Genomic DNA, 120,000 nt, shown 5'->3' on the forward strand with positions numbered 1-120,000 from the left:
TACTTCAAGTCAAATTTCAGATTTGAAGTATGACTTCAAATTTTAAGTTTGCTTTTCACCCTAGGTGTTGCACCGGAAAAATTAAAAAAAAGGCTCAAAGTACCGATATTTATAAGAGATTTAAAACTATACTCATTAGATAACTACAGACCAACCTCCGTACTCCCGAACTTCTCCTAAGCTTCTTGGGCGGATAATCGATCATAGATTATACGAATATTTTATTGAAAATTAAGTTCAAAATAAGAAATAATTCTGCTACCAAGTACCGATAATCAACTGAACACGCTATTTTTAGGTCTGAATAATAATTAAAGTGGTTCTTTTAATAAAAAAATTTGTGTTAGGTATCTTTATAGACCTGTTAATAATGTTTCACACTGTAAATCTTAACATTTTAATTAAAAAAATGAAAAGATATGGGATAAAAAACATCACTCTTGATTGGTTTAAAAAGTACTTTTGTAATAGGAACAATGTCAGATTTCAGATCAATTTCAGATGAATTAAGCAGCCGTGGCACAGTGGTTAGAGTTCTGGCTCAGAACTCAGAGGTTCGTGTTCGACGCCCGCTCTAGCCCAATAAGCGACACTGGCAAAGAAGGAGGGGTGAACTTCTACTTAAATGCACTTCCGCGGTGCTCCGTGATAAGACCGCAAGGACTTCTGGGAGCAACTAAAAAATAAAACATAAAATAAAAATATATAAATATTCAAAACTATTAAAATTAGAATGTGGTGCTCCTCAAGGTTCTATTTTTGGACCCCTACTGTTTCTACTATACATTAATAACTTCGCTAAAGCTTCAAAAAAACTTGATGCAATATTAATTATTGACGACATAAACTTGTTTTATTCTTTAAACACCAAAATTTCAAAAAATATATGGGTACTCTACAAAGTAAAATTGATTTTGTCTCAAAATAATCTAAAACCTTTTTATTTTTCCACACCCATAGTTTTCTTACGTATGCTAGTACTGAGTGGGCAAGTACCTTAAATCCAAACAGAATTCTCTTCGTATAAAATAAAAACATGCATTAAGACTAGATTATAATAAAGAAAATTTGAATATACTGAACCCGTACTAAAAGCCTTGAATGAGCCAAATGTCTATCAAATTAATGTCTATCAACATATTCTATTTATGCTTTAATACAAACTTTAGCTCACCACACTTTTCAGACAACTTTATTCAAACTAACACAAACAGATATAATAAAATTTTACGATTCTTTATTTCATATTATATGTTATTCCTGTACGAATCCCAGAATCTGTACCTATATAGCATAATATTGTCCAAAAGTATAGAACTCAGAACAATAAATAACCCTGACTCATTGAAAAAACAAAACTAAAAAAGCTCGTACTCAATCCAAACAGTTTTTTTGAATATATAGTTTTTTTTTATTTAGTTATGAGTTTGTTTTTGTATACAAAGTTTTTGTTCTAGATAAGTACTATTTATCAATAGAAAATGTTATTATTTGAGTTTTTAATCCCCCTCTTCCACGTTCTTTACGAATGAGTTTGTAATCCTTAAACCTTTTCAAAATACAAGTTTAAAACACTTGTTTTGTGTAAAAAGACACATCAATCACCCCCAATCTAGAAATATCAATTATACTTGATTACGCCGCCTAGAATTTATGAAATATGCATATAAAAGCTTAAAATTTTATTAAAAACAGCAACATTTTCTTCAAAAAGATCTTCAATTCCTAATTTGTATAAGGGTGTTGTACACATAAAGCTTTAGACTATCATAAAGCTTTAAAATGTAGAAAAATATTTATCTTGAAGTAAAGTAAATATGTTGTAAATATGAATTTTGCTATACGATTTATGTTATAGGGTTTAAAAAAAATTTGTGAAAGTGTTATTATACAAGAAGTTTAACAAAGTTGTATTTTTGTTCCTGTTTGTACGAGATTAAATCACAATCTTTAAATAGGGGTTAAAGTTTTAAATAAAAAAGTTTCAGGTGAAACCAAGGGCGGGTCCAGACCATTTCGTAAGGGGGAGCGAGTATAAATTTTTTTCGATTTGTGTGGCTCAGACGATCTAGTAAGAAGGGAAGGGGCGATTTTCAGATAATATGATAAGTAAGCAAGCAATCACACAATTTTGAATTTGCAACACATAATTTTATGAAAATTTTAATTTTTTTTTAGACAACTTAACTATATTGATTTGGAACAACTTGGTGCGTTTAACATATAAACTTACAAAAATAAAACATTTCAAAACATTCTAAGACGGGAGGAGGAAGGGGGATAAGGGGGGGATGGGGAAGGGACAATCACCCCCATTGCCCCTCCCCCACCATTCCTTGGATCCGCCCTTGGGTGAAACCATAAACGCTTTTGAAGCATTTCTATGAATTGTATCATTTTCTAAAAAAGCTTTGTTAATATAGTTTGTCTGAGTTGTTATTGAAGTTTTTTTTTATGATCTTTAATTTATTAGAAACTATACACGCATTTAAATGGACTTTGATCTTTTGTTTTTACATTTTAAAAATTATGAATTAAGCTATTAATCAATATACACGGCTTCATATTTTTTCGAATGAAAATCTACTATTTCTATATATATCATTGGTTTTGTAACTTATTTGAGTATTATTTTACGTCTTAAGATGAATGATTATTACTTTACGTTTGATTCAGATCGAAATAAAATAAATTAATTAATAATAAAAAGTAGTATGCTGCTGTTTTTTATGCTGTTTTTAAAACATTTATATACTCAACGCATTTAGATACTTAGCGTTTTAAAATTTAATACGTTTAGATAATTCATTTCAAGATTTTTATTCTTTAAAACTTTAAAAGTCAATGTAGACCTATCTAACTCCAATCCCAATGTTGAGCATCCTTTTCGCCGGTGAACTCGTTGCCTTCAGTTGGGAAACAAAAACCCTCTTAATATCATTAATGAAACAATAGCCATCTTAATATCATCTCAATATCATCTGCTGACGGCGGCCTCCAATAGTTTTTGCCTTCTGAATGGCGGCAGCCTCTAAGTTGTTCTGCTTATAAAACCAGCTCTTGCGGAGGCTTTCAAAATAAAGGCGGATGCTACTGGAGACAGCTATAAAATCATCTTACTTCCAAAATACCTATTGGCAGTGGCAACAAATAGCAAATGCCTCTTGATTAGTGGTGGCTTCTTAAACATTCTGCATCCAAAAAAGCTTTTTTCGAGGCGGCCGCCAATCTCTACGGAAAATAAGTGAAGGCGAGATGATTTCCATCGTTTATAAACTCTGAGTTATTTTTTAAAATGTTTTATTAACTTAAATTATCTAAATTTCTTACAACGCCCAATGGGACAGAATAGCGTTTTTTGTACTAAAATTATTTTAGCGGTCTTTGTTATTAGAATTGTTATAATGTAAGTATACAAACCAAAAAAAAAAGAATATGAAGCTCTTATTTATTACTGACACCTTAAAAATCAATATTAAAATTACTTTTAACAATATTCTTCTATCTAGAACGAAGCATTTTGAAAAATAGAGAGGTTAACAATACCAGGAGAAAATTTTTTTTCATTACTGATGAAAAGTTTATCTCCAGGATGATATAACTGGATTAGATTTACATAAAAGTCTTTTCATGACATCTTCAATGAAAAACTTTCTATTACTTATTTTGAAGCAAATAATAGTTCATTTGACGAGTGAATTTTTTAAAGTTTGGTATCATGTCAGTACTTAGTTCATAAAGGACACTTAAGAATTAAGTATCGACGTGATAGCAAACTTCAAAAAAGCAAGTCAGTTATTGGTGGTCGACCAGTGCTAGAAGAAGATGTAGAAGTTAAAAAAAAATTTATTTCATTGATATTATTGGTCAAAAAATAACCATTATATTTTTATATTTTTACAATTAGTAGTTAAAAAGTTATAATGAAATACTTGCTTTTAAAAAATTTTTAAAAAACTTGTTTCCGCGATACCGAATTATTTGTTACAACTTTAGTTAGAGAAAAAAATAACGATGAGGGGCTATTTACATACATTGAACAGGAGATTTACATGAGTAAATGTTTGGATGATTTTTGAGGTTGGTTTATTTAACACCTAATAGCAGAGGTAAGCGGGAAAAAAAATAACTGTCTGTTACCATTACATAAAAAGTAAGCCTTTCACTTACATTTCACTGTTTGGAAAAGTCTGAACAAAAAAAACATTAAAAAAAATATCAACATTGTTAATTCAAACAATATAATTTAAAATGATACCAGTAAATTTAATTTAAAACAATAGTAACGTAAAAAAGTTATATTAAAGTGGATATTTAAAAGTTAATGTTTTAAAAACTTGTCAAATTTACACGTCAATAGATCCATAAAGAAACGTTTTAAATAATATATGCAGAGCTGGGCGGTGGTACGACCCGGTCCGCTACTACACAACTCCACTTTATGCCAACTTTCCACTTGGATGTGGAGTTGCGAAAGGTCGCTACCAAAAAAAAAGCTCAAAGCGCTACTCCGCTACCATTTAAACTTAGAATATGAAATTGTTTAAATGTCAGACTTTTTCATTTACTGAAAATAAAGTGAAAGAAAAATGAACATTTTCAAAATATAAAAATTTTCTTGTGATATCGAAAAAATCTCAGATGTGTGCAATTTGATTTAAAAACTTTGAAGATGCGGCATTAGTGCTTTACATAAAATGTCTGCAACTAGCTTGATGTATTATTTACACTATACATACATATGCTTTATCTAAAACTTTTATCATCTAACTGAAAAAATCTTGATCTAAAGTTGAACAGCAACTTTTAAAAATACAATTGCAGAACAACTGCAATTTTGTATTGTGACAAATTTTAAACAATCCAATGCATTCAATGTTCAAAGCTTCTTTCTTAATATTGGGCCTAACTTAGCTGTAAAAAGTCTTTCAAGTTCTTCTTCGTATGATTTATATTTAAAAACCTATGATAAATTAATGGATGAATCTAAACTAGATACTTGTGAGGTCTGTAATTTTAAGTATAAAGCTCGATTTTAGGACCGCTATTATTTTCACTTTATGTAAATGATTTATCTTTTACATCAAACTTATTAAATTTTATTTTATTTGCGAATGACTTCAACCTGTTTTATTCATTAAAGGATGTTAAAACGCTTTTTACAGTGGTTAATGAAGAGTTAAACAAATTAAACGAATGGTTATACATGTAATAAACTATCGCTTAACGTGACAAAAACTAAGTACATACTATTTCGTCAACAAAATAAAACAGATAATCTTCCCCAAAAATTACCTGATCTGAAAATAAATAAAATAAATATTACTAGACAAACATCTGTAAACTTCTTAGTTGTTATTTTAGATGAAAATTTATCTTGGAAGACTCATATAAGCTCTCTGGAAAGAAAACTATCAAGAAATATTGCAATAATGTATAAAGTAAAACCATTCTTAAACATTAGGTCTTTAAAAAATTTATATTTTTCTTTTACACATAGTTGTTTAACTTACGGAAATATTGAATGGGCAAATACAAATTACACAAGGTTGAAAAAAATTTATTGAAAACAAAAACATGCTTGCAGAATTGTATTTGGAGCAACAAGAAATGTGTCTTGCGAGTCACTTCTAAGTAAGTTTAAATCATTAAACGTGTACAAAATTAATATATATTTAGTCTTACAGTTCATGTATAAAATAAAACACGAACTATCTTCAACAATATTTAATCAATATTTTAGTAAAATAAGCCATAAATACGCCACCAGACTTTCCGAAAACAATTTTGTAACTCCAAAATTTAATCTAAAGTTATGTTCTTATTCTATTCAGTATCGGGACCTTTTTTATGGAAATGTTTGAAACAGATTGTTCATAATAAAAAACAAACACTTCTGCAATTCAAAACTAATTTAAAATATCATTTAGTAAATATGGATTTTAATATTCTAAATATTGCTAGTCTTTTTTAGAAGTTATCAAAATAAATTTATATTGATGCATTTAACTTAAACAACTTTAACATGTTAACTACGAAAAAACTAAAAATAAGAAGAAAATTAACTATTATTATTATGAATATCAATGTCTTTATCACACTTCTTTAAAAATGTTTCCTTTTGAATATTTAGTCTTGAAGTTTTAAAAGTTTTATTATTTTTTTGTTTCATTAAATCTAAACATGCAGTATATTTTTGTAAATTATCTTATATTTATTTTATTTTTGACACTTTTATATGTTCTATGTTGTTGTGGATGGAATTTTATTCATTTTATTATAAAAACAACAATACGAGGAAATATGTATATATATGTATGTATGTGTGTATGTGTCATGTGCGTATGGGCGGTATATACACACATATATTTATACATTTTATATCTTTCTTAACTAAGTTTACTTTTAATTTTTAGTACATTTTTGTTACTTAACTTCTTATACTTGACGTTTTGTAAAGATTTTTTAATATTTTACGGACTTGTAAAATACGATTGTAATGCGGCTCAGTGGTAAGGCTAGTTGATGGCTTCTTCTTGCTCAAGCCATTTCCTTTTGTTATATTTGTACGTTGTATATATTCTTAACAAAAAGAGAAGGTGGATCCTGAGGTGGTAAACTCAACACTTTTCTTGTTGGAGGAATTTCTAGATAGTTGTAATGATGATATCATTCTACAAAAGTACCGTCGTTGTGTAGCTCAGACGATGATCTTGCTCGCTAGTAAGAAGTTTGAATTCGAATCTCAGGCCATAGTTTTTAAAATCAGTTGCAAAGACTCATGGGATATGAAAAGGAAGACTGTGATAGCAAACAACATTAAGACACCCTGAGGTTGGCAACACTAGATATTCTTTTGTGCATCCGTATTACAAGCTGCCAGTTGTCAGCTACATTCTCCATGAATATAGCTCAGTGGACGATACAATAGTTTGAGTAAAAAGATGCACAATTTGATACTTTTTGCACATAATCAACCCCAATAAACTAGATTTTGTGGCAGAATACAACAAGAATTACCATGTGTATGCTGACGACATCGATGTAAGTTACAATTTACTCATAAAAATTAGCAACACAAGTAAATTTCAAATTAGTGTAAAACACTAAAAAAGTAAAAAGCAATACAAAAACTTTATATCATCCCAAAAACTCAACGTGGAAGAGGATGAAATAAGTTTTTTCTTTTGCTTTTTTAAAAAAATGAAAATAAAACTATTTTACTTGCGGACTAGAAGCGGACTTGCACAACTAATTTTAAAGCGGTTTCTGATTACTAAAGATGCGGAAAGAGGCGGCAGCGCTTTCAAATAGTTGGTAGCGATGCTCTGTTATTGTGTAATGTCTATTTAACTACATATTTTCTCTAATGAACACGTCTTCATCATTGTTACAAATTTTCAGCATGTAATGTTGACAATGATTTTTTGGTAATTTGGAGCACTCTGTCCCACTGGGTAGTGGGGGAGCCCCTTGATTTACAACATAACAACGTCTCGTCAACTTTAACGATAAAGCGCAAATATTGTCGTTATCGAATAATTCCGACATGTAAATTGAATAAGAAACATCATTTTTAAAAAACTTTTAAAAATTTAATCCAAGTTTAAATATCTCTTGAATTTAATAGTTTAAAGTTATATGAAAAGATGGCATACTATATACCAATTAACAGCCGTAAACTACTATATTATGTGGCAGGGGAAGGATATGCATTATGCTTAGAAAAATGGTTTACTACTCTTGAGAAAGACCCACTATTTAACACAGGAAAAACATGGGATGACTATCTTCGAATGCCTTTATCTGAGTTTAGGCATTTAGCAGTAAAACGTGCTCGTGCTCTTGCTGAATACCAGTTTATTGAAAATGAAAACATATTAGAAAATCCTGTTTGTGGTGCTGCTTATAGTGACGCTTGTTGCTACTTGGATTATGCATTTGGAATGGTTTATTTTCTTAATCGATCGGTATGTTTACCAGTTGTTAAAAATATAAACAAATTAAAAAAAAAAAAAAAATTCATCAAACTCGAAATAAATCGAGTGTGATAATAGATTATACTGTTCATAATTTTTCAAAACATTGTTAAAAAAAATATTTCATTGATCGTAAAAAAATAAAATAACTTTAATGCTTTTTAAAACCCATAAAATATTTTTAAAACAACTCAAGGAAATAAAAATAAATAAATAATTATTTCAAGTGTAGGCTTGTGTTCAGGAAATTTACCCACATTATCATGCATAATGACAATGCTTGTATCATTATTCTTAAGGAAAATCAGTTAAAAAATATTTTTTTTTACATTAAGTTTATGGGGATTACCATATTATTAAGAATGTCTATTATTCATTTAATAATGTTGAATAGTTTTTTTGTAGAATCTTTTGTTGAAACAATAGATGATTTCTCAGGCCTTCAAGACAAATGTTTTTCATTGCTTACATTTAAATCTGAGTTAATCAATGGATGGTTTGCACTGAATGGCTTAATCTGTCTTATTACTTTTTTGTTTAGTTTTGGTTGATGCTGAAATGCAATAGTTTTAGGTTTTAGGCATATTTTAACATTATTTGTTTTTTGTTCTTATATTTTCTCAGAATTTTTGGTTAGGGTTATTAAATGGATATACACCTGATTGTAAAACCTACTCTATTTGTTGTGATATTTATATCAAAAGAATATTCTTCATGCTTTCGAATTAGGGTGATAAGTTACATATACAAATTACATATATAAAGGGTGACCAACTGTGTTCCTTTAGGAGGGCATGTCCTACTTTTTTGCCTGTTATCCTCTGTCCTCCTCATTGAGCCAAATGTTATTAAATTTTCTCCTTTTACAATTTATTTTTACTGTAAAGTTTTTAGCTTGATAAACATCCTTCTTTATTATATAATTTTTAGTGAATTTGAACAGTTTTTATCTATTGATAATTTTAATCATTTTTGTATGTTTAAAAATTTTGCCCACAATTGTTCCCTTATATTTGAATCTAATTGGTTTGAACATAAGATGTTCCCCTCATATTTGAATGTGAATAGTTTGAAGTTTTGAAATATAACATTTTTGCGTAAAAATTCTTATTCTCCCTTTATCTTATAACTTTTCACTTATTAGTTTTTTTTTAATATAAAATTGAATGAGTTTTTAATTAATTATTAAGTGAGTAATATAAAAAATTATTTTTGATTTTGATTTTTTTTTTCGAGATTTAAGTGACTAACAAAAGAAAGTCTTCATTTACAACAATCTTATAAGCAATTAAAATTAACAAAGAATCCAGAAGAAGCATTCTGTGTAGTCTTTAATGTGACCATTAATATTGGTAATAAAGGTTTGGGTTCAGTTGAAAATTGTCAGAGTCTCAACAATTTTATGATTTCTCATAGTACAGAAAAAGAGAGAAATATATCTTCAGCCAAACTGATGCTGTCGTATCACACCATTTCATGTCATTTTAGTTTTCAATTATTAGACTGAACAACTAAACTAAATTCAGTCATTTTTAAAGGTTCAGAAATTGCAAGAAGTGAATCTATGGCTTGTACTAAATATAAAGCAATAGTTATGGGAATATTAAGTCCTATGACAGTAGATATTATCAAAAAAGAATTGGAAAATGTCAATTTCTTAGGCATGCAAACTATATAGTGGTACATTTTTTTTTTGTTATTCACCTCCTCAAGGCTGAGAAGGGCACTACAGATAAGGAGGCTACTTAATAGTGGTTATATCCCTCTCTCAACTCTATAACTCCGAAACACTAACCTTGACGAACAAGGCCGCTGCGCAGAGAAAAAAATTGAGCGCGGTACTACCAGGGGCTAGTTTTTCACTCTAGAAATCATAACATTTATAGTTTACTACAAAAAGAGTTTTGGTTTATCAAAGGAAGTGGCTGTTTTGCTCGCGTGCTTACCAACAGCATTTAGCATGCTGTAGATTCCATGGATATTAGCATAGTGCAGGTGTTCTTTAAGATATATCAGTATTTCTCGATTTACACAGTTTGTGTGGAATCTCTGAAAGATTTTAGTACTTTAGTAGAAATTAACTACCAAAAGAATTTATCATTCAGTAAAACTCGTTTGTTATCATAACATCCAGCGATCCATAAAGTTTTGCAAATGTTTCCAGCTTTAAAAAAATATTTTTTGTTTCTAGACAAGCCTCCAATTATTTTTAAATTTTTTTTTTAAATCTCTAAAGTGAAGACTATTTATTGTTGGTTCATTCACTATCATATGCATTTCATCAGAACATACTTAAGTTAGAAGCCGATTCTAATTGCATTATGAGTACAATAGAGATTTTGAAGTATTAGAAAGAAGTGTTAGATCTACTAAAACTTCGTATTATAGCTAAGTTCTTACCAGGATACAATGCAACCATTGAAAGAATATTTAGTTTAATTGAAGCTTAATGGATAGATAAATGTAACAGATTAGCAGTGGAGACCATGAAATATATAACTATAGTGAAATTTAATTTTAACTTCAGTGATTGTATTAAATTTTTTAAGTATTTTAAAAATGAGAAATTTTGAAAAAAGTCTTGATGATAATAATTTTTTTATTTTTTAAATTCATATGTTTCAATTTCATATATATTTTTTAAATTCATATATTTTAAATTCATGACTTATAAATACGAGTTTAGAAAATAAAAAATGTTAATTTTAATTAGTTTTTTTATTTTAATGTCCTCCTTTTTACTAGGGTAAAAGAGGAAAAGTCCTTCTCTCAGTTATTTGGCAGTTGGTCACCCTATATATATAGGTTATATATATAAATATATAGACTCAAGGAAAAAAACATAACTCAAGGAAAATAAAAACAGATGAAATGTTGTTTCCAGTTTCTTCAATTATGTCACGAAGTGTGATCAACTCACATTGTTCAGCATATATATGTTTAATTCCTTTAAAAACACCCATTCATTATTAAGATATATACTCCTGTTTCAAGTTTAGGTTAGGAGCATGCTGAAAAAATCAACAACAAAAGGTTATAGAGATGGAAAACAGAAACAGGAAGAATAAAATAAGCTCAATAAAATAAAGCAACTTTGACAGATATTGATTTTGCAATGATTTAAATTTATGGTTTTCAAGAGTAGTAAGTATTAAAAAATTATCTGATACAAAGTCACTCAGACAAATATGTAAACTTGTACACACCAGGTATTGGTGTACAAACAGGCTTGTACAAATATGTAAGCAGGTACACACCAAGAAGAGATAGCTACGTTTTTAAGTTTTTTCTTCACCTTTTTATAAAACATTTTTTGTTTACTGTTGTAGCAATTCATAATAGGCACTAATTTTTGCTCAAAATTTTTATTTTTGATTAGTTTTTGGTATTCTTAGAATCTGTTTTGTGTTTTTACAATATGGGTTCTATAAAATCTGCTTATGTTTGCTATATTTTTCTGAACTGAAAAGTGTTTGAAGTTTGACAAATGCAAGGTAAAATTACTGTTTTAATTAAATACTGTTGTTAATCAGGTAAAAATATTGTCTAAATAATCTAAAAAATAATTTTCCAAATATCGTTTTACCATCGATGATAAAAATGGCTCTAAATCACAATCAAAGAGATAAATTCTATTTGGTTTGTTGTTTATATATCATTTATTTTAGCTTTTTCTAATAGAATTTTCTATAATTGTTGGAGCATTATACCAGTTTAACACATCTAAGTTATTAATAAATCTGTATAGTTGTATTGCATCATCTCTTGTTCTTCTATTTTCTTTCATATCTTGTTTTTCTATTATTTAATGTGGAAAAAAAGGTTTGTCAGAGTTTTCACATGACAAACCTTTTAAATTATTACACGAGGATGAATTGCTCTGTTGGCATTGTTCAATCATAATAACATGTTTCTGTATATTTTTATTCCTTAATGGGGGCCTTATATTCAAGGTGAGATGTAACTAATGATATAAGTATTAATCTTTTATTTTTATCTAAATTTATATCTGCTAATAACAGAGATAAATTCTATGTTTTCTAAATCTGTTAATTACTTTGCCTTTTTGTTAAAAAATTCTAAACTAAAGACCACTAAATTAGTGGTAAACACATTATTCTAAGTAAATTAATTGAATAATCTAGTTAGAATGTTTTTAGCCATTGCAATATTTGGTCCTGTTTTAAACTTTTTTGAAAATATATATATATATATATATATTTGAGTGCCATTGCTTTTGCCTAATTTATATAGGGATTTGATGCTTCGAGCTAGAGTAGATAATTTAAAAGAAAATAAAAGTAAGATCTAAAGATCTTACTTTTTTCACTAAAACTTTTATTTTATTTTAAATTATCTATAATCAATTTTTGTTTGAAAAAAAAAAAATTTTTCAAACAAAAATTGATTATTTAATAAACTTCTTTAAAGAAGCTATTTTTTGTAGATTTATAAATGAATTAAATAATAGTATAAATCTCATTAAATGTTTATATAAATTTATAAATGAATTAAATAATAGTATAAATCTCATTGACTGTTCCTAAGTGCTTCAAAAATTCTTATTTGTAAAGTTTTTTTCCTCAAACATTAGTTCTTTGGAATTCACTTCCTTCATTTTGTTTTCCTGATTCATAATTTGCAATCTTTTAAGTCATCTGTCAATCGTTATCTTGCTATATAAACTTCATCTTTTTTCTTCCAGTAACTTCCTACTCTAATAGTGGTTGCTTGCATACTTGTTGGAAGTAAAGATGTCAAAAAAAAAAAGCATCATAAAAAATAATAAAATAATAAAAACAAAGCTAATAGTTGAAAGCAAACATTAATTCTTCTGTATAAACCAAGTTTATATGTCAAAAAAGTAATTATTTAAAAAAACTTAAAAAGAAAATATTAAATATTTTTCTTTAAAATCTGTAAAAAAAAACTTTAAAAATGAAAAAACTTTAAAATCTAATAGCTAAATAAAATGCAACATAAACTTTTTATCTATATAAGCACATTTAATTATATGAGTTTTTTAAAAGACCCAAGCTTATTGAAAGCATATTGTAAGTTTTAAAATAAAATATTTATGCTTTATTATACATTAAAGTGCATAAAGAAAGAAGCCATTATTTATGCACGTGTATACCATTATATGTTTGCACAATTAATGTTCAGATAAAAGAAATCTTACTCGAATGCAAAAAATAATTAAATACTTTAATTTTTTTACGTCATTAATATATTTGCATAGTGCTGTGAATGTAATATCGATCTTATATTGAGGGGAAGCTGACAGGATTGTGGGTTCAAATCCTCCTCAGGAAGGTTTTTTTTTAATTTTAATGTTTTATTTCTAAGTAGTCTAATGTTTTTTAACTACTATTGTTGTTTATTTAAAGTTACGTTTATTATTTATCTTAATTTTTCAAAGTTCCATATAAAAAGTGCATCAATGCGTACATAAATTGACTTATACAGCTGTAGTCACAGTGGAGTGCACATACATCACTAACTTAAATAGGGATAGGTGCAGAGAAGTATGCATACATTGAATGACTTAAATAGGCATAGGCCCAATCAAGTGTTATCCCACATCGACTAAAAATTTAGGTTTCCGCAGACAATTTTAAAAATAAAATAAAAGTATATTAATATTTATTTAAATAGGATTTATAAATTTATTTAATTTATATTAAAAAAAATCATTAGTTTAGTTATACAAGATTTTCAGGTGAGTTGTCAAAAAAATGAAAAATAACTTATATTTAAATATGCACATACAGCTAAGAAAAAGTTAGTTGTATGTGCTTATAAATAATGCCTACTCATAAAGAAAGATCTTATTTTAAAAATCTATTCATTTTAAATAATACATAAAAAATTTAAATCAAAATAAGATATATATATATATATATATATATATATATATATATATATATATATATATATATATATATATATATATATATACATTTATATGTATGTATGTATATATGGATATACTTTTTTCAATATCTTCACTTCCAACAATGCTGCAAGCAACCACTATTAAAGTTGGAAGTTACTGAAACAGAATAGATAAAGTGTAATGAGCAAGATGAGGATTAACAAACGATTTAAAAGGTTGCAAATTATATGAATCAGGAAAACAAGATGAAGGAAGCAAATTCCAAAGAACTGATGTTCAAGGAAAAAAACTAGACAAATAAGAATTTTTGGAGCACTTTGGAACAATCACCGTAAAAGGACTTTATTGACTAATGAGTAACATGAGAATGAATTTGAGTAGATATGGTCACTTACTAATCTTTGTATGGAATACTGTTGCCATATATGGCAACAGTATTCCATACAAGGATTAGTAAGTGACCAGGGTTGATGTTTGACCGGGGCTGGGGCCGGGTTTGATAAAACATAGCCGGGGCCAGGTTTGTGACTGGGGTTGCATAAACATTTATACAACCTAAAGTATATTTTTTTAATTCAAAATTCATGTTATATTTTGTATATATATGCATAGGAAGGCTAAAGCCTGATGATGATGATGATGATGATGATGATGATGATGATGATGATGATGATGATGATGATGATGATGATGATGATGATGATGATGATGATGATAATGATGATGATCATCATCATCATCATCATCATCATCAGGCTTTAGCCTTCCTTATTTATGCTATTTCTCTAAACAATCTGGAGCATTTTTTTTTCTAAAGCTCATTTTTTTTTAAAGCTCATTCATACCCTATGTAAGGCATTCTCTTTGAGTTTTTTAACTTCTACCACTACCATTTTCTACTGAAGCTGCTACCTCTCTACATGCTGATACCTAAATTACTTTAATATTTTCTGACAAATGTTGTTCGATACAATGTTTTTTCAAATTTGTCCAAGATTATGCCTTCTTTTTTTGTCCTGCTTGAGTCACACCACACATCCATCTGATCATCTTCTCTTTCAGCAAATACTAATCCATATAAATACTAAAGTTTATATAACAATGAAAGGATATTGTATGCCAGCATCTAATTAAATAGCAAACATATATGTTTATATCCATAACATGTATGCATAAAGTGCATACATATTATGAATGTTACATATGAAATCTTGGAAGCTTCAATTCTGGAATAAAAGTTTGGAATAAAAGCTGGAATAAAAGTTTGGAAGCTTTTATTACTTCTCCTCAATTTTAAATCAAGCCTCATTCTACTCCACATTTTTCACCATCTTGAGCAGTTGTTTTATTAAACATTAATAATTTGTTTTATTTTTTTACAAGAATATCTTTCTTATAAACAAATGTCCTTTTATTATTGCAAAAAGCTAATGTTAAAAAGCCCTGTCTGATGTTAAGCTCTGTTATTCTCAGTTTACTAAATCTTGTATCTTATCTAAGATGTTAGGTTCTTGAGACTTTTGGTTAGTCTTCAACAGTGTCATTAACTAAAGTAAGTCTAACATTTAATCTAAAATTCATGGGTCTGATCTTTTTACATCTTCCCAGAATAAAGCAGAGTTATTTGCAAAAAAATCTTGCTCTTATTTGACTCTTGAATATAATGGCCATACTCTTCCTGACAGTTAAACAGATTAACCCATTGTTAAACATGGAGATTACTCTGGCTTCCAATTCTAAAGTTTATTCTCAATTAAAAACTTCTACAGTTTGTGCTCCAGAATAGATTTCCATCATGGTCTTAAAAAAGTATCCTCCAGAACTCTCTTCATTTTTTGCTAAACTTTTAAAAACTTTTTGTAAGGTTGCATTTATTTCTTTTTTTTACAAGTACAATCATGGTCAAGGATCAAACAAGCTATTATCTCTATAACAATAAACCAAAACTCATTTTTGCTTGTTTCTTATTCAATAAGTTGCATCCTTTTACTGTATCTGTCCCTCATACTATAAAAACTTTAATTAATCCAGTTTTTTTCCTTGAACATCAAAAAAACCTCATAACTCTTACCCATCTTCATGTTTTCTTTTTTTAAACAACTTACAACTTTTTAATTCTTCAGTGTCCTAGTATTTTAAATTATTCTCTATTTCAAAGTAACTCATAACTTAATAGTGGTTGCTTGCAATCTTGTTGGAAGTAAATTAGAGTTTAAAAATATGTAAATGCTTGCAAGTAAGTGTAGTATAGCTTACATAGTAAATGTAAGCATAAAATTATAATATATAAAGTAGTATACATTTTTTTCTAGCCTCGGCTATCAACCCCTGCTAAATCCTATAAAATTTCCAGGGCTGGGTTTGCAACAAGTCTCAATTTTAAATAAAATTTCTGGGGCCCCAGTCCCTTACTAACAAGAATGGATTAGAGAATTATAGAGGTAAAGAATAGAATCCTGATTAAGAAAATGGCAAGCATAATAAAGAGATGCAATCTTAACAGTTGCTAATTTTGCAATCGATTTGATATATGGTTTCCAAGAAAGTTCAGAAGTGATGACTCATCAAGTACATTACCGTTTATAAATATAGGAAGATCTAGATTTTTGCGATAACAATTATCTGAAAAAAATTGAGTTTTATCTGAGTTAAAGTTCACCAGTCACTGAGACCCCTATGCTGTAGCAGAAATGAGATCCTTTTTCAAGCTCAAATGCCACCTCCAAGCTATCTGAGAGTGTTGGCTCATCAAAACAAGAATAAACAGTAGTATCATCAGCATACAGTGCTACCTTAGATGTGAGAATTTCTGGGCGATTGTTAATGTAAATTAAAAAAGGGCCAACAATAGAACCTTGAGGCACCACTGAAGTTACAGGATATAATGAAGAGTGTTGACCATCATGGACAACTTTTATACTATGATTAGTAAGGAAAGATTCAATAAACTTAAAGATGCTACCAGATACACCAAAGAAGAAAGCTTATGAAGAAGGCCATTATGCCAAACTTTTTTTTTTTCAAAGGCTATAGAAATGTTGAGAGCAATAGCCTTAACCTTTCCACATCTATCTAATGCACAATAAAGCCTATATATATATACATATATATATATATTTATACACACACTGATACACACACACACACACACACACACACACACACACACACACACACACACACACACACACACACACACACACACACACACACACAGATATATATATATATATATATATATATATATATATATATATATATTTATATATTTATATATATACTTCTAACTTTATAGTGCTTGCTTGCAGCCTTGTGTGGGAGTGAATCAGAATAATTTTTTGATATTTTTACATAATTTTGTTTCATTTGAGACGCAACAAGACATACTTTTGAAAAACTTTTTTGAAAAACCCGTGGAATTAGAAAAAAATAAGGTTGGCAGTATTTTTCAGACCTTAATCTGTAAGAGGTCGGCATCAGTTCGGCAAAAAAATTTGATACAAAGGTTTTACCATAAAACATAGAAACAATATATATATATATCTATATATATATATATATCTATATATATATATATATATATATATATATAATTGCTAGTTTAGATGAGCACTCTGATGTCACACTGAAATAGCCTGCTGCCAGGGGCTTCAGTACATACATTGACTGACAAACAGTCTTACTCGCAGCGGAGTGGTGCCACATCAACTTAGGGTTGATGTAGCAGCACTCTGCCCTTAGGTTGAGAAGGCCACTACAGACAAGAAGGCTACTTAATTGTAGTTATAACCTTCTCTCAACTCTATAACTCCGATACATGAACCTTGACAAACAAGGCTGCTGTGCGGAGAAACAAGTTGATCATTCTGAAGCAAGCGCTCTAGCACTACACAACTACCATATATCTATTTTGTTATGTTTTCTATTTCATTACATCATCCATTTTATTATATCCTCTATTTTATTATATCCTCTATTTTATTATATCTTTTATTTCATTATATCTATTTCATTATACTCTCTATTTTATTTTACCCTTTTTACTCTTTATTTTATAACTATATAAAATTTTTTTTTGAAATTATTTTTTAATATAGATAAATTAAGTAAATGGATAAACTTACCAACTTATTGTGAACTTTTTTCAAATAGCTATTTTCAATGACAATCTACAAAGGCTCAAAGGATTCTAACAACTTAGAGTTAGCAAGTAAAGCCGATTCTATGGAGGTTTGTTTGTCATATTAAAATTTTTTAGTATATGTTTTTAATATATATTTTTGAATGTTATTTTTATGTTGTACACCATTTATACTAATCAATTATCAAATTTTTTGCTTCATTTAATCCAAATATTGTTTAGAACTAGTTTATAGTTAATGTCATTTAAGTCATTTTATTTTCACTGATTACTTGCCCTAAACATAACGTTAATGTTTGTATGTTAGCTATATGACAAAAAATATTTTTTTGATAATTTAATGTTTTGTAATCACAAATAATAATCTTGATGTTCTGATTACTAAGAAATATATTTGTATATCTTACATGGTTATGTCAAAAAAAATTTTTGGTGACATTATTTTTAAAATATTTAAATAAGCCTATAGATATAGTTTAGGCAGATTAATGAATAAAATAATTTAATGAATAAAATAATGAATAAAATAAGTTTTTAAGAATCGTTTTTTAATGAAGTAAATAGTGTTTTAAAAACTATTAAAAGTTTGACTGATGGTTATATAAAATATATTTGTTATTTTCAAAAGTATGCATTCTGATAAAGTTAAATAATATATTTTCTTATAAAATCATAAAATATTTATTTTAAGAACAAGATTTTATCAAGCTAAACCTTTTAATCAAAATATTTTTTTTATTAAATTTATTTTTAAAAAAGTTCAATTTTAGCTCATTTAAAATAGACGAGCCTTAATGTTTTTTTGTGCAGGCTATTTATATTTGCTATTTTTATTTTTTTATTTTTGTTTTATTTAAGCAATTTAAATTAAATATAAATGTAATTTAAACCAATATAAAATTTGTTTATTGTACTTCATTCTCTTTTTATCTACAAAAGTTCATTTGTTTCTCTTGTTCTTTGTGATTAAAATAATATTGAATATGAAAATTTTAAAAAATTGGCAGTGAAATAACTCCAAGAGAGAGAGAGTGGCTAATTATAAAGAACTTTTGTAATTAAAACTTATATAAATGAGTTTAATACTTAAAATATTGTTTTTATGTTAAATTTTTTAAAGTTTGTTAAAGGTTTTTTCATAAGGCAAGTAAAACCGCAATGATAAATTTTTTAATAAATATTTGGAAACCTAAAAAGTACTAAGTAACAAATATTTTTGATAGTTCAATGGTTAGGGAAAATTATGCAAAAGACTTGTCAGAAGTTATTTACTGTTTGCATATATATTTAAGTAATTTTTTAATTTAGCAAATATATTGAAGTTATTTTTTCATTTGGCTGATATATTAATATTACTATTATTATTGTGTTTTTGTATTATTATATGTTTATATTGACTCCATTATCATTACAAACAAAATGATTATTCTTTCAATTGTTTAAGGAAATTTTTTTGTGAAAATTTTATATAGTATACTAATAGGCAAAGAAAATAATTAAAAACCAGATACAAATCAATGCTTTGTACTTTGGTACTTGGAAACCTGAAATAATCTTTCCTTTTAAAACAAAATTTGTGTCATTGACTTTATATAATAATATTACTATAGTAAATAAAAATAATATTAACAACCATTATTCTAATCTTTAATCTCTAATTCTAATCTTTTAAGTATTTTCATTTTTTAAGCTACTTAGTTGACTAGTAAGGGAAAATAATTTATTATTCAAAACATTTTTTTCCGGCAGAACTTTCATAAACAAGCATTAAAACAATCTTCTTTTTTTTGTCAATAACTTTAACTTTATTATATTTTGTGGAGCTCCATTTTGAGGGAACACCCGTTAATATTTAATAACAAAAAGACTTAAATACATAACATAAATACATCATAAAAAAAATCTCAAAAAAAAACTTTACCTATACAAAAATCTTTGTTAATTTTTTGTTGTTGTTGCTGTTGTTATTTTGTTTGTTTGACTTATTTCTTTTTAAGTTATTTTTTGTTTATTTTATAATACACAGTTAAATCATATTAATATACGATTAAACTATAATCATAAATTAAAGTAACTTAATAAAAAAATCTTTTGAAAGATTAAAGGAAAAATAGTTTCTAATGTTTAAATTTATCATAAAAAATACATGCCTACTAAAATAAAATTAAATATTTAACTTACACATTTATGCATTTATTGCATTTATTTTAAATGATCATTATAATTAAATTTTTATTTTTTTAAAGTCTTCGCGTAAATTAAAAACTTTAGATCAACAATTAAAAGTTATTCATAATGTAACAATATTTGGAATAATAATTTAAATCGGAAAAGTAAAATTTTTTTAGAGAGAAATAAATAAACTGAAAATATTTCCCACTAAAAATTTTAGATTAACATTTTAAATGCCTTTTAAAGCAAAAATTGACTTTATATATAAAGTCATTAAATAGAGTTTCTATTTTTGCAATAAATTATTTTTTTTATTTGTTACTTTTTAAAAACAAATAATCTTAATCAGTTGAAATGCCGCAATTACAAATTTATAAAATTACAATAAAATTTTACCATATTTTAATACATTTACACAAATGTTGAGAAAAGAAAGAAATAAGTTTATGTCAAATATTTTAACAAATGTATTATTTAATTTATTCATTTGATATTAAAAAAAAATACATAATATATTTACATAATAGAGTTGGTATTTCAATTGAAGTTGTTTTGCAGTAATTAGTTATGTGGTAAATATGTTAAATGTAACTATGGTAACTATAATAAAAACTAATAAAATTCTAATGAAGCCTTAAAAATTGTTTGTATACAGAAATTGTAAGTAATTTTTATACCTTTTTATATTTTGAATTTAATAATAAATATCAGTGGTGTAACCTCAAATTTTTGTCTGGTTGTCATTGAGCGACTCAAATTTTGCTAATGTCTCACTTGATTCGTCCGCTTTAAAGTAAAAAGCCATTACCAAAAAGAAAATTATTTATATAATGAAAAATATTTATTTTTCATTTTATGAATATTATTCTCGCTTGATCAATTTATAATAGTCAAGATTTTTTTAATTTTAAAATATCATGACTACTTTTTTTAGAAAAAAATTTCCAAATGCATTCAAGGCTCAATTTAATGGCAGATATCACCGCCCCTGGACTGTTTTTGAGATCTGATTTATGGGGGCAACCAACCATTGTTCATTTTTTATTGAAAAAATCAACCATGGTTTGTTACCCTCCTCTAGCATATCTCAAGAATGGTCCGAGGGGCGGCGATGTCTGACTGTTAAATTGAGCCCTGTGCTTTATTAATAATGTTTATTTTGGCAAATCTAAAATAAAAATTTATTTTTATCTTTATAGATATATCTATGACAAACAAAAGGTTAAGCATTATTAATGATATACATTCATGTGATTCAAAATGCGATATAATATTAAAAAAACATTTTGAATTAATACATTTGCATTTTGAGTTAAAAAGGCAATGAAAATCATTTCTTTTGCAAAAGAGTTGTCCCATACTGCTGGACAACCATGACTTTACACCTCTTATATATATATCCCTAGATGTATACTAATTTAGAACCACAACATTATGTAACTTTCTCAACTTCAGAAGGAACACTGAATTTAAATAAAATATAGTACAAAAATCATTTTGGTAATCAAGTGTTATCTCACTATGGTCCAAAATTTTAGAATATACTTCCAAATATTATTTGCTATGAAAAAAGAAAAACTCTTTTTAAGAAAAAACTAAAATGTTATTTAATGATTATGGGCAATTTCACCAAAAAACTATTTCACCAAAAAACCTTTGAAAATTGAAACTTCTATTTATATTATAATTTGCAAGCTGATCAAGTGTTTTCACATGTGTTCAGCCAAGCAAATGTTTTGCTCACTACTATCCTATTTATTATTTTGGCAAAACACAGTAGTTGTGGGTAAACCTATGTATTTATTTATTTTATATATAAACAATTCTCAAATAGAGTTGAAATAATTAGTTTAGGTTCAAAGTGAATTTTAATGATTTTTCTGTCATATTTTTTGTTATCTTCTTTATTTATTTTAATCATAGATACTAGGATCGTTTGCACTAACAGAACTTGCCCATGGTAGTAACACAAAAGGAATGCAAACAACTGCAACATATGATCCAAGTACACAAGTAAAAAAATTTTTTTAGCCATTTTTGTTACCCTGCAAAATAAAAACAATTTTTTTACAATATGCGAAATGCAAAATTTATCTATTCCTTTATCTCTTTCTCTCTCTCTCTCTCTCTCTCTCTCTCTCTCTCTCTCTCTCTCTCTCTCTCTCTTTAAACAAATGATTAACATTGCAAGGACAATGGAAGTCGAAAGAATTAGTGGGTAGTTTTGTTGATTAATTGAGGCAGTAATGTTCTTTTTAAGTTGTAACAGTAATTGATTAAATGCTTTTGTTGTAAAAATTTGTGAAAAAGTCAAACAATATTTTAAAAATAAAAACTTTTTTGTTTCTTTTTTATATGCATGGAGACTGGAAAAACCATATTTTTATATACCATATAATTCATTAAATTTTTTATATACCATATAATTCATTAAATTTTTTATATACCATTTCTTTGTGGGTATATATCCAATTATTTGTGGGTATAATATGCATCAGGGATGTGGAGTCTCAAAAAGGACTTCGAATTTGAAAGTCACACAAAGATTACTTTATCCTAGTTTTTGGTAAAAAATTAAAACTTTTAGGTTAGAGGAACAATCATTTTTTGAACCCGGAGTCCTTAAGTATAATGGCGGCAAGGAATCTGGGACTCCAGGACTCCAGGCTTAAAAACAATAAGTTTCAAGTCATTAAATCTTGTTAATTTTTTTCTTATAGCAGATCATAAGTCAATAAATATGTTTAGAGCTTCTGGACACTACAGACTTGGAAAAAGTAGAGATATAAAGCCAGAGTCCTTTTGGGACTCCGCATCTCTGATATCTATTGAGGATATTAAGACTATTCATGTTTTTTGGAGAGACACCAACATTTGGATTTGTTAGTTATTCTAGATAATATTGTTTGAACCTTTCCACCAATCATTGTAAGTTTAATAATACAATTTACTTCAATAGGAGCTCCACAAATATCTAATAAAATTTTACCTAAGCTTTCTCTCTCACTTTTAATGTACTAATCTCCTTCGAGTACAAATCAAGAAAAACTACTAAAAGTATGTTGTTATGCTATGCAAAGTAAAGTATTCATAGCAACTATTACTGTCATAAAAAGTGTGAATCTCATTTTAATTCACTATAGTGTATTAAAATGAGATTCACACTTGTATATAGTGTACATAGCACAAATAAAAAACTGTTAAGATAATGTAAAAATAGGTTGTTGCTATGCAAAATTAGGTACCATAGCAACCAATTGAAACATTTAAAATTAAGGACTTAAGGAGACGAGCAATCAATGGAAGCTCAATTAAAGCATCATATAGCTCCAATAAATACAGGACAGAACATAGCTAATTGTGTCAATCATTAGTTATAGTGCAGCAAAAAAGTATTTTCTTAAAGATTTTTTTTTAAATCTTTGATCTTCAAAGTATTACTGAGATAACATGCTATGGCAAATTTGTGCAACAAAATTTTTCTTAGCTCTGGATAATCTAAAATAACATGTACCATTTATCAAAAAATAATTTGGCTAGTGTTTTTTTAAGTGCTTGCCAAAAAAATTAAGGCATTTTTTAAAACTGGGCGTTTCCATTTCTGTGCGTGATTTTGTGTTTTTCTTTGTTTTAACAATTAGGAGCTGGTAATATGCATACTGTTGGGATTTTCTTAAAGGGCGACTCTGACAAAAATTTTTTATTCATATTTTAGACTACCTGAGTATTTAAATAAATATATTTTTATCATTTTATTTTTTTTGAGTGTTAATGTCGCAATAGTTTAAAAAGTATACAATAATTTTCTAAATGCTATGCTCAATTAATAAATACTTGAATAAATGCTCTATGTAGAAATACTTGATTACTATTTCTATGCTGCTATTTCTCATCAAAAATATATAAAATATGAGTTGTAGAGATATAATATTTCACTTGAAATATTTGCAAACAATTAATTTTTTATAAAATCAACTACATGAAATATAAAAATTTGCAAATTCCATGGGTGACCATGAACTGCATTTAAGCGATTGCTGTGACTCTATGATACATAATGCAATCCTTTAACTTGCTGCAAAAATCTTTACTAATATTTAAAATATTATTTAAAAAAAAGTATACTGCTATTACTTATATTTTCCGAAGAATTTTAAGTTAATTTATCTAATAACTAAAGTTTGCATTTTTCTGCTCTGTGCATGATTTTTTGGAAATGCCTAACTGCAATAAATCTTTTTTGTTCATTAAATACCTTGATGAAAAATCGTGTAATTTGATGTAATTTTTAATATAATTCATAAAAATTAATTTTTATGAATTACAACCGTCAAAAATGGTAATTAGAAAGTTCTATAATATGTGTATAAGTAGAAGTTAAGTACAAGTAAAAGATAAGTATAAGTAGTAGATAAGTAGAAACTAAGAAGAACTATTAAAATTGAAATTTAAAAAAAAAACGCAATGTTTTGAATAATCTTTTTTTAAATTTTAATACTGAACAGCAGCTGCTGCCGTTACTAATTCATGAGTGTTTGATGCTCTTTAAGTCGCGGCAGCCATTAAACCGAGTTAATAGTGAGAAATCTCTTTTTGTATAAAAAAATGTCAATGAAAGTGAATGGAAATATCTAACTTATGTAAACTTCAAATTATGTAATGTTGAAACATATCAAGTTTTACAGTTGTTTTTTTTCACTTTCTTTCTGAGAACTTTCACTTGAGAATTGCATTGCGGCAACATCTCCTTAATTTTGATCTATAGCTTTCATTTCCATTTTATAAAGTCTTTTGTTTGTTAAATAGTTTTAAAATCATTGTTAGCCAACACACCTGTGTGGCTGAGTAGTTAGCTTGCTAAGTTTCTTAAGCAAAGCACGGTAGTTCAAATCCTACTGTGGAACTTTTTTTTTTTTTTTGATTTTTTTACAAAATATAACACTTTTGAAGTTTCATAGGTATTATATACATAATATATGTAAAGATATTATACACCGTAACATAAGGGAGAGAATTTTAAAAAAAAACTTGAAATTTATAAAAACATCAAAACAGCTGGAGAAATTTGTTGCGCATATGTCAAGATAGTTATAATATTAATTGCTCAGGTACTTAGTCCTAATAAGCTGTGAATGGTCTGAAAAAAAAATTATGGTCTGAAACTTGAAAAAAAAAAAAAAACTCGTCCTGCTACTCCAAAAGGTGCTGCTGTGGAGGAAAAAAAGAAAAATGCCCATATCCAGCAAAAACTTTGAAAGTTCATATAAGTAGATAAATAGCTGAATAAGTATTAAACCCATATTTTACAGACCCTAGACCCATATTTTACGGGTCATAACAGCTAGTTTATAATAACCTTATAACAAAATATCCTTAACATTTATTAATCTCTTTTTTGGCTGTTGATTTATTTTGGTTCTTCTATGATACAAAAGCACATTTTGAAGGTGATCTTCATTTCTTGTGGCATGAATAAAGTATTGGATTAACTATATGTTCTGCTCCCTCTTTGACCACTCTAAGTTTGTTAAGTATTTTTATGAAACCTTGGAAGTTTGTTTTTTAGACAGATCTTTATTATTAACCCAACTTTCAATGTCTTTCTTACAAACATCAAAATATTTACAATCAATTCTTATTAACTAGTTGGGCTAGTTCTGTACTTTCAAAGCTTTTAAAGCTTTTTGTTTTTAATAATCAAACTCTCATTTTTTTTTAAGTTTTTTTAATCTTATTTCTCTCCCATCAAGCTGGAAGCAACCACTATTAAGTTGGGAGTTACTAGAAGACAAATAGAGTTAAAGAGAAAGGAAACAATTGATAGAAGACTTAAAAAGTTGTAGGTTGTATGAGTCAGGAAAACATAAAGATGGGAGAGGGTTCCAAAGATTTAAAGTGCAAAAGAAAAAACTAAACAAATAAAAGTTTTTAGAGCATGCAGGGACATGTACAGAGATAGACAGATATTGAGAGACAGGTAAAGAGATGTGACTTGAGGTAATTCCATGTTAAATCAGCATGTCACCCTATGTTTTGGATTTTGTTAATTTTTTATGTTTCTATAACATATAAAAAATAAATTTATAAAAATTAAGTAAAATAAGTTTATGAAAATGAGAAAAATCTGAAATTTAGAACCTCCAATTCCTTGTGGTTCTTGAGATATTCAAGATTCAAATTTCTTATTTATGCTGACTTGGCATTTTTTGCAAAATGCTTTTTTGTCATTAAATACCAATACTTTATAAATGAAATATCATCCTGAAATTTGGTACATAGACAATCTTCCACATGATTCAAATAACAATTGACAAATTTTTTAGACCACTTTAATTACATTTAAATTGAATAACAAAGACATACATTATGAGGTATTTTGACAGTCAAAATGGTGATGTCAACTTGATTTTTTTTTTGAGGCATTATTACAACTTATAATATAGGTAACAAACATCAATGAAAGATATATTATTGCATTTTTCGACTTTTCTAAATACAGCCTTTTAAATTTTTTTATGTTGTAAAAAAGTTATTTTGTTGTCTTTGAGGGCAATGATAAATTTATACTTTATTTCTAATTTTTGGTACTTTGGGGAGGGCCAAAAGAATGGTGAAAGTATCTTGTTCCTGAAAAAAATTTATAGTGATCATTGCATCGTTGGAACCACCTGAAGGAGAACAAAGAAAAACTGAATACAAGCTAGGGTCGGAGACAAGACACAAATCAAGGAGTGAAAGTAAGTGATTAGGGTTGTCTGGAAAACGAGGTAAGATTTAACTGCTGGAAAGTTACTTCAAAAACCACAAATATTTATGAAAGATAAATTGAAATAGTTAAGTGGTGGGAATGGTTTCTTATGTTTAATAATTTAGGTTACTTTAGGCATGGTTTAACTCAAAGAGAGCTTGATATATCTATAATATAGCTATGCAGTTGTCTCAGTCCTGCTAATTAACCCAAGTTCGTAACTTAAGGCACTTTATGTGGTCTTGACAATGTGCACCCATAGTATTAACAGGGGTACTGTCTATGTACAACATGGCATTGTTAATGCTCTAATAATTTACAGCTGTTGATGCAATCAGCATATCTGAGAGCTACAACAGAGTTTGGGAAACCTTACTGCCAGCCGGCCTCAGAACCATTAAACTAAAGCTGTAGCCTTTCAATGCGATAACAGCAAGAGTTGCATAGCCACTATCAAGGAGGTAGAAACAAAAGAAGATCCAGCATTTATCATCCTAGGCAGTAAACAATGTAACAATGATTTACATCTATGCTAGCCTAATGGATGAAGATAGGGTTTGAGACTGGTCAACAGAGTTTCTCTGCTTACCCCTAAAGTCTTTGACGAGGTGGCCTTCTACAAAAAAAGTAGCTGGATGCAGTTGACATCTTCCCAAGATAAATATTTTTTATCAAGACACCATCTCTAGCATTTACTCAACTAAGAGCCTCAAGGCAGGATATTTTTAAGTCAAAGTTTATTTCTCCTAAATTTTGCATGGCATAAGGCAGGTGTACTAGGTTACATGATATTAGTGGCAGGGCGATTGTGATGATCCTGAACTTGATCTGACTTGGAGTAGTTAAAAGTTATGTAAGCAGTACTTTAAAACATTAATGTAGATATTTTGGACATGCATTAGGAAAAACATCTAAAAGTATACAAGAAAATAAGGTGAGCATAAGTTTTATAGTTAGAATCACTAGTTGGTAACTGAGTTCACACTGCATCAGAGATTTAAGCAAACATAAATATAGTAACTTTTGGGTGAGAAAACATGCCAGAGGTTCAGACAGAACACAAACATACAAATAACAAATAATATCAATTCAAATACTTTCAAAAGCTTCTGAAGCTTTTTGTTTTAAAATAATGAAACTTGTATTATCATTTTAAGAATCAAAACTTGTTTTTATTTTGTTAAAATGTTTTGATTACAGCATAGTCATCCTCAGTTGAAATAAATGAATAAAGTTGACATAAAAATAGTAAAAATAAATTATTAAAAAAAAAAGAGTACAACATAGATTAAAATAATCTTATTAATACACAAAAAAAAGTAATTAAAAACATAACAAATGTCATAAAAGGTACAAAATAAAAAGATAAAAGCTGGTAAAAATGTTATAACAAACTTAATTGAAAGTGTCACTGTTACATGGTTCACTTATTAAGTTTTTATTTGCGCTATAAATTGATTGCCTATAATAATTTTTTAATCAGGCTAAACTTGATATGTAATTGTAGAAGAATATCTTCAGATGGTACTACAAGGGATAATTAACATTTTTGTAGACCTTTTTTCATCAGAATGGTTTATTCAGTTTCAACCTATATATCTATTCTATTTCTTATATATCTATCCTATTTCATTATGTCTCAACTGTCCCATTTACATAAAAAACAGCAGAATATTGTTTTCACCATATTTGTTTTATTTGTACCATTTTTCAGAATTCTTTTTTTTTTTCTACTCAATTTTTTTTCCCTTTTCTTCATTAATTTTCTTCATCTCTGTCATCTGCAATGTCATTGCAATGAATGAATTAAAGATTATTTATTTATCTTTCTCCACATTTATGGATCTTTTTTCTATTAGCAAATATATCATATTCAAAAGCAAAGCAAGTTGCTGAAGTCTTAATATTTTTCCAGCTAGTTAAAAAAAAAAATTAAAATTGTGGTTGCTTGAAATAGGGATAAATTTTTATAATTTCGTATCTCTTCCAATGATTTTAATTAGCCTTAGAGACAATTAATTAAGTGATAATAAATAACTAAAAAATTTTAATTAATCTTTTCTTATAATTTTTTTTTTAAAGTAAGTCTCTTAGCAAAAGATCTATATATAGTATTTAATATAATTATAAAAGTAAATTTTTTCTACAAATTTGTTTTTTTATTTATTTTATTTCAGGAATTTATTTTGAATACACCATCTTTTCAAGATATAAAATGCTGGTCTGGTTGTCTGGGTAATCTTGCAATGTATGCTATTGTTTATGCACAACTTTACACATCCGATGGGGTGAAACATGGTTTACACCCATTTATTGTACAAGTACGCAATTATAACAAAGAACCTCTACCTGGTATTACAGTTGGAGACATGGGTTTAAAACTTGGCTTGAATGGGCTAAGTAATGGGTATAATTTTTGTTGTTAAACTCTTAATATTTTTTGTGTTCAAATGATCATCATCATCATCACCATGATCATCATCATAATCATTATCTTTTGAATCACCAATCACCTTTTCAAAATTTGGAATAAAGATGAAAGATTGTTAAATGGAAAGAAATGTTGTTGAAATACATGCCAGATTTTTGACATTCATTTTAGTGTATTTGTGTGTGTGTATATATATACACACACACACACACACACACACACACACACACACACACACACACACACACACACACACACACACACACACACATTTGTGAGTGTGTGTTTGTATAAAAAACAAGTATTTTGAAATATTTTTCCTCAATTAGCTACTTATCACTGAATAATGTTCGAGTACCTAGAACAGCATTGATAGATAAACAAGGTGGAGTTACACCCGATGGAGTATATATAACTCCATTCAAAGATATTAGTAAACGCTTTGGGGCTGTTTTGGGCACTCTATCTGGTGGTCGAGTTGGTATTACAGGATTAGCTATTTGTAATTTAATAAATGCTTTGACAATAGCTGTACGTTATTCTGCATGTCGTAAACAGTTTGGCCCTTCCGAAGAAAGTGAAGAATTACCAGTTATTGAATATCAAATGCAGGTGGTTATTGGTTTGTTGATTGTAATTTGCATATTTTCTAAGAGTTTATGTTTTTTTTATGCTTTAATTTTACACTTGAATACATAATAAGGCTTTCTTTTTAAAGTGTTTTTTTTTTTTCAATAATATTTTTTAAGTATTTATTTTTATCTGATATATTTTATCAAAAAACAAATTAAAAATGTTTCTTTTTACAATTTGTAAGTTGTTTTTTTTTAAATATTATTTTTAGCAATGGCGTTTATTTCCATATCTTGCAGGAACTTTTGTTTGGAAATCATTTTGTTCATGGTTAAATACAGAATTTTACAGAGTTACAATCACAAGCATGTCTAATTTTGCAACAAATCCTGATATTGCAGTATATAGTTCTTTTATTATAGTATTTATTAATTTTTGGTATCACACTGTATTAATAAATATCTTAGTGTTTTTTTATGTTTTAATTATTGTTGTATATTTATTAGATTTTAAAAGAATTGACAGTTTTATATTTATTTATTTTTTAAAATACATTATGTGAGCATGAACATTATTTTATATTGAATTTAAAGGCAGATGTTGGAAAAGAGATTCACATTTTGTCATGTGCTTCAAAACCTGTAGCATCATGGCTAGCCCAACAAGGTATACAAGAGGCTCGTGAAGCTTGTGGAGGACACGGGTATCTAGCTGGTTAGTAAATTCTCTTTACAAAAGATCATGCAAATCCTTAATTTTTTTTATTTTTGATTTCTAGCGTTTATTTGTCTAATTTATAAAGTTAGAAAAATAAATACTTTTTTAATATATTTATATATCATTTTTTTGCTATATATCTTGGTGGCCTAATTAGTTAGTTCATGACAGTTTAAATCTTTCACTTTCTCATTAAATTTTTCTTTTTTTTAAATCTTTTTAATTTTTGAAATTATAAAAATAAAACACTTCGATAGTTTTAAAGTTATTATATACATATTATATACTTATCTATATCTATAAATAACTCTTTCACCTGGCAAATAAACGGTCAGTCTTAATTACTGGGAGGAAGAATAAATTTTTAAAAAAGCTTAAAATTTCTAAAGATATAAAAATATCAGGAGAAATTTATTGCGTATTTTTCATCTATGATGGAGATAATTATGCTATTAAAATCCACTAGATAGCCAGAAAAAAACCTTTAAATTAAAGAAAAATATAATAAGCACCTCCAAAAAGTTTTTCGTTGAAGTTTTTGTAGAAGTTAGCAATTTTAAAGTAAGAAGTTTTCAAAGTATTAAACATTAATAACTCAAAGACAAGATTTTTATGCTTTGATTTTCTAATACTTACTAAGAACTATTAAAATAAATTGACTATATAAAGAATCAGTATACAAATGGTAGGTGAGGAGCAGACCTACCATGATTGATTATACAGCTATGGACCTCTAATAAATATGTGTGTATTTACACCACTACTAAAGATTCAAATCTGGTCAGTGTTTGTAACACAGTATCAATAAACATATTGCAGCTTTGTAGCTAACTATAACAAAACCACTACAACTGTATCAAGTCGGTAGCTACATGCTATTGCTTCATCAACATAGTTGTTTAAGATCACAAACATGAAAATGAAAAAAGTTTGACAAATATGAATATGCCAATTGCTTAAAGAACATTGGTTTTTTTATTTTTGTTTTTCTATATTGTATACAATTACAAAAATATGTGATAAACGTAAAAATAATGTATAAGTTATTATATAGACATATCTGCAACCACTAAACATTTTGAAATATTCTGTGAACTGTTTTTTTAATGTCTTCTTATAATTTAGAACAGCCCTATATATATATATATATATATATATATATATATATATATATATAAAAATATACATATATATATATGTATATATATATACATATATGTATATATATATATATATATATATATATATATATATATATATATATATGTGTGTATATATATATATGTGTGTTTATATATATATATACATATATATATATATATATATACATATTCTATATAAAGAAATATATATATATATATATATAATATATATATATATTTATTTATACACACACACACAGGTGGGCTGAAACCTAAAAATAAAAAAGTGTTAACTCTAATTTCTTGGTTTTTGATGCAACAAGAAGATTTATAAAATACATAATATTTGTTTACTTAACTTTTCATCAAGGTTAAGTGTATTCTTAGGATGTTCATTAAATCTGAAACTATTGAGACTTGCTCAAAACTGTCAAAGCTCAGAAAAAATGATTCAGTTATTTTTAAGGATATTGAAAAATTTTAAATTCAATGCATCACACAATCACATGCAATCACACAGCATTATGTTTGATAGAATGCCAGGCAGAAGTTATTAACTCCTTAGAGGATCTTCAAACAATGACACTAAGGCCCAAAGTTGGCTTTGATGGATCAACTGGACAAGCCTTTATACTCAAACATCAACAGAAAAAGAAAATAGAATTATTACAGATGAAACCAGTTTGTTCCTCACTTGCTTTGTGCCTTTGCAGTTATATGGATATAGTAATGGTGAAAAGAAGATTATTTGGTCCATCCCTCATCCATCAGCCACTTTATTTTGCAGACCAATAAGGTTCTCCTATAAAAAAGAAACATTAGATGTATTAAAAGAAGAAAAACAGGTCCTTCTCAACTCAATTGAAAAATTATTTACTACAAATTATGAAAAATTCAGTTTGTGGTTGCAATCCAACAAAAATGAATGACTTAAATACTGCAAAAAATCTCCCAGTTACTAAAACTGGACTCAAATGGGCTTTCAACTCTCCATGCATGGAAAACCTTCTCAAAATAAGCTACAAATAAACAATAAAGAAGTGGACTACACAAGAACCGTCAAAAAAAAATAATTCATGATAGAATACCATCAATTTAAAAGAAATTTTGCGATGAAGTTTGGCTTTTAATTGATTTTTCTAGGTCTTGTGTTTCAGGATTTTTAACCAACGGCAATACTGCTCGACGGTTCTTTCAAAATGCAAAGAAGACTGCTGAAATTCTCCAACTAGATGTCAGCATCATTAAGATGTTGTATGTTGTTTTGTGTACATTATCATCAGGATATGTTATTGATTTATCTCGGTTTAGAGACTTCTGCATCCAAACAGCTGAACCATGTGTAAATCAGTATACATAATACCACATGCCACAGAGCCTGCACCAAATTCTTATTCATGGGTAGCAAGTTGTGGATCGGATGGCTTTGCCAAATGGCATGCTCAATGAGCAGGTACAAGAAGCACGTAACAAGGACTTCAAGAAGTTCTGGGATTCTTTTTCAAGAAATTGATCCTGTTCTTAAACAAATTTAGACTTGTTAAGGAAACTGATGTGTTCATCTGATCCTATCATTAGTAATTTGAGAACACCACATTATCCTAAGAAGGAAGACTTTCCAGATGGTGCGCTGGAGCTACTGAAAGAAGTACCACTTGAAGATTTTGTACAAATATATTATATTGTTATGTTTTTACTGATGTTACTTGAATTGTGTTTCTGTTTCCATTTTTCTGCTTTCCTGTTCTGTATATGTTTCTTGCTACAAACATTATTATTTGTAGAATATATGTAATAAATTTGAATCTTTTAGAATGATGTTTAGTTAAATTTTATTTTTTTATTTTAAAATATTGAAATTTCCCTTATGTTACTAAGGTTAATGTGTAGTTGTTGTACAATATGGCTTTCCAGAGCAACCATATATGAAAATGTTACCAATCGACTAATAATTATTAAATTAGTTTATACAACAATAATGGTCCACTAAGCAGCATTTTATAAAAATATTTTACTTTTGTCCAGTTAATGTGAATTCTGGCCTACTGTGCATTAGAGGGGAATACTTTTTTTCATTTTTTAGCCTCCCCCTAATATATACATATATATATATATATATATATATATATATATATATATATATATATATATATATATATATATATATATATATATATATATATATATATATATATATATATGTGTGTGTATATGTATATGTATGTATACAGTGGTGATATTCGAAATTTTCAACAACTGGTTTGCTTAAAAAAAAGCTTTTAGATTACATATATTTACTTTTACACATATAATTATTTATTTACATGAAATAGAAACAATAATATTAAAATTCTAATTTAATAAGTTCCATATTTAATTTTGGTTTTCGCAAGGTGTAATGGGGGTTGCTTGTTTTACACGTGTATCACTTGCCAGATGATGTCCTTGTTGCAACCATAATTTAACAAATGGAATAGCGTCAAACTCTTCTATCGTTTTTCCCATTAAATTTATTGTCATCAAATGACTTGTTGTCTCTATTTGTAAAGAATTTCTTTTATTATAGATTATGTTATTCATTGTACTGAATCCTCTTTCAGCTTCGGCGGAATTAACAGCAATTACGTTCAAAATTCGTTTAGCCCTCAAAATACTAATTGGAACAATTGTAGCTTGTATATCTCTACCATCAACAAAGTCTCGAAAGTCGTTTACTGAAATGTTGTATTTTATTAGTTTATTTAGCTGCTTTAAGTCTATTTTCACCTTCAATCCATGGTGCTTCACAAATATCACCCTGCCAAGTTTTAGGATGTAACAAATTAAAACAGTTTAATAGATCATTGTACTTTTCATTTATATCGTCGAATAGTAAACGCGTTTTTAAATGTTTTACTAAACTATCATAAAATTTATCTCTAGAAAGTACAATTGATGATTTTTTCCCGTTAATTTCAAATGGAATATTGTACTTTTTAGTTTTAATTATATCATCTGCTTCCTTTTCATATGTTCCATTGATGTTTATTTGAAGTATGATAATAAACATAAAGTTTATCGAGAAAATATCTAAAATTATTTACTTCTTTTATTACATCATCTAGCGATAACTGAATGCGATGAGCTAAACAATGGCAAATGCTAATATTTGGAAGTTTTTCTAATATTTTTGCTGAACCTTTTTTCCTAACATTACACTAGTACCGTCTGAACAAAATCTGATAAGATTTTTGTATATTTTTCATTAAAACCATGTTTTTCGAGTACTGATATTATAGTTTCAAAATTATTATTGATGTTGCTCCTTCTAATTTGACAAGATCAATAAAAACTAATACACTATCTTTGACATCTTGAATTTCGGATTTCAAATAAATTATTAAAACGGCTTTGTGGGAAATAGTTGAAGCTTCATCAATAATAATTGAAATTTTTCAACCAGTATTTATCATTTTGTCAAAAATAATTTTTCAATAATTTTAATAATTCTACTTTTGTACACCAATGACATCACACATTTTCATTGCTAACAATATTAAGCCACTCATATTTAGTTTTAAAATAATTTAGTTGCTTATCATTCCAAAAATGTAATAAACCGTCACCAACTTGAACTGGTGACAGTTCAAGGTGGTAATCATAATTATTCTTACCTTGTTCTGCTTGTTTAAAATTTGAAATGTTTTCAGATTGGAATTTAGTGTCGTTATCACCTTTTTTTTTACATTTCCTTAAAAATCCATCCAAAGAACTCTGCCGTTTTATTCATAGGGTGAGAAATAATTTATTCTTATGCTACGAAAACTTATCAAAACTCAAATAAAACAATTTTAAGGAGTATTTCAACAGAATACTCTGGAACTTTTTTTCGCTTAGTCAGCGTATGTTTTGAACCAATAGAATTAGTTTGTTTGTAGTTTGGCGGGTTTTAGTGTTCGCGAATATTCTTTAAAATGTGGCCGGTTTGTCGCAACTAAATATTATTTTGCGTGGTCAATTATCTAATTCATATTAATAATTTAATTCAAATAATTTATATAATTCATATAAAAATTTACGAAAAGGGACAGTGAGTTATATTTAAATATTGAAGTTAGTCTTTTGTACCACACACAAAATATAATTCACAATTTAATGTAAAATACATATCATATTATCAATTTATTTAACTGTATATCAACCGGTATGGAAAACTTTGAAAATTTTAACAACCGGTACGGTTGTACCAGACCGAACAGGCTGAATATCACCACTGTGTGTGTATATATATATATATATATATATATATATATATATATATATATATATATATATATATATATATATATATATATATATATATATATATATATATATATATATATATCAAATTTTTTCTATGGTACTTTAAGTTTTATGTCTATACGGCAATCATCAGTCATTGAATACAAAATCAAAAACAAAAAACCCGCTAAAAATTGCAAAAAAATACTGTTTAGTGTGATCTTTTTGTTGCTAAAAGACATACTTGATGGCAACTAAAGAAAAAACAAAATATTAGCTAATCACCGGTGTCAAAAAAAAAAGATAAGAGGAATTTATTCTTGTGTCTGCATTTTGAAATCAATCAATCAAAATGCAGGCACAATAATAAATCTTATTTTGACACCGGTGATTAGCTAATTTTTTTTTTTCTTTGGTTGCCATCAAGTATGTCTTTTAGCAACATAAAGATCCCGCTACACAGTATTTTCTAATTTTTAGCGGGTTTTTTGATTTTAATTTTGTATTCAATGGCTGATGATTGCCGTATAGGCATGAAACTTTAAGTGCCATAGAAAAAGTTATTTTTTCTTCATTAATATATATATGTATATCGCTCTATTTGAAATATTTTTTTAATATTAAGCACTCTTCTACGATTATGAGTTTTGTTTTATTATTATAATACAAAGCAGACTTAAATATCAATATATATATATATATATATATATATATATATATATATATATATATATATATATATATATATATATATATACATATATACATTATAATTATTGACATTTAGAAATCAATTTGTAAACTAGAACAAACTTTTTGACAACAAGAAACAGTCTGAACTGAGGACTTTTTTTTAAATACTAAAATATAATTAAAAAAATAATGTTTATATATAAAAAATAGTTATTTGGTTTTTAAAAATTTGTTTAATGAATGTTTCTCCTTAGTTAAGTATAATATTCTTATTATCTTTTTAACACAAAGTTTTATGTGGCATTATAAAGCTATTTATAATATTTAAATTGTATTCGTTTAAAATGTATTCATAAAACGTATTCTTTGTAAACTGATTTTAAATAATTAAGTAACTGAAAAACCAATTTTATAACTAGTAGTTGTGCTAAAGTTGTTTTTTTGTTTGTTGATACTGAATCTGGCCTTGTTTGTTGATACTTCAGGCCTTGTTTTAAAGCGTTATGCTGCTGACAATTTACATATACGATAAGCTATTTTATGTACGCCTAAAGTAATTTCTGCTAAGCGACTTTTTATAAAAGAAGTAATTAATTTTATAAAAAACCACTTTGACGATTATGTTAAAAAGTTTTTTATAAAATTTGAATGGTAATTATGTTGGATATAAGCACTATTTACAAATGAAAAAAATTCTGATAAATTTAAATTTTACTTTTTCTTGAAAAAAAATAAGCTCATTTTTATCACAATTTTTTTTTTATGATTCTGTTCTATACAATTTTAGCTTTTTTTATTAAAAATTCAAATTTTTGTAAACGTGTTTTGAAGCTGCATCCAAAATTTTGTACAAAACATACGTTTTTAACATACAAAACTTTTTTCTCTTAAGGAAGGTGAAAGCGCAATGGTATTAATTTTTAAAATAATTTTGCTTTCACAAAAAAATCGCTGGTAAAGTAATTAAGTTGTTTTATTATCACAATAAATTATACTTTATATTTTTTACCCTCTAACTTTTTAAAATAAAAAATCATATTTAGTAGCTAAGCTTAAAAATTTAAAATTTAGGATATATTAATAAAAAAGAGTTGGTATTTTAATATTTTAAATAATAGATTAATATTTTAGTTCATTTATACTAATGTTGAGAAAAGAAAAAAATTAGTTCATATTTAAACATTTAGTTTAAACATTTAAAAAAATGTAATATTGAATTTAATTACTTAATATTAAAAAAAAATTATTTATAACATTTCTGCATTGTTTTTGTCATTTGAGTTATTTTTTTAATTGATCTTGCTTTGTAGAAATTTACTATATTACACTAGTTTCTATGAAGACATCAATTAAAAAAAAAATAATAAGCTAATGCGTTGTGCATTTTTTCATTTAAAACAAGGCCTAATGAGTAACAACACAAAAAGAAAATATATTGTTTATAGTGTTACATTTTGTTTTAGTTAATCGTCTTGGTGTACTACGTGATCAAAATGATCCCAATTGTACTTATGAAGGAGATAACAACTGTATTTTAATGCAAACAAGCAACTATCTCCTCAGTGTCTTTAAAGATATAAAAATGGGTATGTTTTAATAAATAAACTAATAGCATGAAGTTAATATATTTTAATCTATTTAATTTATTAAATATATTACACAGGCCAACAACAACAAAAAATTTTTTTGTTGCCAAGCAAAAAATAGATTTCAAAGATGCAACTTATTTTTCACCATCAGGTCAAGTTGTAAGATATTTGGGTTCAAATCTTTAGCATTTGGGAAAAAATCCCTAATATTGTCATAAAAAGTTATTCAAAATTTTGTCTGGGTCTCAAATGAAGTGCATTTTCATTATAATTTTAAAAATGATTTTTGTTTTTGATAAAAATGAATACTTTTTATATTACTTTTTATATTAATGCTAAAAAAATTTGTCTTTTAAGAAAAATTGCCTTTTAAAAAAATTGTCTTTTAAAAAAATTTGTCTTTTAATGCTAAAAAAAAGGTCTTTTAAGAGTCTTGAACATCTTTTCACAATATTTTTTTTTATATAAATTTTAAGTAAAAATATTTTTGCTTTCTAAAATCTCTATTTAAAATTTTTACTAAAAATTTTTACTTTTTGACAATATGAATTTGACTCAATCAATCATTTTTTTGTTGACCTGTGTTATTTAATAAATTAAATAGATTATTTCATTTACACTTTATATGATATATTTTAGTCTTTTTTGTCGAATAAATGTGCAGTCATGTTGTTTATAATGCAGTACTTTATAACTAATATCTTTTTTATTTTGGTTACTTATTTTGTTTGAACTTGATTTCTTATAAACATTTATACAAAATGTCCTCGTAATATTATGTGCATAATATGCCATAAATATATCCTATATATTACAATTTATGAGACAATAAAGTTAGTAAAACTAGTTTTTATATATATGTGTGTGTACGCGTGTGTGTGTGTATGTGTGTGTATGTGTGTATATATATTGCATGTATGTATATATTTGTGTGTATTATGTGTTCTATTTTTCATGAAAACTAAAGTTTTACAGTTACCATTCACACCATTATTCCTCAACATAAAATAAACCTTAAAATTAGCAGTTGTTTTTGTGATTTTTTTCTTTTTTTGTAATAAAGATACTTATTTAGCTTTATGCAAGATTTTTTTTTTTTCTTTTGTTTATTTTAAGTATTAGATTCTTTTGTATATTTTAAGTATAAAATTTTAAATGATTATATATGAGTAAATACTCTTGTTGTAATTATTAACAGGTTAACTGTGATTGTAAAAATCAGTTATTAACTTTTTAGGTTTACATGTTGAATCACCTGGTGAGAGTATTAACTTTTTAAACAATCATCTTAAGAATCTTCAAAACAGATGTTATGTTATGTCTCTTAATGATCTCACTCCTAAAGGTATATAAGTTCACTTTGCATTATGTGTGAACTTTTATTTTAACATTAGTTTAAAAAAAATGAGTATAATAATAAAAATATTGTTTCAATGTAGTACAACACTTGCGTAATAACTCCAACAAATTCTCTGTCAGTTGAAGAAAAGCATTATTGTGACCTTTTATAATTTTTTGTGCAACTGTAGCTAACTTTAATTGTATTTCAATTAAAAATTTTATGCAATTTATTAGAGGTCGGGAAGTCTTTATCCACCAATTTTAAAAACACTTTTCTTATGTTATTGGAAACATTTTTCCATAAATGAAATTACATTTATAGTTCTATTTCACTTATTTGCATTCTTTTTTTTAGGGTCAAATTTTAGTTCAAAATTTTGAATAATTTATTAGGGCATCTGTGTAAAAATACTTAGAGGAGTTGAGTACATTTTTGTCAGAGGAGTTTCGGTTTAGCCTGTTACTAATTGAACTTGGGATTTATTTTTGAATTTAAGGTGGATGATTTGGGGTGGATGATTTGATTTAATATTAATATAAAATAATTCATCATTTGGTTTTTTGAAAGGCTTGTATGAATACAGAGAGGTTAAATGTGACATAAAAAAATGTTTATAATATCTTTTCTAATATTATCGAGCTGTGGACCAGTTTTTTTATGCATTACTTTAATAAGTTTCCTTATTAAAGTAAAGTAAGGTTTTTCTGCAATGTTTTGTTAATTGTCTTTTCTGGAATAACTGTGTGAATTCAATGCGAACTCCATTGTTTTATCTAAAATATCTGAAGTTATTGAGGGGTAAAAATCATTAATGTCAAACTAAATAAATGTACAGTATTTTTTATTTTCAATTATGGAGAACCAATTTATAACATCAGGAGTATTTTTCCACTTTGGTAAATTTTATTTATTTTTAAGACTATTATTATTTTTGTCTAATTTAATTTTGCTCACATGTCTATGTTCACTTTTTGAGGTAACCAATAACCTACAAGAAAATTGCTTCGAAGATTTTGTTTATGAAACAGATTTTATAAACAAAATTTTCAAAACAATTTTCTTGTAGGTTATTAGTGCCACAACCTGTTCTCTTTTAACCTCCAAAGTAAAGATGGAGTTTAAAAGAGACAGTTTTCTGTGTCAAACTCTAGATAAAAATCATTTAGATCCGAGAACTGTGAAGGGGTTTTAAGCCACTGCACTTCCCCCTTCTCATGGTCTATCTTATCAAAGATCAGCCAAGATTGCTTAGTAACAAGAGATGCTAGGGATGTAGGCTGATCTTGGGAGTAGTCTAGTGAGTGAAGAACCTTTTTATCTACTTCAATACGCTCCAGTTTGAAGACATTGGGTCTGTCCAAATGAGTACTATCGAGTTTCTGAGCTAACTTGTCTCTATCAGGGTAATTCTTATCAGCTAAAGCAAACACAACTAGAACTGGACTTAAGTACCAGTCATACCTTGACTTTGATTGGACTACTTTAGTAGCTCTAAGAAGATTTATTTCCATAAACCTCTTCATTTGCCAGAGGGCTTTTATATCCTATAGAAAACTTAAAGTAAACAAGCAATATTCTATCGTTATAGTTTACATGTTTTTATTTTTATTCTAAACCTTATTATTTTTACCTGATATGGAGAAGGAGCTGGCAACTCAGCTCTGAGGAACCATTGAGCATAAAATATACTGACAAACATAGCCATATCAGATATTTCCTCTTTGTTGTCTTTAGTTAGACCAGGAATGTGATCGAGTAGAAGGTACATTTTCAGATAGTACAAGGCTTTAGCCATGAACCTGGCATAGTATACGGGCCCAGGCATATGAAACCTGAACCTCTCCTCCTTAGTAACAATCATCAAAGAGAGCTCAACTAACTTCTGGTAATCTTTTCTTGATTTCCCATCCTGTATTTTATTAATTATTGTTTTTAAACATTAAAATACATACAAAAGTAGGTTACAGAACAATAATGTACTAGAATGAATGATTAATTTTACCTTCTTGTATGTCTTACTGTTGATCAAATCTCTGTAGAACTGTTCAGATTCCTGTTACTGTTGGTTTATCCAGGTTTCAGGTGGAGTTTCAATCCTCTTCAGGGGTAATATATCTTTCTCTAGATCATTCCAGACTGACTTGATTTTTTTAAACAGCTGGTTATCTGGTCCTGTAGATTTACTACTTGGGTACATCTTACAGAAGTGAGTAATATGACGCTCCAGAACATGGTGTCAGCAGGCAAGGAGAAGAAATGGCTGTCCTAACTTTTCTGAGATTTTGGTATTTTCACCTTGGAGCCTTTCAGTGTTTGATGCAGTGAAAACTATGGTCTCACTAACCAAGTAAAATGTATCTCAAAACAGATACATTTTACTTGGTTAGTGAGACCATAATTCTCTAGAAGATCATAAACAACAATGAACTACTATTCTCCAGTCCCTGAATCAATAGGAGGAATACCTAGTAACTCAGCTTTCCCATTAACTTTCACTAGTGTTCAGCGGGTCTATCTTGAGTAAATGAAATATTTTCTGTATACTCTTTTACTATCTTCTATCAAAATGAAAAGAAATCAATTTATGATCAAAGTTGACCAGGTCCTTGATGTACTGTCGAATCTTTTCAGCTTCTGAATTGATTGCATGTTTTATGTCTCTGAGAGAGGATGATTTAGAGACAACATATTCACCAAAATTTCCTCCTGAGAGAGTTATTACACTGCGTATGATAGCAGTGTGCTGATTCACTGAAAGATCTTCACCTGCAACAGTTTTAGCATTACGCATGAGAATATCTTTAGGTAAAAGTACACTATTTTCTTTAGCCTGAATATTTTTGAAAACAAACTCATCCTGATCACTTTCATCAGCATCACCTGCATTACTTAATGAATCAACAGAAGTATCTAATTCATCATGGTCTTCCACCAACTGCTCATCAGATTTCTCACTCACATCTCCACAAGCGTTTTTAGAAGGTCTCTCAGCTGCCTTTTTGAAGCTGGTGTTGGTAGGACCTATGTAACTTTTCCTTTTCTCCTTTTTCATTTTCAAGAATTTGGTATCTTCTTTCTTGGCTTCAGCTGTTCTTTTTCTGTCCTGTTATATGTCTTCGATTAATACTCCATTGTTATATCCTATCCGAAATACCTTCTTAGATTCTGTTACAAAGTTCTCCCTCTTCATGATTTCATTGTTTTTCTCTATTTCTATGAGATTGCATCTTCTTGTAGTTATTTAGCAATGTTTCAACTTCCTATCTAAAATGATTAATGATGAAAGACTTATAGTCAAGTCATTACAAATTATATTAATATTAATGAAACAAACCTGAGAGAATTCTGTACATCATGATTTTTATACAGTTTGAAAAAATTTCATTAAGAGTGCGTTTTTATTTTTTTCTATTACTCATTCTAAGTTTACTGATGTTTTTTTTTATTTTTTTTTTTTCCCATTGTTTTAGGGTGGCCCACACACATTAAAATTTCATAAAAATTGTCAAAAATTATCAATATATATATATATATATATATATATATATATATATATATATATATATATATATATATATATATATATATATATATATATATGTATATATATATATATATATACATATATATATATATATATATATATATATATATATATATATATATATATATATATATATATATATATATATATATATATATATATATATATATATATATATATGTATGTATGTATGTATATATATATATATATATATATATATATATGTATGTATGTATGTATGTATATGTATAATATATATATATATATATATATATATATATATATATATATATATATATATATATATATATATATGAAGAGTCCAGGGAAAAAAAACGGCATAATCACATTTAAAAAGTTTTGAGAAAGTATTTATGAATCATTTATAAAAGTTTTTGTATAAAGTTAGGAAAAAATTTTTAATAAAAGTTACAAATATTTTATTAAAAATGTAATCTTCAGATAAATTAACCGAGAAATTATTTTTTCTAATTTACAACTTATTTATATTTTCTAATTGAAAACTTTTATAAATGAATAATATATATTTTCTCAAAACTTTTTAAATGTGACTTTGCCCTTTTTCCCCTGGGCTCTTCATATATATATATATATATATATATATATATATATATATATATATATATATATATATATATATATATATATATATATATATATATATATATATATATATATATATATATATATATACATACATACATATATATATATATATATATATATTTATATATATATATATACATATATATATACATATATATATATATATATATATATATATATATATATATATATATATATATATATATATATATATATATATATATATATATATATATATATAATATTTTAAGTTATTGAAGAAACATTTGATTGGTTAGTAAGTTTTCTTCTGGAGCAAAGTCAATTTAGATATCAAACTCAGCTTACTATTAGCAAGGTGAGTTAAACTGAAGCTTATTATAGATTCTAAATAATTCTTTTTATTTGATATTGTTTTAATGGTGTAAAGTTGAAAAAATCATAGCAGTAGAATCCATTTATTTAGTAATAATTTATTCTATGCAGATTTGGATTTACCCAATAAGAAATTTTTTTATTTACTGACTGTTATAATTTTAAAGGAAAAAAAAATTAATTTGCTGAAAACACCATATTGTTTTGTTTTTTTATAGGATGAATTCACTGCTAAAAACAATTCACAAGTATATTATTGTCGAACTCTTGCAATGGCATTCATTGAGGTTTATATACAACTTTAAGTTTGTATGTATACGAACATGTGTATAAATATATATATTTTTGGGGGAGACGGGTAAGTGAATAAAAATTTACCTCCCCAAGGCCGTGAAGGCCATTAGAGTCAAGGAGGCTACTTTATTTGTGGTTACAACCCTCTCTTAACTCCATAACTTCAAAACAAGAACTTTAAAAAGCAAGGTCACTACACATAGAAACAAGTTATATATATATAATATATATAGAATATATATATATATATATATATATATATATATATATATATATATATATATATATATATATATATATATATATATATATATATATAATATATATATATATTTATATATATATATATATATAGATAGATAGATAGATAGATAGATAGATAGATAGATAGGTATATAAAGATTATCAATCTTTTTGAGGTCGGCAAAAATTATTTGATACAAAGGTCTACCATAAAACATAGAAACGAGGTCGGCAATTTTTTGCCAACCTCAAATACTTTCAGGTTGGCATTGCCGGTATAATACCAGGCCTTGTTTTAAATTCGTTATTTAAAACAAGGCCTGGTATTATATATATACCAGGCCTTGTTTTAAATAACAAATGCTTAATGCATTAGCCTAATGTGAGTTTGACGTCATAAAATTCTCTTTATCTTTTTATTTTTTTAAGAACATCAAAACTACTGCAATATAATAAATTTCCGCAAAATGCGACCATAAAAAAAAATAACTCAATTAAAAAAATGTTATATTGGAATGTTTATTTTCTTTAAATTTTTTAAATTATTATTAAATAATTAAATGAAATATTACTTTTTTATTAATTTTTAACAAACCTTTTTTTTTTCTCAACATTAATATATGCATTAAAAAATTAATTTATTATTTAAAATATGATTTTTTTTATTATTATATCTTAGTTTTTAATTTCTGCTTTGCTACTAAAAAACAATTTTTATTTTTAAAAAGTTAGGGAGTAAAAAATTAACATTTTATTTATTTACTTTACCAATGGTTTGTATTTGTTAACAGCAAGTTTTGTACGTTCAAAACGTATGTGTTCTGCAAATTTTTGATGTAGCTTTAGAATTTGTCTACAATTTTTAGTAAAAGAAAAAAAAAAAATAGTATAGGACAGACTGGCAAAAAATATTGCGATAAAAATGAGCTCTTTATTTTACAAGAAAAAGTAAAATTAAAATATTAAACAATATTTATTAATATTTTAAAATAAAGTTGACAGTTAAGTTCTACTCAAGCATAAACTTTAAATTTATTATCTATATAAACTTATATATATATATATATATATATATATATATATATATATATATATATATATATATATATATATATATATATATATATATTTATATTTATATATATTTATATACATTTATATACAATATTATACAATATATATTTTCTATCAGTTAATTTCACGAAGAGTGTCTGTTAAAATATCATCTTCGCTATCTGTGTCATCTGTATCGCTTGTTTCAATTATTTGATCAAAGTCTACTAAACTTTTCTGAACTTCTTGATCAGATGAATTAGTTAGACATTTTCTATGCATTTGCATATATTTTACTGTTAATTATGTAAAGCTGCTGTTAAAAATAAATACATTTTTATATAAAGTATGACATTTCAAGACCTTATTTTTATTATATATTTTGTATTGGTTTGCTTCAAGCGAGTTTGTGTTCAATATTTGCGCTTTTCAAGCAAATCAATCGATCATTACCATAAAACAAAATAAAAATAAAAATAACATAAACAGCGATAATATAAAATATAACTTTTTTGTTTTTTGTTATTCACTTGTTTTTACTGTTCAATAGAGGTTTAAGGAATTTCTTTTTATTGCTATAAAAACTTGTATAAATAAATATACTTGGGCTTGCTAAATAAAAAAATGATACATAAAAAAATTTATCGTAACATTTAATTATAAATATTTCTTTTATGGTTTAAGTTTCATTTAGTAACTTTGTATACAAAGTAAAAATTGAATAAACTTGTTTTTTGTTACTAATAACAATAAAAAATTTTATTAATGATTTTTTACAAAATTTGTCATTATTTATCAAAATATATAGTATACTATATATTTTGATAAAAAAAAGCTTAATAAAGCTTAAGTTTTTTCATTAGTTAATAGCGCATATATCCAACATAATTGTCATTCAAACTTTTTTACATAATCGTCAAAGTGGTTTTTTGTAAAATTAATTACTTCTTTTATCTTACCGCTTAATAGAGCAATTTAAAAGTTAAAAAAATATCAAAGTTGCTTCATGTAAATCGCTCTAGGGGTCAGGCTAAAAGATAGTAGATGTAGCAGCACTCCCTTGCGGGTCAGGCTATTTGTCAGTCGATGTAGCAGCACTCCCTTGCGAGTCAGGCTATAAGATAGTCGATGTAGCAACACTCCGCGCATGATTTACAGTAAAAAAAATAAAAATAAAAACATTTTATTAAAAAAAATAAAAATAAAAACATTGTTTATATTTTTAAAAACATTCAGAATGTTTTTAAAAACATTCTGGTCAATTAAATTTGCGTTTTTGTGGTTTTTTTAAAAAACGATTTATTTGTAATTAAATTAATGGTTTTTACTTTCGTCCAACAAAATTTATATATAGCTAGTTAGTTATAATAAGTTGCGATGTGAGCTTATCTTTTCTCGCAGTAGCCTTTCCATGGATAAACCACTATAGCCATTATGCTGGAAGTTGTCTAGCTGATTCTTGAATGCATTGACTGTTTCTGAGTTCACAGTATTATAAGATTTTTGAAAAAGTTGCTGAACTTTTCCAAGTGTTTTTTTGTCCTTTTTTTTAATGGTGACCAAATGCATACTGCTTATTTCAAATGCCGTCTGACGTGTTAGAGTTTTTTCCATGGTGTTGGCTCTCACAATATAAAAGTATTTTTCAATAGACTAAGAATTTTATTTGCAGTCAACACTTTATTTACTTAAGAGCAAATCCAAGCAAGTTGATGACCTGTTATGCAGTATTCTCTCAGTTTTTCAATAAGATTTACATGCTGTTCAATTATAAATCAAAAATAAATCAAAATGAAAAAATACAATATCAAGTGGTGTTTACTTTTTCTATAGTTTTTATAGAAGTCCATAGTTTCCAGAAGGTTTGTCGTACATGATTTATTTGGAGCAAAACCATTTTGTTCGCTACAAAAAAGGTTGGCTTTTGTGAAGTTTGTATTTAGTTGACAAGTTCATTCCTTACTATTTTTTCCATAATTTAGCATGAAACTGACGCCAAGCTGATTGTTCTATATAGATTCCTGGATCTGTTGGGCTTCCTTTATTAAATGTACGTCTAGCCATGCTGTTGGTATTACTCCTGAATGCAAAGAGATGTTGAATATGACGAATAGTGGCTTTGCAAATTTAGAGCCTAGTGCTTTTAGCACAAATGGGTGAACGCTATCTGCTCCTTGTGATTTGTTTCCATCAATTTGAGTTAGTAACCTTGCTACTTTTTTTGCCCTGATATTTATGTTATCAATTGTCTTATTCTTCCTTTGGCCGAGTGATTGGCTTTGAAAAAAATTTTTTTTAGTGAAGACGGACTCACATTGATTGTTTAATATTTATTTATTATTATTTATTTACTAATTGGGCTGTATACCAAGTTTCACTTACAAAAATTATGCGCAGGCAGTTGACTAAAACATATGCTGTAAGTTCGTTAGGTTTATTTGCATTTAGTGTTGCATTAGTGTATATACATCTTACATGCTTATCGTTTATTTAATGATTTAGGGGATTGTTTGTTGCTGCTATCAAGTTGTGAATTAATGAGGAGTTTGTGGCCTTGTGTGGCAAACCTAGTTAGTGGCGGTATTTGCTTTTTGTTGCTGCAATCAGGTTGATTTTGGATTACAAAGTTGCAACGTAGTTTATCAGGCCGTTATGTTGGGTATTGTTTCACAATGTTACTGACTTGATAATTGACGACTTAGTGGCATTGTGTAGAAAATCTAGTTGGTGACAGTGTTTGCTATTTGTTGCTGCGATCAAGTTGCTATTTAATGACAAAATTGCAGCACAATTTGGCAGGCCGTGATAATGATATTGAACGTTGTTTGTTACTGCTATCAAGTTGTTGATTGGCCAGAAGTTTGCTGCAAGTTGTTGTTGTTGTTTTTTTTTAAGATATGAATGAGCCGGCAACATTTTTTTTTCTTTGGCTATTCCAATTTAAATTAGCTTGGATTGACTTTTTAATTTGATTTAAATTTTTTTGGAATCAACTTTTTAAATTGACTTAAATTTTAGTAGGTTAATGTAGAGTTTGCTGTGTCTACAGCTTTATCAATGATCTAGCTAAAAAATAATTAATAGTAATACTATTATTAAATAAAAGTAATATTATAATAGTTATTTAAACAACAATAAAAGTTAATACAAATTAGCATAAGATATTATGTTAATATAACCTGCATTGCAACACTAGCTTATTGCTAAAGAAGTTACTTAAATAATATATTTATCAAATATTAAATAGGCTAGGTGATATTTGTCCGTTTAGTCACTGTTAGTTTATGCAACTTTATATCCAATTATTGGAGTGCATAAGAGAATATATGTACACTCCACTTTCCCCGTAACTATTTAATTCAGTCGAACTTCAATCTGACCTTGACTATATCAGTCAATTTATGTACGCAATTATTATTATTCTGTGAAACTTTAAAAAATATAAATAATAAATAAATATAATTATAATTAAACAACTAATTAAAAAATAATAGTTAAAACATATAAAACTACTTTAAAGGAAAACATGGAAATTTAATGTTTTGATCTCTTAATAGCTGCGTCTCGAATTATGCTAGTTTTACCATCTGGGGCTCTATGCCAATATATTGCAGAGACAAAACTTAAAGAATCTCATTATATATTGAGTACAAATAATAGTTTTAAAGTCTAAAAATGTAAACTTTTTAAAAATGTAAACTTTTTAAAAATGTAAACTTTTGGAAAACTAAAAAAAACTGCATTTTCCCCGTAGTAAATTTTTGTTAATGATTTAATAATTTTTTTTTTGAAGAGGATGTTTTTCCTTAAAAAAAAAAAATTATTAAACCATTAACAAAAATTTACTACGGGGGAAATGCAGTTTTTTTTAGTTTTTCAAAAATTTACATTTTTGGTCTTCCGCCCTTTCAACATTTAACGATTCATTTTGAACTACATAAAAATATTTTAGGGAGGGGAGGTAGGTTATGAATTTGTTGCATAATTTTAAGAAAACAAATTTGCTGCATTATTTTAAGAATACAAATTTGCTGCATAATTTAATTTAAAATTTTTCTTTTTTCTTTTAATTATTATATTTAGAATTTAAATAAAACTTTATTTAAATTCTAATATTATTTATTTTGCCACGGTTAGCAGGGATCCTAATAATGTCGACCTAGCTGACCCAAAAACGCCACCTTATATGGGGTGATAGCATACACATCAAGGTACACTATGATGCAAATTTTGAAATCTTTTAATTTTGCCTAAAAAAATAATTTAATTTAATTGTTCAAATTAGGAGAAATTTTGACTTTATAGGTACAATAAAAACACCTGTAAAATGAGAACCACACAATTATTCTGATAAAAGTTGGTGCAAATGTAGCATATGGCTGCACCAAACTCTGGATAAATTTTCAGCCGGATTGGTTAACTGGTTAATGATTTATGTCAGTTTTAATTTATATTTTGTAAGTTTTTTGCTACCTAAACATCAAAATGTTACTAATTACTGTGATATTCAGTTACTATTTTTAAAGTAATAGTAACATGAGTGTAGAACACACAATACCAACATAATTTGCTATAATTATTTTAATTCTACAACTACCATTTTCATTTTATAGACTATGTACCCTTTTGAAAGATTTGCTTTTTAAAGCGTGGTTTGACTTGAATTATGCATAGCGTAAAAATATCAGCATTTTTTAAAGTATAAACTACTGTCAAAATGCAAGAAAATGTTACAAAATGGTTGAAAAGCTTTTATAAAGTCTTAACTGAAATATTACCTAAATAAAATAAAATAATTAATAATAAAAAAATTTAGATAAAATAACTAAAATAATTGACAAATAAAAAGTTTGGAGGACCAGTCAGAAGTTTAGAGGACCAGTCCGAGTTTTGGAGGACCAGTCAGAGGTTTGGAGGGTCAGTCAGAGGAAATCTTATGATAGAAGGAATAGTCTTTTGAAGAGCAGTAAATACATTTTGTAGGAATGCGTCATCAAATAAAATCTCATCTAAATTGTTAATAAGTATGACATGTGTCATTAATTTAAATAATTATTTCATTTAAAGGAAAGAATTATTTTCTTTTAATTTAGGTTATTATTTCCTTGATTTTTAATCAAGAATTTAATCGATTGTTATCTAATATAAATTCAGTTTAAATTTTGTAAAAAGGATAGTTTGATTTAGTAAAGTTGAATTTAGTGAATTGCCACAATGCCCAATCAAGCAAAGGTTCACAATTAAAATCAAAAATTTGTGTTCTTTCTCTGTCTTGCCAAGTAGAACAAAAATGCCAACTGTACAAGACAAAGATCAATATCAGTGGTTCTCGGGTACCACAAGGACTCTACAAATTGTGAAGAACAATTTTGCACAAGAAACAAGAGGGAAAAGAAGTTATACTCCCTCCTTTGTTTAATTTCAATTCAATACAAGTGTGACCTAAAACAAGGCACGATGTGTTATTGCCTAATCTGCCAAATTGGTCGTTTAAAACATTCTCTTGAATAGCAAACCACCATTGAAAATGAACCTTATGTACATTGCAGGGCATGCCTCTGAAAACTTTTTTCTCCTCCTAATCTTTTTCTAATGGATGCCATCAGCTCTGTGTCAAACAATTTTTATTTTGAAAAACAAAAATTTGTAGTGATTTTTAATAGTTTATTTAAAATAGAATAATTGTTAATAGTTATTCCACATTTGCATTTTTTACGTTTTTAATTTCTTACAACTAATTTAAGTCTTATTTGTATTTCATTATTTTATATATTCTTTAGAGATATGCAATAAGCAAGTTCGGAATTGAAAAAGCATTTTCTTCAAATTGTCCAACAGAGTTTAAGGACCTTTTAAAAAATGTATATATGTTATATGGTCTCTGGATCATAGAGAAAAATCTAACCAATCTGTTTCAAGGTAGGTAATTTTTAACCAATATTTTGAAATAAATTTTTTTAATCCTGTAATATAAACTTATCAAAAAATAAAGTTTTTCGAACATTTGTTTTATAAACTCATGAAATTATATCATAATAATGGTTAGGAAGTTTCAAATTTTTGTTACTTTAAAGGGAAATAAAGTACACAAAGCTAGCTATATAGAATTATCTTTGATTTTTCATCATTAAGTCTTTATTTAATAGATTGTTTATCACTCTCATGAGTTAAAATGGTTGTTTTTATGAATTTTGCTTTATATGTATATTAATTTTAAATAGAAGTTCTAATGAAGTTTATTTTAGGTGGTTACATAACTGATCCTAAGCAAGCGGAAATCATTAGGGAAGGTGTTTTGCATTATTGCTCTTTGGTATGACAAATTTTATTTTAATTTGTTGTGTTTTTGTTTTCCTTATTACATCCAACCTATCATATTATGTAAAATATTCAAGCAGTCATATATAATAATTGATTTTAACACTTATATATTTCCTTCAAATAGACAATTTAAAATCAACTTTTTATTTTAAAACACGAATTCCTACAATAAGTATTATAAAATGAATAAGTGTAAAAAAATTTTAAACAGATACTGTTGTTAAAACATTTAAAAAATCAGCAAAGATTGTTTTTTATTACAGTCAGGTTTAAAGTCTCTGTTTGCCATAGAGAGAAGTTTATTTACAATAAATAAGGTTATTTGACATTATTAGTCAGCATTTTATTTTGTTAACAGTACTCAGAATCTTCTCATGAAGCTCTTTAATAATGCATTTGTGTAAAACTTAGATAATACATTTTTATAATTAAAATAGCTCATAAATAACAAAAATAATTTTTCAGACAAAAATAAAGCATTTCTTTCAACCATCATCACAAAGTTTATTATAGTTATCAAAGTTTATATATTTTAATAGTAATGATAATAGGTTTTTTTTTTTTTTTTTGTTATTAAAATCAGTTTGTTATTTATGAGCTTTTTCAATTATCAAAATTTATTAGCTAAATTTTACACATGCATTATTAAAGAGCTTTATGAAATTATTCTGAGTACTGTTAAGTTTAAATAAATAAAACAAACCAAACGTTATTTTATAACGAAATTTAATCTATTTAACTAATACTAACTAGTGATATTACATTTTAACCATTATCAAAAAGTATTTATCATCAAAGTTTATATATATTAGTGTAGCCTATACAAAAAAACAGCTTGTTTCTATAAGTACAAATTTGTTTTGCTGTTTTTAATTTAATAAAAATATATTAAACATTGTTTGTCATACAATATATACTATATTCATTATAAATAGGTTAGGGTTTTTTGTCTTTAAATAAAGCTTTTTATCAAATGAATTTTTCAACAAGTTTTTAGAAATCAAAGTATTTTATTTTAGATAAAACCTTGTGCATTAACATTAGTTGATGCACTTGCTCCTCCTGATTGGGTTTTAAATTCACCTATTGGTCATAGCAATTTACAAGTTTGTTTACAATTTTTTTGTTTTCATTTTAAACTTGATTGTATTCATAATTGATGTATTAGTTTACTTGTTTAATTGTTGCTGCAACACATGTTCAATTGCTGCTGCAACACATGTTCAATTGTTGCTGTAACACATGTTCAATTGTTGCTGCAATACATGCTTAATTGTTGCTGCAACACATGTTTAATTGTTGCTGTAACACATGTTCAATTGTTGCTGCAATACATGTTCAATTGTTGCTGCAATACATGTTCAATTGTTGCTGCAATACATGTTCAATTGTTGCTGCAATACATGTTCAATTGTTGCTGCAATACATGTTCAATTGTTGCTGCAATACATGTTCAATTGTTGCTGCAATACATGTTCAATTGCTGTTGTAATTTCATTATATTTATAAGTGTGCTGAATGTCTATTTTATGCATTTTTTAATTAGCCTTTAAAGAATTTGTATGAAGTGATGGTCACTCCTGAGTCTCAAAAGCGTCCAACCTGGTGGAATGAGGTTGCAGGTGGAGTTCAGCTTGGGTCAAAAAGTCATCTTATTGCCAGCAAGTTGTAATTCTAAGCATCAAAATATGTCAACTACCTTAATTAACTTTGAAGATAAAAATAGCCTGTAGAGTTGAACATTAAGTTATTTATTAAATGTTTCAAATGTTTTTTAGAGTAGAGTATAGTTTTAAAATTTATTGTCAAATTACTTAATTTTGTTTATATCATAAGTTTTCATGGTTTTATTGAAAAAAAAATTTAATTAATTTGATAAGTCTATCAATAGCTAATAATATGCATAATAATAATAATTAAAAATAAATAAATTTAAACATTTTACATCCTTTTTTTTACCTTTTTTTAGTTTTTTAGTTTTAAATTTTAGCAATTTTACGTTCGTAAAGAAGAATTGTTGTTATTATTTAGCTAATCGTTTTTTTTTTGTTTGTTTGTTAGTTTTTGTTTTTTGTTTTATGCATTTTTATATTTGATGTGCATCTTGTAATTCTTGTACAAACAGATTTTTTTCTGCTCATAAAGTTTATACAAATCATTAGTTTGTCTGTTAATTTTTGTGAAGTGTTTTCTTTTTTGATTACTAGTTTTGTATTGAAATTACTCTTTCTTCACAATGGCTGACTATTTGCGATTCTCATTACCTTTTTGGGTAAAAAGGATTTCAAAATGTGTCGTTAAGAAAAACAATAATTGCAAAAGGTAGTTGATACATTTACATTATATATATAGATATATATATATATATATATATATATATATATATATATATATATATATATATATATATATTAATATATATATATATATATATATTTTACTCTATGATTAATAGCGCAGTATCTTTTTTATTGGTCAGCGTAACTATACAAAGTTTATCTAGTGACATTACTACAAAGTTTGAAAATAGTTTGCAGCCTTTTAACATCCCATTTGATTTGTATTTGTTAGATTACCTCTCACACTTCTTATTGTTTTACTAATTTTGTTTATAGTTTAATACTTCATTATTTAAAACATATTGATTTAAATAAATCAATATGTTTTAAATAATGAATTTTATGAATTCCTAAAATCATATAGAAAAATAAAATATGATTGCTATTATATTATTACCTAAAGTTTGTCACATATCTTTGAAATATATAAATCTATTGAAACATGATTTTATTTAACTATGTTAATGCAATATTAGTTTTTTCCAGGTAAATATGATAGAAATAAAAAATATTTAAAATAACTTACTTTGATAATGGCTTTACTTTCATTATAGGGTTGGCTTAAGAGAGCTGATGATAGAACAAAGGGTGTGTGTAGTGTGTGCGGAAAGACATTTTCCTTAAGTAATATGGGTATAATGGCAATCGAAAGTCATGAAAAAAGCGCAAAACATTTAAAAAAATATCTTTAAAAAGCCACCCAGCAGTATTTGATTATTTTACTAACAAGTAACAGAAAAGTACAGTATCACAAGCAACTGTTTTATCAACATCAACTTTATTAGCTTCTGAATCATTCCATTACAGTACCACCTTTCTCTTTATTTATAACTCAAAATGATGTAACACATTTTGAAATACTTTGGGCACTATACGTTACACAGTAGCATTTCTCTTACAGATCTATTCTAGATCTGTCAAGAAACATAGACTGAAACTATTTCAGTCTATGTTTCTTGACAGTTTTATAGCTAAAAAAATGACTATTGGAAAAATTAAAGTAGCCAATAACATCTCACATGGTCTTGCCCCATATTTCCATGATCTTGTTTTAAAGTTGGTGTTTAGCTCTACACACATAGTAGTATGTTTTGAGGAGCCTTTAAACAAAGTTGTTCAAAAAGGTCAAACGGATATTTGCATTCGTTATTGGGATGTTATTTGCAACCATATGAATACAAGATACTTTTCATCAGTATTTCTTGGTCATTCACAGGGCCAGCACAAGTAGGTGTCATGTGGGGGGAGGTGCCATTACAACTTTTGCAGACTTAATAGAAAGAAAAAAAAAGGTCTTTGTTTTTCAAAATTTACCAACTGCCTAGTCATCATTTGCTGACTGACTTGTCTACTAGGGTCAAATTTGCTGACTAAATAAACGAAAAAATCATTGATGGATGGGGGGGGGGTTATAAATTTCTATGGATGGACCAAATGTGAATTAAAAGTTTTTTGATATTCTCATTGATGAATTTGGTAAAAAGTTTGAATTATCTATTCTTGAAATAGAATCATGTGGCCTACATGCTGTACATAGTGCATTTCAAGCAGGTCATAATAAGGTAAAATGGAATGTTAATGAGTTAATAGGTTTTTATAAACTTTTTCATGATAGTCCTGGTCGTAGGGCATTTGATCAAAAAATTGTGGAAGTGATAAGTTTCCTCTGAAATTTTGTTCAACAAGATTGGTTGAAATTGTATCTGTATGTCAAAGACCTCTAGATATTTATGATAATGTGAAGTTGTATGTCACACAGTCTAAACTACCTATTAATTATACTGTAAACATTGCTACTGATGCTGTCAATGATCTTTTGATGCCTGCTAAAATTGCTTTTTTTCAATATTTGGCTTCAATTGTAGAGCCGTTCTTAAGACTTTTTCAGTCAGGTTCTCCATTAGCACCATTTTTACATCAAGAACTTGAAAAGCTAATGAGATCTCTCATGCAGAACTTTATTTAAAAAGATGTATTAGAGGGAGTAAAATCTGTTATAAAGCTAATGAAAATAGACTTAACCGCACACAAGAGTCACCAAAAAGAAATAAAAATTGGTAAAAAATCTTCTGTACTCGGTAAAATAAAAGTAATTGAATGTCAGAAGTTCAAATTGATTGTTTTCAGTTTTACATTGAAGTTGTTAATAAACGGAGAGAAAGAAATCCTTTAAAAAACAAACATACTAGAGTTATTTCAGCATAAACCACATTATTATATGTTCTAATTTGGACTCAGGAAAAAACAGAATGACTGATTTACTCACAGTTCTTCATGAATCTAAATGGATTAATGCTACAATAGCTGATAAGGTCAATAATCAGTATCAAGATTTATGTTATCTTGTGAAAGGCATCCATAGACTAGAATTTACAAATTACAATGTTTATAAGGATAGGTTGTATGTTTTTTTAACCCCTTATATAAGTCAGAATTTGAATGACTTATTTGATGTCCAAAATTGTCTTTACTTTGTCACATGGTAATCCACAGGTTGAAAGTGGGTTTTCTATAAATTCAGATGTTCTTGTTGCAAATTTGCACGAAAGCTCTGTGGTTGCCCTAAGACAAGTTTATGATGGAATTCTCCATGTTGGTGAAGTTTGCAATGTGGAAATAATGAAATCAATGATCAAAAGTGTCATAATAATCAAAAACATGTCCCATTTACACTACAAAGATTCATTAAAACAAAAAGGAGACAAAAAATTGCAAGAAAAACAAGACTGTTTTCATAAAAAACTAACTCTGCATAAAATTAAGGAATTAAATGCTAAAAGAACAAAGTCAACAAAAATCAACATCATCAAGAAGATTGAGATTGAACTAGAATTAAAAATGCTATCAAACAAAATGGAATGAATAGATTTGCATTATTTTTTTAAAAAAAAGTTTTAAACTTTTTGCTTAAATTTAAAGATAAGTTTTGTTTTGAAGTATTTAAGTTTTTTTAAAAGCAAAAAAAAATTATATTAAACTATTAAAATTATATAAAATTTAAAATTTATTTTTTAACTCCCAATAACTGAGATATATATTTGTAAAATTAGTTTATATCTTTGCTCTTTTGTCATTTTTTATAAATTTATTCCTTTACTATCAAAATTTCCAGAAGAACATTAGGCTAATAAAGCTTACTTCATAGTAATATTATAGAAAAGTCTGAAGCCTAAATTATGATCGTGTAAATTATATAGTATAGGAATATAAAAAAAATATAAAAATATATACAATATATAATATATCTTTTATATTATTGTTTTCTTCATAATATCTTTGGTATTAAATTGGGAAGCATTCACAAGCAAGAGTTGAAATATTTAGAGTCAGGGGAAGAAAAAAAAATCAGGGAAAAGTCAGGGAATTTAATGGTACAAAGTGGCTGTAAATTCACTAATTTTGTTTCTATTACACTTAATAATCAATTTTTAAAAGAATTGTTTATCTATTATTTTGGTATTATGTTTAGATAAAATAATTAATTTGATTGTTAATGTTTCATAATTAAATTGAAATTAATTAAAATAATTTTAATGTTAAACTTCTTGTTTTTACTTCTATTAGTAATTTTTACTTTTATTAGTCTTAAAAAAAAAAACAACCTTACTTACCTCTTGAGAAAAAATATATAATACTAAAAAAAGGAAACAAAATTGTAATGAAATATCGAATTTTAATTAAATAAACTTACAAAAATTTAGTAATTGAATAAAAAAAAAATTTTTTCTAAAACTTTTATACAACTTTTTTATCTTTTTTTTAGGGTGGTTGTTATCTTTTAGCAACAGAATTTGATACAAGTTGAGGAAAAAAACAAATTATATTTTATAACAACAATTTTATAATTTTATAACAACAATTAAAAATTTTGATATTCAGTTTATTCACAATTTTTACGAAACTAATTTGCTATCTATATAGAGAATCCAACAAAAGTGCAGACTATTTCAATGGGGGTAGTGAAACAACCAAATGTTTTATATTTGAAAATTAGTATTAATAATTTTTTATTTTTTTACATAAAAAACTTGTTTAAAAAATAAAATTTTTTTACAAATAAATAGCAATTGGTTTCTTGCTTTCCTGTGCATTGATAAAAACAGTAAAGTTTAAATTTTAAATTGTCTTTATTTATAGCGCAAATAATAAATTATTTCCTTAATATACTTACAAAAGTTGCAAATAAATTGTATATCAAAAAATGTTTTTCTTTTCGTTTTATTCTTATCTGCTTTCTTTCTCAACTTGAATTAATTTGGCAGTGGAAAATAATAAACTTCCTAAAAATAAAAATAAAAAGTAAATTATTTAGGTATATTTTTTTTTTGACAAAATTTTTCTTTTTTTAATTTTCAATTTTTTTAGTTTTTTTGTTTAGATATTCTATTTCGTATAGTATTTGTTTCCTTTCTTCGGATATTGCTGTTTATTCTTATAGTTTCTTATATGTTTATTTTGACTCAAATTATTAAAACACTTACTATATAAAAACATGGTCAAGTTGTCTAAAAAATTACTTTAGACATGGATGAACAAGGCGTGCAACCGCACGCGCTTCCCAGAAGGCTTGTATCATAAGCAAACAATTGCACCTTAGATGTTTTTTTTTTTAATTTTTGAGAAATCCGTTGACTGTAAATTAAATAGCGTATAGGGCCAAGGATAGAATTTTGAGGAACCCCCTGAAGTTACAGGAAATGAAGAAGTGTACTGTCCATTGAGAACAACTTTAATACTATGATTGGCAAGGAAAGGATTCAATAATCTTAAAGATGTTACCTGATACACCGTAAAAAGAAAGCTTATAGAGAAGACCAGCATGCCAAACTTTATCAAAGGCTTTAGAAATGTTGAAAGCGATAACCTCTCCACATTTATCTAATGCACAATAAAACTAATTAGTTATTACCGTTAACAAATTACCAGTAGAAAGAGAAAATCTAAATCCATATTTACGGTCAGAAAGTAAGTTATTAGATTCAAAATGAGAGTGTAAGCGTTTGTTAGAGACTCAAAAACCTTGCTTATGATAGTAAGAAGACTAATGGGACGGCAGTGAGACAAGTCAGTTTGCTCTCCGGAATTTTTGAAATTAAGGATGCCGCTTTCCAGCAGACTGGAAAACAGGACTCAGATAAGCACTTGTTAAATAGTTTTGAAAGTATAGACTACAGCTCCAGTGAACACTTCTGCAAAACTATAACAGATATGTTGTCCAGACCACAAGCTGTAGAAGAGTCTAAGCAGGAAATCACTTTAGATACAGAAGTTGGAGTGATATGAATGTTAGGCAATGGACAAACCTGTTTGTTAGCTATATCAGGTAGAACTAGTGGAATCAAGAGATGATATTTTGAGAAGTTCTTAGCAAGCAATTCAGCTTTGTCTTTAGGTGAGGTGACAAAATCTGAACCATACAAGAAAGGTTCATGCAAGAAAGGTGAGAAAGTGCAAATTCTAAATTTCATTTTGATTCTAATTAAATCTCTAAAAATGAGTCTTTTTAATATTTATTTATACAATTTTTAAGAGTTGCGAACCCAGTGAAAGTAAAAACATGTCATCAAACACATGTAAGAAACTATATACACAAAATTTTATTTTGATTCTATATTAAACCTCCCAAATAAATCAGTTTCTTTAATATTTAATTGAAGTAATAAATAGACCCCAAAGTGGGTCCAGCTTTTGTGAAGTAAACACTCCTTCTATTATGAAGATTTTTAACAGTGATCTATTGACTCCCAAGCGTATCAAAGTAATAATAATTTGTCGTAAGTTAACATTAGTATGTTGACTCAATTAAACAAAAGCAAAAAAAAAGGAATTGTTAATTTAAAGAATTAAAGTTAGATAACCTGATTTAATTTTTCTACATTCTTTATTTCAATTTTTTTTTTAGATACTTAAACACTTGAAAAGATACCAAAATGTTTATATAGATACCAAAACAATTATATAAATACTATAATATTTTTCAGATATGTTATATATTGATTATGCACAAGTACAGTTGATCTTAAAATTGTTGATATTATGCATCTTATTTTTTCTAATTTCTTCTAAAGTGTACATCTGTTTTAATATTTTACAAAGCTTTTTTATAAATGGCTGGAGATCATCATTTTTAATAAATGATCCACCCCCTATTTACGTTATTGGCCATAAATAATAAAAGTATTGTGTAATTATAAACCTAATTCCTAAAAGATTTAAATTTTGAATTTAATGTAATTACTTATTGAATTTTTTTTAATTGTTATTTGGAAATGAAAATACATAATTAAGATGAACCTCAGATAAAAGTTTGTTATATGTGTAGTGAACCTCAGATAAAAGTTTGTTATATGTGTAGTGAACCTCAGATAAAAGTTTGTTATTTGTGTAGTGAACCTAAGATAAAAGTTTGTTATTTACAGCTTTACATATTTATTTTTAAATGTTAAAAAAAAGACCATCAACAAAATTATAGAGAACAAGATGGATGGCTTCACACTGGTAAAATATAAAAAACATTCAAAATTAAAAAGATATAATAAAGAAGCTCACCGTTATGCAAATAATGATGATTTAGTTGATATTGATGTTTGTAAACAGCAGATTATAGATTGCAAGTATGTTAAAAAGGGTAATTAATAAATTAATTGATTAATATCACATGTAATTTTATTGGTGTTGTTATAGTACTTGCTATTGTTATTTGGCTGAGTCATACAGCTACATGTTGATATTTGTTTGTAGTTAATTTATTTGCTATTTTCTTTCTTATTTTCAATTTAAAATTTGCTAGGGTTGAACTTTCAGACAGTTTGTTTTTAAAACAGTTAGTGGGTAAGAAACTTATGTCATGTTCTTTGTATAATTTTTCAAAATTGTTGTAAATATTTATTTAATGTATATTTTTACAAAAGCAAAAGTGTGCACTGGATTTTTATATGTTTGAGTTTTGACACTGACATTCAGGCATTGTACAAACTATGAACTTTTGTATGCTCATGCTTATGTCAAATGAGAATGTTTTGCAATGAATTGTAGTGATTGGAGCTTGGGAACAAAAAAAACTAATTTTTTGGTCCATTCAGCCCTTAATGTGGGAGCAACAAGTTTATAAAATATTTTCTTTACTATTTTTATTTAAATTTATATTCATCGATAAATTACAAATATCATTCAATAATCTCTTAACATTTAGTTTTTATGACCCTGCAAAGTTTATAGCCCCCTCAAATCGAGGGGGTTATATAAATTTATATAAAAAATAGTAAAGAAAATATTTTATAAACTCAGTGCTACCATGTTAAGGCCTGGGTGGGCCAAAAATTTAGGTTTTTTTGTTCTCAAACTCCTATCACTGTAATTTTTTGCAAAACAATCTAATTTGATATAAGTATGAACAAACAAAGGTTTGGAGTTTACACAATGTCTATGAGTGTCAAAACTCAAACATCTAAAAATCCAGTGTACACTTCTTGTATATATATTTTTTCTACATTCTATAATATATAAAGATAAAAATTGTTTATTTTTGTTTATTACTTTTTATACCAATCACATTTTAATGATTTTAATTTAATATTGTTATATTAAGTATATTAACTACTGTTTCTTGTGTGTTACAAATTTGTTGTTTTCAAAAAAACTTATGACAGAATTTGATGTCAAGTTTCTTTGTTATACAAATCTTTTAAACATTTTAGATGCACAAGACCATTGCAAAATCTTTGCAGAACTAAATGTTTCCTAATTTCAAAATTGATTTTTTCACAGAGAGTTTTCACAGACATTCAAAATAATAAAGCGGACTGATTTTCAGCAATAGCACTGATATGCTTCATAAGTCTAAACTTGAATCGTTTATTACTAAATTATCTAAATTGAAACACAATTAATTAAATTAGTTGAAACACAAAAGAACCTAAACTAAATATTTTAAATAAATAAAAAATAAAGTAAAGTTTTGTTTTAAACTGTAAAGTCTTAAACAAAATTTAAAAAAGCAGGACCAAAACTTAAATAAGATATAAATTTTAGTTTGAATTTAAAATCCTTTTTTTGTCTTAAATTTAATATCACAATAGTCATCATATATAGACTCATGTTTATTTTTTTTATTATTTTTTTTTATTTGTTGTTAATTGTTTTTTGTTGTTGTATTCATATTAATGCATTTCTAATAACTCTTTGACAAATGAAAAGAAGTTTAAAGTTTTATTTTCTCTTAAGCACTTCTTTTACACTCATTATCATGTGTTTCAAGATGCTGTACTTTTAATGAAGAAGATTTTGTTAGAAACAAAGATTTTAAAGATATTGTTTCTTATGGTATTGGATCATTGGCAAACAGTAAAACTGCAAGATATCAATTTTCCCTTTTATTACTGTTAAAAGAAAAACTCCAAGTATTTTTAATTTTTACTATAATTTATAATTTTAAGGTCTTTAAATATTAAAGTTGTGTCATGGTGTTGATAAAATTGTTTGAAAATAGAAAATGTAGTTAACAATAATATTATATTTTTAATGTTATAGAAATTAATAAATTTCTAGATATAATAAATAAAATTATTAAAGACATGTTTTTGTTTGCTTTATGAGTAGTCATAAATTATGTCAACCTAAATCTATAGTCATTAATTATGTCAACCTAAATTTATAGTCAACACTTCAAGATGGTGGTATGGTATAGTAATATAAACTGTGGTGAAAAAAATAAACGTTACAATTGTTTATCATTATGGGGTTTGAAAAATGGATTGATACAACAGAAAACATAACTAAACAAATGAATGAACTATTTGTAAATGCGAAAGTAATTTAAAAAAAATATATCTTCTTTATTGAAAAAATATTTTTATTTACTTGTTCGGAAATTGTTTCTTTTTATTCTCTTGTTAAAAAAGAATTTTATTTTTAATAATTTATTTCAGGAAAAAACTATAAACCCTTTTGTTTCATTTTTTTCATTTTATTTTGGTTTTATTTAACTTTTTTTTTTCTTTTTCTTTTTTTTCTTCTCTTTTTGGGTAAAGATTTTGGGTAAAAAGGTGTAATACTTCATGATGTACAAAAATGATGCTAAAAAAAGTATAATCAACAAATTAGATGATGTTAAAAAAGCTGTAATCAGCATATTAGGTGTTGAAAAAGATATGATCTGTTTTTTGTTTTGGTTTTTCAATAGTATGAAGAAATAAGTTTATATATAAAAATAGAAAAGTCTGTTTGACATAAATTGAATTTTCATTTAGTATCATTCAAACTAAAACTAAATTCTGAACTAAATGATGTTGTCAATCAAATTAAAAGTCTTGTGTAACAAAATTTTTGTTATAGCCAGGTATTGCTTTGCCATAGATTTTCTAATTTTAAAAAACTACATTTAACTTAGTAACTTTTTAGTACTTCTAAATAAGCAAAAGCTGCAACCAATTCTGCTTCAAATATAGATAATAAATATCATTTAAAGATTGACATTAACTAAGTTTGCAGAGAAATAAAAATAATAATACCAAAGTTGGTATGAATATCAATAATAGTTAAGTTTACAGAGAAATCATATTTTTACCAGACTCATCATTTTTTTTTTTACCAGACTCATCATATTTTTAGTAATGCACACAATGTTTTCATCATAATTTAGCATAAACTGTGTCACCACTTTTAAAACTAAATTTTTCATCATTTTTCACCAGTAAACTCTAGCTAATCCAAGACTTCAAAATTATTCCTCGATATGAATGTTTACTTTTAAATATCTGCAGTTTTCATTAATGTCCACTCATCAAATGTCAAACTGAATTTTATTCCTTGCAACGGAACATGTAAATCATATCATATCATGGAATATGTGAATGTGTAATCATATTCCTTGTCAGAGATAAGTGAACTTGGATATGATCATCTTGCTGATTGTGTTTGCATATTTGATTACCATATTTGGAATTTTCGTCTTAATTTCTGAGCTTGTAGCAATCTTCTCAATTCAGCTGATGTGACAGATATACTAAAGAGCAGTCAGTCTAAAAAAATTTTCTGGTTACAACTTATTGGTTTGATTTTTGAAGTAATAAGAATTCTGAGTTTGTTTTTTTTTTGCTAATGGTACCAAAGCTGATGAAAACAAAGCCAATGACAATGCTGCATCTTGAGGCAATTTTTTCTTTAGCAAGTCAATTTCATGGTTTGCTCTCAGATGCCTATAAATTTCACTGGTACTGCTGTCATGTAATTTTAACTTTTTTAAGTGTTTTTTTAATGAACGTTGTTATAATTACTTATAAATCTTTATGAGACTTACCATTTGTAGTTAGCAGTATAAATAATGTGTTATAGTCTATTATCTAGTGTAATAAAGACAATTGAGTCTCAGTTAGTGGTATAAACTAGTGTTTAAAAAGACTAATTTCTCAATTTGAGACATTTTTTGTTTTGTCTCATTTTGAAATGTCTCAAATGTCTTGGACATTCAAGACAATTAGGCTACAATTAAGTCTTAAGATTTAGAGTATAGGTCTTCTTATTTTCTTAATACTTCTTTATTTATATAACCTCCATGATGCAAAGTTTCATAAATTATTTGAGCTGTTTATGCTATTTTTTATGCACACAAATTTATCATATTTACATATAAAACTGATTTTTTTATTATTATAACTTGTGAACAATTATAACTTATGTACAGATTGGTCAATTAGTCAAAAGTTTTCAAGTTGTGTTTTTTACCTAGAAATCTGTGAGCGATTTTTTCTTGGTACAAATAAGATATAGAATTATTCCTGTGATTGGCATGTTAATGACAAAATGTTTTGTTGTTAACATGCTTGCATGTTCTGATTGGCGTGTTAACCTAAAAATTTGTTTTTAGGTAAACACATACTTGTTTGATCCAATTCTTTCACTAAAAGAACAATTGCTTATTGAGGAATTTGGTGTTGATGTCATTCAAGAAAATGAGGTTTTTTAAAATTATTTTGTAAATAATAAATTAAAAAGATAATAAATAAAGTAAATAAGTAATTTATGCTTTGAAATATTGTTGTTAGGTTTTAATTTAGGAATGCAAACGAAAGGTTTCTGAAAATACCATTTTTTTAATGTTACATTGTGGAGAATCATTGTATAATAATTTGCTATGGTCAAACTGGGGTCCTTCCTTGTGTCACATATTTTTGATTGGAAATTCTTTTTCAAGTTATTATACCAGGTTTGTAAAATTAAACATTTTGCATACTATAAATTTTATTTTAATGTCAAAAGTGTGATTTTCTAGAAAATGATTTTTTCCCTTTTTTCTGTTGGTAGAAAGTACTTTTAAAAGTGTCAGTTACTTGTTCAAGTCAGATTTTGTATAAGTCAGTTGTATCATAATAATATATATTTATTTTTGTAGATTATATATATATATATATATATATATATATATATATATATATATATATATATATATATATATATATATATATATATATATATATATAATCAACAAAGGCTATTTCAGTATGCTCACCTAAATCAGCAGTATAAGATATATATTTATTTTTATTTATTTATATATATATATATATATATATATATATATATATATATATATATATATATATATATATAAAAATCAACAAAGTTAATAATTTAAAAAACAAAATAGTTAAACTAATAAAAGAGATCTAATAAAAAGGAAAATTAACAGTAAAAAGAAATTATAGGTTTGTTTTAAAGAAACAATTCTAATTAAAATTTCTGCTTTATTATGTTAGACTTACTTCAGAAGTGATTAAAAAAAAAGCTTGGTATATAAATGAGGTATGTTTGAAAATAAAAGTAAATTTGTTTAATCATCAAACATTACATTAAAATTAGTTAAAATATATTTTAGATATTATCTCATTGCATCGAGCATCGAATTATAAACAGTTTTAAATACAGTGATGTTTTCAATGATAGCGCTGTTCATACATTTCCTCAAAATTTACTATCAAATGTGAACGCAGATTTATGGACAAATAATGTTGAACCTGTTATTATTGATGATGTAGAACTTATTAGTAGAAAATCTATTGTTGATGAAACCTAGTTTAAAATAATTTAGAATTTAGTATATAGTTAAGTAATAATGCAATTTAAAAAGTTAAGTGAGAAATCCAAACTATTAAAAACATCAATTTTTATGCAACAGTTTTAACTTAATATCAACGTAAAGACAACAATAAAGAATAAACTCATTCTATGATATTGTATTCATCATAATTTATTTAAGAATATAAATTTTCTGGAATTTAGTTTTTTTTATGTATATATGTATACATATACATATATACATATATATATATATATATATATATATATATATATATATATATAATATATATATATATATATATATATATATATATATATATATATATATATATATAAAATACAACAACAACCTAATTTTCACAACTTTTTTAACTGAAAAATTATATTTATATTTCATCTGATGATAAATATGAATGAATAGCATGCAACATGAAACTTTTTCTACATATATATTATATTATAGCTCTGACTCAGTTCATCAAGCACTTTCTTGATAGTATATGCACTTCAAACAGCATGACTACAAACATACATATATGTGTGTGTGTGTGTGTGGGTAGGTTTGCTTAATTTGGTTCAGTTCTTTACTTGCTTTAATTTCTTTTGTACATAGATGAGTTTTTTCCAGGAATTTCCGGAAATTTACTTAAAACTCTAAAAAAAAAAAAAAACTTTTCCAAAAATTTAAGAGTTTTTTGCTATTTTTTTCAAAAATTTTATGGTGTATTGGATTTGCGAAGCTTGGTTAGATATTTGGTTCAGTGATCATTTCTATAAAGAGGACAGTTATGTAAAATTGTTTATTATTTTAAAGAATTACCAAAAACATTAAAAAAAGATCAGAATAAAGAAAATACATTATGAAAATTGTGATAAATGAGTAGTTAAAATCATGCAAGAAATAAAAAGTCTATTGGTGCTGAGAAATGTATTACTCTACATTATTAAATTTCCCCACTGAACTGTGTAATATTTTTTGGTTTCTTCATATTTATAATGTTTTCTAGCTATTATTATACTTGAAAAAATAGTTTTTGTTTTTCCTGGAAAAGGTTTTTAAATTAAATTAAAATGTTTATTTTAGCTTTGCAAGGCCATGACTTTAAAGTCGCAAAGTCATGAAGTTGCAAAAATATTAAAACCTTTATATATATGTATGTGTGTTTGTGTGTGTGTGTATCTATATATATATATATATAAATATATATATATATATATATATATATATATATATATATATATATATATATATATATATACATATATATATATATGTATGTATGTATGTATGTATATATAATATATATATATATATATATATATATATATATATATATATATATATATATATACACACACTTGTATAAATATATAAATATATATGTATGTATATAAATGTATAATTTTATTTATATAAAAATGATATTAATATTTTATTATTTAATGTGTATTATATTTATTATAATATATAGTCATTACTATTATATTCATTACTGCTATAAGATTTGTCATTTAAAAAAGTCTTAGAAGATATGGATTTTCTTACGTGGTCATCTGAAAATGAGGAAGAAAACAATGAAATTTTAGAAGAGGATGATGAGTTTGATTATATGAGTGATACTGATGAAAAGTTAATTTTAAAATTACACAAAAAGAAGAATATTAAAAAGAAGGAGGAAATTGTTTCTTTAATACTTCGGTTTAAAACAAGGTTTTCAGTATATATATATATATATATATATATATATATATATATATATATATATATATATATATATATATATATATATATATATATATATATATATAATATAGTTATCATTTTTAAAATTTTCATACGATTTTGCTTTATTTGAAATCCAACAAAATACACATTTAAAAAACTTTTTTTTTGAAAATATTAGGGACTCATTAAATGTTCAACAGCTTTTTTTCAAACTTTTTTTTGAATCCATTGTTTTTTTTATCACATAGAACACATTAAGAGGGTGGCAGCATATATTTTTCAAAAATGTTGTATTTTGGGACACCCTAATATATATTTTTTTAATAACATTTATACTTTTTAATAAAATATATTTACAAACAAGATAATAATAATTATAAGTATAATTCATTATAATATTTTTTTGCAGGATTATTGCTATCGAAAAAGAGAAAAAATCACAACTTTATTCTAAGAACAGCTGTCATCAAAGTTTTGCTTGTTTGGAAGAAGAAGAAAACAAAATGAATTATGAAAGAAAAATTGAAAGTAAGATACTAAAGTAAAAAATACACAAAATATTTAGATTTGTATCTCGATATTATTTTTCTTTACAAAAGTTTTCTTTACAAAAGTTCAGAGTTGTCTTAAATTAAATAAATTTCCAAAATAGTTCTGGTATTGATAACTGATAAATCAAACTTTTATTGCTATTTACTTGTATATTTGTTACTTGATATTATCTCTCTTTGTAATACCTTTTGTTGTGTCCAGCATTAGGGCATAAAATGGAATGAGTTTACTTTTAATGTAAGTTTATAATAACAATTTATAATAATTATATATATATATATATTTTTATTATTATTTGTTTATAATAACTATTTGCTTATTTTATATTGTTTATTTTTAATAATTGTTTGTTTGTTATTATTTCTATATTTTTTTTATTATTTATTTTAATTTATATTGTTTGTTTTGTTTATAATAATTGTTTGTAATAATTTTATTTGTTTATAATAATTGTTTATAATAATTGTTTGTAATAACAATTTGTTTATAATAATTGTTTATAATAACAATTTGTTTATAATAGTTGTCATAATTATGATAGTTATTGTATAATATAGTATAATGATATGCAACTCAATGTCTCATTATCTCATCTCAATATCCTAATGTCCCATAATTTCCAAATTATTTCACCACTTGAAGATTCTAATTAAAGAAATACTTGTAATACTTGATGACTTTTATTGTTCTAGACAAAAATATTATTGTATATAAAAATATTATATGTATTATTTATTGTTCTATAAAAAATGACACCATTTATTGTTCTGATTCAGTTTTTTTATCTATTTTACATTCCATTGCAGTTTTTGATCCATTGTACACTTCATTGCAGTTTTTAATCCATTGTACACTTTGTTGCAGTTTTTGATCTATTGTACACGCCATTGTAGTTTTTTATCTATTGAACACTCAATTGCAGTTGTACGCTTCCTCTATGAAGAGACTTCATTTAAATATTTCCATTGACTGTTAAAGTTCAGTTGAACTTTTTTCTTGAACTTAGTTTACTAAACAAACCAAAATTTAAAAAAGACTTTTGGAAACTTGTTTAAAAAAATAAATCACATAAAAAATATTACATATAATACATTTTGATCTTTAAAATAAAATGTGTTTATTTATTAAAGTACCATTGGAAGTAAGTTGTTCCTTATATAAAAGCGTATTGCCTAATATTATAAAAACGGTAAAAAATTTAGGTTTCATAGTTATTTATTACGTAACTAAAAAGTATTATATATAATACTTTTTGATGACTAAAGTAAAATGTGATTATCTATTAAAAACCATTAGAAGTAAGTTGAAGCTTACATAAAAAGCGTATCACTTAATATAAAAGCATTAAAAGATCAAAGTTTCAAAGTTGTTAATTCCAAAATGTAATTAAAAAAAAAATCTTTTTTAGTTTTTTTAATTTTTTTTAATTTTCTGTTGTTAAAATATCTTTTAAGCTATTTTCTAAATTTTCCAAAGGTCACATAGAGATGTGAAAACAAGATAAAGTTCGAAATTTTAGGCTAAGGTTAATATTAAGTTAATTTTTAAATACATTAAATTTTAGATTTAACCTACAGGTTTTTTTAAACAAGGTATTGTGATTGCAAAGTTAAAAAAAAAATATTAGGAAATCAAAAAATATATAAATTCAATCAAGAACTTTAAAATTAAAGATTTTTGGAAATCATATTTTGGCTTGGTTTTTTTTTGTTGTTGTTGTTGTTGTTAAATATTTATAGAGTTCTTTTTTCATTTGGTTTTATGTAGAAAATCAGTTGAAAGAAAGTATAAATAAAATTTCGATAAAAGTTGAAACTTTAAAAAATGAAAAATTGTCTCAAAAGAAAAGTACAGCTTGTAAGTTAACTTAATTTATAAAATTTGATAATATGCATTGTTGTTATGTAAAACAAACTTTTGATCAATTCCTTTTTGGTATTTCAAATATAGAAAGATAAATTTTAAATAGTAAATTTTAATTATTTTTGTATATTATTATTTTAAAATTGTATGGACCTTTGACCAACAAAATTCAATGAAACTTTTTTTATGAAAACAGTTTAATTTTTGCTTTGTTAATTTTGGGGTTGCTAAATTAGATTTTGGCATTTGTTTTAATGTTTAATGTGTAAATTTCAATTACAAGTTGCTTTCCTTTTTTATTATATATTTACAAATCACATAAGTAGTCTTTTGATGGTGACTCTTCTATTTAGGTTGAATATGCATGTGTTATGTAAAGTGCAATATTACTAGTACATATGTAAAATAGTCTTCCCTGTACAATCTCAAAAATGTTTCATTGCACTGGATCTTCTGTTAGAGGACTTTGAATCACTAAAGTCCGGCAGTAATTTGCAAGTAGCAAAGGTGAAGGTTTTACTTTATAACAACCGTCCATCACTGATTTCTTGATGAAATTGTTCACCATGCTCATCAGATACATCATACATGTTTTCAGGGGGAAAATCCAGATGAGAATCCATAAAGTGAAGTTTGAATGACACATTACAGCCTTGGCTTTCATTGCTCTTCATTGCAAACATTTCAAAAAGACAGCCATGCTACTTTTTGAACTGGTGTCACTCATTGTACTTTGACTGTAACGAGCTATTCTCATTTAGTTTTTAGTTTTATAGAAGCAATAATAAATCGAAAATGAACATTTTATTTTCATCAACTGTCCTTATATAGGAGCGTAGAACTTGCATTAAAATGTTTTAAATTTTTTTACAAAATGTTCATGCACAGAAGTGTCTAAATTTACAAAATTGCAGAGAAACTATTTCGCCCTAAGAAACTAACGACTGCATATATCGAGCTGATAACAACTACGCAATCGATGACAAGCCAAGATCTAGTTACGTAGCTTGTGTTAGCAAATGTGCCATATGTATGCCTTGTCCATACTGATTGAGTTCTATACCTTAACTGTGGTCTGATGAAAACACTTGTTATTTTTGCAAAACTCAATTCGGGGAATTTTGTCTTCAATTCACTGAAGCACAAAAGTTCATTGAATCACAAACTTTATCAATTACTTTTACAAACTGTTTGATGAGGCCTCATTTTATATGTAAAGGGGGCAATATAATCTTGTTCGGTGAATCAAGTGGAGGATTAGTAGCATTCTTTAGTCCAGTAAAATCATCTTGCTTAGGCATACTTTCTCTTTGTAATGGCAAATGTTTTGCTCTTGAATCCAATTGGCAAAGGAAAACGTTAGAACTTAGTTTATCTTGCTTGAAGTCCAATTAAGATTGCAACTTTCAGATCAGCACATATAATCCACTGATGCTTATTATACTGTGTGCCATTCAGAATATCTTGCAGATTTTTGTAGGTTTCTTGCATTATCATTGAATATGCAACAGGCATATTCAATGATCATAGTTGTATTGTTACATATTGGCTGATTGCCAATATGTAACAATACAGCTTTGACACTCGTTTTTGAGTCATTAATAAAAAGAAGGCATTTAGTAGAATTGTGTTCCTTTTAAAGAATTGAAATAAACCGTCAATGTCACAGCGCTAACATTTTCCATTTGAAATAAATGAAATGACATTTTGTAAACGTTTACGATAAAGTGATATTCTAAAATCTTTTTGTAACAAGTTTTTCTCTTTTAATCTTGATGCAAGCAGTTCACTATGATCTTTAGTCAGCTTTAGATCTTGGATCAAATCACTTAATTCAAGTCATGAAAACAATTGAGATTTGTCATCAATAAATCCAGTGCTGGTGGAAGAAAGTCGTACTTTATGTACAATTCATAGGTTGTTCACTGTTTCTTTCGGTTCTGTGTGATTCGATTCATTTGAACTAATGACAGTAAGAGAAAGATTAACACAGCAAAATTAATAATCATTGAAAGGATTTTGTGACTGACACCAGATCATAGGAATACCAAATGGCATGTGTTAGCCAGTATTTACCCAATTGCTTAGTTGTGAAGAACAACTAGTGCAACAATATTGTGGTGTCCAAGTAGATTTGTTGTAGATTGAAATAAATTGGCAACTTCCACTCGCTGCGACAAGTGGAAATTACCAATTTATTTCAATCTACAACAAACAAGGTACACAATTACATTAAGCCCTTACATGCAATTTAATTTAAACTTAAATTTCATTTAATCGATAGCTAGTTCTTTGTTGAAATTGAAAAAAAAATTTAAAACAGAAGTTACACATTAAATTGGGGAGGAGGGATGGTAACTGGGGGATAATTATATTGGCATTCATTAAAAGCAAGCACAAGCAATTTAAAATCAATTTAAAATTCAACGAAAAGCAAGACAGGTGAGTAGGTCGGCAGATACAGATCATAAGTACAAATAAACACCAAAAGGATTACACTAAAAAAACAATAAATTGCAATTTACATAAAACTCATTTAAAAGATAAAAATAAGTGCATTTCCTAAAATTTTATAAAATTTTACGCCAGATGCATGCATTACATTGCATGTAAAAATATATTGTTAAACAGTGTTATTATCTTAATTTGAAATGATAAACATAATTAAGGAGTCATAATATACCACACTATGTTGGTTGTATATATGATACTATATTTGTTGTATATACTACACTATGTTGGTTTTACCACGCTATATTGGTATAACCACACTATACTTGTTTAACCACTGTATATTGGTTTAACATAGACACATTTTTGTGTTTTAAAAATTTGGTCTAAAGATGGCTTAATTAGAAATTTTTTCTTTTATTTTTTAGTTATTGAAAAGTTACGTTTATGTATAGAAGATATAGAATCTAACATAATGCAGCTGAAAGAAAAACAAAGTAAAATGTATGCTTTGATTCTGCATAAATTTTTTATTTAGTTACTCTAAAATTTCAAATGTAATCATACCAAATTTGTTTACATATTGTTTACATATCATTAATAATAGTTACTGATAAAGTTATTATTTAATAAATATAAATCCAAATGATTTTTTTTTTTTGTTTTTCATGTTCTTTGAGTTTTATAGTATTATTGGAAATACTTTCTAGTATTTAATTAATAAATAGAATTCTAGATAAGTTTTCAAATTATTTTTAAAAAGTTTAGTAGAATATAGAAGATGCCATATGAATAATGTATTTTTTTCATATTTTACTAATATACCTTTTAATGTTTAGATATGAAGAACTCAACTTGAAAGAACAGAAATTAACTGATATAGTTAATGGTTATGAAAAGAAATTTGAACAGTGGTCTAACAAAGTATTTAAAGTACCAAAAGTCAACATTAATAACAATAAAGATGAATTCAAATTACCTGAGGAAGTTAAAGATTTTGAGGTTAGAAGAAGATTTTTGACTTTAAATTATTGGGTAGCAAGAGAAGAAGAAATAAATTGTCTCCTTCATAAAAGTGGTACCCTAGTCTTGGGGAGGTATATTTGTAAAAGAATTATAGGATTAAATTTTAAACAACTTTGTCAAAAGTTAAAGTAATTTCTATATTTAAGTTACACTAATTTATACTAATTGTGCATTTATCAATTTAGGATTATATCATGCTAACTGGTGGTCATCAAGGAGGCTGGGATGACATTGATCATAATATTTTTTTAAAGTTAAGAAAACAGTTTAAGGCAAGTTTTTTAAATATTTGTTTTATGAATAGTTTGTAAACAAGTATAAACATCAAACACATCTTTTGTAAATGTTTACAGGTTTTGGGTTTTTGATTTTTTGCAGACCAAAAATATAGCTTAGATTTAGACATAGCTTATATAAAGCTTTAGTTAAGATAAAAATATAGATATTTTATGGTAAGCCATCTTTAAATTCATGTTGTCTTACCATAAACTTATCCTTAAGTTGTTTACTTAAAACATATTTTACATATAAATTACCTATAAATTATTTGTCGTCAAAGTTTTCAAAATTTAACAAAAGAAAAGGTTGATTGTTTTGTTAAAATCATTCATTGTCAAAAAAAAAAAAAATTGTCAAATAGAAATCTGTTGTCAAAGAATTAAAAAAATTTTCTCTCTTTTATTTAATGGTTCATAACAAATAGTCTTTTTTTTAATTTACAAGGTGAGTAAAGAACATGTTTTTCAAAGAAAATATATTTATTTTACGAAAATAATCATATCTACTGTAAAATAAAAACTCTGGCCAACTGTATGAATATGATCAAGTTGAGACTTGGCTACAAAAATATATGGCTACTATAAATATGATCAAGTTGAGACTTGGCTATAAAGATTATTTTAAGATGTTTTAGAAGTCTAGAGTTTTAATGGTTAAATGTTTTAATACGCCAGTTATTTTTATAAACTTTTAAAAATGCTTCAAGTAGTTATTGACTAAAACATGAAATATGCAGAAACCAAAATAAGTCAATATTTTGGGTATACTAGTTCAGCCCTCTGAATTAGGGTTGGCAGTCGGCAATGTCGACCTAACTGTCGACCTTAAAGTGTTTGAAGTTGGCAAAAATTGCCAACCTTGTTTCTATACTTTATGGTAATCTCTTTGTATCATATTTTTTTTGCCGACCTGATGCCAACGTCTAACAGTTAGAGGTCAACAATTTATTGCATATCTCATTTTTCCCAATTTTGAGGGTTGTTACTTCAATACTGAAACCGAAACCAACACTTTGGCAAACATTTTACCAAAACAAAAAAACCAAAATTTTGGCTTAATAAAATTAATTTCATTAGAAAATAATATCTAAAAATGCAAATTTACATTTGTTGTTTTTTAACATTTGTTGTTTTTTTGGACAAATTTTTTCCATTATATATAATTATAATAAAGTAATATAATAATAATAAGTCATAAATAAATATTATTAAAACTAAAATCATGTATAAAAAAATTAAAAAAAAGTTTACATTTGTGAAATATTATTCTTGTTCACTTTTTATTTAAACTATTTAAACCAAATTTGTTTTCTTTCAATAAAATGTTATATGTGCAAGTTTTAAATATTATGCACACTGCAATGGTTTGATTATTTGCGGTTTTGATATTTTTAATAAGTAGATAGATACGCGCTATTTACTAACCAAAAAGTAGTTTGTGAACAATGGGATTAAAATTTCATTTAGAATTGATAAAATATATTGTGGAAATTGTTAAAAATAAATGTTTTTTTAAATTAAGTAAAAATTTAAAAAATACAATTTACAAGCATTTAAAAAAAGTATTTCACAAACATTTGAAAAAAAAACATTTCACAAGCATTTTTAAAAAACATTATTATTTTGTTTTTGATTATTGAAATAGAATAAATAATAAGATTTTACAATAAGCTTTTAGATTAAAATAAATTGAAAAAATATTAAAATATTGAAATAAAAATATTGAACATTACTCCTTAAAAACTGAAAATTCATTTATTATTGTTGTGTAATCTCTTTATTTGTTGATTTTTCTTCATTAGTTTGACCTTCTAAATTTTACAATTCTTTGCAAAATTTAGTTTAAAATTCTGTTTTTCTTAAAAAAAAAAAAAGAAATATTTGAAAAAAAAAAACTAAAGATTTTTGGTAAGATATTTGTATTATCTGTTGCAAGGTATTAGTATCTATTGCTAGGTATTTTTTTATATAGTTAGAATTTTTTAACTGTAGAATGATGAAGAATTAATAAAAAAAGCAGAAGAAGAGATTGCTACACAATCTCATGAGGATATTATCCAGCATATACAATGGTTTCATGAGTATTCTAAACTAAAAGAGAGAAAAAGAAAAGCCATTTGCATGTGGAAAATCATGAAACAGGTTGTTAACTTTTTTTCATTGCTTTACATATACAGGTATTTCTAAAATTTGTGCTATTGTCAATTATTTAGTTTTACAGAGTTCTGTAAAGACATTATTTTATAATTATTATTCATATGATTTAATATTTAATCAACCCAAATATATCTTCAAAATTACCCTGAAAATCAGGAATATGCATATAAACAATATGTTGCCATTTAGGAATGTTAATATATTAATCAGTAATATTCATATGTATATTGTAAAAATAAAACAATATTTTAGCACAATCGGGAATCTGCACTTGCAAAAAATGATGATGAACCAACTGAAGAAGAAAAAAAAAGGGTTCAACGAGAAATGTTATTCAAAAAAGAAAGGGAAAAACGCTTTGCAGTACTAGAACAGTGGAAAGTAAATTTAAATGCAAAAATAAATAATATTGTTTTAAATATATTATTCCCTGTGTTCCAAAATGCTGTTCTGATTTCACTTTCATATGTTAAATCTGTATCTAAGTCTACATAGTATTTTTTAATATAACACTTTTATAATTTTAGAAGGAGAAAGGAAATCAAAAATTAGAAGAAGAATATGATAAAAAAGAAGTTCCATTAAATGATAAAGAAGAACAGAGAAAGGTTTTAACTCTCTCTCTTTTTAATCTCTTTTTCTCTCTTTTAACTTTTTAATACATGTATGAAATTTTTATGAAAGTAACAGTTTGGTTTGTTGGACTGAATTTTTTAATAAGGAGTTTTTTGACATATCAAGGTTATCTTTTGATTATCATTTTCTGACATATCAAGGTTATCTTTTAATTATCATTTTCTGACATATCAAGGTTATCTTTGAAGTCCTTTGCACAATCAAAATTGCTATTCGACATTATTTTTTTATTCTAAAAAATTATTTTATAAAAAGGTAATGAAGCTTTACGAGTTTTCTGCATCTGTTGAAACAATTTAAAATATTAGCTGTTTTTCTGCAACTTCATAGAAAGAAGACTTTTTAAATCATCATGAATAAACTAAAAAGATGTACTTGGGGTAGAAACAGATGAGAAGTATTTCCTTATTTTACAGAAAAAAATTTACCATAAATTCACTACCTTAAAACATTTTTAATGACCCTTAGGTAGTGGTAGCAGTAGATTGTGTTAAAATTACAAGCAATCAAGCGAATCTATTTTTTCAGGACTATTATGGCAAAAGAAGGGGTCTCAAAAAAAGAAATGTTTCTTAAGCACTAATGAAAAACTGCATGACTAACTTTTATTGTAGACATTCAGAAGTGTTAATCAAAACACTTCTGAATGTCTACAATAAAAGAGTTTTGAAATTCAAAATTTATTTAAATGGAAAAGGTGACTAAAAAACAAAAGAATACATTAACTTTTTGGAATGGTGTAAAAAAATGTAATGTTGTAAAAAAAATTGTTAGTAATTACAGAGTTGAAACTGCGAAAAACATTGGAACTATTCAAGGAACTTTTCTATTATTCAAGGGTAATTATTTTTGAATAATAGAAAGATACTTTACCTTGTTTGCAGCATCATTTTCATGAAATCATCATAAAAAAAAGTCTTGACTTTGTTGTTAAGAAAAGATAAGTATTATGGTTATGCAGTGTTTAATGGGTTTCCCAAGTGCCAAAGCAAGTTTTGTTCATATGTTAAATAAATCTTGAAAAGTAATTAAACTTACTAAATAATATCATGGAGATTTTTATTGCCATATTTTTTTTATGAAGGTAATTCCATGCTTGTTGATTTTTTCTTTTAAATAAAATCAAGTCAAATTAATGTGCTTCTATTTGTATAATTTATGAGCTTATACTATTATAATTACAGCCCTCAGAATTAGAGCCGGTATTGGGCAATGCCGACCTTACTGCTGTCCTTTAAGTGTTTGAGGTTGCAAAAAATTACCGACCTTGTTTTTTATGTTTTATAGTTACCCCTTTGTGTCAATATTTTTTTGCCGACTTCTTACAGGTTGAGATTTTTCCTAATTCTGAAGGTTATAATTATGTTAATAGAAATAAGTATTGTTGCAAAAATTGAATTTTAATTTTTGGGTTTTCTCTTTTTTTTTATCTGTTCGGCAAAAATAATAAAAATTATATTAACTATTCTGTTAAAATTAAAATAAATATTTTTAGAGTCATTAAAATATTTTTTAATAATTCTAAAAAAATATGTAAAAATAAAAATTCTATTCTCTAATGATTCTAAAAAAATATTCTTTTAAAGTAAAAATTCTATTTTTTAATAATTCTAAAAAATATTCCATTGAAAAAAAAATAGTTATATGTTGTTAAAGGTGAAGTTGAGTTTTTAAATAATATTATTGTTAATATTTTTTTTTTAAATATGAAAGTTTTGAAATTATAGAAAGCAATTTCTTGATATAACAATTTCTTGACATAAACACACAGTGCTCTGTAGCAAAACTGCAAGGTTTTTGTACTACACTCTCTAAAGCAAAAATCGAGCATTGGCCTTATATTTAAAGCTCTATAAAATTTATAAAACTTGTACAAAAATTATGCAATCAATACAGACACACTTCAAAAGCCTTAGTAAAATTTTTTTAATTTTAAAAACAAAGGTAATATAAGTACAATACAAAATTGATTTTAAAGTTTAAAAGTTTTCTGGACATTCGTTAAAAACAAGTTGTTCTAATAAAGTCTAATAATTGAAAAGAATTACTTTATTTTTACAATACATTATGTTATTATTATGTTATTTTTATGTTATCATTACATTATGTTACTATTATGTTATCATTACATATTTTTTACAATTTATGTTACAATACATTATGTTATTATTATGATATCATTACATATGTTTTACAGATATTTTATAATTCATTCATATGATGTTTTACAGATATTTTATAATTCATTCATATGATGTTTTACAGATATTTTATAATTCATTCATATGATGTTTTACAGATATTTTATAATGCATTCATATGATGTTTTACAGATATTTTATAATGCATTCATATGATGTTTTACAGATATTTTATAATGCATTCATATGATGTTTTACAGATATTTTATAATGCATTTATATAATGTTTTACAGATATTTTATAATGCATTTATATGATATTTTACAGATATTTTATAATGCATTCATATGATGTTTTACAGATATTTTATAATGCATTTATATGATGTTTTACAGATATTTTATAATGCATTTATATGATGTTTTACAGATATTTTATAATGCATTTATATGATGTTTTACAGATATTTTATAATGCATTCATATAATGTTTAACAGATATTTTATAATGCATTCATATGATGTTTTACAGATATTTTATGATGCATTTATATGGTGTTGGAGAAAAAAATTCGAGACAGTAGTTCTCAAAAAAAAATTTTATGGATGGTGTTTTCTTTAACACCATCCATGGAAAAACTAATTTATCAAAATGTCAACCTCATTAATAATTGCATGGCGACAAGCTATGCAAAGAACTTTATGTGTTGATTCCAAGAAAGAAACATTTTTTAAACAATGAAATTTTTTCTCTTGAAGAAAATATTTATCAGAATTAAAACATTACATACTGAATAAGAGTTGATAAATGTGAAAATGATACAATTTTTTAACATATAAAATATGATCAAATAATTTTTATAAAATGTTTAACTTAATTTGAAGAGCATGTCCATATAATAAAAGTTCTTCAGAAAATTATCATTGTGTAGTATACTGAATTTGATATTTTTTCAAATTGAATACTTTACAGTTGAGAGATTAATTATATTAAAATTTTTATTTGTTTAAAATTATTGTTAGTTTGCTTCATGTTTAGATTCAGTTAAAACTGCAAGTTGAAGAGTATAAAAAATATAAAGCTGCTCTTAAACTATCCAATGAAAAAAAAATACATCGCAAAGTACTATCTTTAGAACAAAAAGAAAAGATTTTGGAAAGGGTAAGGCTTAAATTTAAGAATATAATGGTTACGAAATAAAATTTACTTATAGAAAAATGTTATATATTATATTTAAATATTTTTCCTAATATTATAAGAAAATATATCAGGTGATAAAATAAGATAAAATAATAAAAAACTATATTCTGAATTTTTATTTAAAATCAGACATCGTCAAACTGACTTTTGACATTTAGGATTTTCAAAAATTCTATAATTTTTGAGACAAATTTTGATAAGTCTGCAAATTTTGATATATGTGAACAGCTTCACCTGAATTCATATTGAATCATGCATTTCCAGATGAATCATTTTAAAAGAAGACATTTTAAAATTTAGATAATATTTTAAGACATAGTGCAACATTCTCATGCCATGGAGAAATCAAACTAAGTTTTTCAAAGAATGCTTGATTTACTCTATCGCACAAAATTGCAACAGTATTGCAAACAGTTCACGAAGAAATATGTTAAACTTTAACATATCAACAACTTGCTCATATTGAAAATCACCACTTTCTGAAAACAGTGGTTGCAAAATGTTCTGGATTATTTACTGCTTTTCCAAATAAGTTACCACCTTGTTACGTTAGTTGTTGTTTTACATAAACTTTATTGATTATAATAATGACATTACCATTTTCAATGCTATATTAACTAAATATTCAACATATACGATATTTAAAATTACACAGTAATATAATATTTGAAGGGCTTATTGTGAAACAATGACAAGCCACAAAAACAAATATTTGAGAAAAATGACTTTTAAGTTTTATTTAAATCAATAAAATCAGTGCTTACCTATTATTCTCTCAAATTTATACATCATAAAAATACTAATGGATATTATAAATTGGACAAAAAAAAAAAAATAATAATTGCGTATACTATTTATGATTATAAAAATGATAATAACTCATTTTTGAAAAAAGTGTGGCTTGTCATTGTTTCACAATAAGCCCTTCATTTTTAACTTATACAATATTTAAAACATGATGTTTTAACAAAAAAAAAAACTAACAACAGTAAAAAAAACTAGTCAACATTTTCCATATTTATCCTTATAAATATCAGTTATTTTTTTAGTTTGTGTGTCTTTCAGGCCTGTTATTAAGTAGGCTGTGGTTCCATATAAAAAACCAAGTTTGGCATCTTTCTATTAACATTTGTATAACTTATTTATTTTACTTATTTAGACTATATCTTTTTTTTTACTTTTTTTTTTATCTGACAATCTCAGCTGATTCATTTTTATTGATATCTAGATAAACATTTCTGTTTTTTTTTTTTTTTAGTTTAAATAAAAATATTTATTAACAAGAATAATGTTTAGATGCTTTTTTATGCAGATGAATGCAACATTTCTTTTTTAAGATGGACTTTATACTTAAGTTAAAATCCACAACCAACTTGATTATCAAAATCATTTTAAAATATTCTTTATCTTTCATTTCAAAATTTTTTAAAAATAACACTGAATATTTATTACAAACCTTTTTTTGAGATTTTTGATTATTTGTTAAAAACCTTTTTTTGAGATTTTTGATGTAAAGGTCTTGGTTAGCTTTATTTGATGTATTTTTTTTTTTCACAGTACGCTTTATTATAATAAATTTGTAGTGAAATTTTTTTATTTTTTGAAGTCTTTAATGCAGAAAAGAGTAGGTGAAGAACTTTATAAATCAAAAACTGAGAAACACACCACAATTGTTTACTCTCTGATTGGAAGTTCCTTGGTCACTAACTAATCATTAAGTTAAAACTGTTTCTATGACTTTCATCCAGCTACTTATTTGATGTATGATATATGCTTTACTTATAGTATGCCTTGTAATAATAAATTTTGCAGGTTATGCTAGCACCAAATGACTACAGATCAGTTTGTGTTTGTAAATCTAATTTATTATGTATTAGTAATTCCAACAAAATTAAATATTAATTAAAGCTTCTTGTACGAGAAACAAAAATGGACATTGGTTCAAAATTGTTTATGCAAGAAAGCAGGGGTAAACACCTATGAGACTTGAAATTGAAGTTTGAAGTTGTTGCTTTAAAGTGTGGAAACTGGTGATAATGAGTAGATAGCATTACATGATATAATAATTTTATGGTCTTGGTATAATTTAGTCTCTGGATTCCTTAATAAAGCAGTTAATCTTTTGGTTTCCAAAGCAGAGCAGTTAATCTTTCATTTGAAAAGTAAAGGTTATTTTAGTATGTAGTGGAATTTGTTACAATGGATAAATAGATGTGACTTAAATGCAAGAGAGATTACATAAAAAACATATATCTTGGAAAACTGAGAAAATATCACAATTGTTCTACTCTCTGAAGATCATGTTACAATTGTTCTACTCTTTAATACTAAGTTTTTCATGTATCACCAACCAATCGTAAATCTAAAGCTCTTTCTACACCTCTCATTTGATTTTTTAAACAAAAAAATGTATTGACAAAATTAAAATCTTAGTCTTTAGTGATGCTTCATACCAATGTTGGAGCAGAATGTGGAACTAATCATTTGATTGAAGTAAACATTGGTTGTGCTTAACAATTGAAATTTTGTCTTCTGCAACTAAATGAATTGTCATTAAAACTCATTATTATCGAATTAGCTCAGCAACAGATGCTAACATGTTTTAGAAACTTGACAATCAATGCCAGGTAGCATAAATTTTGTTATCAGATACAAACATTTTGATTGTTTACAGTTTCTTCATAAACTCCAAGATGAAGTTTAAAAAGATTTCATGACAAGTTTGATGTAAGTTTCATGACAAGTTTCATGAAAAGATTTCATGACCAGAAATACATGATGAGAGTTACATCAGCACTGATTTCTTGTTAGTTTGATAAGGATTTAAAGCGTATGAAGATAGGACAATGTAGCTGCAATAGGTTGCTGACAATTGCATACAATACTTGTAGATTTTATCCTTGTTCAAATAAAACATCAACAGTTCTAAACACTTTAACAAGAATGAAACTAATGCCTCTATGTGGATTACTATTAAATATCATAAGCTTGCAATTGATGATCCTGAGAAATCTGTTTTTCTTAATGCAAAGATCTGAGTTAAAAGGTAATACTAAAGAAATCATACAGTGAAGACTGCGGTGCATCAAAATATTGTCCATCCAAAGAGCATTATAATACCCTAGAATATGTTGTGTTGTATACTGTTCTACATCTTAATTTTGCTATAAAGGTATTGAAGCTCCTGCTCAATATTGCACTATTTGTAAGAAAGTGAATTTTTGTTCTTTTTTTGGACCATTTTCTTGAAAGAAATGTTTTACAACTGTTGTGTATATGTGATTTAAGTTAAAAAACTAATTACCTTTAAGTACCTTTTTTAATTACCTTTTTTTTTCTACTCCTTTTTAATCAAATAAATTTTATTTTCAGGTTATTACTTAATAGTTATAATAAAAAATAATTTTTGTATTTTTATTTACGATTGCGTCACAAATATTTTTATTATTGTAAATGTTTCTTTATATTATCAAGAATTTCTTTTTCATGAAAATAATTTTTTATTAGAACGAGAAGTTGATTAATTTTAAAAAGGAAAAACAGCTGGCAAAGAAATATGAACTTGAAGAAAAAGAAAAAAGATTGGAAAAGCTCAAAGAGAAGGTGACTTAAAGTCGAGTAACTCTTAAAGTGCAAAAAATTAGCAACAATTTATGAAAATAATAACAAATATATATTATTTATTTCAGTTTATGCGTTTTACATATTTATTTTAATAGACATTTTTTTTTTAGGTTGCTGTAAATGTCAGTCGTGATCCAGCTCGTTTGTATGAGCTTACCGAAGTATTAAAGTGTCGACGGGAAAGCGATAGTCAAAATAAAGTTTCTTCTGCAATACCTGATGTCAGATTATTACCTAAAAAGTAAGTCATTTAAACGTCGCCACTAACTGTTGTGAAACTAGCAGTAACATACATAAAAAGTAGTTTTAAACAAATCACAATTTGGAGGTATTATAAAAAAAAAAAAGGTTAACCTACTTTAATAATAAAGTTCGTGAAGTATTGCTTTGTTTATTTTTCCATTAAAAGAAAAAGTAGTAGCAACCCTAAATCCTTCTAAATCATGAAACTTTAAAGGAAAGTTTGCTAAGTAACTTTAACGATGCATAACAAACCATACACTGTTGTAAAAAAATGAAATGTTGCTTGATGTCATAACCCAGAAAAATCCTTTGGGAGTATGATTGTACTATCATTGATGGTTGCGGGGATATAAGTCCCTAAATCTGGTTACACCGTCGGTGGAAGAAAATCAATTTTCAAACTTTGTAAAAAATTGCATCAAATACATATTTGATAAGTAACTAACAAAATTGGTTTCAAGAATTTTTATTCATCTTAAAAACATAATAAAAATAATAATGCAGTAAATTCACTGGCAAATAACAATTTTCTTCAATTCTGATAAAGTAAAGTTTCAATTCTAGTTGTTTTTTTCTTAAGAAAATGTCTAAACTGATTGGTAATATTCCTAATAAATTTTTTTGCTGTTGAAGACTGTAATGCATCTTTGCAGCCTTTCTTCATACTCTGGGTTGTTGCTTGGTCTCTTGTATCTTTGCTACTGAAATACTGAAAAGAAGATGAAGTACTTTGAATTGCTCAATTTTTTCAACATACTTGTTATCAAGGTCATTGCCAAAACAAGCATGTGCAACACCATTGAATTTTCTTAGTGTGTCGATAAAGGAAACAGCTAGAAATAAGGAGTGCTGCTAGGCCAATCACTCCAAAATATCCACATTTTTCAAAAGCTTTTTGCACTCATTTCCAGCCAGTTGTCCACCATGAAATGGCTGCTGTTGAATATGAAATAATGCCAGCCATTCAGGAGCATGTGTCTAAATCTTTGAATGAGACTGTAGAAGATGATTTATGACACCAAGCAACAGATGAAGCTCCTTGGGTGGAAGCACATCAAGGACAAAGAATTCATCTGAGGCATTGATGACAGGTGCATGAACAGAGTTTCTGAATAAACTTGTTTTCTTGATGTTAGCACCAGCCACATTGATAATCTCTTCTGATTGATCGAAAACTTCTTAGAGATCCACACTTTGCAAGATATTTTGATGAAATATCACACTAAGAGCATGAGTATGCACTAGAATGTGCTGTAGACCACAAATGATATTTGACAGCTTCATTTCACAGGAAAAAACAAAGGGTTCTTCAAGATTCAGCAGATCAAAAACTTGCTTAACATTGCTATCTGCAATGTTAAGCAAGTTTTTGATCTGTTTGAGTTTTTTTCTGCAAGATCTGCAGAAAAGGCAATCAGTAACTGACGTTTAACATCAGAATCTTTGGCCAGAGACTGGGCGAGAAGTCGTTTTAATGGCAATGGTTGTGAAGCTGAACCTTTTTCCATGATTACAAAGCTTACTTTTAGAAAACCACCACAAATCCACTCCGAGCTTCATTATGTAGTTGTCAGAGAGGTTTCTAGTTTCAAAAACTTGCTGATAAAGAACTTTCAAGTCTTTGCAGTGAATGACAAGTTTATCCACCTGTTCTGTGCCCTAGGTAAAATGGCTTTCAAGTTTTTTGCTCAACTGATCAAATTTGGGGAGCAAGTTCTTCTCAACAATCCGACTTGGAACAACTTGATTTAGTGTTAAAACCAGCTTTTTCACACCAGAATTGGACAGCCCTGTGTTGTGTTGCACATAAACAAAATCTTTTGCTCTCAGCTCTGGTTCTTCATTAAAAAGTCTTTTTGCTCTTAAAGGTGAATTTTGGAAATAATTAAGATAGGTTTAACATTATTATGGATTACATAGTTTTAAAATGTGAAGCTAAAACTTTAAATATCTAATACAATGTTACCTCGAAGAACTGGAACAAGTTGGCCACCTATTCCCTCATGTCTACTAAGACAAACTGTTCTATGGGGTGAAGTTTCCTTGTTGGCAATGACTGATGCTGCAGCTCTTTTAGCTACCACAGAGTTCTTTAACACGACTTTTAGGGGAGAGTCGCCCATTATGGACCGTCCCCTTTTATGGACCACCGATGAAACAAATAATTGCGATTTTATTTTTAAATTTTGGAAACGTAGCATTAAAGAGTGACTTCCGTTCAGTTAAATCGCATTTCAATGATGGCGGTCAGCAAGATTACTTCAAAAAGGTAAGTTAGTATTTTATTTGGTTATTTTTTTCTAAAAGTACACTCGCTTTTTTTTGTGTGTCATTCTACAAATAAATGAACCAGGACAATGCTTCTATGCTAAATGGAAAGCTTTTTCATTTCATTTCTTAGTAAATACAAGCGTGTTGCTCCAAATAACATCGTTTCAGTTTTATTTAGTAAAATTAGATGCCCATGTGGTTCTCCCAATATGGACCAACTGCTGTCCCTAAAATGGACCAGTGGTTCAAGATGGGAAACTGTAGTCCATATTGGGGAACATAAGTTCTTATTCTCTTGGATGTTATTATTTTATCATAGGCTATTAATAAATTAAATTATCTTAATCTTATGTTTTATTCTAATCTTTGATTAAAATTAGTATTTGAAATTTGACTAGACTATAGCCAGACTATAGAATCTATAATAGATTATAATTATTTAATTATAGTAATTATAGATCTACTAAGTATTTACTATTACTATAATTGACCTATTAAATTTAAATTAGATAATTATATAATAATATAAGTTAAGATATAATTATAAGGCTAAGGGTCTAAAAATAATTAAGAATCATTATTAATATTATAGTATTATTATAGTTATAGGCTATAGGCCTAATGATTAAAATTAAATTAATAATAATAATAATAATAGCCTATTAATAATAATAAATAATGATAAATATTTATTAAGTATTATATTTGTAGTGGTAGATTGTAGTGGGTAAATTTAGACAAATTTATTTTTAAAATTTTGCCCTGTCCTACAATTTATTTCAATCTTTTTTTTTTAATCAGGGGCTGCTGGACTAATGATGATCTTCAATGTGCTATTGAGACGTTCAGAAATGGTGATATTGGCTTGAACAAATGTGCAGCCACATACGGCATCCCCAAAGCAACTCTAAAGAGGCATTTTGATAATGCTAACAAGTTTGCTAACGGCTTTAAAAAGCTAGGCAGAAGTACTATCCTTCCTGCGGATGTTGAGCTAGAAATACACAACCTAGTTTTAAAATTGGAGGCCATGTTTTTCGGAATGTCGAGGAAAGATTTAATGACTCTGGCATTTGAAATTGCAGAACACAAGGGTTTAAATCACCCATTCAATAAGGATAAAGGTCAAGCTGGGAAAAAGTGGTATTACAAATTTTTAACCAGGTTCCCTGACCTCTGCCTCCGCCAACCAGAAGCTACTTCCATGTCGCGAGCCAGCTGCTTCAACCTGGGGGATGTTGACAGGTTTTTTAATTTACTAGAAAATTTAATAAAAGATCATTGCCTCAAGGCCAATAACATTTACAATATTGATGAATCTGGTATTTCAACCGTGCAAAAGAAATGCCAGCGCGTGCTTGGCCTAAAAGGCAAAAAACAGATAGGTAGCATAGCCAGTGCAGAAAGGGGTGTTAACACAACAGTTGTCTGTTGCGTAAATGCTGGTAGAACACATTATGTTCCACCAATGATTATATTCAAAAGAAAACGGGTTCCTGATGAACTGGGAGATGGTGCACCAGAAGGCAGCATTGTAACATATTCTGATTCAGGATGGATAAATTCTGAACTTTTCGTACAGTGGATGAGAATGTTCATCAGTCATGTGAAGCCAACAAAAGATGTTAAGGTTTTACTTATTTTAGATGGCCACAAATCCCATACTAAAAATCTTGAGGCCATTTAGCTTGCCATTGACAACAATGTCATAATGTTGTCACTTCCACCTCACACAACACACAAACTGCAGCCTCTGGATAAAGCTTTTTTTAAGCCCCTTCAAGTCTACTACGACCAGGAGGTGGAAAAATGGCTGAGACTAAATCCAGGACGTTCAGTGAGTTCATATCAGGTGGCCAATCTTTTTCATCTGGCATATGCAAAGGCTGCTACCATGTCAACAGCAATTAATGGTTTTGCATCGTGTGGAATTTGGCCATGCTCACGAGATGTTTTTAAACCTCAGGATTATGCGCCATCATTCGCTTCTTAAGCAGGAGACCGCGAGACCATGCTGTCTTCACCACTTACATCAGGGGCATTACCAGCACAAGCCCAGGAAGCTTCGATACCAGCATTAGTATGTGTAACTAGACCAGCACAAGACCAGGAGGGTGTGCCACCACTTCCAGGCATAATGGATGAGATGGTTCCAAAACCAACAACTTATGTGACCCACCCAGTGTCACTGGCTGTTGAAACGTCCCATTCCAAAACAGTTCTGCCACAGATGCTGGAAAATTTTTTACTCATCCCAATTTACTCTGATGGGAAATGTTTTTTTAGGTCAGTTGTTGTGTGCACAACACCAGATCTTCAGTCAGCTCAGCGATTAAACAGCAAGCTGGTCAGTCCACTGCTTCATCTGAAGGAAACTGCTATGGCTGACTCACTTCGTAATCAGCTTGTTAGCCATTTGATATCTAATTTGGAAATATTGTCTGTTGACATGCACGGGGATGCCTTAAATGCTGACCAACCCCAGCATCTTCACTTTAACTTGTTAGAAGAGCGTATTGCTCACATTGCCAAACCAGACTCGTTTGTGGGAGAATGGGAGATAAATCAGATCTCCTGTCTTCTGAAAACAAAAATTGTGATTCACAATGCAAACAGGAATGTGCTGATGTATGGTGAAGAACATAGTGGTAACCCCATCACAGTGAAGTACACCATGTTTGAAATTGACTCTGGGCACTATGAGGCACTAATTTTTTACATCCGGGCTTTGTCTCCAATTCAGAGACTGGTCCCTGTTCTTCCCTCAAAGGGTGCAGGCAAAAGGAAGTGTCGCAAAGAACAGTCAGAAATTCTTACTTCAAGTCCATATAAAAAGCTGTTCCTACAGGAAAGTCCAAAAACAAACACAAAAGTTAAAAAGTCCAAAAACACAAAAATAATTAAAGAAAAAGTAGTAAAGAAATGTAAGAAACCCAAAATGAATTCAACAACTAGTACCAGTATTTTAAATGAAAGTTCATGGCTTTGTTTTATGTGTGGAGAATGTAACATAGAAAATATGATATGCTGTCGATCCTGCAAAAGATGGGCACATGAAGAATGCGCAGGAACTTCAGATTGTGACTTTATTTGTGAACTTTGTAAATAAATTTTGAAATATTATTACACATCAGTATTCATGTTTTTGTGTGTGCTAAATGTTAAAATAGTAAAACACTTTATAAATAAAACTGAGTGTATGCATACATGTGCATGAGACTGGTAGAATTAGAATCAAATAAATGGTGGCTGGCTTAAACTTAATAACTTTTTTTTTTTTTACAAAAAGGACATCTAAAAACCTGTTAAAAATTAGAAGTTTACATACTCTTGAGTATTTATATTCTAATAATTCTATCTTTAGTGTGTATATAATTTGTTTAAATGACCAAGTCAAACCGTTTATAACTAGTCCATAATAGGAACCTCAATGGTCCATATTTGGAGCACAAGCTTAAAGTACCCGCTATATGGACCACTTACGTTTTTGACACATTTTATAATTATTAATAAATCAACCACTAAAAGCTTCATATAATATGTTCAGCTGAAGGTAAGAAGTGGTTTACAATATAAAAGTTAACTATTTAAGCAAAAGTGAGTGAATTATACACTCTGCAACAAAAGTGGTCCATAATCGGCGACTCTCCCCTACTAAATTCTTTCGCAAAGTAGGCTTTAAAAATTTTGTGGCAAACCCTTGCCAATAATTGAAAAGCATTTAGAACATCTTCTTTCAACTGAGTTCTGGTTTGCTTCAGGTTTCTGGATTGTCAAGACTGGATGTGGAGAATGTGCTTTGTTTTGCCAACTGAGCAAATCAAAAACTGAATCTCTTCAACAAACAATCACAAACTGAATCTCTTGTAACAGGACAGACTTTGATAGTGGAAAAGTAAAACAGCTGTGGTTGGGTTTGAAGCTTTCCATTCTCAATCCTCTTAAGTTGGAGCGGCAAAGCTTACAAATGCCAGCTGGGACTTTTAGATCATTAAATTAAAAAGGCTGCCTCTGAATTTGTTGCGCTTTTTCTGTCATGAAGCTTGTTAAAAAGCAACTAGCCTTGCCAAGATAAAATTAGCAAACAGTCTTCCTGTTCTCCTCGTTGTTTTTGCTTGATTTGGCATATTTTGTGTTAATTCAGATGCAAAATCTATGGAAAAAATGGATTGAACAACTAATACTCAAGTATTTTTTCCAGAATTTTATCATAGTTTTTAAAAAAGCAACTTTGATTTTTTCAAATTTTTTTGGTACTGATAACTCATATATTCTTTGTTAAACAAAAAAAAATTATATTTTCATACGGAGGCAACATATTTAACACCACCTATCAAAATTTATGAAGTGAATAAGAGTAAAAGTTATAAATTATTAAGTTTTATTGTTCTAGAATTAAATATATTGCAGTTTTTTAATGCGGTTTAACGCAAATTTGATAATGGATTTTTTTCCACGGACGGTGTTTAGGGACTTTTATCCCAGAAGGATTTTTCTAGGTCATGACATCAAGAAATATTTCATATTTTTACAAGTGTATAATTACACAAGTAATTAGTTTAAGTCAGTTTAAACCTCCCTTACTAGTATGTGTAATTTATTCAATTTGTTAAATCATTAATTAGCATTTTTAATTATTTAGAGCCGTGCCTTTATGGCGAAAAACATCAAATTGAAGTTTGAAAAATTAAGCTAATCATGTGGAACTAATTAATCAATTGTCAAAATTTTTTTAATTATTGTTTTATTAAAAGAATTTTTTTAGCTGTGTTTTTATTCGACTTGTTTCGTAATATTAAAATGATTTTATGTTTTAACTTTAATAAAAAAAATTTTTGATTTAAATAATTTTTTTATTATTTAAAAAAAGATCTCGTCAGCGACGAAGATCTGATTTAAAAAATATGGGTTTTGAATATTTTACAAAACGTTTGACGTCTTATTTATTCATATTTTAATAAAATACACTTACATTTGAAATAATAATAATGAATATGGTTATCTGTGCAATGTTGAATAATAACAACAACAAAAGTTAAACAAAGTGAAAACAAAGTGAAACAAGTGAAAACAAAAAGGTTTGAAACTGGTTAGTATAAAGCTCTTCTTAAACTATTGCTGTCTATAATCTATTTTGATAATATCAGGGTTTAAGATTCGTTTTATTGTTGGGTATTTTTTTGTTTGTTTCTAAGCAACGTTGAACTAAAGTAATGAACATTTTTCTTAAAAAGGAAGATTCGACATTCTTGAAATAACCACTCTAAAAAACCGAATGAAACGTGGAGATCTTATACAACAGTATAAAATAACACATGATTTCGAAAAAGTTAACTTTTTCATTCCACAAATATCCGTGCATTTTACTTAACACAATCTACGCGGTCACAACCTTTGTCAGAGAAAACAGAGTATGTTGGACTGTGCTGAACAATTCCATTATTTCACAAACCGTATCATAAATGATTAAAATGCTTTACCGTTCGAAACCGTAAATGCATTGACAAAAAAGGAGGGGCGCTTACTAATCTCAATCATTATAGCCCAAATTAATTTCCAGTTTTTTCAAAATTTCTAGGAAGAAAGTTGTATAATAAAATTTATAATCATTTATCAGTAAATAAAATATTATAACAATTGATATGGATTCAAAAAAAAGATAACGCTGCTAAGCGTGCTATACTTCAACTAAATAGAAGTATTACTGATTCATTTTAAACACCACAACATGCACTAGGTATCTTCTAGATCTATCAAAAGCTTTCGATACTATAGACCGTGAAATTCTTTATAAAAAAAATAGAACATTTTGGAATCACTAGGAATGTCTTATTATTACTAAAGAGCTATTTAACCAATCATAAGCAATTTATTCATATATAAATATAGATTCATCATCAATCTTATTAGATATAACTTTCGGAGTGACAAAAGGATCAATACTAGGTCCTTTGCCTTTCCTAATATATATCAATAATCTCTAAAAAGTCTCGAACTTGGTGACCATTATGTTTAACATAATGGTCACCAAGTTCGACGACACTAATTAGTGTCGTCTGTGTTGTCTAGTGTGTTGACACTAATTAGTGTCATCAAATAACGATGCAAAGAAATTGTTAGTTAAAAAGGTTATAACCTTTTTTAACTAGCAATTTCCTTCCATCATCATTTCAAAATATGAACACTGAACTTATCAAATTTTTAACTAGTTTAAATTTAAAAAAAAACTATCAATTAATATCGAAAAAACTGAATTGATGCTTTTTTGATGCCTCTTCTTTCTTTCGCCTCCAAGTGTTACGTCTCTTCTTTCTTTCGCCTCCAAGTGTTGCGTCTCTTCTTTCTTTTGCCTCCAAGTGTTATGCCTCTTCTTTTTTTTTGACAATTTTGAAATAAACGAACAAAAATTACAAACCTTTTAAGCCCTTATATTGATGAAAATCTCACATAAAAAAATCACGGTAATAATCTCAGTAACAAAATCGTTAGATCTATAGGAGTCAAATCAATACGTTTTTTATATAAAGATAAATTTTAATTCAATTACATTACTCATTTATTCATGGCCATATTAACTAGGCTAAAATTCCTTGAGGTTAATAGAAGCGTATTACACGTATGAGTAAAACGAGTAAACATCGATTTACTCATGCCAAGCCTCTTTTAATTGAAATTAATATTTTAAATGTATATCATTTTAACTTTTATAACGTTCTACGTTTTAAGTATAAATGTAAAACCAACGAGTCCTCTTCTCCCTTTTTATAACTTACTCTTACTAAAAGAAAAAAGCAAGTACCATCTTCGAAATGGAAATTTTATTCGACTACTACTTTCACATACTAATTTTGGTGAACCTCGTATTTCATTTCGAGGAGCCCTATCTATGGAATTAAATAGTTTTTAAAACCTTTTGACTTTTCATGATGTCTATGGATACATGTATATATATGTATGCAATGTCGTGGCAAGTGGGTTGGAGACTCCCCCTTTCCCCCTCAAAAATCTGTCATTAGAGCCCCAGAATCTGAAAAAAATTTCTGCTACCTTTAACTAAAAACTCCTTCAAATTGCAAAAGGACCCCTAAAGTTTCAAAAGAGGTGCCTAATTTCGCTAACCCCCTCCCTTCCAGTTGGGGTGTGTGGGGCAGCCTAGCCACAGCCCTGTATGTATGTATATCTGTATATGTGTATGAGTGTATGATATATGTATGTATATGTTATGTATACATGTATTTTGTATTTATATGTTATAGTTATGTAAATATGTGTAGGGCAGACCGGGGCTAGTTGGCCGCAGGGATAAGTTGACGAACTGCGTTTATCTTCGAGCCTTTTTGTCACTCTCTGATGAAAGGCTCTGAAAATAAACTTGCGTTTATCTTCAGAGCCTTTCATCAGAGAGTGACAAAAATTACACAAAACCTTCCTAATTGATCATTTCATTATTCACTATAGTATTGTCAGGGTTCGCGCATGCGCATGGGAAATATTAGGATTTGTGTGTTTTTTGGACAAAAACGTAACTTTTGGAACATCGCAAACTTTTTACTTAACAAAGAAAATAGTTAGTCGTATGAAAAAAAATTATTGTTAAAGTTCCAATCACAATTGGTTTACTATATCCAATCAGTCTTTTTTTCAAAGTTGCCGTTTTTCAGGATCTATAGACTATTGAAAAAAAGGCTTTCGGGGTATGTTGGCAAAATTTTCTCGGGGTAAGTTGGCTCATAGCATTTACTATGGGGGAAAAAATATATTTTTTATAAAACTAGTTTTTTTTTATAAGTTTTAAACAATATTAAAAAAATTTATTCTCACAAAAAAATAAAAATAAAAATTTGTTTAGGTTTTTTTTTCACAGATAAAAATTGATATTCTTAAATCTTTTGATGAAAATAAATATACTTTAGACGTTTTTATTGATCTCAGCAAGGCTTTTGACACTGTAAGTCATTATATTTTATTAACCAAATTAAAAAACTACGGTATTAAACACTCGAACCTTAAATGGTTTAAAAGCTATCTTACAAATAGACAGCAATGTATTTCTCATAATTACGGAAAAACTAACAACATGAATATATCTTGTGGAGTACCACAAGCATCTATACTAGGACCGCTCTTGTATTGTATTAGACACAATCTTGTTTGCCGATGATACAAATCTGTTTTATGCTCACAATGATATAAAAATGTTATTTAAAACTGTAAGCACAGAACTACTATACATTGCTGAATGGTTTAAAGCAAACAAATCATCTCTAAATTTAACTAAAACAAAGTATTCCTTTTCCCTTCGCTATCATGAACGAGACAAAATTCCATTAAAACTTCCAAATCCTTGACAATTATTCCAAATCCTTGACAAAGTATTGACAATTGCGAAATAAAAAGAGAAGCACCATCAAAATTTCTACTCCTTGACGAAAATGTTACATAGAGAGATCATATAAAATATATCGAAGGTAAAATACCAAGGAGCATTGGCCTACTTTATAGGACAAAACCTTTTTTAAATTCAAGTTGTTTAAAACTCTTATATTTCTCTTTTTAATATTTCACGGTATTAAACACTCGAACCGTAAATGGTTTAAAAGCCATCTGTCAAACAGACAGCAATATATTTCTCATAATAACGGAAAAACTAACAAAAGATGATACTAATATAATTTATGCTCACAGTGATATAAAAATTTTATCTAAAACTGTAAACACAGAACTACTATACCTTGCTGAATGGTTTACAGTAAAAAAATTATCTCTAAATTTAACTAAAACAAAATACACTTTATTCCATCGCTATCATGAACGTGACAAAATTCTATTAAAACTTCCAAATCTTTGTATTAACAATTGCGAAATAAAAAGAGAAGTATCATTAAAATTTCTAGGAGTGCTCCTTGACGAAAATGTAACATGGAGAGATCAAATAAAATATATTGAAGGTAAAATATCAAGGAGCTTGGCCTACTTTATAGGGCAAAACCTTTTTTAAATTCAAGTTGTTAAAGACTCTTATATTTTTCTTTTATTCATTCCTGTTTTAATTACGCTAATATTTCATGGTGTAGTACCAATAAAAATAAATCAAAAAAACTTTTTAATATGCAAAAACATGCAATCAGAATTATATCCAATGAAAGCCGCTATACACCCTGCCAACCTTTATTTACTAACTTAAATATACTAAATATCGATCAAATAAATATTTATTGTCTTATAATTTTTATGTTCAAAATTAATAAAAGTATTATTCCAAAAACTTTTAATCTCATTCAAAACTAATCAGAATAAATACGTAACTAGATATTCAAATAACACTTATATACAACCCAAAAGTTATTCTGCCGCAACTGAATTTTCAATTTCAATTAGAGGTCCAAAAGCATGGAATAAAGTACTCACAATTGAACTTAAAACTCTTACAATGTTAAATGAGTTTATGGCTAAACTTTGACAGTTATTACTAAAAAATGATTTACCATAAAACTATTTCTGAATTGCAAAATATCCTTATGACTGATCTATCAATTAAATGAAAAGTATATAAATTTTAGAAACGCTTGAATTATATGCACTTGGTAACTTTTCAAATTCATGTCTTTCTTGTTCATGTTTTATTTTATATAATTAACGGAAGTGCTTATTTTTAAATTAAACTTTTTATTTACGGAATTTATCAAGGGGCATGGCGATAAGACATAGTTTTCTTCTCGCCCCTGCTACATATATGTCTTGTTATTAAAATACGGATTGTATATATTTACACAACAAAAAAATAAAATAAATTATATGTAAAAAAAGTAGCGGAGAAAATTTAAGTTATAAAAAAATTTTTTAAATGCATTCTCCTAAAGTTTTTTTTTTTAATCTCAAAACACAAAAATGTGGAGATAGAAAAAAATAATTTTAACGTCGCGATACATTCAACTGAAGTAAGAAAGAAAACCGCGAGGTCTTGTCGCAAAAGACTGTAAAGATTTAGATTAATTTTTTTTAAGTGTTTATGGAGATTAGAGTAATCCTATGATTTATACATTCACCGGAATCAACTTCTTATAATCTAACAGGAAAAGTTAAATCATCGGATTACTTTAATCTCCATAAACACTTAAAAAAAATTAATCTAAATCTTTACAGTCTTTTGCGACAAGACCTCGCAGTTTTCTTTATTACTTCAGTTGAATGCTGAATTTGATTTAACTCGTGTTGTTGATTTGGTAATTACTCAATTTTGTTGCGAAAAATTTCAGTGAAGTCTATTTATCAATCTTCACTCCTTGCCATTCGTGGTAAAGGTGAAGATTGCTAAAACCTTTGCTTGCTACATAAATTACGAGCCAACTTACTTCTTACTTACTTCTTAATTACATTTAGATCCTAACTTGTCTGATGTGAGAACCCATCTTTCGTTGGATTGTCTAACATATCTAACAAGAGCGCGTAGTTTACGAACATTGCAGTGCTCATAATCTCAATTTCGTAGCCTAAATTATGTTAAATATAGTGTACTTAAGGAGTCAGAGATACTATGGAAACGTAAGACTCCATCAAAATTTATTTGAGGTGGGGTTCCACACTGTGCTATGACTTTTGAGGACCACAGCCGTAAGTGGTTTACAATGCATTTGTGCTTTGTTTTATAACGGGACGTGCAATCCGATTCAGACGACTGATTGTCAAGCAAATGTTAAACAATTTTTTATTGGCCAGATACAACCAGATACAGCATCCGTTAAGACTTTCTACAAAGTTAACTTTGAGGATTATGGAAGGCTAAAACTGTATTGCATTGTATTTGTAGATCATGTCGAATTGAAGAAAATGCAACTAAATTTCTCTCAAAACTAGATTTTTGAATCAGTTTTGAACGTGCTTGCAGACGATTTTGCTTACGCTTTTGATCTTGATCATTTGGTCGAAAGTTTGTAACGCGTGCTTCCATACGTGTGAACATAATTTACTTAGGAAAAATAAATTACATGCGTTTATGCCAATTAACTTATTATCTCTTATATACTTTTAATTCCACAAAACAGTTAAATCCACATCCAAGCTCAAACTACTTGGTGTTCTACACCTGTTCACAACTGTTCCATTTTTGTCTTACAAGTTTTAATCTGTAAAGTATACAAGTGACCTCATAGCGCGAGCCAACGCATGTATACAGCACTGTTTTGCATTTTAGATAAGTTCATTTGAATTGTAACTGCGCACTGTTAAATTAAAAATAAAAAATTGCATTGTGGTTTGCACGGCGTTGTTTAAAATATAATCAATGCAACTAATGCAAGTAAGCACCTTTTCACAAAATTTGATTTTTTTTTGCTACTCTTTCCAGTAAGTTGGCACGATATAAAAACTTTTTTTAACCCTATTTGCAAAACGTTCAAAAATGAGGGTTTCTACTCGTTATATGGTTAAATCTACTGAGCTTGAAAAAAAAAATTATTTATGTAATTCGAAATCAAATTTTAAATTAAATTCTCATTTAAAATTAAGCTTTTTTTAAAAAAATATTTTTCTTTACCGAGGTTACTGGGTTCTTTTTGTGGGGTAGTTTTGTTTATGTTGAAGTTAAACTTTTTATTTTTTTTATTTAGAGACTATTTACAAAAGACGCACAAATATTATCAAAATTCAAACTAAATAGTCGCAATAAATTACGTCAACTGTCTGATTATTTGTTTAAATTTAGACAATTTGTCGAAACATTGATTTATAAAACTAAAGTATTTTAATATAGAAAAAATACAAAACAAAACATTTTTATTACAAAATAAATCTTTAAAGGGCATCATTTCAGAAAAAAAGGAGTTTTGTTTCTGTTGTTTTAAATTACTTTCTTATGAAGTGCTTTCTAGAGACAAAGTATGCTGATTGATTTGACTTGTAAAAGAACTTGCGGAGCCTGGATTCAGTTAAGCATAAATTCTTATCAAAGTTAAATTTGTAGAAGCTGTAAACCAAATCTATTTTTAAGTAGTAAGTATATAGTTATACTATTTTTAAGTAGTAAGTATATAGTTATACTATTTTTAAGTAGTAAGTATATAGTTATACTACTGTATTAGCAGAAAGCTAAAAGTAAAGCTGTAAAGATTTCCAGGTTGTGCAATGTTTAGAATAATAAAAAAGACAAGGAAAGATGTTGCAAGATCTGGTATACAAAAGAATACCTTTGCTGATGTTACATGCTATTTCTATAAATTTTTGCTATTTAAAAAAATGTCAATTCAAGAGTGGTGAAAAATTTCAAAAAAGATATTGTTTGTTGTACTGACCCATTCGCGTTAGTAAAGCGTGTACACAAAATAAATGTGAAAGAGAAAATTCATCATTTTTCTTGAGTGGTTGTATTAATATATTTTTAATTATGTTTGTATTTTGTTGGCAACATGTAATGGTCTCAAAAAAATGTTTTAGTTTTAAAAATGACAAAAGAAGACGTTAGAAAAAATATTTTGCACAAATATTTGGAAAATGGGAATAGAAGCTACAATTCAATACAAAAAAAGTTGCGATTACATCCCAACAGTGTTAATCATGTTATTTATTGTTTTTCCCAAAATTGATAAAACGCAAATCTGGTAATGGAAGTGAGAAAGTTTTTGAGGATATAAAACTAGTTAAAAAATTGGTTAACAGTTTTGTGAACAGCCCAAATCTCTAACCAAGGGCACGCGCAAAAATATAGGTACTTTCTCGTAGTTTTGTTGTAAAAGTTAAAAATAAACATGTTTTTCAAGCTTTCAAACCAAAAAAAGTGTCTAACCGTTATGAAATTACAAAAAAAAGTGTAATAACCCGCTGAAGAAAGTTGACAAATATATGTTTTTAAAATTTCTGAATTATAGAAAATGATGGAGTCTATATGAAATAAGATCATCAGCAAATTTCTGGTGGTGTCTAATTTAATGCCAAATATAGAGGAAAAGCAGATAAGAAATTTAAATACACAAACCTTGATAAGTTTGCTAAAAAAACTCAGATTTAGATGAAGATTTGATTGTTGTTCTGTTTGCAAGCCTATGTGTACTACCAAAACAAAAGTTTGAAATTTTATTAGATGTTCACAGAAATAAGTTAATTTCTTTGAAATATTTTATCTTCTTATATTAATGTATTAAAATTAATACTTAGTTCTAAATAAAAGTTGATGAGTATCTTTTTTAAGTTGTTTTTCTACCTTCACACTTATTTCGTGTACTCGCTTTAAATAAAGTCAGGATTGTCGAGAAATTGAATTTATTTGAGGTCTATTTTACTTGTTGATGTAAATAGAGAAGAGGGATCTCTAAATATTTTTATGAACGTGTTTGACCCATCAGTATTAAACTTTTAATCAGGGAACTAGAAGTATACCGGGATCAACAAGACTATCATTTAAACTTTTCTCATAACTAGCCTTACAGCAATTGTAACATAAACAAGTATAAGTAAAAATATTAGGAAGTGAGTTTTCAAGACTGTAATTTAGCTTATACTTTTTCATATTTTTCAACAAGAACATGAAGCTGTTCAAATCTTGTAACGATTTATTGGATTACTCTCTCATGAAAAAAAAAACATTTTCCTTTTGAAAAGCAGCTCATTTTTATATGAAAATACAGCATTTTGTGATTCGATTACATCGACGATTCATTGTGCCCGGATTATTACTAATTTATCTTGTATAAACGACTGCTTGATTAAATAATTGATCCTCTGTTAAAAACAATTTTAAAGCTTCTATTTTAATATAATTGTTGTATGTTCGATTCTTTTGTTTGGAGGTAAACCTGTGTATCATTTATTTTCTAAAGGAATGACCCCCATAATTAGAGAAAACAGAAAAACAAAAATGATAGTGATGCAACTAAAAGCAGCCCAACATTCAATCTAGTACATCTGTTTTTCTCTTTACAAGTTAACTACTCTATAGCATTTAAAATTTTTGAGTCGCTTTTTTTCACAACATTAACTGCATCCTACCTTGCACTCCATTGTGTTTCCATTATGCGCCCACTGTAACCCCTAGGGACAAGGCTATCCCTAGTGGGTTAGACACCCCCTAGGCCTTGCTCAGTATTAAATTCCCAAAATTTCAGACCCAAGAAATGTAAATTTTAGCAAAAAGATTTTATAATCATCACTATGATGATTTATAATAATCATCACTATTATCTGATGATTTTATTATTAAATTTATCAATAAAATAAAATTGAATGTTTTTAATGTTGATAAGTTGAGTTCCGGTTAAAATTTCTTTTCTTTTTACACATTTCTTGGTAAATTATTTTGCTTTAAGATTTCAGAATTTTCGTTGCATTTTGCTAAGAATCTTCTGTGGGTGAGATTTGTAAATAAAAGTCACTACGTAGAAGCTAACGCAAAAAATATTCATTTAACTCTTTCTCCGGAATTAACTACTCAACTTAGTGTGCGCCGAAGAGCCACAAATTCCTGTTTTTGCTTGGCTACCATTAAGCATAATTTTGAAAATGTCAAATCTGTTCAATCAACAGTTTGATCCTTCAGATGAAACAGAAGAAGAATTTGGGGGCAAGTTGACTAAAAACAAAGTACACATCCGAATCCAACAAAGAAATGGTCGAAAAACTATAACAACTTTACAAGGCATTGATGAAAAGTACGAACAAAAAAAACTCGCAAAAGCTTTTAAGAAGGAATTTAATTGTAACGGAACTGTTGTTGAGGATGAACAATATGGAGAGGTTATTCAATTATCAGGAGACCAGAGAAATAACATTCAGCAATTTTTGATCGACGTCGGAATTTGTAAAAAAGATGGAATTGTTGTCCATGGTTTCTAAATTTAATGTTTTCCCAAAATTTCTTCAATAATTTCTTTGACTGCCATAATATAAAGAATTTGAAATATATATGAACTGTATGTAGTATAGTAATGTATATGAACTAGTTGTTTATATGGTACATGTCTTTGTATTTTAAAAGTTTTTAATGTTGAAGAATACAATTTTGTAAACAAAAAATCAGTTGTAGTGTAATTGGTTTTAAATCAGTAAAAAAACTGAAAATTAACAAAAAGATTTATTGGAAATGCAAATTTTTTAGTTGTCTAGAGTTCCTTGCATACATACTAGTATGTACACTAGGTACATGCTTAGTATGATACGTAATAATTTGTAGATAGTACTATATATGTTACATAACGTAACATACATAATAATATGTACATGTTATACTATGTATGCTACATAAAGTTACATGAACATAACAAGCAACATTTAAAAATTAATATGTTAGCAAACAAACGTGAATAACTTGATGTGATGATAAAAGTTTAGTTTTAGCATTCTTTTTAAAAGATTGTTCAAAAATTTCACGATCTTTTAAGTAAAGAAAAGTAAAAAAAGCATAGCATAAGTGATTAAATAAACCATTTTAAACCAAAAAAATGTCAGTTTGTTTTTTTATTTTTTGATAACATGATTTCAACAAATAACCCACATAAAAGTCTGTTTTTAAAATTTTAGGGTATCTGTAAATAGTAGAAGTAATACTTTTCTGAGAAGAATGTTTATTGATATTTAAGTATGAAGAAAGTTTCATTGATTCAATTAAGACTCGAATTGGACCAAGGTTACCCTATATTGAGTTCGCTTATTTATAACGCAGGTAAATATTTTAATATTGAACACATTATTTTGCTTAAATATTTTGTACTTGGTTTAATTTATTCCTTTTTATAACTTTATTTTTGTTGTTTTAATCTTTCAAAACGAATATAAAAATAGCACTTTAAAAAAATTACAGTTATAGAATGTTTAATTAGTTCAGTGCTTTAGTGTTTTAGTGCCCTATGTGATATAAAAATTATGTATATTTTGTTATCTTGAATCTAATATAAATTTATTTTAAGTAGTTTACTAATTATTTAAATAACATTTTTTTTAAAGAGACAATTTTTTAAAACCATGATAGGGAGTTGCTGCTATATTGACTGAGAGTAGATTAGGGAACCAATAAGTTTTTTTATTATACTTTGATTTTTTTGGGAAAAAACCATATGGATTTTTGTGGACAAAAAAAAAGTTGAAAAATGCATATCTATATACTCTATAGTGTATGTACTCACTTCTGCTTGATTAGGCTGTCACTGTCCTTATATGTATTGCACACATTTTTATAATGCTGACTTTCTTTTTTATAACCCAGATTTTCTCAGAGTTTTTCAGAATTTTTTTGTTGCTGTAATAAATGTCCTTCATTGGTAGGTATATATATATATAAACCTATTTCAGCATGATTAAAGTCATTGAGATTTCATGCACAGCTAAATGGGCAAAAAGTTACACATGTTAAGTTTATGTAATTTATTATTTGTAGAATCCTACTTAAAATATAGTAAGGATCAGACAACATCAATTTTAACTCATCATCAAGAGAGTTACAAAGAGATTCCTGAAATTCACCACGGGAAAAGAACTTTTTTACAGTACACAATTGAAACTTATGATTTAGGTAAAAGTAATTATTTGTTTGACATCATTTTTTTGACCTTATTTTGAATTATAATTTCAGGTTGTTTTTTTAGATGAAGTTCTAATGTTTTATATTTTCCTTATAGTTTGTTCTTAAAAAGTATATGTTTTATTTTTGGAAAATAAATGCATAAGCTACATTAGTGCATAAATTGACCTTTATTAAAAAATATAGAATAATTTGCAAAATTATATCATTTAATGTCAGTGTTTATTATGCTAGTCTTGCAAAGTTCATGTTCTAAATAGTTTATTTAGAAACTATGAATGGTACAAGGTTGTAGTTTAGTGATGTTACAAAGTTTATTATATTTTAATTTATTACACTTTGTGTAATAAATTAAAGTATAATAAATGTTGAAACTTTTTAAATGATGCATTTAAAAAGTTTCAAAAAACTTGAAATCACTACTTCCTGTCAATGTATAAACTGAAAACCTTTTATAACTATAATTTAGTATAAAGTTTCAAGCAGACTACAATTAACAGTTCTGTTTATATAATTAGTTTGCAATTAATTAATTATATAAACAGAAGTTTCACGAAGACTACAAAAAATATGTATTTGAAAATGCTTGTTTAATACAGAAAACTTTTTTTTTTTTTTTTTTGAAGAAAAAGATATGGAAACTAATAAGAATGATTTAACTATGGAACATCAAAAGGAGTCTGATGATGCAGATAAATGTCCTGTTCCTCATACTGTTCATTATTTTTCTGGAAACCCAAATGTTGAAGTCACAAGAGGAATTATGCACTTATATAAAGACAAGTATGTATTAGATTTTTATCAATTTAATGTTTAAAGACATTTCTTGTATTTACATGCATTTTTAACAATTTAATTTTTATTCAAATGTAATATTTGTAAAGTTTTTTATTTGGAATATTTATTTTTTCTCTGTTATTTTGTTATTCTATCTGATTTGTTAATTACTTGCTTGATGAAATATTAGCGATATAAAAATATTTTTTTTGTATAAAAAACTTCATTTTATTATAAAATATAAATATAGTGTTTAAAGTTCATTAAAATTAGGATTTAATAAAGTAAATAAATCAATACAAAACTGGAAATAATAGTCTTTTCCTTTACAGTTTGCTTGTATGTAAATTAAACCCTCAATTATTTGGTAATAAAGTTAGTCTATTCCTAAAAATCTCTTTTACAACAAAATAGGTGTTGTGATGTATACAATGATCATTAGTTCATTATTTCATATATTTTCATTATTTTGGAACTTCAAGCTTCTAACTCTTTCTTAGCTTTTATTAAAATCTTAATGGTTTAAACAATTCTATTCCCAAATCAACTCTGAGAGTGTCACTAAAATTTAAAAAGTGCAATTAAAAATGCAGACATCCTTAATATTTTTATATAGTTAATTAATACTTTAATATTTTGATTCATATAATTAAAATTTATAATAGTTAATATAATCAATTAATACTTTTATATAATTATTTTAAATTATAGTAAAGTTGTAAACTATTTGACTGACTTTAAAATTTAGAATCATGAATTTTTGTTATCATTATCTGTCAAAAAGTATATTTTATAATAAAATATGTTTATTTTCTATTTTGTTTACTTTTTAGTTGTTTATCAACATTAGGTAATGTTGATATTCCTAGAAGTGACACAATATGCATGTTAGGTGTGCCAGCAAAGTACAGTTGTCAAGATTTGCAAAACTTTATTGCTCCCACTGGGTAAGTTTGTGAAGAATTACTAAAATATATTTTTTTGTTGTTACTTGACTCATCATTCAGCTAAGTCTCATTTTTTTACTGTATCTGCCCCTGCATGCTCTGGAAACTTTTATCCGTCTAATTGATTTCCCCACACTTCAACCCTTTAGAACTCTCTCCCATCTTTATGTTTTCCTGACTCATACAACCTACAACTTTTCAAGTTTTTTGTCAACAATTTCCTTGCTCTATAACTCTATTCTTTTTTTCTAGTAACTCCCAACTTATTAGTGGTTGCTTGCAGCCTTGTTGCGAGTGAATCAGAATTAAAAAAAAAAAGTATTATTTAAATAGATTTTTATAATTTTTTATAATAAAGTGTAAATAATGGCAGAAAAAGTAAAATTTTGCTTGGAAATAATTTTAGTGAAACTGTTAGACACATACAAATTATTCGGGATGGCAATGCAAATCAATACATGGTACTTATCCGGTTTAAAGACCAGGTAATCAAGTTGCTTTTATGGTTTCATTAAAATTATAAAATTTACTAAACCTCTTAAAAATAATTAACTTATATTGAACTTCTAAAAAAAGGTTAACTACAATGTTTTCATATTTTTGATTAATTTAATGAATGTTTTTAGGAAAGTTCTGATGCATTTTATCGTGAATATGAAGGAAAAGCATATAATATGCTTGAAGATGAGGTTCTATGTTTAAAATGATTATAATTTTATATAGGGTAAATTATTTATCAAATGGCTAATTTTATACACTTCATTAAAAGAAATCCTCATTTCAACAAAAAAATTCCTTGATAATAAATTATCCCAAAATTAGAATATTAACTTTATGCACCCCTAATTTCATAACTTCATTAGATATGAAATGATTTTGAAATAGATTTGGGTATGATTAATAACACATTTTTTTCAATCGCTTTTTAGGATAAAAAATTTTTTTTTTTCAATATTTTACCACTTACTATTTTCTTATCACTTACTATTTTCTATACACACACACATATATATATATATATATATATATATATATATATATATATATATATATATATATATATATATATATATATATATATATTTATATTTATATTTATATTTATATTTATATTTATATATATATATATATATATATATATATATATATATATATATATATATTTATATTATATATATATATATATATATATATATATATATATATATATATATATATATGTATATATATATATATATATATATATATATACACATATATATTATTCAAATTCTAATTTTTCTAAAAAATTAGAATTTGAAAAACTAAACCGTCTTGATTTGAAGCAATCTTTAAACTTAGTCACAAAAAATCAAACAATCAGCATATCTTTAAACTTACTCACAAAAAATTTCAGCACCAGTGAACCACTCTTTCCTTACCCTCAAAGCACATGTTAGGAAAAAAAAGGACCCAAAAATGAAAAACAGATTACTTTAAATGTCATAAGGGCTAGTCTAGTATAATTTTTTTTTTTTCTTCTAGGGCTTAGATAAATATCTCTATTTTTGATCAAAAAAAGTAAGGTTTTTTTTCTTTCTTTTCAAAAACAGTATAATTTACATTTTAATTCAACTAAAAAATGTTTATTATGTGGTGCGACATTGTTTTTATAACCTTTTTGACATTTAAATTTAAACTTTGTTATTTAGATTCATAATATAGTTTGCAAATGCTTATATTTAAAATAAGAATAGAATTACTGAATTTATGTATGTTTCATCTCCTCTAAAATCCTCTTTCTAAAGTCCTCTTTTTTAAAAAACCTTCTCTAAAATCCTCTATTATCCTTTAAAAAGTTAAAAATGTCTTAAAATCCCCCCTTAAAATCCCCTTTTAATTATTTTTATTTCTTGATGGTAGTACAATGTTTAAAATTCATGGTCTGCAAAACTGGTTAATGTCTGAAATGAGAATTGGGTTGTAAAAAATCAATTTTAGCAAATCCATATCATCTAGCATAAAAAATGACATTGTTGAACCCTATCCGAACCCCAGTTATGTGGAAACATGGGCGTTAAACCTATAAAAAAAATCCTCTAAAATCCTCTATTTTTATTCAAAATTTTGTAGTTTTTTGAAAAAAATCCTCTAAATTAAATGCAAAATCTCTAAACTTTTCTAATATTCTCTTTTTCTTATAAAAAATTTATGTGGCCGCCCTGTGTTTATTATTTGTAATATTTTAATCAGAATAAAATGAAGTACTCCTTAAGTTATTACTACAATTTATTAATTTGTCTGCAAAAACCATACTTCACATTTTTTTACTTTTTTGCAAAATTTTGAGATTTTATTGCAAAAAATAGTCGTTATGTGCAGTATCAATGATATTCTGAAAAAATCAAACATGTGCTAAAGTATCTTACATCATTAGTAAATACGCAGTTTTCAAGTGGTCTTTAAAAACAAATCATTAACAATGAAGAAGCGAAATGGTTTTTTCAAATTTACTTTTGTAGCTCTCTTCTGGATATGTTCTATGCGTTGCATTGCAAATTTTGAATAATTATTACAGGCTGGAGTAGCAAATTCTAAATGTGGTCTTATATACACTGTGTATAATTTCTTCCATAGTTTTGTGTCTCTGCTTAGAAATGTATTTTTCATCCATCCTAAAATGTCGTTAGCTTTAGACGCAATTTCTGAAGTGTGTGTGTCCCATTTGCCATTCAAGGTAATGGTAATGCCAAGATCGTGCTCTTATTCAGATTTTAAAATGTTAACGTTGGTTAAAGATGCTGCATCAAATATATATTAATTTTTTTGGGGGTTGCTTTTACCCATATAGATCACATTGCATTTTTTGTAGTTTAGCTTCATGTACCATTTTTCAGACCATTCCGTGATAGCATTTAAATCTAATTGAAGCTTGTCTGAGTCTGAAGCATCTTTAATATGAGCAGTATTTCTGCAGTCATCTGCATACAACTTGCATTGGAAGTAATTAATAACTGATGGCAAATCGTTTATGTAAAGGATGAACAAAAGTGGACCCAAGACACTACCCTATGGTACACTGCTAGTTATGTTTGCCCAGCTGGACTTGTACTCCCCAAGCACAACTCTCTGTTTTCGGTTAGTGAGAAAGTCACCAATCCAGCAAAGTAGTTTTCCAGTGATACCGAAGGCTTTTAGTTTATGCATAAGATGTTGATGCGGCACAGTGTCAAAAGCCTTAGCAAAATCAAGAAAGGTTATATCAACTAATTGCTTATCTGCCAAAGATGAAGAAATAATATCCATTGACTCCAAAAGGTTGGTGACGCAGGATTTGTTCCTAACAAATCCGTGTTGTTGTTCTGCAATATGGCAAATTTGATCATTATATAAATAATTCAAGATAGTGTCCCGGATAATTCGTTCCAGGACTTTGCACAGTACAGGCGTGAGCGAAACTGGACAGTAGTTAGCTGTATTTAATCGACTTCCGCATTTGTGCAAGGGCGTCACTTTAGCAATTTTCCAAGCATTGGGTACAAAACCTTCTTGAAGTGAGCTGTGAAATATTTTTGTCAGAGGATACGCTATAGTACTAGCACATTCTTTAAGAACACATGGGTGCACACCGTCATCACCTGAAGCTTTATATTGATCTAGTTTGCTGAGACTTGAAAATACTTTTTCCAAAGAAACCACTGCTTCTAGTTTGCTGAGACTTGAAAATACTTTTTCCAAAGAAGCCACTGCTTCCTAAACAAAGCTTGTGGTTTGATGTTTAAAGTCCGGCATTGGAGAAACAAGATCTTCGTTAACAAAGACAGATTTAAAATATGAGTTTAAAATATTACTAATCTCAGGACCTGAGGTAATAGTATCATTTTTTGAATCATACATAGCGTTGATTTGATTTTTTATTTTTTGCTTTAATTTTACATAGCTAAATAGTAGTTTCTTGGAATTGTTGTGAACTATTGTATTTTTATAGTTTCTGATGCATTGCTTAGTGTATTTTTTAATTTAGTAGCAAATCTGCTTATATTCATCGAGAACTGGTATAATAAGGGATCTGGTTTGCTGGACTAAAATCGATAAATGTTTCTTTTTTAAATAATAAGATTACGTAGCTGATCATTCATCCAGGGTGGTTGAGTTTTACGAATTAATTTCTTACAAGGTATCCATTTATTGCACAAATGATTGTACTCAATGAGAAAAATTTCGTAACATTGTGATGTGTTCTTAGAAGTAAACAAAACATCCCAGTCAATATTTTAGAAATCAAAATTCAGATTTTTGAAGTCTGCTAGTTTATAGTACAAATTCGATCGCACAAAAAGAGGTCATTTTATAGTGTCGGCGGTAGCCAGATGCCGTTAAATAGACGGGTGGTATTGGTTGGAGTTATTACAAAGCGGAGGAAGAGGTTCGATTTTGTAGATGCGATTGGATGATTCAGTAAGAATTAAATCAAGAAAACTTTTATATTCGCTATTTGAGTTACAGAATGAAGGAAAATCAACCACTTGAAATATATAGCGATCTTTAAGAGTATGTAAAAATCAATGATCTGATAAAGTTGCTCCTACTGATGTGTATCCTAGGCCTTTGTTCCATGTTAACTTATTAAAACTGAAATCTCCGGCTAAGCACATTCCACTAAACATTTTATTCTGGACTGCATTCGACGCCGAAACTAATGATGCTAACACTGCTTGTTCAAGATTTAAGCGTGCATTGATATCATCGTTGTGTTTAGGAGGAGGTCTATACATACACCTTAGCAAAATGTTCTCTTCTAATATTACAGTACACCATATTTGTTCAACAGATTTACAGTTTAATGGATGCATATTCACTTCAAACGAATTTAGTTTATCATTTATATAGATTGCAACACCACCTCCGCGACCTTTCCTGTTGTTGCAGTATAGTTTATAACCATGCATGTGCATTGAGCTGTTGATGTTAGCCCAAATTTCAGTTATAAAAATAGCATCGTATTTAAAAGTGTATGCCAGGGCTTCAAGCAAAAACAGTTTGTTGTTCAGTGAACAAGCATTTTTGTAGTAACAGTATAAATGATTTGACTTTCTTGGCGTATATATATAAGTATTTAATGGCTGGTTTGAACAGCTTTGAGCTGAGGTGGATGGTATATTAGTACACTCAATATTATTGTGTACTGGTTTCGAGCGAGCAATATGAGCTTTTTTCCATTCAACAAATGAGTGTATTGAACGCCGTTGATTTCAAGGGTCTTAGATACATCGATGCAGCGGACCCTATCGCTGCGGATGACAAATCGAAATGGTTTATCAAGGTTACTATTTTTTTCAAGATCTCTGTTTGCCTCTTTCCTCTCAAAGTTAAGCTTGCTAAACTCAGCTTGCTCCGCAATTGTTCGATCAGGTCTGATGAAAACATTCTTGTGTTCTGTTTTGGAAAGATTTGGTGCTGCTGTTGTTTCTGGATTCTGCACTGTTTCTGGATTCTGCACTGTCGAATTCAACAATAATTGAATTTTGGCTGTTTCTAATATTTGAGCTATTTACTGCATCATTAGTTGCACTAAAATTGGGCTTACATCTTCAAGTAGATACAATCTTTGCATTAATTTTTAAAGATGATACTATTTCTTTTACTTTTTCGGTTGTTGTGGATTTGTCCACAATCTGGTCTAAAGTATTAAAGGGAAACATGCCTACAAAAATAGCTTTTTTAGCTTTGTTTTTAGTGGCTTTAGCATTTGGAGAAATGGCACTAACAAGAGCTGTGTTAGCTTGTGATCCTGGTTTTGCTAAGTCTGCTGCAAAGTCCCTGTATTTTGAAATCTTACTGTTAGTGTCGTTTAAACAAACTTTGTTTTTCTCAAGGATTTCAAGTTTCAATTTCATTTTATTGATTACAACTTCTTTATCAAGGACAATTTGCTCCAGATTGTCAATCCTCTCCATTAGCTCTGTCTTGACTTGGTTAATTACAAAAGCAATTAGATCTTTCACTTTCTTTTCTTGGTTTGATCCAAGAGCCATTTGATCTTGATAGGAGGGCTACCACCCTATATCAGTGGATTACCTCCTGGTCGTGAAATATTAAATCATTAGTTATAAAGCTTATTAACACAAATACTGTAAGAAGTTTTGATGTGTTTTTTTCCGTATATATTTTTTCCATATATATATATGATTATATATATATATATAAAATATATATATAAATAAATATACATATATATATATATATATACATATATATATATATATATATATATATATATATATATATATATATATATATATATATATATATATATATATATATATATATATATATATATATATATATATATATATATATATATATATATATATATATATATATGTATATATATAAATAAATATCAACAAAAAAAAGTTAGATCATATCTTTCCATTTGTAAAAAGGGGTCACAAGAGGTAAACCAGATATGTTCAAACTGTTCATGGGGTAAATCGGAGATGTCCACGCTGTATAAGAGCGCTTTTTACAACTATTTGCGTAACACCCAATACAATTTCATTTTGCAAAAAAAAACAACACTTTATTATTGTAAAAATGGCGGATAAATGTCAAATTCCAGATACTACAGAAATTCCAGAAAAAAACTTGGTCAAAAGTGGGAACTAGGCAGAAATAAACGATTATCTTCGCATATGATGGACTTTCCGTGAAATTGCAAGTGTTTTATGTGTTTTCAGAATACAGCAGTAGAAAAGAGGGGGTTTTTGCTTTTGTACTTAAACAAAATGCAAAATAATGATCAACAAAGCAGCTTTCTTGCTTCAATAATTGAGGTTTTAAGTGTTAAATAAAGAAGACCTCGACAAAAAGAAGAAAAAAGATTTTCTCATGACCACTCATTCTCTTATAACATTAAAGTGACACGAGATAATAATACTGTTAGAGTTCCAGTTTGCATCAATGCTATTTTATCAATTTTTGGAATTGGAAAATCAAGAATAGAAAGAATAAGAGGATCTCTTGCCAAGACTGGTAAGTAAACAGAAATAAACATTTATTTATTTACTAATTAGTAATTCAAATAAAATAAATAATGAACAGAAGTGTTCCAACAAAGTTTCTCTCAAAAATAGCAACAGCAAAAAATGTTTTATATGAGCTTAAAAGTTTGGCTTAGTTAAATTAATAAAACATTATAAATCAAATTATATTTGATTATTTTTTAAGGAGTTTCTCCAAAAAGCCACCAAGGAAAACATACAAATTGACCTCTGTCTTTTCAGACCATATTCTAAATAGTATTATTGATCATATCAAGTCTTTTAAAGGATGAAAAAATCATTATGCATTACATGACACTAAAAAACTATATTTACCAGAGGATCTTAACTTATTAAAAATGTACAATATGTTCAATGAGTGCTTCCCACTAAATAAAGTTTGTCAAGAAAGCTACAAATTTAGATATGATCAGGGAAAAATAGCTGTAAAAATAGCTTCAACATTTGAAGACTTTTAAAGTTTTTTTAAACAATATTCTTTTTCATTCTCTTTTTTTAGAATAAATAAAAATTTAAAATTTTTAAATGACAGTTTATTTCAATGAAGAATGTTTGAGTAATACTTTTTATTCCAGTATCCTGTTACTTCAAACCTGCACAATCTACATCTAAAAACCAAGAAGTTCTTATAGTTGATCAATATGATAAAACTTGTGCTGAGATTTCTTTTGCATGCAGTACAAAACAATTTCTCATTAAACTTGTGCAATAAAAATGTTTCCTAATAACACAACTGTTAAATCTTATGAGATGGGTAGAATAAAACTTGGTTATTAATTTTGGTCTTGTGCATTGTTTACACATACTTTAAAAAGAAATATCTGAAAGTCTCCTTTATTTTTTACCTTTCCTTTTGATGAAAGCCTGAATGTTTCTTTTCAAAATAGTCAAATAGATCTGAATAGTATTCATTTTTGGAACAATTTTCTAAAGACTTTAACTCTCAATTTTTGGGCTACCCTCCTGCAAAAAAGTTACAGAAAAGTATGACCACATCTTTGACAATAGTTAATTGTAAAAATCTGACAAAACTGTATACAGGTGGCCCAAAATAAACTGATTACTTCTTGATCTTATTAAAAAGCAGCAAAAGTGACTAAAGCTACATAGACTTTTTAAAATAAAGAGCAACCTCCATGTAATTCATAATGCTTTTAAAACTGGTTTTCAATCAAGTTAATGATAGCTTCACGCAAACTTTTCCATGGTTCTCCTGCCAGAAGAGCTGATTATGTAACTGTTACTGAACTAAGATAACTTAACTTTCATTAAATGGAATTTTTTTTACTTACATTGCTAGTTTGTTGCAGAAAATCTTAGTGAGATATCAGACACCCCAATGATTCTATCTCTTTAAAGACTTGTTTTCAATTGATTAAAGCTTAATGAGTTTAATAATTAAACAAGATGTTTTATGCAGGATCATAAATGGCAAGTTCTGAAATTTTATTTCACTAGAAAGCAGAAGTTTCTGCTGTTAAAATCAATCACAATTGCTTTTGCTGCAGAACAGGAATAAAAGATTCCATGCCAGCCTAAATCCATGAAGCTATGTAAGAAGCATATTTGTCAGCAGGAAGGCGAAAGATTTCTACCCAAGGGCCATCACAAAGAAAATCACAAAAAGAATCCCAGTCAGCTTTAAGATGTTGTAAGAGGTACGATGATAGGGGGATTCTAAGAGATCAAACCATGATCAGAATCACGTAAGGGTGGATGTGGAGAAACTGAGCACTGACTAGGATCAGAAACAAGACATGATTCAAGTAGAGAAGGTAAATGATTCGGGTTGTCCAGAAAACGAGTTGGAAAGTTGACTATTTGAGTTAGGGATTGAGAAAGGCAAAAGTTGAGGGCCTTAACGCCAGCAGAGTCACTGACACTAAAGCCAAGCCATTCAATGTGATGAGCATTAAAGTCACCAACAACAACAATATTGGCTGATGGATAAAGAGAGAGGGCTTGGTCAATTTGATCAGAAATAACATCAAAAAGAGTGCAGTCTTAAGATGAAGGAGAGCGATATTGAACAAAGAGAAAGGCGATAGAGTGGAGTGGTGCTAAACGAAAGTACATAAAAGAATTGTCTGTGGATTCAAACCTAGTGTCCCAAGAAATGGGTGAATTCTTATGAATGTAAATGCTCAGGCCAAACATGTGACTATTGTAGTCTTTATGAATTAAAGAAAGATAACCATCAACACTGAGATCACAAGATGAGACAGCTGAACTCAAATTAGTCTCACAAAGAGCAAGTAGGTCTAGTGAACTTTGCAAGATTCAACCAAAGAAAAGTTACTTTGAAGACCATGAATATTAGTGAATGATAGGTTTAGAGAACTTGGTGATGGCAATGGTTTTTTGTATTTTATAGTTTTTGGTACTTTATTCATTTTTAAATTTGTTAGACAGCACTCAGTACACTGTTTAATAGCCCAAGTAATCGCCTCATTACTATTAATAAACCCTAAGCTGTAACAATGAGCTCCAAATGTGGCCTCAACAATGCACACTAAAAGTACGAACAGGAACACAATCCATGCGCAACATGGCACTGTTAATACTTTGACATTTTTCGGCTGTTGATGGAATCAGCCTCTCTGAGAACTACCACAGAATTCAGGAAACCTGACTACCAGCCGGCCTTAGAACTATGAAACTGAGTATTAGAGCTGTACTCTCATTAAGAGGTAATATAATAAGTTGCCTAGTCATAAAAACAATGACAAAAGCAAAACCCGTGCATTGAGTCAAGAAGATCCAGCATTCAACATCCTGAACTGGAAACAATTAAGTAAAAATACATCTGCACCAGCCTAATAGATGAAAGGGTGAGAGGCTGGTAAACAGATAGAATCTGTTTACTCCTTAAGTCTTTTCCTAGGAGGTCTTCTACAAGACAGTAGCTGGATGCATTTAACATCTGCCCAAGATGAGTATTTTTATCTAGACACTATCTCTAGCCTTTACCCAACCAAGAGCCCCAGACAGGGGTTGTTTAAACTTGGAGTTGGATTCTCCTAGCCTTTGCCTAAAAAAGTGAATCCTACAAGGCAGCAGGACATTAAGTAATCCCAATTTTTGTTCAAACAACATAAGTAATCCCAAATTTTGTTCAAACAACATAAGTAATCCCAAATTTTGTTCAAACAACATAAGTAATCCCAATTTTTAATTGAAGTAGAATAGCATCTAGCAAAATAGAGTGGATATTCAAATAATATTTAAAAATTATTAAGGAACTTAAACAATTTTATAAAAACGTACTGTATAAAAAGTTTAGCATTAGGAAAAACGTTGTTAATGATCTGTAAAAACGTACGTTAATTTTAAAATCAACTAATAAAAAACTTTTATTGGTTGATTTCAAAATTAATGCGCATTTTTACAGACTATTAGTAATGTTTTTCATAATGCTAAACTTTTTATAAAGTACGTTTTTATAAAGTTGTTTATGTGTACTTGCAAAAGTTTCTGAAGTTTTTAATAATATTTGAATATCCACTTTATTTTTTCTAGATACTTATCTACTTTGATTAAAGTTTAGAATTACTGATGTTGTTTAAACAAAGAATGAACTATAAAAGTAATAAATGCTTTGTAGAAAGTAATAACACTGTTATACTTTTATAATGCAGTTAGTGACTATTATTACTTTTGTAGTTGTAAGTTTATTGTTTTTTTTTTCATAGCTTTTCGCTAACAAACTTTTAAAAATTTGCTCCTTGAAAACAAGTACACAGCTTTACATAAACTAAAATTTTAAAAAAATCATTAGTTTATTTTGAGAAAAATAAAACAAAACAAAAAACTTTTACAGACTACTGATTATCATTGCGGACAACTCAAATGATAAATAAAAACTTCAATTTGCCCACAGGGCGACTGGCAAAAAACTGGAGGATTCACCGCTGATTTAATATATATATATATATATACACATACACACACACACACACACACATATATATAATGTATGTATGTATATTATATATATATATATAATATACATATATGTATAATATACAAGTATATATATACATATATATATATATATATATATATATATATATATATATATATATATATATATATAATATACATATATGTATAATATATATATATATATATATATATAGAGAGAGAGAGAGAACTCTTATATGTTGTCAGAAAGTTTTTTCCGTATTTTGTTGACAAAAAGTAAAAATTAAAATGCAGGGTCGGAATTATTTTTTTTATTAATTGATTGACTGCCTGCCCCAACCAAACCCTCAGTCGATGTAGCAGCACTCCCTTACGAGTCAGGCTATTTGTCAGTCAATGTAGCAGCACTTTGTTGCGAGTCAGGCTATAAGATAGTTGATGTAGCAACACCCCGCGCATGATTTACAGTAAAAAAAAATAAAAATAAAAACATTTTATTAAAAAGAATAAAAATAAAAACATTGTTTATATTGTTAAAAACACTCAGAATGTTTAAAAACATTCAGAAGGTGATGTTGTATGATGTTATATTTAATTTTTTTTTATAATTAAGCTTTTTTTTTTAGTGCACCCACATAATGTTTGTCTCAAAAGTGGAGTCTGTTGCAACGACAGGGGTTTGTCAACTTTTTTTCATATTATGTTAAATAGTATTATTTTATAATATTAGTATCAGTATAATACTATAATATATAGGCAGAATATATCAACAAAAAAAAACAAGTTGTTGTTAATAAATTTTGAAAAGATTGCATTAAAGTTAGCCTGTCAAATAGTTTGATCAAAAGGTTGATCAAGCTGTCAGGTTTTGATCAAAATTTTGCTTAAATGAAACTAATTAAAAGCTTTATGTTAAAAGTTTACAAATTTATTTTTAAAAAATAGTAGTTTTGTATCTTAAACTTTAATATCTAAACTTTAATATTACAAAAACATTATTTTAAACATAATATCTAAACTTTAATATTACAAAACCATTATTTTAAACATAATATCTAAACTTTAATATTACAAAAACATTATTTTAAAAATGTGTTTTTGAAATAACTGAGGTTTTCATAATAATTTAGAATAATTATAAAATTTTTATTTTAAGTTTTCATAATTTAAATACAAGCCCTCTCTGTTTTGTTTTTGCTGGTATATTTAAATTTGAGTTGTTAAAAAATATTTAATTAATGAGTAGATTTTTTAATAAAATAGTAATAGAATTATAAAACATGATTTAATTAAAGGCAAGAAATATTTTCATCCATGTGGAAAAAAAGAAAAAGTTGAAAAATTTAGTTAATCATGTGGAGGTAATTTGAAATTTAAACATGAATTGGAAAAGGAAAATATTCTTAGTGGACAGAAAATGGTGCTTTTAACTGATGGAAACAAACATACAGTTCATGTTGGTGTATCAGATAATAAAACTATTCGCAGAACCATAGCATCTGTATCTCTTGAAACTAATATGCAGTTACAAGTTGCAATCGATCTGAGTGATAATGGAACCAAATTATTTTGTTCCAAGCTGAGAGACAAAGTAATTTGCAAACAATTTATTTGGAAAGCTGAAAGAACTACAGTAAAATCTGGAGACCAATTATGATGTTCTACAAATTTTGTTTGAGGAATCAGGCGGTTGTTTGGTTGAGCTAGATTTTGTTATAGTAAAAGACACATCTGATTTTGTTGAGTTGATAATTAGAGGATTTGATCTTTATAAGACTTAAGTAGTGTACCCTCTGGTTTATTTCTTATTTAAGTCATCTGCTATGATAATCATTGGTCTGGTGTAAAAATTTTTTTGCATTTTTTCTTGGTTGAAAATAAGGAAGAAAAAAAATTTAAACGCTTGACTACTGAAATATGTCTAATAAGAAACAGTTTATTTAAAAGTCAATTAAATAGTTTATCAATTAAATTAATTAAAGATGTTTTGTCATTTTTGTTTTAACAAAGGTTTTATTATGTGAAGCAAAAGAGTTCAAATCCAAAACTGCAAAGTTTTATATATAATATTTTATTATTCTTTTTCAAATTTAATTTAGTTTAAAACATTATTTTTTTAATGTTTTAATCATTTTTCATTATACTAAGACTTTTTTTTTAGAATAAAAGAATTTCCACGTAAATTGTTAATTGCGTTCTTAACAATGTTTTTTATTTTGTTAATTTTGTTTGACAAAGTTAAAATAAAAATTTATTTTACTAATGAAAAACAAAAGAGATTCAGTGTTGTTAATCATTAAACTGCCCATTCACGTGACTCAAAATGCGACTATAAAGTTTGAAAAATGATACAATAGCATTTGGAAATAAAATAAAATGTAATTTATAACTCATTATAAATTAAGAAGAAACATGCTTCAAAATGCAACAACAATGTTTAAAAAACAGCACAGTCGCACTTCAAAATGTTAAATTGCATGTTGGCTTCTTTTTATTAACTTTGCTGAAATAACGCACCGTACCCATTGTTAAACTGCTTTAAATTTTTAAAATTTTCTTTTCACAAGGAATAAAATTTTCATAGGTCAAAAATTTGTTTTTAACAATAAACCTACTTTAATTAATAACAAACTGTCTGGTCGTCATGTCGGGCTAAAGAAAAGGCTTTTTTTTTAAATTTCAGTTGTCCTCGGAGAAAATGAGTAGTCTTGTGCCACCGGACGACCGTGAGAGTACACCCCTGAACTTTAGTGCAAGTGTCAATGGATTCTGGAGGTGACTTTATGAAGATATGTGTTAATGTCCTTCATATTGATAAAAAAGGGACATCCAATAAGCTCAAAAATGAATCATGTAATTCCATATTGTATTATATCATCAATCTAATGGTCTGGGTAAATTTGTTAAGCAAACAGACAAGGCAATTCACGCAAAATTAAAAAATATGTAAATACATTATAAGAGATATTTTTCATCTTGATCATGGTAAAAAATTAAAAGCAGGTGGCAGCTTTAGATCAAAAAGATTTTAGCCGTAATATATATATATATATATATATATATATATATATATATATATATATATATATATATATATATATATATATATATATATATATATATATGCAGTGGTCGAAATGGAAAAAAAAGTAACAAGATGGTATTTGGTAAATTAAAAATACCATCCCGCCTAATCATTGTTATATATAGAGATTTATAAAAAGGTGGTGGCAAAGTTTGTAAAATGTTCTGTGCATTATGTAACATAATTGTTAATATAATATGGTAATACAGGCTTTGTTGTTTAATCTTCTTTCTTTAAATGTTTAATTGTTTAAAAGTCTACGTTAATTTACTGAAAGATAAGCCTTATTTAATTATTTATCCTAATAATTATTTATTTTATACAATATAAACACACCGCATACACAACTAATAAGTTTTTTATTAATTTATACTCATTTTATTAAACATATAAACCTGATTAATGCCAGTTCAAGATTATCGGAATCATGACCTAAAAAGTATTTTAAGCAAGAAAAGTTATAAAAGTTACAAAAAAATTTAGATTTATGTTTGCGTTAGAGTTGTATCAAAAAATTTGTTATAATAGACTCTCACCAGTATTTAAAGAACATAATAAAGGTTATATTGTTTACATATGTAATCAAATTACAAAAAAAAAAAAAAAATTCAGAAAAATTTTTTTTTTGCACCTACCTACCCCACCCTCTTTAGAGATCTAGGTGCACATTAAAAGCAATTTCTCAGACACCCCTTAATAGACAAGAATTAAATTTTTTTTTTACATTTTACATTTATAACGATATTTATTATTACAATATGATGGTAATTTTACATTTTACAATTGGTATCTTCATAGGAAACAAAAAAAGTTCAGAATTTAGCACACTGTGCATACTTAATGATCTAGAAAAAAAATAGGTTTTCATAACTTTAATACCATTTATAACAGGAATCTAAGCCAAGTGCAACCTAAAAAGAATTATTTTTAATGTCAATTTTTTTTGAAGATCTAAAATGTAATTAATACAATGTAAAATGAAATTTAACTAAAATTTATAATATTTGCAATGCTG

General features: G+C 27.1%; 4 protein-coding genes across 8 annotated transcripts in view; all 4 read left to right on the top strand.

Moving 5' to 3' along the window:
* The first annotated feature begins 7,512 nt into the window (after positions 1–7,512).
* On the top strand, positions 7,513–54,286 carry LOC100214840 (peroxisomal acyl-coenzyme A oxidase 3). The gene is made up of 15 exons (XM_065807250.1): positions 7,513–7,970; positions 18,031–18,108; positions 22,115–22,204; positions 29,117–29,346; positions 29,700–29,982; positions 30,215–30,343; positions 30,537–30,657; positions 38,222–38,344; positions 39,585–39,692; positions 44,112–44,197; positions 44,433–44,501; positions 51,585–51,723; positions 52,050–52,117; positions 53,145–53,231; positions 53,672–54,286. The coding sequence occupies exons 1-15, from the start codon at positions 7,650–7,652 to the stop codon at positions 53,795–53,797; spliced, it is 2,058 nt and encodes a 685-aa protein (XP_065663322.1). The 5' UTR covers positions 7,513–7,649; the 3' UTR covers positions 53,798–54,286.
* A 6,571-nt stretch (positions 54,287–60,857) lies between these two features.
* LOC100203738 (coiled-coil domain-containing protein 112) lies at positions 60,858–91,472 on the top strand. Of its 2 annotated transcripts, XM_065807251.1 has the most exons (17): positions 60,858–61,078; positions 61,255–61,295; positions 62,688–62,863; positions 65,329–65,418; positions 65,519–65,667; positions 68,675–68,793; positions 70,585–70,674; positions 73,560–73,635; positions 73,971–74,133; positions 74,343–74,429; positions 76,428–76,577; positions 76,845–76,973; positions 77,120–77,200; positions 80,409–80,531; positions 84,078–84,173; positions 84,305–84,435; positions 91,351–91,472. In XM_065807251.1, exons 1-17 carry the CDS (start codon positions 60,945–60,947, stop codon positions 91,382–91,384), a joined length of 1,869 nt encoding a protein of 622 aa, XP_065663323.1. In that variant the 5' UTR covers positions 60,858–60,944; the 3' UTR covers positions 91,385–91,472. The 2 variants fall into 2 exon arrangements, with proteins under 2 accessions (XP_065663323.1, XP_065663324.1); XM_065807252.1 differs by lacking the exons at positions 60,858–61,078; positions 61,255–61,295; positions 62,688–62,863; positions 65,329–65,418; positions 65,519–65,667 and adding an exon at positions 67,987–68,250.
* A 9,723-nt stretch (positions 91,473–101,195) lies between these two features.
* Positions 101,196–101,528, top strand: LOC100201295 (eukaryotic translation initiation factor 1b). Its single transcript, XM_065808413.1, has one exon. The coding sequence runs from the start codon at positions 101,196–101,198 to the stop codon at positions 101,526–101,528; it is 333 nt and encodes a 110-aa protein (XP_065664485.1).
* Positions 101,529–102,209: 681 nt separating this feature from the next.
* LOC100210859 (BRCA1-associated protein) overlaps positions 102,210–120,000 on the top strand; it is a 60,569-nt gene continuing 42,778 nt past the window's right edge. For 3 of the 4 annotated variants that reach the window (XR_010641178.1, XR_010641179.1, XM_065807254.1), the window contains exons 1-7: positions 102,210–102,354; positions 103,066–103,200; positions 103,836–103,992; positions 104,820–104,933; positions 105,340–105,418; positions 105,560–105,622; positions 116,527–116,577. Coding sequence is in view for 2 of the 4 variants with exons in the window: in XM_065807254.1 (XP_065663326.1) it covers positions 102,273–102,354; positions 103,066–103,200; positions 103,836–103,992; positions 104,820–104,933; positions 105,340–105,418; positions 105,560–105,622; positions 116,527–116,577 (681 nt within the window). In the remaining 2 variants the exon portion in view is untranslated. The remainder of the gene's footprint in view (positions 102,355–103,065; positions 103,201–103,835; positions 103,993–104,819; positions 104,934–105,339; positions 105,419–105,559; positions 105,623–116,526; positions 116,578–120,000) is intronic. The other variant, XM_065807255.1, reaches the window with a different exon arrangement.

Source organism: Hydra vulgaris, chromosome 10 (assembly GCF_038396675.1).
Source record: "Hydra vulgaris chromosome 10, alternate assembly HydraT2T_AEP".
NCBI classification, from domain to species: Eukaryota; Metazoa; Cnidaria; class Hydrozoa; order Anthoathecata; family Hydridae; genus Hydra; species Hydra vulgaris.

Coding starts and splice junctions, on each gene's coding strand:
- LOC100214840 (XM_065807250.1), top strand. CDS start 7,650: ATGGCATACTATATACCAATTAACAGCCGTAAACTACTATATTATGTG. Junction 38,345..39,584: donor CTTTAAAGATATAAAAATGG/GTATGTTTTAAT, acceptor TTAACTTTTTAG/GTTTACATGTTGAATCACCT. Junction 52,118..53,144: donor TTTTGCATTATTGCTCTTTG/GTATGACAAATT, acceptor ATTTTATTTTAG/ATAAAACCTTGTGCATTAAC.
- LOC100203738 (XM_065807251.1), top strand. CDS start 60,945: ATGGATGGCTTCACACTGGTAAAATATAAAAAACATTCAAAATTAAAA. Junction 76,578..76,844: donor TGTGGAAAATCATGAAACAG/GTTGTTAACTTT, acceptor ACAATATTTTAG/CACAATCGGGAATCTGCACT. Junction 76,974..77,119: donor CAGTACTAGAACAGTGGAAA/GTAAATTTAAAT, acceptor TTATAATTTTAG/AAGGAGAAAGGAAATCAAAA.
- LOC100201295 (XM_065808413.1), top strand. CDS start 101,196: ATGTCAAATCTGTTCAATCAACAGTTTGATCCTTCAGATGAAACAGAA.